The 129,464-nt window shown below is 46.8% G+C and overlaps 1 protein-coding gene and 1 long non-coding RNA gene across 3 annotated transcripts; one reads left to right on the top strand and one right to left on the bottom strand.

Annotated features, from left to right (window-relative positions):
- Window positions 1-21,809: 21,809 nt before the first annotated feature.
- On the bottom strand, window positions 21,810-126,827 carry Scara5 (scavenger receptor class A, member 5). Of its 2 annotated transcripts, none has more exons than NM_001135855.1 (9): window positions 126,429-126,758; window positions 115,023-115,140; window positions 96,834-96,962; window positions 55,312-55,986; window positions 49,177-49,257; window positions 47,283-47,381; window positions 45,449-45,496; window positions 28,533-28,727; window positions 21,810-23,887 (listed from the first exon to the last, which is right to left on the bottom strand). In NM_001135855.1, the coding sequence occupies exons 2-9, from the start codon at window positions 115,135-115,137 to the stop codon at window positions 23,751-23,753; spliced, it is 1,479 nt and encodes a 492-aa protein (NP_001129327.1). In that variant the 5' UTR covers window positions 115,138-115,140; window positions 126,429-126,758; the 3' UTR covers window positions 21,810-23,750. The 2 variants fall into 2 exon arrangements, with proteins under 2 accessions (NP_001129327.1, XP_006252266.1); XM_006252204.4 differs by having other exon boundaries at window positions 21,811-23,887; window positions 28,533-28,730; window positions 126,429-126,827.
- On the top strand, window positions 32,723-40,134 carry LOC108352941 (uncharacterized). Its single transcript, XR_005494062.2, has 3 exons — window positions 32,723-33,040; window positions 33,144-33,298; window positions 39,571-40,134. It is a non-coding gene; the product is annotated as an uncharacterized LOC108352941 (long non-coding RNA).
- Window positions 126,828-129,464: the final 2,637 nt, after the last annotated feature.

Below are 129,464 nucleotides of genomic sequence, written 5' to 3'. Positions count from 1 at the left end.
GATGCAAGGTGTCAAAATGTGCATTTGAAAGATCTGCTCTGGAGAGGAGAGTATCTGGGTGGTAGAGCATTGGCATAGAGCATTCTAGCCTGTGGGTTTAATCCTCAGCAATGCTAAGGAAAGAAAGGAAAAGAAGAGAAAGGAAGGGAAAAGGAAAAGGAAAGGAATGAAAAAGGAAAAGCAGAGTGTTTGAAAAGAGGGAGTACAGGACATTGAGATGGAGAGGACCTGAAAAACTGTTTTTCCTCTTTCTGTCACCAGGGCAGTTGGAGGTCACTGGCCAAAGCTGTTATAAAAGAGGGGCCTTGCCAGGCCTGGGGGCACATGCTTTTAATCGTAATGCTTAGAAGGAAGGGGCAGACAGATCTCTGTGAGTTTGAGGTTTACACAGTGAGTTGCAGGTCTGTCAAGAAAACCCTTGTTTCAAAAATAAATAAAGTGCAGGCTGGCTGTTGATTGAGTTAGTGGCATAGCTTGGCATTATCTGCATGGCACTGCTTTGCGGGCTCATCTGGTCATGGTGGCTTGTACCAAGATTTAAGAAGCAAAGCCTGGATACCCCTGTGATGTCCAGTGAGGCTCCATTGTTTGCACTGAGCCCCTGAGTAGGCTATGTGGGACTTTTTAAAGGTGAATCCAAGTTGTAATGGAGACCATAGGAAGTTGGAGATTCAGGGATGCAGGGTATGTGCTGAGGAAAGCCGAAGGCACCAAGTAGAGTTGGCTCATGAAGCAGGCCAAGTGTGCTTTGAACTGCAGGGCTGCTCCAGCCGCAGGGCTGCTCCAGCCTGCTGGAGTTCAGATGATGCCAACATGTGCTTTGATCCTGGGCTTCGGCTACAAAATCTAATATCTTCTATGCTGGGTTTAAATCTTGCCTCAGGGACGGAGAGATGGCTCAGTGGTTAAGAGCACTGACTGCTCTTCCAGAGGTCCTGAGTTCAATTCTCATCAACCACGTGGTGGCTCACAACCATCTGTAATGGGATCTGATGCCCTCTTCTGGTGTGTCTGAAGACAGTGACAGTACATTCATATAAATGGAATAAAAACACTAAAAAACCCCAACCGACCAACCAAACAACCTACCTCAAACAACCTACGTAAATCTTGCCTCAGCTCAGTTTCTTTGCTGTTGTCTTTCACTTTCCTTCTGGATCCAGAATGTTGCTCTGGGCCACTGCACTCTGGAATTATGTAGCTTCCATGATTCCTTAATTTCCAGGGGCTCACAGCTGAGAGATTGCCTCAGTAAACTCGTGGAACTTTGGACTTTGGAACAGTGTTGGTACTGGTGAGACAATGAGGATTTAAAAAATGTTGTGTTTTAAATAAGTGTGCGAGTGCATGTATGTTTGCGTGTAAATACGAGTGCACAGAGCAGCCAGAAGAGGGTATCAGATCCTCTGAAGTTAAAGTCATAGACAACCATGACATATCCAACATGGGTGCCCGGAACTGAACTCCCACCCTCTGTAAGAGCAGTAAGTGCTCTGAACTCCTGAGCTGTCATGTCCTCAGCCCCATGGAGACTTTTAAAGTTGGACTAAATGCATTTTGCATTATGGGAGGACACAGATCCCTTGGGATCAGAAGTCAGTGTTTTAAGAGCTTGCTTCCCACCTCAGGAAGCTATAGCATTCACACTAGGAGGTTAGCCTGTGGGTCTTGACCCCCACAGGGGTCACATATCAGATATTCTGCATATCAGATGTTTACTTTAGGTTTCATCACAGTGGTTAAATTACAGTTATAACGTAGCAAGGAAAATAACTTTATGGTTGGGGGTCCCCACAACATGAAAATTGTATTAAAGGGTTGCAGCATCAAGAAGGTTGGGAACCACTATTTTACACCATAGTGTGTAGCTGGCTGGAAGGTCACTACTGGCATGCCTGGGAAGGTTCTATCTGCTTTAGGTTCTAGCCTATTTTCTCTGCCTACTGGTCAGAGGCCATCTGAACAAAATGCTTTACTGCACACTCCACCACCAAGGATGTGTTGCTTTGCTTTTCCTGCCATGATGAACTATGAACCTCTGAAACCAGGAGCCAATATAAACACTTCCTTTCCTAAGCTGTTTCTGTCCAGTGTTTTATTAGAGCAAAAATAATGCCACAAATGCAATGCATTTGCCTGCAATTACTGTCTACTCCCAAGAGGTGGCAGTGTTTTCTTTTTTCTTTTTTCTTTTTTCTTTTTTCTGGTTCTTTTTTTCGGAGCTGGGGATCGAACCCAGGGCCTTGCGCTTGCTAGGCAAGCGCTCTACCACTGAGCTAAATCCCCAACCCCGGCAGTGTTTTCAATATTGACTGCTCCTGCTAAAATTATTTTAAAATATTTCACATTCAAAATAAGACTAGTGGTCTTGTTTGTTTGTTTTCTTGTTTTTGTTTTTTTCTTTTTGAGACAAGATCTCTTGCAGCGGCCCAAACTCTCTATGTAACAGACGACCTTGAACTTCAGGTCCTCTCTTGCTTCCATCTCTGAGGCGGTGTTACCACGCTGTGTGTACTCAGTGCTGGAGATGGTGTCCAGGATTCTGCGTGCACCAGACAAGCCTCAGCTACATCCACAGTCCTGTTGATTGTAGTTATTATTATCATTTTCAACTTAACTACTTATCAATTTATCACAAAGCTTGCTTGTTTCAATATCTCTTCACTTCTGTGTGGGCTCTAGTCCTCTTTGCAATATTTTCTATGCCACAAAGCAAGTGGCCACACTCTTATTACCTTAAAACAACAAACACTGTGGTTTCCACTTACTGAGTGACAGGCAGGGAGTGCCTCAGTCTCCAACCAAGCAAACATACTGGGGAAATTTGTGAGCAAAACCCAGAACATTTGCTCTGGAAATTATCCTAAGGGCATACAGGAAATAAAGATTTTATTCAAGAAAAACCAGTAAAACTTGGTTAGAACAGTGGGAGTTCCTGGCTTTGAACCATGAGTGCCATCCTCTCCACTCCTAGTTCACTGTGTCAGAAACTCCACGCTCAACAGTGATGAACAGGCAACCACAAGTTTGTATCCCACCTTCACGGCTACATGCTAAAGTCTAGGTGAGTCCCGTGGAAAGGCCAGATGTTCTCCCCGTTAGCCAGCATCCACCTAAAGGGGTAAGACTCTGTATTGTTAAGGCTCCACACCAAATGCAAAGGCTCCATCTGTCCCCCAGGTTGTTTGTAGGGAGGAGGTTTTACTATGGGAAGCATGCCAAGGAGGCCAGAGGCTAACACTGACAAGCCAAGGAGGCCAGAGGCTAACACTGACAAGCCAAGGAGGCCAGAGGCTAACACTGCCGCTGCACAAAGCAAGGGGCTACTCACAAGAGAAGCAGGCCACTTCCTCACCTGCAGCTCCAGGGTCCGGGCTTAGAGATTTCCTTAAGGGGAGAGAGAGAAAGCTCCAGGCTTTTCCTCAGCGGACTCAACCCAATTCAAAACGGTATGGGAGGAGGTTAAAGCCTCAGCAGCAAGAGTCTGGGTTGTAACTAACATGATTGTTTTAGCCTAGCCAGTTAGTTTAGCTGAGAGAATCAGGGAAGGAGCTTTCTTCTTTTTTTAAAATTGGATTTTTTTATTTACTTTTCAAATGTTATTCCCATTCCTGGTTTCCCAGACATAAGCCCCCTATCCCATCCCTCTCCCCTTCTTCTACAAGCGTGTTCCCCACCCCAACCAACCCCCTGGGAAGGAGCTTTCTCATGGTTAGAATAAACCACTGGCTTCAAAAGTTACCCTTGCAAATTTTGTTGGATCAGAATGTGCGATAAGGTTTCTACCCCAGGGCATTTGTAGAGAACCATAGAGTGATAACAGAATTAGTGAAGTCTGGCAGATGGGTGTGGTCAGGGAAAGACTGCCAAAAAGAACCGTGTAAAAAGAGCTCTCCTCCCCGGAAGGATACAAACAAGCCCAAGGCTGTATAACGGAGGAGCAACTCAGAGCCTTCACTTTTCGAGGAGACTCGAGCCAGTGAATATCCTTACAAAGCAGAGGAGCCTCTGGCTTGCTGGTTGTTGTGAGGAAAGTTCTCGGCGTGTGGCTTCTGGGAGGTTGCCCATCTCCACGCATGGCGGTACACCCACACACATACTGGAAGCACTGACTGGCCCGAGAGGTTAAGAAAGGACTGCACTCCGACTATCCCGTCTATGAACTCCTGGAGTACGTGAAGGGGCGGTCCTGCAGATGCAAAGCTGCAGGATCTCCGGAAGAGAGAGATTCGAGAAGAGTCCAGGTGAAGAGCTGGTATTGATAATGTAGCAGAAGTCAGAGGCCTGGAACCAGACCTCTGCAGTGAACATTTGTGAGTAGAGAAGTGTGGGACACACCGTGACGTAGTGCGGCTTCCAGGACAAGATTTTGGTTTTGTTTATTTATCTTTTTAAGATTTATTTATTTCACGTATGTGGGAACACTGTCGCTATCTTCAGGCACACCAGAAGAGGGCATTGGATCCCATTACAGATGACTGTGAGCCACCATGTGGTTGCTGGGAATTGAACTCAGGACCTCTGGAAGAGCTGTCAGTGCTCTTAACCGCTGAGCCATTTCTCCAGCCCCCCCCCTTTTTTTTTTAAATTTTTTTAATGTTTTTTTTTATTGTTTTGTTTGTTTTTTATTAGTTCTTCTATTTCTATTTCTATTTTTTATTTTCCTTTTGCCGGGAGATTGCAAGGGCGAAGGGGAGATATGAAGGGAGGGGGAGATGAAAGGAATCCGTGTGCATGATGAAAATTTCACAACAAAAAAGTCAGTAAAAAAGTTAATAAAAAGGAAAAAGGAAAGAGATTGTGAAGGTGGGAGACCGTGTTCTCCCAAACTCATGGTGAAGCTTCTTCTACCCAGTATTAAGAGTCGAGCTTTAAGGGATGAGCAGGCCGTGTGGCTCCACCTTCATTAGCTAGGTTTAAAAAACCAGGAAGCCGGGGTTGGGGATTTAGCTCAGTGGTAGAGCGCTTGCCTAGGAAGCGCAAGGCCCTGGGTTCGGTCCCCAACTCCGAAAAAAAGAACCAAAAAAACAAAACAAAACAAAACAAAAAAAAACAGGAAGCCAAGGTTCTGGCTCACACCTCTAATCTCAGTCCCCGAGAGGCTGAGGCGGGACTGCCATGAGTTCTAGGCCAGTCTGGACCGCAAAGAGATAGAAACATGCCTCGAAATTATAAAACAGCAGCAGCAGCAGCAACAACAACAACAGCAACAACAACAACAATAACAACAACAACAAGTCTTGGGCTACTTGTCTCATTCTGTCCGTCTACAGCCTTTGTTATCCCTACCACCTACATTTGCTTCCTCTGCTCTACACTCTGTCTACCCCTGGACACCTTGTCCTACTGCTACGGCGATCAGTAAAGAACGGAGTCTACCTGTGTGTGAAGACACATTGTCTTCTCCATGTTCAGAGTGGATCTACCTTAAACCATGCTGAAGAGAAAGGAAGAATCATTTTTCCTTTATTAAGATAATCTGTAAGCCCTCTTCCCTGAATTCCTGACCTCTGTGCAGTTATGCCATAGGGTTCTGTTGTGTCTGCCAGAGAGAGAGAGAGAGAGAGAGAGAGAGAGAGAGAGAGAGAGAGAGAGAGAGAGAGAGAGAGAGAGTTTGTCTAGCCTGGTGTTTTTCTTTTAAATTCTGATTAAATTACCCTTGAGTCTTCTTCTGAGTTTGTTCTTCAATTCCTTTATTAATGGGACTAAAACTCTCATAAAGGGACACTGATTTCTCTGGCAACAGTGGCAACTCCACTGGGACTCTCCCAAATTTTCAGTATCACTATCAGTGAGGCAGGGGCTGCTGTCACTTCTGAGGCTCGACCGTCAGCCGTCTCCCTGTCATGATACCAGTTCCTCCTGTCCTACTTATGACAAAATTACAAGTGGGTAAAGAAATGTTGCTACCCCACGGGGCAGCACAGGGACTTCCCTAGGTTGACTCAACCAGTGAGCTCAGCAACCCAGTTAGACAGCCAGGAGGGTGGTATGAAGTGACGGTGTGTGTGACTGGAACACCAGCCACGACACAAGTCCCAAGCTTTCCTCCTGTCCGTCACTCACAAGGTTTTAGGCTAAGTCACGAGGTCTTTGGAAAGGGAAGTCTTTTCCAACAACCCTGGTGACAATGTCCCTCAGAGATGAAGGCTAATTCTTTCAGAGCGATTCCTGCTCAAGGCTTCAAGGCATAAATGATAGTTGTCTTTTGATAGCTTCATTCAAAGAAAAGCATCAGAGATACTTCTAGAAAAATACTCAAGAAATGTTCAACAAACCTTAACACAATGAACAGCGTTTAGTATTGATTGATGGAGCTTAACCCCAGCCCCGGGCCCCGGGAGAAGTTGTTTGGTTTACCAACACAGAAGACTCTAGAGAGCTTTGGTTTGTTTGGTGGCCCTGAACAGAAGACAGATTGGAATCTGCAGGTCAGGGAATGAGAAGAAGGAAATGGAATGGGTAGAACATATAGGGGATTTGGCTTTGAAGAGGAAACAGGACGGTGGCTGGAAGTGCATTCAAGGAAACCATGTTCTACACTTGTGACCACCAACTGAGGGCGCCATTCACTCATTCCACTCAGCATTGACAGGGCCTCCACCTGTGCCAAGACTTGGGATGTTTACTGAGGAGACAAAGCCCCAGGTGACAGTCAGCTAGCTGTATAAACGGCTCTCTCACATACACTGGACAGGACAGATGGCCTTACGTGTGGCATACAGGACAAAAGACGTCTTGCTTGTAGCCGCAGATTTTTCTACTATACTGATCACGGCTGAGCAGGGTGTTTTTTTGTTTTGTTTTTTTTTTGTTGTTGTTGTTGCTGTTCTATTTTTGTTATTTATGATTGTGTATTTTTTATTTTGCTTTGTATATATGTATATGTGTATGTGTGTGTGCGTGTGAATATGTGTGTGCTTATGTGCGTGTTTTGAGTGTGTGCATGTGTATGTGTGTGTATGTGTATATGTGATTAAATGTGAGTGCATCTCCATATGTGTGAGTGTGTACATATGTGTGTCAGTGCAAGTGTATGTGTGTTTCTGGGTGAGTATGAGTTTTGTGTGTGCATGTGTGTCTGAGGGTATGAATGTGTGTGTTCGCATGAGTGGATGTGTGTAAATGTATATGTGTGTTTGTGTGTGCCACAGAAGGAATGTATTGCTCAGTGGATAACTTTTGTGAGTCAGTTCTCCATGTGGGTTATGGGAATTAAATTCAGGTCATCAGGTTTGTGTGGCAAGCACTTTTAGCTGCTGAGGCATCTTGCCGTCAGGTGAAGAGGTTTTGAAGTAATAAAATACTGGATCTGGAAGAGAACAGAGATATCATCTAATTCCAGCCCTCCCTCTTACAAACACAGAAATGTGAGCTCGGCAGAGGCTAAGATGCTTGCCCAAGGACACATCCGGACAGAGGCTGACTCTGGGAGAAAGCTCTTATCCCCTGCTTCCCCAGTGCAGAGAATTTTCCACTGCCCTGTGCCAGATTACACACACAAGCATCACTTCCGAATTCTAAGCTCCCATACCTTAGCCACTTCTTTAAATGGTAATGTTAGTGAATTCCAGGAGTCTGCTCTTGTTTTCTGTATTTTGCCAATTAATTGTGGTTTGGGGATAATCCATTCCAAGTCCCTGAGCTGTAAAGTGTGGTGTCAGCTAATCCTTTTTTCAAGGTAATTCATTCAAAACCTTGCATTGATTACACCTATTATAGTTCAGTCTTCGAGTTAAAAATCAATAGTGTTATTCATTTCCCCCACTACATGATGACTGGGAGGAACTGTTTGTTTCCTGTTTGAAGACTATGTAGCCCAGGCAGGTCCAGAGCTGGCCTCCAGCTTACAATGATCTGCCTGCCTCTGTCTCCTGAGTGCAGGAGTTAAAGGCAGTGTGACTACACATGACTTTCGGACTAACCTTACCACTGTGAGTGCATGCTGTCCACAGGACGGAGGAAGCTATCCTCGGGAGTGGGAAGGGTCAGGCTTGAAGGAGCCCCATCATCGCCTGGTGAAAAGGGTCAGGCGAGAACAGTCTAGGATCTGCTTTTCTCTCTCACTGCAGCCAGAGGCAATAGTAAGAAGGACCCACTGTTATTTGGAAGCCCCACGCCCTCCACCCCTCTTCCCAGCAGTCTACGCTGGGCCACTACCATCTGGAAATTATGAAGTTTGTTTGGAAGCCAGAAGCACCTTCCACAGTTATTGAAAATAGATTACTTCCTTAGTCCACAGCACATCCAAAAATAAGAAAACAATTAGCCATTGTACAAACCGGCATTTTCGTAGCCAACACTTCTGGCTATCAAATTAACCTTTGACGGCTTCCGACTCACAAACTATTCTGTCAAAGAGCCAAAGATGTGGTGTTCACAGAGGGGTCGAGGAGGCCACATGGGCCAGCTTGTATTTAAACAACATGGTACTGATAATGAATGGCTTTTTGATGTAGTTCAAGATAGCCAGTGCTAAACATCTGGGGAGCAAAGCAAGGCTGACGCTGAATGTCTGAGGATCCCCGAAGTAAGCAGTGGTGTAACCTTTTGTAAACCTGCGACCTTTTATAAACCTGATCATGGCAGACACCACTTTTGTGTGACTCTCTGTAAATGCAGCCTTGATGTCAAAGGTGAGCACTTTTGCCTTTTATGTTTGTCAGCCAGCCTCTGTAGGTGTGTGCCCACCTTGTGGCTTGTGTGCCTGTTTACATGTCTGCCTGTGCATGTACACAGTGTCTGTCTGTCAGGTGGCCAGTGTGCCGATAATTACAGTTTCCCCTCTCTGCTGATGATTCTTTGGATTCGCTTTAACCTCTGGCAATTTATGACCCTCTTCTGTTCCTGGCTTTGGAGCTTGGACCTCACATGCACTCTTTTGTCTAGCAGTACAGATCTGGGCCAAGCATTAAACACACAAGTCAGAAAGTACAGAAGAGAAGGAGGAAGAAAGGAAGGAGGGAGGGAGGGAGGGAGGAAGGAGAAGGAGGAGGAGGAGGAGGAAGAAAAAGAAGAAGAAGAAGAAGAAGAAGAAGAAGAAGAAGAAGAAGAAGAAGAAGAAGAAGAAGAAGAAGAAGAAGAAGAAGAAGAAGAAGACTTCTTTTTCCCCTTTCCTGTTGTTTAGGTCTTTTACAACAAAAGATAGATTTACAAGAGGAAAACAAACAGATGTGTACTAACATGTATATCTCCTATATTTGTGAGAAGAAATACAGAGGTAAAAGGACTCTCAAAGACGTAGTTTAGAACTAACCCAGACTTAAAGGGATCATCAACAGATGACAGACAGTAGTGGGAGCAGTGCAAGGTGGAGATGTAAAAATATGGGAAGCTAATTACTATATAGACGTCTTCATTGCATAAAACATACATCCTAGTGTGGTGTCCAGGCTCTGAAGGGTCTTAGGTCATCTCGTGTGACAATTTAGTCCCTAATGATAGAGAAGGAAGGAGGGACAATTTTACCAAGTTCTACCCCACTCTAGGGGAAAGGTAGAAAGATGTCTCATGTATGTTTCTCCTTAGTTGGTTTTAGCTCCAAAACAGACCTTATGTCAAAATAGCATATTTGGAGGATCCATAATCTGACTTCCTTGAAAGCCTTCTGGGCATTCATGGTTCTACGTTAGAGACAAGGCCATACAGCTTAGAAAATGAAACATTGAATGTGCCTGCTCTGTCCCTGCTCCTCTCTGTTTGCAGCTTTCCCACCTCTAAAACACGGAGGCTGCTGAGTAAGGGACCTCTGGGATCCTTTCCACCTCTGACAGCTGAAGGTTGGCTGAGCCTGGCTCCTCCTCAAATGGCTGTGGGCAAGCAGCTGCAGCAGGAAGCAGCAGGGAGCAGCCTACTCCAGGAGTTCCTCAGAGATTCAGCTCGACCAGCTCTATCCCAGTCTTACTGATACGATAGAATGGTGATGCTCGTGTACTTAAAACCTGGCTTCAAAATTCAAGGTTGACTCTAGACTCCTCAGAGTTGTTTCTCTGAAGGCTCCCTTCTGTTTCTCTTGTCCGCCTGTAGATGTCACCAGAGAGCTGACAGCAGACACGTTGAAGCAGAGGTAAACTTGAAGTTTGATTTGCTCCCAGCATTTCTCCTTAGCTTTCTGACCTGATGCCCTGTGAAACTGTAGAGACCTGAGCCAACGTCTATTTTGAGGCTACCCACACTGCAGACATTTAAGTGCCTGCCAATTTAGAACAGAGTTGAACCCAGGGGCCTCTAAGCAACCCACATGGAGGAATTAAAAACAAAAAGAAGGAGTTGGGGATTTAGCTCAGTGGTAGAGTGCTTAAAGCGCAAGACCCTGGGTTCGGTCCCCAGCTCCGAGAAAAACAAAACAAAACAAAACAAAACAAAACAAAACAAAACACAAAAAGAAAACAAAAATTCCAGTGTGTTCTCTTTGTGTATGTATGTGCTTTAAGACAGGGTCTCACCAAGTCTGGGCTGGCTGAACACGAAGTTGAAAATGACCTGAACTCCTATGTTGTGTTTTATAAAAAAGAAAGAACCAAGATATATTTGGTAGAGGTGTGGTGTGGTGATGTGGAAGGGGGTGCCTCTGTGGGCCCATGCTGAGACATCCCTTCCCCCTGAGGTACCAGCCATACAACGGATATAGTATGGGACATAGTTTATTTAGGGTATGGGGAATTGAGAAAGTAGAGGGGGGAGGGGAGGGGAGAGGAGAGGAGAAGAGGGGAGGGGAGGGAGGAGAGGAGAGGAGAGGAGAGGAGAGGAGAGGAGAGGAGAGGAGAGGAGAGAAGGCTGGCCAGGAACATGTGGAGAGAGAAGGGGGAGGGGACTGGGGAGAGAAGGGACAGTGAGGATAAGGGAGTAAGAGAGGAGGAGAGGAAGAGAGAGGGGGAGGGGAGGGGAGAGGAGAGGAGAGGAGAGGAGAGGAGAGGAGAGGAGAGGAGAGGAGAGGAGAGGAGGCTGGCCAGGAACATGTGGAGAGAGAAGGGGGAGGGGAATGGGGAGACAAGGGACAGTGAGGATAAGAGAGTAAGAGAGGAGGAGAGGAAGAGAGACAGAGAGAGGAAGAGAGAGGAAGAGAGTGAGGAGGGGCAAGCGGCCACTTTTGTAATAAGTCAGGCGTACCTGGCTGATGCCAGGTAACTGTGGGGCAGAGCCTAGAAGAGATGCTAACACTCCGATGCTCCAGACTGCCCCTCCCAGGGACTGGTATTCCACCCTCCACCTGCTTCCACTGAGTGCTGTGCTTTCTGGCGGGCACTCCAGCAATGGAGTGACATTCCCATGCCCTCCTTTTATTTATTTTTCAAGTTTAGACAACGTTATGTTGGATGTTCCCACTCTAATAATGTCATCTAATGAAATACAACCCTTTCTTTGCCTAGAATATTCATGAAGGTATCTGTCATACTATCGTTTTCTATTTCTTTAAATAATCAATTTATTTTATGTGTGTGGGTATTCAGACTGCATGTGTGTGCATTATGTGTGTGCCTGGTACTCAAGACCAGATTCTTTGGAACTGGAATTGCAGATGGCTGCGAGCCACCATGTAGGTGCTGGGAATTGAACCTGGGTCCTCTACAAAAACAGGGGTGCTCATAACCACTGAGCTGTCCCTCTGGTCTCTATGTTATTCTTCGCTGCCCACCAATTCCCCATTTTAAAGAGAATGATCACCTCTCCCATAAATCAGAATCTTCCATGTTATCCAAACTATTATTTATGTACTGCTTCAGAGTTTGCAAACCACTTTCAAATGAGCTTTTTTCTTTTTTAAAATCCTCATAACTAAAGGTGTCTAGGATACACCCATTTATAACAATGGCTGGAAGCCCTTGTTCATCCACCAGTTTGTGGAACCAAGATCAAAATCTAGGTCCTTCGATCCATATTCCTGTCAAATAAAACTTTACAGGAGACGCTGATTTGGACCAAGCTCAACAGCCAAGCCAATATGGAGTTTAATCACAGTAGCTGGCCTTTATTTAGTCCATTGCAGGAGGCTCTGTAGCCAATTATCTAATTAAGCTGTAACCAATTAAATTGTCTCTCACAGTTCCATTTTCTATAAATGTCAGATTATGTTCTGGGTTGGAGCTCCCAGAATCTGCTCTGGTTTTGGAAGCAGCACGACTCTTGAACCATTTCTTTTTGGCTTTTGCTTTTTCTTTTGCTTACTTTTGTTTGGTTTTTCTTGCTCAAACTAATTTTGCTAAATGTAATTGGTCACAGGAATTTTCCTTTCAACATTCCACAATCTTTCTATTGTACCAGCGACCTCCACTAATTATGATAAAGTCTCTGCTCTGTAATCATGCCAAGCTGCAGTCACCACAACTGAGACGTTTCATGTGGGGATTTAACAGCTTTATTATTATTATTATTATTATTATTATTATTATTATTATCATTGACATGTGCATGCCATAGTGTACATTTGAAAGTCAGAGAACAACTTGAGAGAGTCGATTCCCTCCCTCTACCATGGGATCTGGAGGTTGAACTCCAGTCAAGTTTAGGAGGCAAGCACTTGCTTTTACAGACTGAGCTATATTGCCAGCCCTCCATCTGTATCTGCTACTATTTGCTTCAGTAGTAACACAGAGGCAGGTACTACCATTCCCAAAGATGAGCCATTGAGTCTGCTATTGGGAAGCTGCTTCCAGGTTTTGAAAGTGATGTTCCAACAACAACAGCAACAATGACAACAACAACAACACAACAACAACAAAAGCAACAACAACAACACACATGGTGGCGTTTACCTGGAGAGCAAATCACACCCTAGTCCCCACACACCACCATACTTCTTTCTAGTGCGAAGAGGAATTTTCCCTGTTCCTTTTCCTCTTTCTTCTCTCAGATATTAAATACCTAGTGTCCCATTTGAGACAGTGCCACTTCTCTGATCCAGTTACTGCCTTAGGGTTCCAACTTTTACCACCATCTTGGGTGTTAGGATCTGAATGTCTGGATTCAGACCTTTGCTCTGGCATTTACTAGGCCTTGTATCCAAGCCTGATGATACAGTGACTACTGCCCCACTCCTGCCTTCATGGAATTGACTGTCTATTGAAGTTGGACACTGGGAAAACAGAAGTGGTAATGTGGAGAGATGGGGTTACATGAACGCTAATAGCGAGGGGACCACAGCATGGGAATCAGGCAAGCATCTGGTCCCTGAGCCTTGGAGGGGGTGAAATGGGATTTACTGCTGAGCCCTCAACAATTGTTTCTTTGTTTTTCTTTGGTTCTTTTTGTTTGTTTGTTTGTTTGTTTGTTTGTTTGTTTCTTTTTCTAAAACATCCAGTTAAGAGTCTCTTCGAAATGAGCAGACTTGGAAGGTTGAAGCTTACACCTTACATATACTCTCATGCAACGGACGTGTCTACATTCTAGCAAGTTTCTATAGATTGTTCTGTTTTTTGTTTTTTGTTTTTTTAAAAAAATATTTATTTACTATATGTGAGTACACTGTCACCATCTTCAGACACACCAGAAGAGGGCATTGAATCCCATTGCAGATGGTTGTGAGCCACCATGTGGTTGCTGGGAATTGAACTCAGGACCTTTGGAAGAGCAGACAGTTCTCTTAACCGCTGAGCCATCTCTCCAGCCCGATTGTTCTATTTTATAACTTGGTCTATATATGGGGAGTGGTATGGGGTGTTGTATGTGTGCATAGAGTGGGAAGCTTCAGAACAGAGTTTCTCTGTCTTTTTCCTTTGAGACAGGGTCTCTCATGAACCTGGCACTAGGCTGGTAGCCAGTCCATCCTAGCAATGTTTCTGCCTCTGCCCCCTGTAGTGCTGGGTTCCAATTATACAAGGCCACACCCCAGATGTTCACATGGGTCCTGGAGATTTGAACTCAGGACCTCCTGCTTTTGCAGGACCTGCTTTTACCTACTGAGCCATCTGCTGAACCCCGTATTCAGGAATTTTATAAATGTTAGCCCTCACCTATAAGTGTTTAACTCTTTCCTTTCCAGACCTAGCCACTTTCCTCTCCTCACTGTGCATTCTGGGTCTCTGACCATGGCAGAAAAACAGCAGAGACAGCTTGACACATCACTTTATTGATTGCCATGTCCACACTTAAAATATTTAAGTTAATATCTACTTATTCCACCTTGTTGATAGTTTCTTTTGTCTGTTTTTTTTTTTCAAGACAGGGTTTTTCTGTGTAGCCCTGGCTGTCCTGGAACTTGCTCTATAGACTAGGCTGACATCAAACTCGGAGATCTGCCTTCTGAGTGCTGGGAATAAAGGCATGCACCACCACTGCCCAGTGTTGACAGAGGTCTTATTGGGAAATCACCAACTTTCTTTGGCCCATTAAAAGTTTTTATTGTACATAAATATTGAATTTTCTGTGTTTACTGAGATAGTTGTATATAAAGATATACTCCTTGAGTTTGTTAATGTGAAGACCTGTAATTATGGATTTTATTATATTAAACCAAGTTTACATTTCTAGGAAAACTCTAACTCAGCCTGATGTGTAATTCTTGATGCTTAGTGGGGTCTCTCTGCTAAAATGTTGTTCATGGCTTTTGTATGTATATTGCTGGGTGAGATGGGCCTGGAATCTTTCTGCTTTCCTGTGCTTTTGTCTTGTCTTGTTATGAAAGTGATTCAGACTTCACAGAATGACTCAGTGTGCTTCCCCATTGTCACGTCCAGGCTGCTTGGCGGATGCTCGCCCTGTGTTCTGTGAGCACTAGGGTTCACCTTATAAGTCATTGGTGCTGCTTTCTTTGTGGGAAGCTTTCCACCCACAGGTTCCATGCTCTTGGACTCCCTGACTACGCAGGACTTTCTCTTGATTCTGTTTCCACAGATGCGTCAAACTGCAGTCTTGCCTAATTTCCCCAAATTGCACTGTTGTAATCTTGCTTTTGCTAATGTCTCCTATGCTGCCACTTCTCTTCTTTGCCCTCATTCACATTCCCAATACTAGTATTTACTTTTAAATATTCCTGTGGATTAGCCATTATTATTAGTTTGTGGTATAAAGGACTGACCTCAGGTTTTGTGTAATCTATGTAAGTACTCTGCCTCTGAGCTATATCCTGGTCTTTTGATATTTTTTGTTCTGAGAAGGCCTTACTAAGTTACCCAGGCAGGCCTTGAACTTGCCATTCTCCTGCCTCAGCCTCCTGACTAGATTAAAGATGTGTGTGTCACTGTACTCAAGCCATTTGCCACTTTAATGCTAGCTCCATGAACCATAAGCAACGTAGAAGGAAAGGGCTCATTTGGCTTCTACCTCACCTCACAGTCCATCTTGGAAGGAATCAGGACAGGAATCTGAAAGTAGGAATTGAACCAGAGGCCAAGGAGGAACAGCCCACTGTGTTTCAGCTCAGTGAGCTGCTGCGGTTTGCAAACAAGTTCAGCAAACGAGCACCGACCTCTTCACCTGTGCATTTCCTGTCATTCGATAGTAATCTCCTTGGGTTGTCAGTATTATCCTGAAGGGTAGTGACAAGAAGGGTTTCTGTGATCCTAAGGATCAAATCTGTAACACGTGTAGCTTTCTCTAACGTACTTTATGCAGAGAATGCAAGGCAGGTCCTGTTAGCACCTGTCAATCACAGCAAATGGGCCTCACGCATTGTAGATGCTCAATCAGCACAAGGTAAATGCGGTGGTGTGAATGAAAATGCCCCCCATAGACTCACAGGGAGGAGCTTTACTGGAGGGGGGCCTTCTTGAAGTGGACGTGGCCTTGTTGGAGGAAGTGTGTCAAAGGGGGGAGGTGAACTTTGAGGTTTCAGAAGCTCAAGTCAGGGCCAGTTCCTTTATCTCTTCCTGCTGCCCACAGATCCAGATGTAAAGCTCAACTACCTCTCCAGCACCGTGTCTGCTTGCGTGCTGCCATACTTCCCGCCATGAATGATGACAATGGGCTGAACCTCTGAACTGTAAGCCAGCCCCAGTTAGATGTCTTCCTTTATGAGAGTGGTCATGGTGTCTCTTCACAGCACTAGAAACCCTAAGACAACAAGTAAATACATAAATGAGCAGGACATAAGATCTCTGGCCACTTCTTTGTGGAGAGGGCCTGGGTTTCTGCAAGGAAAGAAGGTCGACTCAGACTGCCTATTAAAATGAGTCTGCTTTTGCCCACTGCAGAAGTGTGAGGTCTGTCCTCAGGACCACAGCCGTGTCATCAGGAGTGAAACCCAGGTGGATGACAGGGAACGTAGCTTGGACAATGAGAAACTGGCTCTGGTGAGGACTATACGGGGCTTGACAGGTGGATGACAGGGAACGTAGCTTGGACAATGAGAAACTGGCTCTGGTGAGGACTGTACAGGGCTTGACAGGTGGATGACAGGGAACATAGCTTAGACAATGAGAAACTGGCTCTGGTGAGGACTGTACAGGGCTTGACAGGTGGATGACAGGGAACATAGCTTAGACAATGAGAAACTGGCTCTGGTGAGGACTGTACAGGGCTTGATAGGCAAGTGAGCTGGGCAAGGGGACACCAAAGTGTTAGCGCTCTCTGGAGTCACAACATAAGCTACTATTGACTATTTGGCATCTGCCCGGTTAAACCCGTTTATATTTTTACTGAAATGATCTCCTCATTGTTCACCCATAGCTCAGTTCTGCAAAGGAGAACCCATGGAGAGCCTTGGGACTGACTTTCAAAGGGTGTCTGGAGGGGGAGGGATTTGCTGGGGTGGGGGAGGCCTACGGCGGAAAGTTAGGGGAAGCTTTTGCTTATTCAGTCACCTCTCCCAACCAGATCTTTCCAGAGCTTTTCTTTATCAAATGGTGCTATATTTGAACAAAGATGTTCTGTCATGGTTCTCCTGGGCCAGTAAATAGCTATAGGGAAAACTTCTACTTCTAGCCTTGGAGAGAATACTTACCAGAATTGCCCACCTTCTGACATAATTGGAAAAATTGTAAATTGTACAACATTTTTGAAACCTATCATTTTAGACATTGAACAGCATATAATTCTAAGACTGTGATCCCTGAGCAGAGGGGAGCGAATGGGGAGCTCGACCTTGGCCTGGATTCTTTTTTTTTTTTTTTTTTAGCATCAGGAGTAATCCAGTTCTAACAGCTGTTCAGACATGAGGAATGATGTTTAGAGATGAGAGGCCAAGCTTTGTGGAATTTCTCAGTATTTGAGAGAGGGGAACCACACAGAGAAAGTTCCAGAAAGATGTATAGGCATTCCTTTGAAGCTCTGGCAGCTGTGACGGTTTGTTTATGTTCGGTCCAGGGAGTTGCACTATTAGAAGGTGTGGCCCTTGCTAGAGTAGAAGTGTGAGTAGATGTGTCACTATGGGTGTGGGCTTATCCTAGCTGCCTGGGAGCCAGTACTCTGCTAGCAGCCTTCAGATGAAGATGTAGAACTCTCAGTTCCTCCTACACCATTCCTACCTGGATGCAGCCATGCTCCCGCCTTGATGATAATGGGCTGAACCTGTAAGCCAGCCCTAACTACGTTGTCATTATAAGAGTTGCCTTGGTCATGGTGTCTGTTCACAGCAGTAAAACCCTAACTAAGGCAACAGCTCCGCATTGATCAGCATATATGTGAAGCTCACGAGGCCGATACAACTTCTAAAAAAGGACCTAAGATGAGAGTGTATGCTACTGACTCCACTTGGACTAGCTCAAGGTCTCCCCCTGAAGAGTAAATGTTCTGCTTGAAAGTTTCTTTACCTATTCTACTTGGCGGAGAAGGATGAATAAGAAGCGTCTGACAGATAGAACCTGTTAGTTGGAAAGCAGCGTGTTCCTGGACAGATCACAATGAGCCAGCACAGTTCCCACAAAAGAGGTCCTGTATTGAAAGGGGAGAATCGAGGAAGAGAAAAGAGAGAGATGGGTCTGGGTCTCTGTCTTTAATTGGGGCCATGACATAGGTAACCCACGTGATGACTCGTACAGGTAATGCAGGTGATGCATGCTCAGGGGGTGTGCAGCGGTTGCCATGGCAACAGCCATAGGAGGGTCCTCGTTGCCTAGGGATGACCTAATCGCTGAATTCAGAGGCTATCTGTAAACAGCTTCTGATGCTAACAGAACCTACCTTAGCTCTAAAGCTTTAGATGCAGGGAGGAGAAGAATGCAAAGCTTGGGTGGGGCATGCATGTTCTACAGAAGGTTTCCTGTAGGGAGCTAGTTTACAAACAGAACCAAACCAGTTCAGACTCTAGACCTGTTAGAGAATGTTAGCATGACTTTTATTATTTTGTCATCAAAGTCCATGAAGAAAATTGGGGGAGGGGCTCAAGAAACTTGTCCAAAAATATGTGCACATTTGTCTACTGGCGATGGCTGTGTTTGACTTCTAGACAGTAGGGAAAACAATGAATGAATGGTGAAGGGTGCTGCTTTCCTCCATGGTCTTGATCGCATAGACAGAATCACTATGATATCTATAGGGAGGGAGGGCAGGCCACCATCCAGGCTTTTGGAAAGAAGAGGAAAAGCATACTTTCTTGAGGGATTTCCAGAAACATCTGTTGATTTTTAGCACACCAAAGTGGCCCACAGCAAACTCGGGGTGTAAGGACTTTAATGAGTAGTCACCTAGGAGCATCTAGGACTGTGGAGTCCAGACTTCTTCTCACAGGCTGCTGTGCTGGAACACTTTTGCCTATTCTTAGATGATAGGGCCCAGGAACTGTGCACTCACTACTTAACTGGACTGCCTTAGCATCAGTGGTGGTTTGAATGCAAGTGGCCCCAAAGACCCATTGGAAGTGGCACTGTTAGGAGGTGTGGCCTTGTTGGAGTAGGTGTGGCTTGTTGGAGGAAGTATGTCGCTGGGGGTGAGCTTTGAGGTTTCAGATGCTCAAGCCAGGCACAGTACAGTGTTTCTCTTCCTGCTGCCTGTGGATCCAGATATAGGACTCTCGACTCCTCTCTAGCACCATGTCTGCAAGCTGCCATGCTTCCAGACACGATAATGTACTAACCCTCTGAAACTGTAGGCTAACCCCAGTTAAATGTTTTCCTTCATAGGAGTTGCTGTCGTCTGTTGGGAACCGTTTGACACTTCTCTGAAGCAGATAAAAAAGACAGAGAGAGAGAGAGAGAGAGAGAGAGAGAGAGAGAGAGAGAGAGAGAGAGAGAGAGAGAGGAGAGCGGAGAGGGGAGAGGGGAGAGGGGAGAGGAGAGAGGGGAGAGGGGAGAGGAGAGAGGAGAGGGGAGAGGGGAGAGGGGAGAGGGGAGAGGAGAGAGGGGAGAGGGGAGAGGAGAGAGGAGAGAGGAGAGAGGAGAGAGGAGAGAGGAGAAGGGAGAGATAGAAAGTCTACCTGCCAGACAGAGTTAAGGCAGGTCAGGGCCTGTTGGCAGATTTCCAGGTCTGCAGAGGGGTGGAAGGAGGAGGTGCACCTGAGTCTCAAGGCTAGGGGCTGAAGTTTCTATTGGCCTTGCTGGAAGGAGCAGAGAGGTTTTGGGGATGGAAACAAACGTCTTGTGCACATTTTAGTAAAATTGTTTTTGTTAGCTTGTGGCTTTGCTTCCCACGGTATGTAGTATAAGAAGGCTATGGGAAATACTCTTGCTGCTGGCATGGTATTCACCAAGCAGACCTCCCATCCCTGTCTCTTGCCTCTTTTTTCTATCTTTCCTTTAATCAACCTCACTCCTTCCTCATAGGACTGTTTGACTTCATACCAGCAGGACCTGTACAGAGGTCATGATGTCTCTTTACAGAAACAGAAACTCTTAAGATAAAAGTTGGTACTAGGGACTGGGGTGTTGCTGTGAGAGGCCTGACTGTGCTTTTGTTTGGAGGAATGTGGACTTTGTAACTTTGAATCAGAAAAGCAGTTGAACATGAACACTTTCCATGGGCCTTAGTTGGGCATCGAAGTAGGAACACGGAAGACAGTATTTCCTGAGGATGATTGAACTGTGCGGGTCCAGCTCATGAGGTTTCAGGAAGAATTTTAGCATGTTGCCTAGAGGTTGGTCTTTTGATGAAGAATGTGGCTGCTTTGTTAAAAACAACAACAACAACAACAACAACAATAACAACAACACCAACAACACCTGTGTGAGGCTAATTTGAAGAGTTCCGGCTTAACAGCTTTGGCAGAGGACTTTCCCAAACATCCTAGCATTGACTGTGTTGTGTGGTGCTGTGTGGCTATGAGTGGCCAGTCTCATGCAGATCTATAGTGAGCAGGAGCAAGATGGGCAAGGAAACATACAAACTGCACAGCTGGAGACAAGGAGCCTGATGCCAAGTGGAATAAAAGATCAGTGGCCTCAGAGCAAGACTCCACCCAGCTAAGCTTATGGTTTGTGGAAAGGAATAAAGGATGAATGAAAAGAAAATTTAAAAAATAGTTTAGGGCTCTTGCTCTTTCTTGCTCTTCCTCCTCTGGTGCCCTCTTTGTCCCTATCCCTTCTCTCCCCATTCCCCCTCTTCCCTCCACGTGCCCATGGCCAGCCTCCTTTCTTCTCCTCTCCGCTGCTCTCATTAAACCTCTCCACGTGGAAAAAAAATAGTTTAGGACCAGGTGTGATGGTGTACACTTTTAATCCCAGCCCTTGAGAGGCAGGCAGATCTCTAAATTCCAGAACAGCCAAGTTTAGGCAATGAAGGAAACCATTAAAAACAGAAAGTTATCGAACAAGTCCTTGAAGAAGGGGCCATGTTCCAACCTCAGCAAGCAGCAGAACTTGGCAGCTTCATCCATGTGACTCTGGATATAGAACCAAGGATATAAGAAAGGGGTTATAGAATCTCCCTTCACCACTAAGGAAAACCACTGAGGCCAGGCATGTGACAGGGATTTCCCTGCATGGAGGCCTAGAGAGGCCACTATGGTGAAGCTGTGAAGGTGAAGCCTGGGTGGCCTTGGAGACCTCAAGAGATTAAAGATGCCAGAATTATGGGATGCACATCAAGGAGAGCTGCTAAGAGGGAGTAAAACCAGCCCAAGAGAGAGAAAGAGAAGTGTGTTGCAGTCAACAAAGCTGCCTGTGGATCCAGATATAGAACTCTCAGCTATCTCTCTAGCACTATGTTTGCCTGTGTCCTGCCATGCTTGCTAGTAATGGACTAAACCCCTGAAACTGTAAGCCAGCCCCAATGAAATGTTTTCCTTTATAAGAGTTGCCATAGTCATGGTGTCTCTGCACAGTCACAAAACTCTAACTAAGACACTTGGGGGGGGGGGGCGTATCGGGTACAAACACGAGCACGTTCTTTTGGGTAAGATCAAGTGAAGTTCAAAACCATTCGCTCATGAAAGGGCCTCAACGGCTGTTCTGTTGCTTGGAACCTGACTTCTTGGAGGACCACCAAATGGAGCTTAAATGGCATGGTTCTGCTGTAAGTTGAGTGCACCCCTTCACACGCATGCCTGTATTGGATCCTTGATTCCTCAGTGTGGCAGTTTGAGGAGGTGTCTGGGTGACAGGGGCAGAGTCATCCATGGATAGTGGTCCTATTTCATTCTAAAGCAAGCCCACCTGAATGCTTGGTCTCTGCTGTACAGACCCCTTGTCCTCTTCCTTCTGCCTTGAGTCGAAACAGCACGAGGCCCTTGCCAGATACAGCTGCCCAGTTTCGGACTTTGAGTACTACAGATAAACCTGTTTTCTTTATAAACTTACCTCACCTCAGGTATTCTGTCATGGCAACAGAAAACAGACTGAGATGTGTTCTATCACATAATCAGCCTAGACGTGTGTGTTGAATGTCCTCTGAAAACATGGCAATGGCTTTTCATGGGCATCACATGCTAACAACTCTCGCTGGAAAGACTGAGATTGCCTTACAGCTCTTTCCACAGTGAGAAAAGATATGATGGACCACCTGACATCTATTTCAAATGTCTGCTTTATTGAGAGTCTTTCTTACAAAACATCTGAAGTATTTTAGGCCTAGTTTCCATTAGTCCCTGAAATACAGGCCATGGTCGTTTCCACGCCCTCATAGGTAGGTTTGTAAACTAGTCGACTTTTATTTTTATGGGTAAAATACTTTTCAACATTGCTTTTATAGACATAAAACCAAACGTGTGTTTCTTCCATGTAAAGACCAAGTGAGAAAGTGACTGAGTCTTCATCATTGGGGTAAATGGATTCTTTCCCACAATTCTCAAAGTGATGTTTAGGCACTTTTAAAAAAATACCTTAAAAAAACATAGCCTCTAGCATATCTTTTAAAAACATAACCATCGTGACGTGCTGAACAATGTAATAGGAGTGCTCCTCTTATACAGGTATACATACATTTGCTCTGCAAGAAGATGCATGAGTACATGCATGTTATGTAAACATAACAGTTGGTCATATCATGAGAACAGTAGTGAGTAACACATATTGCAAGCAAGAATGACCAAGATCACATATTGGCTGAGCAGCCAGTCAGGATCGTTGGGGCAACTACACCTGGGGGTACCTAGGTCTTCATGACCCAGAGCAGGACAGTGCTCACCTCACAGGATATGTGATTGTGTCTGGGACTCTACTATCTACAGACAGGTCTACACTCAGTTGCTGCCCTGTATACCTCCCCCAGTTCTAGAACACATGCACAATCTAGTTCACCTCCTCCTTGGGTCAAGAACAGATGATGCTCTCTTTGTACACAGGAGGGAAGTGAAGCTCACAGGCTTGAAGAGTCGTAAGGGCTTTCATTTCCCATGGGAAGGTTATAGAATTTCATACTTTCTATCCTTTTGGGGCTTATCAGGATTGCATTCTTTGGATCACAAGATTCTATTTAGAGAGGCCTGGAAGGTACACTGTCATCAACGACCCCAAGACACAGTCTCTAATGACTGATGGGCTCAGGTTACTGTGTCTACCTCCCATGTCACACTTTAAAATCACCCTCCTGTGTGTACACTTGACTTAGAAGCCCATCACGTCTGATCTCACATGTGCTCGCTGGAGGACTTGGTGCATACAACCTTCTGATAAGCAATGTCGATAGCCCAAGCTTGTTGCTCAGGCCTAACAGGAGCAGACTAAGATTCATATGGGAGCCTGGTTTCAGTCTTGGTCATTCTTGGTCTTCTAACTTGGAAGCCAGGTGAGCAGGTCAGGTGAGCACTCCCAAGAGGCAGGATCCTGCCCCGAGGGACATGCCTTGTATTATGAACACAGCAATATGGATAAGTGATTCCAGCACCCAAGATATGATGTAACACACCATGGTAGTTTTCCCCTTCCCTTTCCAGCTCCAGCTGGGTTCTTCAGGTGTCTGCCATTTTCTTAAGTGTCCTCCGTAGCTGGCTTCTCCACTGCCCCTTCCTCAAACTAATATATAGTGTGAAGAGGCAGAGTAAAAGTGGGGAAACAGAGTCATTAAGGGTTTCTACTTGCTGGGGAGTTATCTGCAAAGTAAATGACCCATAACACCTCCCACCTCCATTGCTGCTCTTGCCTATAACATCATATCATCATCCATCCATAACCAAGAGACCAAAGAGAATATGGATCCCCAGGCCTTTATGAATCGTCTTCAGATAACTGAACACACTGCTGGTTCAATTGACTGGGGCTCCCCATGTAGAAACCTTGGTGGAAGAGAAAGACAGAATGTAGGTCCCACGAGCACGTTGGAGCAGTTGTCTGCAAAGAGAGTGACACCAGGTCACCTTGGAACCAGAGTATGGCCAATTGGCAGCAAGGGTAGGGTGGTGTTGGATTGGGCACGAGCCATGGCTAGGTGGCTCCAAGCAATTCCCCCTACCCCAGAGACACAGGAATGTGGCTCTGAGGCAGTGCCCTAGCCTTGGGCTGTGGCCACTTTCAGAGGGCAGTACAAGTCACTCCAGCGTCCTCAGCATGCCCACAATTTGTCACGCCCCATTTGGAGAACTGGCAGTGGAAGATGGAGCTCTCAGTTCCCTTGCAGTTCACATCATCCATCCAGATCCTCCCTGTGCCTGTGAAGAGAGGCAAACACAATGTCTTAGAAGCGACTCGGAAGCAGAAAGGAGGAGAAAAGGGATTGTGTGTGTAAATGACATGGCCATGCCCTGGCGGTCCCTACAGGTGCTCTTCACATCTGGGGGCAGCCATCTTCCCTCTCTGTTCTACCGAGAATGCATCCTTCGTTATGAGCTTAGCTTCCTGTAGGCTGAGTAATAATATCAGGAGATTGGTGCATGTCTCTTCTATGGATCAGGCTTCTTTCAGGTATGAGTGCCTATAAGTCGTCACCATTATGCTTTGGGGTGGACAGTAAGAAACACATTCTGTAAATTAAAAAACATAGGCTCAGAGAGCAATTGGTACCAGATTACCAGTTTGTAACTAGTAGAAACTCATTTCAAATTCAAATCTTGCTACCTACCCACCTATCCCCAGGTTCACACTTATAATTGACTCTCCCTTCCACTGGAATACAGTATCTTGAAGCTTTTATGAATGGACATTTTGTCAAGATCTAATAAGAACAGTAATGCCCGACAGGTCTTGGATTATCCTGTGACCCAGAACTGGGTTTGTTAGTAGCAAATTCTGTGAGCCCAAGACCATAGTACTGGAAGGATAAAGGATTCCCAAATTTGACATTATAGTCAGACATCCTCCAACCTTAGGTTAGCCCCTCAAACACTAAGTCCCTAAGACTTGCAGCCAGGCTTGATCACTGAGCTGTAATGGGTCAACCTGCTGGTCTGAAGGTAGCCACACATGGAGATCCTGGTGCTTTGTTTGGAGAGACAGTGGAACCTTTAAGAGGTGGGACCTATTTAGCAAAAGGAAGAAAGTCAGTAAAGGGCAGATTTTGAAAGTTACATCCACTCCAGCCTGATTCGTCTGCTTCCTAGTTCACTAGAAAGGAAGAGGCCACCTCCCACCAGTAGCACCTATCACCATGCCTTCCCTATTAGGATGGGTCACAACTCTCTAAAACCATGTGCTAAAACAAATCTTTCTTCCCTTGAGCTGTTTATGTATGATATTTTTGCCATAGTAATAGGAAAAATCATGAATACAACAAAGAAGCATAAAGTCAAAGGTCAAGGGTCTTAACCCAGGTTCCAGGTACTTGTATTTCACACCACATTAGTCGACTGGATGTTTCTATATTGGGAAGGCTATGGTATCCATGAAAGCCTACAAGAGAGGTAGCTCAGGGATTAGACCTGTAACTGACCATACTGTATCCTCCCTCACAGTCAGATGACCCCTCTCTCCTTTTTTAGTGGAATCACCGAGACTTTGAAAATCTTGTTCTGTTACTCATTCTAGATCTGCCCTTTACAAAGAAGCTTGTGGGGCCATCTGAGCCACTATACTATTGACTAAACCAACTACATGAATTAAACCACTTAAACCTGTTCCCTGGAGATTCTCATGTCCTCTATCTCAGGTTTGCCACGCAGTGAGGCAAGGACAGACCGAGGAGAGCCTCCTCCTGCTGTCTGCCTGGACTCTGTCTTCACCATAGCCTCTCCCTGGCTCTTACACAATAAGCCCTTTGAGAGACAGCAATAACTTGCAGATTGAACATCTCCTGGAAAACACATCACTTCACAAATTACCCAGGAGAAAGCAGCAGGCCCAAGAACTCCATTGGATTAGTCACACCCAAAGCAAATAAAGGGAACTAACAAATAAAGAACAGGTCCCAGGCTGCCCACCCCAAATGCGTTTGCAGGATGTGGACACTGTAAGAACAGCCTGGGGCTCTACCAGAATGGGCTTCTGTCCAGCTTCTGGAAGGACAATACACTTGGAGCAGGGTCATTAGACCTACATACATCCCTGGATCACCCAGGACAAAATAATGTCCTAACGAGTTCCCAGGCTGGTCCTGGGACCTCTCCTTGTGCAGGCAGAGGACTGTTCTAATCCAGGGGCCAATGAACGCAGCCCAGAAGGCTGCTCAGTTGGGTCCGGAGCAGATGGACCATAGAAATTAGTGAGTAGTATTCGGCATTATCAGTGGAAGGTAGATTCTAACAGCACGGAGGGTAGGCAGTCGTCCAGCTGTTGTGCTGCATAAGGCAGATTAAAACACACGGGCTGTGTGTATGTGTGCCTTTCATACAGGGACATAAACCACTGAGATGGAAAGCAACTGTATGCCCAGGAATTTATTAAAATATTTTTTTTTTGGTTCTTTTTTTCAGAGCTGGGGACCGAACCCAGGGCCTTGCGCTTCCTAGGCAAGCGCTCTACCACTGAGCTAAATCCCCAACCTGGAATTTATTAAAATATTAATACTACAAAGTCCCCTAGAGTAAAAAAGATCAGAACAGCACCTCCTGGTGAACAGAGGAGAACCTGGCACCAGAGGTATTCTTCATGGGGTAAGATCGAGACTATGGAGCATGTTGTAGTAGTACAACACTAAGTTGGAGGTGACCATTCATTTATTTATTCAATAAGGAGTTGGGGATTTAGCTTAGTGGTAGAGCGCTCGCCTAGCAAACGCAAGGCCCTGGGTTCGATCCCCAGCTCCGAAAAAAAAGAAAAAAGAAAAAAATATTTATTCAATAAATAATCCTGAGGGCTTGCTCAACACTCTGCACTCTTCTGCATATTTAGACCCTCCCCCCAGTGAACAACACAGATGACAACACATGCATGGTACGCCACAGGAGCTAGCATAGTAGTACGTTCGTTGTGAGCTGAGGTATTGGAGGGCCTGGAAACCTCCTCCCAGGAGACAAAACAGAGCTGCCTTTTAGAGCTGATGGGGTAGCATGCAAGGTGACAGGAAACACCATGAGGTGGCCTCAGAAGTACAGTAGATACCTGTGATAGAAGCACCCTGGGAAAAGTGAGGAGTGATAGGAAGTCTTAAGAAGGGCTTTAGTCAGGGCTTTGTAGTAGGGGTGTGCATTTAAAATCCCTTCACTTCAGTGAGCTGAAGCAGGAGGATTGCTAGATAGAGAGTAGCCTGAGAGACACAGTGAGCCCAAGGCCAACCTGAGATATACAGTGAGACTCTGTCTCAAAGAACAGTTTCTGGGGGGGAATTAAAAAGAAGGGCTAGGGGTTGGGGATTTAGCTCAGTGGTAGAGCGCTTGCCTAGCAAACGCAAGGCCCTGGGTTCGGTCCCCAGCTCCGAAAAAAAGAAAAAGAAAAAAAAAGGGTTAGTTTGATGACAAGAGCAATAAAGGCCCACTGAGGTTTCGGGAAGGGGTTAACACAAGCAATTGCTCACTGAAGACAGATGGCTGGCAGCTATAGAAGGCAGGCCCAGGAACCAACCTGCAGGTTGTAGTGAGACAACCTGAATGGCAGCCGTCCATAAAAGCTCAGGGATACACTCAGGCCTCTTGGACTGGCAGCCATCTTCACTCAATAGGTAGTGGACAGAGATGAGCAATGGTGCCTGAACCATGCTAACTGCTGGGCACAAGCAACCTCATCTAATATCGACAGTTCGTCTTTAAAGAGAAAGACTTGAAGCTCAGCTTCGAGGTTAAGGAATCTGCTCAAGGACGTCAGCGAACTCAAACACAGGAACCTGACTCCAGGGTTTCCGTCCTAGGCACTGTTCTGATGAATACCATCTAAGGTGGGTCGGTGAGGAAGAAGGGGAGGAGACAGAGTCAAAAGTCTCTGGACGGGCGGACATTGATAGAATCTATAAGACTTGGGAATGGGACAGATAAGGAGTTGGTGATACAGTGGAAATGCCCAGAGTCTGGTTTAGATGGAATCTAACACAAAATGGTGCTGTAGGTTTGATAGAGATAAAGGATTTCATAGGAAGAGAATGTGGCCCATTTGACAGGTGCACGCCGTGTCTGTGTGGTGCTGTCTGGGAAGTAACTGGCTTCTGAGGGGTCTGAGGTGTAAGGGAATATTTCAAGGTAGAGAAAACGATCTGGGTCATGATTGAAGCCCCAGATGTAGAGATGGACTCTAGGGACAGCCTCCAGAGTGTGAAGAGGAAGGGGAGAGGGGAGGAGGAGCCATCCACCCTCTTTCCTCATGCCGCCCCAGCAGCCCCTGTACCTATTTTAGCTCAGAGGAGTAGAAAGCTTAATCTTTGGGTTTGTCTGGCACCACTTCATACCCCCCAAGTCCCTGTGGTGACTGCCACTCACGGGTCAGCAGACTACTGACAGCTGAGGGTGATGTGATCAGCTCAAAGCCTAGGCCTCCCCACACCAGAACACAGATGTTCACAACCATTGATTGTCAGCAGGCTGGGTCCCAGGGGTCTAGGCTGGGTAGCATCCCAGAGTCTGTCAGTCCAGTTTCCAGACGAGCACACCAAGACAGAGTGGAGAGGAGCCAGGCGCAAGTGCACACAGCTGAGGAACAGGGTACATCGAGTAGACGGAATAGACGGGGGAGAGGTTCTCCAATCCATGGGAACTGTTGTTTTGGGTTCAAGTCCACCCACGTTTCTTCCTGTTCAAGTTCTATAGAGAGGGAGTGTTTATAAATATGAGGTGTGTACTGAGAACAGGAGTGAGGGATAGGTGTCCCCAGGGCACAGTTGGCCTGTGTGGACTATGTCACACGAAGGTTACACAGGCTTTGGGGAAGGAGGCCAGGCCTAGACTCTGTGGCTCTCTTCCATGTTGTCCAATCTGTACCTTACCTCACCATCCTTACCTTGCCCAAAACGAGCTGTCCGGTGCACCTCCTCCACACTGTGGAAGCCCAGCATGCGGCACACCACGTCCCCATCCTTCTTGTCCCAGCCGTCATCACACACTGTGCCCCAGCGACGATCGTGGAATACCTCCACCCGGCCCTGGTGTGGGCCAGAGCCATTCACCAGGCGAATCATTGTGAAATCCATATCACCTGCTGGGAGAACCATTATTACTACCCTTCCCTGGACACCCGTCCCTGGACACCCGACCCTGGACACTGTCCCTGGACACCCAGGACCTGACCCAGTCTCCTGAACGAGCACCCTTCTTCACAGGGAAGAGAGAACTAGGACTGAAACCATGAGGCTACCTTGTGTCCTGCTAGCTATTTTGTTTGTTTTGCTTTGTTCTGAGGTAGGGTCTCACACAGACCAGATACTCCCATCTCTGCACACCCTAATGTTTTGGATTACGGCTATACCGCCATGGTAGCTTTCTTCTTGCCAACTGATTTCTAAAAAGAATTTTAAGTTCACAGAAAAACTGACTAGAACATCTCTTCTCAGTATTCAGGGAGTTTCCTCCTTGACCAGCTGACCAGCCATGCTTGACAGTTACTAAAAGCCTAGTCTCTGCTGGCACTTAGGGGAGACCAAGGGGCAGGGGGAGAACATGGGAGCCCTGAAGAGGAAACTGTGGTGGGAAAGGTAGAACCCAAAAGCTAAGCGTGACCAGGGTAAAGAGGAAACGGTGCCACCAAAATAGATCAGAGGCTTAACCTCTGATTGGCTATAGGTCCTTGCCTCTGGTCAATACCAGGTCACTTGAGAGTATGTGTGTGGTACCACAGTGCTGTCCCATGAGGCTGAGAACAGAAGCCTCTGTGTGAGGTCAGAAGAGGCAGGAAGAAGCTATGCGTTCCAGAGCAGGATAGGCAGCATTGGGGGTCAGGTCAGAGCAAGAGAAAGAGCTGGAATGTAATGAGAATAGTGAGGTTGATGTTCAGAGAGTCCCTGACTTATTCTGTTCTCTTACTCACAAATGAACAAGCATCAGTTAGAGTGCAGTGGACACACTCATGGGGTTGAGCCTTTAGGAAGCTGACACTAGGAGTGTGTGTGTGTGGGGGGGGTGGTGGTGGTGACAAAGCCTGGGAAACAATTAGAGCCAGTTGTCATGTCACGCATCTTTAGTCCCAGCGCCTGGCAGGCTGACGTAGGAGTATCATTAGTTCATAGGCCAGCCTGGGCCATACTGTAAGACCCTGTCTCGATACATGGATTCTCAAGTAATGTTACACGTGTAGATAGGGACAGAAGATTGGAGTAGGTGGTGAGGATGGCATCACTTAGAAATGTAGACAAGGGGTTGGGGATTTAGCTCAGTGGTAGAGTGCTTGCCTAGCAAGCACAAGGCCCTGGGTTCGGTCCCCAGCTCCGAAAAAAAAAAGAAAAAGAAAAAAAAAAAGAAATGTAGATAAGGGAGTGGGTGGAGTGGGGTGAGATCTACCTTAAAGGGTGAGCAAGAGAGAGCAAAGGGAGGGGCCATCTTGGAAGATAGGCAAGGAAGGGAGTGACAAGTGAAGGAAGGCACCATCTTGGAAACTAGACAAAGAAGGGAGTTGAAAGTGGGAAGAGGCACCATCCCAGAGATGTGGCCAAGGAAGGGAATGAGTGGTGGGCTAGGAGGTGAGAAGAAGGATGTGGACATGGGAAATCTTGCTTGCATATATGCTGCCCTAAGCTTCTCTAGGCCTCACATACAGGTGCCTCCTTCTCTCAGACACCTAGTCCCACATCCGGCTTTGCTCTAGACATATTTATTCCTTCATAATATAATTGCCTTACTTTCTCAAGTATCCTGTTTTATAGTGTTAGGGACACCGAGGTATCCGTTGTGTTTAAAATGAAAATGTCCAGAAATGGCTAACTCCCCTGATAATGTACAACTCAGTCCAGGGTTTTGGTGAGGGAGCTGAGTAGAGAGTCCGCCATCAGTGAATCTCAAAGCACCAATTCCCATTCTACATTACTGCTCCACAATTACCCAATGACTTTCCACAAGGCTGTTCTAGGTTCTAGACTCAAAACCCAGATTGCAGTACAAGTACACTCTCTTCTCAGGAAAACAGAGATGTGGCCTGTCTTGGATTTTGGTGGATGCTAAGAACATTTGGAAAATGTCATTTAGATGGTGACGTGTTGAAATTCTCAGCAGGTCTCAGTGTATATGGGAGTAACAAGCGTATTTGGATATAGAGCAATTTTACAACCTTGGAGACGTGGTCACCAAAATGATAGGATCCGTAACATCACCTTCATGATGTCACCCATGGCCTACACACCACACAGAGTCATGGGTCCCTAGTAGGATATTCCTCCAAGCTAGCACCACACTGACCTCAGGGGCTGAAAAGAGACTTAGTACCTTTGGAGATTGTAAACTGGAGAGCACCTAGGCAGCCCTGGAAATGTTACCCGTACCAGACCCGAGTCATTCTTTGTCACTTGTCCCCTCAGGGAAGACTACCAACCTGCCCACTGGGTCAATAGATGCTGTGTGCCCCCAAAGGGTCACAGTGAGTCTGAAAGCTATTCTCTCCAATGGGATTCATCTGCACAGTTGGTCCTTCTCATTCTTACCGTGTCTCAAAGAAGATGGCTGCAAGCTGTGTTTCTTCACATGCCCTTTTCCTACTGACAAATCTCAATTCTGTTTTTAACCTTCTTGCAGAATGTACACTGAGATTTTCCTGGTTAAGGTACTGACTGCCCCGATTCAGGGACCTCGGTTGAAGGGGCAGGTCGTGAGCTGTCACTGTCCTCCTTGGGCCTGCACAGGAACACGGAGCTGCAGTGCAGGCAGCACCTTTTCCAGGCCTCAGGGTGTGGCTACTCCCACCCACACATTTGGGGAGTAAGCACTCCTTCCCCTGAGACTCTGTCTCTAGCCCAGCCAGGGAGAACATCATGTCTTTCTTATAAGTTTGGGTTTTCTGTGGATAGAAGGCTTTCAACGGGGCTTCTTCCCAGCAGTTTCTGCCCCAAGGTAGAGTTTTCCTACTAAAAAATCACCTATCATCCAGATATTTAATACGTCAGCCCCAACTTAACCGGACCCAGTGCTGAGAGGCAGCCTCAGCTAGTGTTGTGCTTTGAACACAAACCGTAGGCTCCTGTGTTAGAACACTGGGTCCCAAGCTGGTGGTACTCTTGGAAAGTATTGAACCCTTAGGAGGTGGAGCCTCTGGAGGAAGTGGGAAGTGAGTCTGGCCCAATGCCTCGTTTGCTCTCTGCTTCCTGATTACAGAGAAGTGTGGCCTCTTCTGCCATCACGAGTTCCCTACCATGCCATGCCTTTCCATGGCTGGAAAACTCCAGTTTTCCCTCACCTGAATCATAGAGGATAAGGGATAGTTATCCCAACTTGACAGTTTGTCCATAACTTGTAGCCCTCAGCTCTTGGGCAAACCTTCCCACCTATAGCCTTCACCCTCCCAAACTAAGCTGAGATACCAAGATGTCCACAGGGCGGGGCCTCAGTTCTGTTCCCTTCTGCTCTGGGGTTGGGGTTGGTGGACCCCCACAACACCTGATGATTTTCCTTTTTACTGAGAAGCCTGCAGTCATCCCAGGGTTTAGTCCAGAAGCATCACTGCTTGGAAGAAACCCATACAGTAGTCAGGACAGGGCAGTGGCCCTTGGCAGCCATGTGGCTTCCCGGCTCTTGCGGTTCAAAGGGCTCATTGGTTCACCTACAAGTTCCTGGGATGTCAGGCAGGGGTTCTGATCTCTGCTTATGGCTTCCTATCTTGCTACTCCAGCTCCTAGAAACTGCCTCCTATTCTCTGGCATGATGAACTGCCTTTGCTCATTACCCAGGCTGCTTCTGGTCCTCACCCACACTCCTAGAGACAGCCTTAGGGTTCCCAGACCCAAACCTGCCTCTCCAGTGAAGAGGGAAAGGGAGACCCTTGGGGTCAGACTGTGGAGAAACAAACGCATCTGGACTGTGGGAAGTGTAGGGCGTTTCCCTGGGCTATGGCTGGCAGCAGTTTGCTGCAGCTTAGCTGTGGGCTTCAGGCCCATCACATAGTGCACGGAGCTATTTTAGTCAATGGTGACACAGTGGTTGGGCTTTTCTAATCACCACAGGTGACAGAAAAAGCATGGAATTTGTCAGCTGGCCAAGACTCTGAGATGACATAAAGTCTTCATGTGACAGGATGGCCCAGAGGCCTATAGAGGTGCTGTGACTTATCCAGGTCATCCTCTGAGTAGGACAGCCGAGGTCTGCACTGGGTACTTCATCGTCTGGGCTGGCTCTATCAATCTGCCTCACAACCGTGATGGAGGGGAAGCCCAGAAAAGTCACTTTGTCCTGTGCTCGCTAGTGATTCCTAGAAACGCATCAGCTTCCCCTGAGTCTCATAGGTGAAGCGTGATGTCTGCAACGCCCCCGCAGGGCACAGATGTTCTGAGTGACATCGGAAGTGAATGCGCTGCTCTGCTGGGCTGTGGAAAGGTGAGCTCAGCAGCGGAGGAACGAACGCCTGGTGAGTCTGTCCACCGCCTGTGCATCACCTATTCACGTCTCATTAATATTCTATACGCATTTCTATTTCCAGCTGCTCATTTAGTTCTCCATCCAGATTCACCTCTGGAACTCCCAACCACACCCCACCATTGGAATGGATGCCAACGGAGAGTGGGACCAGAAACACTGTCTTTCACCTTGAGTCCTAGGGTGCCAGCAATGGGACTACCCAAGTCCCGTGCAGAGGTAAGGAAACTGGGACTGGGGAAGCTATTGCTCCTTGGAAGGCCCTCTCTTTCACAGAGCAGTGTTTCTTTTTCACTCCCAGAACTGGGTCATGCTACCCAGGGATGCTGGTGGACGGTTAACTCTGGAGTCTGGAGTCGGCACTCCACAGACTAGAGGGCCCTCGCCTGAGATTATTCTAGGAAGCTCCCAACCTCAGGCGACATGTGCCTGCCCCATTTCCCTTGGAGTGACACAGTCCTGGATGCTCAGCATTGATTCAGGTTAGCGTTGAGAACTAAACACAGGTTTGATGGCTAGAACTGCATGGATGGGTGCGTGTCTTCATGAGCAAGCATCACCAGAATGCTCCTGTCCCACCCTCATACCCATCAGGGCCTGACAGGATACATAAGGGGCACATAATCCCATCTTTTCTTTTTTGGACACAGTGTTGTGGAGCAACCCTAGGTCATGCCCTGCTAAACGCAGCATCTGTGGGTCTGAGGCAGCATTCCCTGGCAGTGAGGAGAGGAGCATCGGGGAACGAGCTGGATGGGCAGGGCCCACCAAGGTGTGCAGGGAGTGTTCCTTAGAGTCTGATACACAAGACCAACTACCTCTCAGGGGATCAGTGGCAAAAGGTGGCTCCATGGCCAAACCCAAGCCAGGCCCCTTTGAACCCTCTCCTTAACTGGAACTTCACCTTAGCCTAAAGGGACTTCGAGAAGACACAGATATCATTTCCAACAACTCAATGCCAATGCCCCAGAATCACTATAAGCCTGCTTAAAGGAGCTGTCAGAGTCAACAGTAAGTTCCTGGAACAGACTTGAGGTCTCCCACGTGAGCACTGATAGCTAGACCTCTGTCCCCAGCATCTCTTGAACAACAGCAGCACACCAAGCCTATATGGGCTCCCCTGGAACCACCCAGCTTCTTTCTTTTTGTAACTTTACTTTCCAGCCCCACCAAGCCCTTCTTGGCCCCTCTTCATGTCACTTCTGTTCAAATTGAGATAGAGTACACTTCGTGCAGAATTCCTTTCCCTGTGGCAGTAGCTACTGCTGTTTGAATCTGTTCAGCACCCTGTCACCAGTGCCAATTTGACTTTGCCAATTAATGTGGTAAGGCCGCGACATTTGATAAATCAATCAAGGAGTGTAATGTGTCCACAGCCAGTGGCACTTCCGTGTTCGCGGGAAAGGCCCAGGAGGTCTGTCTATACCACTGTAGTAAAATTACAGACTCCCTCCGAATCTCTCAAGAATATGAGCTGGGAAGGTGGGGGAGGGGGAGTGCAGACAGGAGCAAAAATGGCCGAGAATCAGGAATTGGAGTGACTAGGCCATGTCTGAGATGAGATGCTAGACAAGCTGACCCCTTGCTTACGGCCGTGTGCCCAGAGCAGCTTTGGGTTCCTATAGCCCCTTCATTCTAGGCTGTGCAAAGCTTGCCAATATTTTGGGCCTTTTCCCCAGTGACTCAGATGACTCCCAGAAACATCTGAGGAGAATGGAACACGGGCGGGGTGTGTGTGTGTGTGTGTGTGTGTGTGTGTGTGTGTGCCACACCCATCTAATGATCGACTGGTAACCTGTCTCTGAGGGCCCCATTGTGAGTAGAGGTTTGCATAAAGTCAGACAGGTTTCTCCTGTGGTCCTGGGGAGTAGAAATGGGTGCCTCTGCTCTCAGGGGCTAGGTTGGAGTGTTGGCGCCACCAGCCCCTGCCATCTCTGGAAACATAGGTAGGATGGCAGCAGAGAGAGAGAGCAACCGTGAGTGTCAAAGACTTAGAACATCCAACACCTCGAATTCCAGCAGACCAACCAGCACACAAGCTATCTGTGCATAGCAGGGGCCTAGCAGAGATGGCATGATCTGCATAGGAGCAGGGGCTGCTCCTGCACTTACATGGGCCCCTCCTCTTGTTCCCTACTCTCCCCAGTTTCTGGCTCCTCTGCATGCTAGGGCAGGGATTTGGGGGTCAGAGATGCCGAAGTCTGGCTCCTGCTGTCAGCAACTCTGCATAGTACTGTAAACCGGAGGTGATTTGCTAAGCCAGGCACTTCTGGAATGGTATGGGAATTCTGTGCCATGGCCCAGGCTGCTCTTGGGCACCTAACACAGCCCTTATAAATCTAATGTGTGGGGATTCTTCTCTCAAAGCAAATGTTGCTTCACTCTCACTATCCTATAAACACTCAGGTAGAGGAAGCAGGAACCTGGGGAAAGAATCTGGATCTGTCTTGTGAGTCCCTAAGCACAAGGTGGAAAGTGGCCTTGCCTTAGGCTTCTCTCCACCCCTACTCCACACTCAGACCTCTGATCCACGAGCCTGACAGCTGCTTTCCTTGACTCTGGGCATAGGAGGAAAGGCACACTATCTCTCGGGAACCCACCCCAGGACTTTCAAACCAGCATCTGGTTTCCCTTCCAGGGTGCTGGCATCTCTGGCTGTCCCCGGTGTTTCTTTGTCCACAGACTCCTTTACCTTGTTTGCACACCCCAATTGGGGTTTTGTGGCTTTTACTGGGGGGTTGACTGTGAAATGTCTTTCTGCTCTCAGCATAACAGAGCAAGTTGCTCCATCCCTCTACCCCCAGGCAGATTTGGGAGGGCCATGTAAGTGGCTGGTAGCTGCCATCTCTTAGAACTGGTTTCCAGGCTGAAGTAGTCTTGGAACTTACAGCATGGCTTGGGCTCAGATGGCTCAGATCTGTCCCGAGACCCAACCACATCAAAGTCCTGTCCTGGGCATATCATGGAGGTGGGGGTGTGTGGTGGAGAGCTTTCCAGCGAAGCAGGAGCAGCACGGAGAACAGAAGTTTGCCCACTGACTTCCCTGAAAGACAGGTGCTCTGCAAAGGACTCCGTATGTGTGTGTATCTTGCTGGCATTCACAACTCATGTCATTCACATTCATGACTTGGTTGTCATAGCTTCTCTCATTCAACAGAAGACAGGGGCCCAGAATGGACAAGTGATTTGCCCAGGGTCACACAGCTGCTACAGGGTGCTCAGAGCAATAGGCTCTCCTTTTCCAAACAGTGTGAGTCTCAGGCTGAACACTGAGGACTGCTGCCTAACAGCCCTCAGCAAATGTAAGATTCTTTCTCTCTATTTAGGACAGCCCCTTGGGGTCTTCAGCACTTACTGCCTTGAGCTACAGGGCCTGTGTCTTAGACATAAAGCCCTGCCTGACTGCACACAGAAGTTAGTTGGGAAGATTTGAAAGCCTCCACATTCAAGGGCAGTTTTGAACAGTCTGGGGTGTTTTGAATACTTTGAAGGTGGTCTTCATGTATAGCTATAGCAGTACTATAGAGAGCCAGCTGTGGCATCAGCTGAGCTGTAAGCTACCACCTGTCCAGCCTTTTAAGGCACATGGAGGTTACCTCTCCGGGATGCTTCCCTAACGGGTACTCTTTGGGAATTACTACACTGCAATTTCCTCTCCTGGATCCCCATACACCTTACACCTCCACTATGTTGTGAGAAGATGACAGCCATTTAGCATCCAGTTGTGTCCCTGTTTAGGCATTGAGACCCTGATGTGGCAGGAAAGTAGGTCTAGAAAGAGAGTTGTCGAGATTAACATTCTTAAGAGAACTGGCTTCTGCCACTCTTTCAGAGGACCAGAACTTAGTCCAGAACTCTTGTTGGACAGCGCACAACTGGCTGTAATTGCAGCTCTGGGGATCTGATACCCTTCTCTGGCCTCTGTGGGCACCTGGACTCATGTGCACATACACCCGCATATAAATAAACAGACAGACAGACAAACAAACAAATAAATCAGATATTTAAGGGAAAACGATTAAAAGAAAAAAACCAGTTAGCAAAAGACTAGAAAACAAAACAGAGAATGCCCAAGAGAGTCCCCTCCGAGAAGTTGGTGCTGTGTAAACAACCTATAAAGGGTCATACACAGTAGTGGGAGGATTCAGGGCTTAGAGTCTGGGACCAGTCTCGGCTCTCTAGCCCACTTGCACTCTTAGGAGTGCCCCTCTCTCTCTCCTTTAATAACTATTAATAATTATTGATTTAATATTATCACTATTCATGGTCTAGTTCCTTGTTCTAGTACACAAGAAATTTGTGCATTTTAACAGGTACCCTCTGGACTCAAACCCAAGCTTTAGCAATAGTACAGCAGTCTCCCTTGGCTATGCACAGGAGAGTCCTAGAGCCCGGAGAATGCTGCTTCTAAATCTAGGGGGAGAGCTCAAGCTAGGTCGGAATGGTCCGGTCCCTTGATGTTTGTTTTTCGTGCCTTTCAGTCCCCTCCTGCCAACGCAAAACAAGAAGGAAGAAAGGAGGTTGTGGAGAATGGAAATAAACACACAGGGCTGGGAAAATGGGCTCTGCAGTTTCTGCAGCTGCGAGGGGCGGGGGCTGGGGCTGGGGCAGGGATAATTTGGACCATCTGCCCATTAAGAAGGTTGAACTTTCATTCTCTTATAAAGGAAGAACTCAACATGCCCTGAGCTGGCCTGAAGTCCCCACCCCCTAGGCTGGGGTGACACTTCTCAACAGGAAATGTGCTCCATATGGGAGTTGGGAGCCATCCCTGAAGCAAAAGAAGGCGTTTCTGGGGAGGCTCTCCTGGAGGGTATGGCCTGTGGGTACAAAACACCATCTCTTGGGATGGATGTCTGCTCTGACCCTAATAGGGGGACTTGGCGCCTCTTCAGACTATTTTATTAAATGCTCTCAAGGGACCATTGCCAAGAAGAGAAATTTTTTTCTCTAGGTCTGCTGAAGAAATGACTACTCCTGGGTCTTTCCTATGCTGTGTCCCCTGTGTTCCCTTGTGAGGGGTCTCTGGATGGAAGTCACAGCAGGATATAACAGATACCTTCCCCAAGGTGTCACTGCCCTGACTTCATTGCTTGCTATCTCTCTATCATCTTTCGTCTGTCTGTGGTGTTGCCTGTGGAGGCCAAAGATCAAAGTCAGGTGTCTTCCCTTCCTTTTCTCTCTCTTCTGTTCTGAGTCAGGGTCTCTCCTGGAGACTGGACCTCACTATTCAGGAGGAATATCAGGCTTGGCTGTGGGACATGCGCACCTCCACCCTCGGTTCTTATGTGGGCTCTGGGATCTGCACTCAGGTCCTCTGCCCGTGTGGCAAGCCCCTTATCAACAGAGCCATCCCCAGGTCCCCAGTGCTGGCCCTTTAAACTGCTGACTCATGCCTGCCTTTTCCCAGTATGGTCACATAGCCTTTGAAACATGGGTACAGCTTTCCGAGGCTGCTATTCCTGGCCTCCTGGTTCTTAGTACTTGACAGTAAAGAAGTGTCTATGGCCTACCAACATGGCTCCATGAGTTAACACGATGCCAAGCTTGACAAGTTGATCCCTGGGACTTATGTGGTAGAAGGGGAGAACAGACTCCTGTAAGTTGTCCTCTGATCTCCACACACATACACAATCGATCAATCAATCTTAATTTATAAAAGATGCATCTGGGGCTGGAGAGATGGCTCAGTGGCTAAGAGTGCAATCTGTTCTTGGAGAGGACATGAGTTCGATTCCCAGCACCTACAAAAGGTGGCTCACAGTCATCTGTAACACCAGCTCTGGTGGCTAGGGCCTCCGTCTCAGGCACCTACTCTTGTGCACACACCAACAGGCGTACACACACACACACACACACACACACACACACACACACACACACACAAATTAAAAAGAGTAAAACTAAATCTTAAAGAAGACATGTCTGCTAAACAATAAATGAAGAATGCTTGGGGCTAGCAGGAGCTAGTGGGAGAGAGTCGAAGCCCAAAGCTTCTCACAACCACATTTGTGGGTAGCTGTGTAGATACAGGAAGCTCTTCTCCATCCATTTCCCACACCCTGGTTTCAAATGGCACCAAAAGGTAAGAGCCAACGAACCTCTTTTTTTAAGAGCTAGAAAGAGAGCCAGGTGACAGTCGAAGGGTGCTGATGGTTCGTGTCAGTGAGCCTTGAGCCTTTTTCATTCAAGCCCTCCAGGGAGACAGGCTGACATTTGAAAGACCTCCCTGGCAAAGGCTTTATGGATCAATTGCTTGATCAGCTCCTGTCCACCCATCCCTTCAGTCCAATGGCTACTCCTGGTGGCGGAGGTGGGGTTCTTTCTCCTTCCACATCCTGGTTCCTATGTTAGTCTGGGCCCTTCCAAGTTCAGGACCAAGCACTGTACATCCATATTGCAAACCCTCATTTGGAGGCCTAGACTTAGTACTAACACTGTCACCCTGGATGAGGACCTGCCCTCTCTGTAGTGTCTGCCTCTGTTTGCAGAAATGACCAGACTCTGAGGACTGGCTGGCGGTCTGTCTCTATGGTGTGAAACTCAGCATGAGCCAGAGGGAAGATCATGGTGGGGACTGTGGTGTGGTGGCAAATGTGTCCTTCCCAGGCTGAGTCAGTAAGAAAGCCAACGTGAAGCTCTGCCGTCACCGGACCACAAGACCTCCCGGGAGATCCGCTCTCATTTCTCTCCTTAAACCTCACTAACATCTCCTCGAAGAGAAGAAGCTGGCTGCCACCCATGGCAGGAGGCAAGAGCATCTGAAGCTGACTCCAAGTACCCACCAAGGTTCCTTCCACATCCCAGGATGGGAGGGGCTGGGGAGTTAGGACATCAAGCCCTGGCAGCACTCAGTCTTCTGCAGTTCGCATCTGGCAGGGATCTCACCATCCTCTACCCAGCATCACAAGGACGGAGAGAGCTCAGGGTCCTGGGGACTGGGAATCATTCTTGGGTTTGTTTGAAATGTTTTCTAAACAAACAGTCTGGTCACTCCTAGTTTTCATGTACATCTCAACTCCGCTTCAACTTAAACTTTATTTGTATAAAACCCACATCATTGACACGAGCTTCAGTTCTTGGGTGGTTTCAGGGCCCTCCTTTTATGTTTTTAAATTTTAGCTGAGTTATTTTTTTAATGTGTATGTCCTGTGTGTGTGTGTGTGTGTGTGTGTGTGTGTGTGTGTGTGTGTCCTGTGTGTGTGTCCTGTGTGTCCCAAGGAGAGTCTTGGATCTGCTGGAGCTGGAGTTACAGGGGTTGGGAGCCACCCCTCTTTGGTGCTGGGAGTCAAACTTGAGTCCCCTGGAAGAGCAGCAAGCTCCTTTAACTGTGGAGCCGTCTCTCCAGCACTGCCAAGGCATTGTTTGCTCACCTCTGTCTGAGGTTTGTGTTACTAAGCGTTTTCTTGTCCAACAAATCCCCAAGAGTAAACCTGAGTCCTAAGGAAGCTGCCTCCTGGTACCGGGCAGAAAGATTAACTAGCACAGAGCCATGGGAGTGTGCTAGCCCAGGGCTGAACCCAGAACAGAAACTGGTTGGTTTGACTAGCAGGCATGAGTGGCCCACAGCAGTTCAAAGCATCCAGCCCTCCCAAATCCCGAATATGCCCCTGGCTGCTAACTCTTGCTTAGTGTGCATGCCAAACATTCATTTGTTTATTGTTTCCTAATAGCTGCCCTTCTCAGGCACTGGCCCGGACTCCTGCACTCACATATGTTTAGAATACAGACATTAGCAGTCTCTTGATGGCCTCAGCACTGCTGGATCGCCAAGGCGGACTTTACTTCTTTCGACATTGGTCTTAATATATTTCCTTGCTTGGCCACAAGACCCCATTCTTGTCTCTCTTCAGCTGCCCAGGGATGGTGAGAATATCCTTTATAAGAGAGGAAACAGGAGGCACCACCACTCCGTGAGGCATCATAGCAAATGACTGAACTTATGGGACACACCAATTACAAAAACTGGATCTAAAGTGGGGGTCCTGTGAGGTTGAGCACTGAGCCTGTGGGGTCTGGACTAGCTCCGAGGAGGTAGAGTAGGACACCTGGCTGGTGCCAGGAACCTGTGGTATGGGAAACGCCAGCTCGAGGTCAGAGCATGTGAACGGGCTCAGAAGAAACAAGTGGTTTTCTCTGAGCTGCCCCGTGGTTCTTGCTGTTTATTTAGAGTTTTGTGGAGTTTGGGTCTTGTCTTTGTTTTGGATGATGCTTCTGAAGACTTTGCTAAAGACAGGGCCCCTGAGACCCAAGCAGGAGCTGAGGCAGAGGAGCAGCCTGAACTTACAGAGGGGACTGTCCCCAGGGGAGGAAGGGCATGCCTCCAATCTTGGGGAGGAGGAGGGCCGTCAGGGATGACTTAGCCTCTAGTTGGTTCTCCTAGCCACCCCATAGTGCTCACTTCTGCTCACAACCCGTTGGTGGCTTTCTAAAGTGAGAGGGTCAAAGCTAACCTCCCGACCATTGCAAAGTTCTGCGGGGATTCTTGCTTGTCCCCTGAGCTTGGGTTTTTGTTTTGAATACCTTAGACTCTTACTCAGCCCATCCACAGGACTATCAGCTCCACGCACACTTCCCTCACTTGGGATGCCATCCACCACTTCCCACAGACACCCACTGGACCTCAATTTTCCCTTCAGAGTTTGGATCACAACTCCAACTCCTTGCTGACCTCCCTCTGCCCCTTCTCCCACCACAGTTCCTCCCAAGGTCACCTGTAGCTTTTAAGGAGTCTCTCTCCCTCGGCTGAATGGAAATTCCTGGTCCAACACTCAATAGACATTTGTCAAAGGGATGAGCGCCCAGCACTCTCTTCACTCGCACTACCTTTCTATCCACATGCCTGCCTTCTCGTTCTGATAGAGGCCAGGCCCGCTCCCCAAGTCCCCTCATCTGCTCTGGCCTTTATTCCTTTGCAAGGTCAGTTCTGCCCTAGCCCCTGTGTCCTGACCCTGCCTGCCCTGGGCCTGGCTTCTGTACTTCATCTCCATCTCCACAGCCTCATTTACCCTTCCCTTGTTATTCCTCTCTGGCATTTTGCATTTTGCTTCAGTTTTTGCTTCAAGCTGATTTTCCTGAGTGAAATGTGTATCTCTATATATTTCAGTTACTAGCTGCGTGTGTGTGTGAGTGTGTGTGTGAGTGTTTGTGAGTGTGTGAGTGTGTGTGTCTGTGTGTGTGACAGTGTGTGTGAGTGTGTGTGTGAGTGTCTGTGTGAGTGTGTGTGTGTCTGTGTGTGTATGTATGTGTGAGTGTGTGTGAGAGTGTGTGTGTGAGTGTGTGTCTGTGTGTGTGTCTGTGTGTGTCTGTGTGTGTGTGTGTGTGTCTGTGTGTGTGTGTGAGTGTGTGTGTCTGTGTGTGTGTGTCTGTGTGTGTGTCTGTGGGTGTGTCTGTGTGTGTGTCTGTGTGTGTGTGTCTGTGTGTGTGTGTCTGTGTGTGTGTGTCTGTGGGTGTGTCTGTGTGTGTGTCTGTGTGTGTGTGAGTGTGTGTGTGTGTGTGTGTGTGTGTGTCTGGATCTTGCTGGGACCCAGAAGCCCCTTTACTTAACAACAACAACAACAACAACACACACACACACATAAACACACACACACAATATTAAGCATTTTCTCAGCCTTCTGAATTCCCAATGATAATTATTGATTAATATTGTCTTGGGGATTCACCCCATGCCAGGCTGCAGTTTTGTTTTCTCATGTGAAACCAAACTGAGTAAAGTTTTTTTTGTCATTGTTTTGTTAAAAAAAAAAACAACCCAAGCTAATATACTGCTTAAAATGTACGCACTGGGATTTAAACAAAACTTCGAGCACACATATGTGTCTTGCAAACATCATATTCCAAGGTAAAATAAATGTCTGTCCTCCTTGAGATGTGCATATGGATCTTGTTTTCTCCCTGGCCAAATCTCCAAAAGCCAGGGTATTTAATGGGATTTTATGGGATGATTGATGTCAGTAAGGCCTGAAGGGAAAATAAAAGTCTTTACTTCTCATCAAGAAAAATACAAAGCGGTCTGGAACCATCCTCTCAGCAGGTAACCTTGGAGTCCCTCCACCTCTTGGGTCAATGACCTGCAGGGGTGGAGCTAGGAACAGGACAGGAAGTGATCTGAAACCTAGCCAAACTCCCAAATCCCACAACTCCAGATTCAGTACGGAAAAACACTGGCAAGAATTTTTTTCTGAAAAGCATGCTAACACTGACTGCAAATATCGTCCCTAGGAGTTTTCCCTAACTACACGTTGTCCACTAGCCAATGAGAGGTGTCTATCTTGATGTTGTCATGAGCACTGTTACTATAGTAACAGTCCCTGCTAGAGAGAGCCTCAGGCCTTTGCAATGAAGGTTAACCTGAGGAATTAGGTAAAGGTTTCAAGCCTCTGGCACAGGCGCCAGCTGCCAGAACTGAGCCAGTCAAGCTGGCCCTCTGCCACTCAGCTCTTGGGTCTGAGGTTCTCCGGGGCTGAGACCTCACACTTCCTACTCCACAGATCCCATGGTGGGACTGCCAAGGATCTAGGGAATGACTAAGAGAGTCCCAGTAGTAGTGGGCACTGTGTCCATCAGAATTTCCATACTTACTTAAAGATGAGCCATGGCCTCTCCTCAGAGCCTAGCTCTCAGGGATATAAGTAACACCTCGGGGACAGAGGACATGACTAGGCATGGCCAGAAGCAACCTAGGAAGCTGAGGCCGTGGGAAGATAACCCTGCTGCCAACCTGACTCAAACCTCAGTTATGAACGGAGGCAAGGGTTCCATCAGCCTGGCTCTTCCATTGTCACCCAGAGCCATGAGGGAAGAGGAACTCCCTAGGAACTCTGGGGAGCCCAGCCCAAGACTCCATGGCCCCAAGACGGTGGTCTGACTTCTCAATCTAGATTCAGGAAGCCAGGGACCCAGTGCTCAGTCCTGGGCCTCTAACAGTGGGGAAGGTGAATGGTAGATTTCCAGTATCATGGTTCTAGAATTCCTGTGCACCTTTGATGCCCTTTCTCATCAGGATAGTCTGGATATAGTCTCTGTATATCAGTCCCTGGCTGGGCCATCCGTTGGCCATAAGGTCAAGTGGATGGGCGCTCTTCCCCAACCTCACACCTTCCACTCTTGGCTTCCACCTCCTCAGGCTCAGAGCCTAGCTGCTCTGTCCAGGTAGACAGTGACCAGATTCGCTCTGCTGACTGTGACCTCCTCCTTAGGTTCTCAAGTCAGCGAAGAGAACAGTTGGCAGACAGTTCCCAATGAGACCCCTCTGGTATGTAGGCAGCGTTTCTGATCTCCTTTTCAAAGGTCATCTTTCCACACAGCTCCTCTCTTCCTGCCCAACCCCACACACGTTGTTTATGTCTCAGAACTAAATGCCACAAACCGGTCCTTCTCAGTCTCCTTGGCAACATTCTGTCAGAAAACGCAAAAATGCTTGATACTAAGCCCAGGAGTAGTCAGCACCCTAAAGCCAATGTTCACCACCCTGTCCTTTGGGGGAGGTCCTCAGTAACAGTTCAGATTGTTCTTCCCCAGTTCCTGTGCCCAGGCCACATCCCCTGAAGTAATAGCCAGAGCACAGGTGTCCACAGACATGCTAATCCACCCATGCTCTCCTGAATATAGACTCAAGGGCACCGCACACTAGGTGTTCTATTTTGCTTGGAACTTGGCAAAGAGGTTCTGTGTGTTCTTCCCAACAGCCTCTCTGGGAGTCTACACTTAGCACTTTGTGGGGGAGATACACTGCATAGAAGTGTGGTTCAGCTAGACCAGCCAACTCTCCTGCAATTGCTACAGGAAGGGTTTCGGCAGAGGTGCCCATTTCCACATAAAACTGTGTGGTTGCTAGGGAATATCTTTAGCCTCGTGGCCTCAGAAGTAGCAAAAGACAAAGGAGGGTCCATTGAGCCTCAGTATGCTTCCTGACATCACACGAGCTGTTTCTACAAAGTCTGGGGCTGAGTTTTAGCAAACATCTCCAGGGATTTTTAGGAACTATGTCTGAGTTGGTGTATGGTAAGGGATATTAATGACTAATACTTCACAAGCCCTAAATCGGGTGTCCAGACTCTGTCATATTCTCACTATGACCCTAAGAGGTCAGGATTCTTATTCTCTCCATTTTACAAAGATTGTATATAGGCAGCTAGTGGTGCTGTGGGGTGCTATGGGGAGGAAACCTCTAGATCCATCTATACAACCCCAGGCATATACCCCTAGGATTTGTTGATGCACATTGCTGGGCCAGTGAGGCCTAAAAAGGGGGAGGAGGTTCTTTGATGCTCAAGTCCCAGAGTGTGGTTTTAGCACCTGACCCTTGACCTTATAGGGCTCCACCTATGCCCCAGAGTACTTCACAACCCAGCAGAATTTCCTTACCAGCTCTCTCTCCTCTTTCTCCTTTCTCTCCCTTTGGGCCTCTCTCACCTGCAACGGAAGGAAAACAGGCATTAGGAATGGAAACAAGCACTACAAATAAGATTTATCTACAGACTTGCTAACTCAAGGCCAGGGAACCCGTCAGGCAGGGGCGAGCAGCCACCAGAGGGCACTGTGGGGAAGATAATTATAGCATCTGCTCTGGTCATATGGGAAAGAAAAGGGTCCAGTGAGAAAGTATATTAGAGCCCCATCTACCATATAGCACGAAGGAATGCCTGACAGAGAGCAAAGCTAGTCAATGTCAGAGAAATTCACAGCCAAGCTCATCGGAGAGGAAGGGGTTGAGCTCCAGTAGTCCACGGAGACATGTTATAAGTCAGGCTTGGGTTTTCTGGTAGGGGAGACAGTAGAGTCAGTTGCCAAGGACTTGTGGAATTTCCTTTCCAGGGTTGAGTTAAAAGGTCAGACCTTTCTTAGCTTCTACCTCAACTACAAGGAAGGAGAACATCTTAGCACTACTCAGTGGGCCATAGAAAGACCAGGGGGATTCTACTTTAAGGTTTTCCCAACATCTATCTCTGCAAGTCGAAAGCCCACTGCACACTGTGGGTGAAGAAAGCAAGTCAGAAATTTCCAGGAGAGAGGATTTACTGTGATCCCAGGGTTGAAAAGAAGGAAACTAACCATACACACGAACAAGTTTAGAGAAATATCCATCAGTGTCTGAAGAGTGAGAAAGGCGCCAAAGAAGAAAGGACTTCCTGTCTACCTTACCCTTTGTGTCTGTCTGTACTGTCTAGTCAGTTTCCAACTAGCACTGACTGTCATTATATGGTCTTTCAAAAAATTATACATTTTCACATTAGGATCATAAAAGAAAAACCTCAGTCCATCTTATCACTAGAGAGTAGAATATGATTTCCCAATGATCCATGAACAGAAAACCTCCCAGTCACAGGGTGTGTGGGGAGGATGATGAGCAGTATTTTTCTAAGTTGTCATGGTAATAAGTGAAATGTAGGCAGTCCCAGAAAAGAGCATCAGGTATCCTTGTCTATGTGTCTATGTGTCTATGTATCTATCTATGTATCTATGTGTCTATGTATCTATGTATCTATCTATGTATCTGTGTATCTATGTATCTATCTAATCTATCATTTATATATCTATGTATATCTATGAATCTTTGTATCTGTGTATCTGTTTATCTATCATGTTATCTATCTATCTATCTACCTATCTATCTATCTATCTATCTATCTATCTATCTATCTATCTATCTATGATATGGTCTTCTATATTATGTAGGCCAGGGTGGCCTTGGAATCACAGAGACCTACCTGCCTCTGTTTCCTGAATACTAGGATTAATGGTGTACAGCACCACACCTGGCCAATCTGACAGTCTTGAATGGAAAGGGAACCACAGACTGGCCCTGAAGAACTAAGTTCCCATAAGGATAAACAAAGGGACTAGCCACAGAAAGGAGAAAAAAATATCAGAAGAAACACTGTTGGCAAAGTAAACCTGAGAAAGGTAATAGAGTTGTGAGTACTGGCAGGTTGGCGGGGCATGCAGAAGGAAAGGAGTCTGGTAAGACTGAGACAAGTGATAAGGGGCTTGCAACCTGGTTCTCTTCTCAGAGACCCCTCACTAGCCTCCCTGCTTATATCTCTTGACTACAACCTGTATATACACACCCACTCACCCACACATGCATGTGCACACACACGCACATGCACATACAGAGGGTGCTCTCCTGGATGGTTCCTATGCTACTCAAGGATTGAATGTATGTGAGGTTCCAGGGTGCAGCAAGCTTCTGTATTACCTTTGAATCCGCGCATGCCCATGGGACCTGTGGCTCCTAGCTTCCCATCATCACCCTTAGGACCAGGCATTCCTGGGTCACCTCTCTCTCCTGGCAGACCTGGGGTGAGAACAAACAAGGGTGGAGCTGCAGACTCAGAACTGAAGAGTCCATTAGATGCCATTGTCTGGTTTAATAACTAGAATGAACTTGGCCTTCCATAGCCTTGGCTTCCCCTTGCTTAGCACCCTGTAGGGTAGCTCAGAGCCTCCCCATACACACCAACATCACTTTTCCCTGACCCCTCACCCTTGAAAGGCCTAGTGTTGTTGGGGTGGTAGTAGTGCCAGTCCCATGCGGATACCTGTAAGCATGCTGGACTTCTAAATTCCGCAAACAACTTTTGGATCACTCTTCACGTGCCACACATAAAGAATCTCATTTAATCCTTATAATATGCATGGGGATGTTATACCCACACTACAAATAAAGAAACTAAGGCTCGTGGATATTTTCCCAAGGGCACACAGCAAAGGCCTTTGGAAGCAGAACCCAAGTCTCCCTCTTTCATACAGAAAGTTCATGATTGGTTCATGCTTTAGGCTAAGGGTCTCACTGATCCTTAAGGAGGAGAATGCTGTGGGGATGGCATTAGTGAGTGGGAGAAAGGTTAAGTGATGCCTTAACCTATTTAAAGGAAGAGAAACAAAAAGACAAACAAAAATAAACCCCAAAACACCCCCTTTCTTTCCACAAAGTGCCCAAAGCCCAGGGGGGCCCACAAAACCAATCAATGGGTGTGTGGCCTGCCACCCCATTAGGCCCTTTGCTCCAGGTTCTTGGCTATCAAACCCATGGCCACAGCCTGCACTGAATGTGCCATTGAGAGCCAGAATCAACAAACGCTTTTATGGAGTGAGAGTCCAAGGCCCAAGAGTCTTGACCCAACACTAGTCATCGCTGCAGAACACAGTTCTCTTAATCAAGTTCCTAATTGTTCTTTCCTGCTTGGAGAGCAAGCTGGTTTTCATTGGGCTTTTCCCCCCCACAGCACAAGAAACCCGTCTCCTAGTTACTATTACCCCAGGGCTAATAGCAAATGACTGGGGGAGGACAGTGGCCTCCCAAGGGTATGAAGACGTCAAAGAAATTGATGGAATGTCTTTCGTTTCCTTCTTGACATGATGCATCTGTTCCCAGAGTCTAAGAGTCCTGTGGTGATCTCTGAGTCTATTGCAAGATGTGCCCAAAGGCCCCCACCCTATGATTCATGAGGCAGGAAAAGTGGCTCTTTTGTCCTGAGAGCCTCAGAGCATCCTCCATTGTGGAGCTGAGGACAGAGGGGAGGTCAGGCTGGAGTACCCCCTTTCCATGCCCTGTCTTCTCCCCCTCCTCTGTAAAGTACCTAGAGATTTGGCAGGAATAGCCCCTAAAATAAATAACCAGACCCTTCCCCACTAAGCTTCCTCTCCTTGCATCATCCTGAAGCATCTTCACTCAGAGGAACGTTGCATGCGACAGAGGCTCAGGCATGGGCACACTCAGATGTTTGTCAGAGGCTCTGATAGGAAACTTCTGAGACTATGAGCCTAAGAAAGGCTGCAGGGCATCAGGCAGAGATAGGGCAGGAGAGTGTCAGGCTCCTAGCATCATAGAACATCTTTGCTTGAAGGCCCTGGCCATGTGAACCCTGACTCCTATGTGGGCAGGGATTTAGTGAACCTGGGGACTCTTAAGAGCCCCTTCCTTTAGATTCTGGTACTTCATAGGGAAAAGCATTTGGCCCATTCTACGGTTAGATTGATAACCTCTCAGTCACCTGGTAGAAGAGTGGTGGATGGTGGATGTCGTCATCCCTAGGAAGACAGTAGACTTAGAGCACTGCCCCCAGGTTCCTCCCAGTGTACCCCATTACCTCGAGATCCAGGAAGTCCAGGGCTACCTGGCTTTCCCTCCTTCCCTTCATTCCCTTGGTCACCTTTGGGTCCTGGTGGTCCTGAAAGATGACAACAAGAACAAGATTAGAGGGTTAGAAAGCCAGGACACTGGTGGAAAAGCAAGTGACTCCCTCTGAGATGAGAAGAGCCAGAATCCTGTGCTGGAAACATAACAGCAGCTCCTCAGCTTTGGGGGGCACCAGAGGAGGCTCCATGGAATCCTGTGCAGGAAGAAGCAGGTCCTAGCTAAGTCAAGAAGGGTGGAGGGTATTCAGGGATATGTGTGTCCGTCTCAAACTTCCCCCCAAGATTATGGTTTGGAAAGGTGGGGCTATGGGGGAGGGCACATCGACTGACTGGATTTAGATGAGGTCATAGGAATGGGGCCCTCCTCAATGGAATTAGTGTCTTTATAAAACGAGGAAGGTCAGTTATGCTGCCTTTCCTCTGTCCCTTACCACCCATCCCTCACCCCAGCATACCTCCTTCTCTCTCTCCCTCTGCCTTTCCCTCCCCCCTCCTCTCTCTCTCTCCCCCAGACCAGAATATGGAGAACAGGTGATCATGTACACAGCAGGGAAGGAAGCCCTCCCCTGAACTCTATGCCAGTACCCTGAACTCAGACTTCTAGTTTCCTGAACTGAGAAGAAAGCAATGTGCAATGTCTGTGGTCTGAGCCCCCCAGCCCATTTCAGTGGTCAGGGCAGAATGAAGAGGAAGAGATTCTGAGCAGAGTAAGCATTCCTACAGGAGCTAAAGGCGACCAACGTAGCTGTATAAGCTATGGTGAACCGAGCGGCAGGAGCTCAGTGGGCTGGGAAAGTGGGGGTATTGGAGGCCGAGGTGCTGGACTTGATTCTGACCAGGAGGTATGAGTAGTTTTGGAAGGAGCCTGATAGAAAAGCCACATCAGGTCTGTGCCCAACAAAGGGAGGAAGATGTCTGGGTTGTGGCTTGAGAGAAAGATAGAACAGAAAGAAGGAGAAAGGCAAGGTGGCGGGGGCAGTGTTCCATTGAGCGGGAGGTGGGGAAACCCTGGGTTAGGAAAGGGGCCTTTAGAGACAGAAGGAATGGTCAGACTGTTTAGAATGTAGGAGAGCTGTTGGCTGTCTCTGGGGGTGCAGTGGAGGAGGGAGGCCTGGCTAAGCTCAGGTTTTAGCTGGGCACCTGGGTGGAGGATGAGTGTCTAATTGCTTGTGAATGGGACTCTTCTGGGAGAGGTGGCAGAGATTCAAGTACACAGGACTGAATTCAGTGCCCACTATCCCTATGCCATACATTGAAGTTACTTGTCTGAGGCCACACAGGCAGCCAGGATCTCAGTCCAGGTCTGTCTGGCACTCGTCCTTTCTGCCACACCCACAAGACCAGACATCTCACCCTTGCCACTCATCCCATCTCCCAGAAGGCTTCCCTGTCAATTCCCCATTTGCTGCTGATCTTTCTTGGTCCCATGGTTCCTGCTAGCATAGGCACAAAGCCAGACAAGCAGATCTGGGTCACTTTGATGCATCCTGTATACCTGACCCTGCTGTGGGAATCCAGGAGTCAAGCACTCGCCTCTTGCTGTACTAGCTGAATAGTGCTGCCAACTCATCTGTCCCCAGAAGCTCCTTACCTTCCTTAGGACATTGGGTTTCTACAGATGTCATTAGTTATGGGCATACTGGGGAGGGATGAACCCCAATCTTGTGACTATAGTCCTGTAAACAGAGTTACAGGCCAACAGAAGCAGAGAGGGGAATGAGACATCTATAGACAAGACTGCCCCAGCCATCAGAAGTTCAGAAGACACAGGAAAAACCCTCCCTCAGAGTTTCAGAGGGGCGTAACCCTCTGGATGCCTTGGTTGAAGGTTTGCAATCTCTCGACAATGAACTGTTATTTTTAGCTCTAATGTTTGATGCTCTCTCTGGAACCCAAAACATGTAGGCTCTTAGCAGAGCAGTGTCTTGCACAATCAATACTTGACAAATGAATGAGGATATGAGACCACAGGGTGTTAATACACACAAAACAACCCAACTGCCAAGATCAAGATGTACTGATACATTCCAAAAGTTGGCACCGTCCTCAGACCCTAACCGAAGCTGAGAGCTATTTAACAAGACAATGGCTTGAGAGCAAGAGGGAAGTAGTTAACATTTTTTTTTTAATTTCACAAGTTATGCAAAGCATTTAAGAAAAGCTGAAGTTTTTAGGTATCATATTTTTTAATCCCAATTCCCAGATAACAGGATCAAGACATGAAACCTGGTTTGCCAAGAGTTATACAGCCAATGCAAGGCAGAGTTAAGATGCAAATGAGCTCCAATGCATCTTTCCCATCCTGTACCAAGTTGTCTCCCCTCCTGTCAAACTCAGCAGCAAAGGAAACCTAGCACAGATCCCTGTTGCTAAAGCTCACCCAATCCAAGCGCTTCACCCCATTTCACTCTTCAGCTCTCCCCGCACCCTGAGCTCCAGGAGTCTGCTACACTTGTGCCCACCCACAGCTGGCATTCTGAGGTAACATCTGGGCAGTATGTGAGGTTATAGCTGCAGTTGCACATAGGTTTGCCCACAGGAGCCTTTTTTAATCTCTCAGAGTTTTATAGTCATGACTCTTGTTTCTCATTTTCTGAGGTGGATCCCAACATGGAGGGGGTTGGGATAAGGTCTGTCTACCATCTGAGCCCACACGGTCCCTGCCACTGATTACTCTGCCTCGGTTTTTCTGATGCTACAGGACCCATAGGAGTGTCCTGACTCCTTCCTCATTCAAAATATCTCTATCTGGTTGGGGATTTAGCTCAGCGGTAGAGCGCTTACCTAGCAAGCGCAAGGCCCTGGGTTCAGTCCCCAGCTCCGGAAAAAAAAAAATATCTCTACCTAAGAAAAGGACAGGGCAGAGACTGCAGTGCCGTTCCACAGCCAGGAGAGCAGCACCACAGGAGGTTCGGGGGCAGCTCTGCTGGAGAGACACTAATAGGATGCTCCAGTCAACCTTCACAGAGCATCATCCTGCATCCACTTTGAGGAAGGTAAGAGGACAGGCGGTCACACAGCCTACCCAGGATCTGCACACACACTCGTAGAGCAGATACACCTGTTTTACAAGTGGCTCCATTCACAGATGAGCATCTTGGTCAGCCTCTTTTAACTGGAAGGCAGTGTCCCCTTGTCATCCCTAGAATCCAGCCCTGACTCCTTCACTCCACACACCTGACAGAACGCACTGAGGGGGACTCCCTCCTCCATCCACTAGGGGGCATTTTCTATAGAAAATACAGCAGCTGCCAGATTAAGCAAGCTGCTTGGAAAACTTGTTTTCGTTCACCAAGAAGTTTGACATTTGACTTGGACAAGTCATGTCCCTCCTGGGGGCCTTGTGGTTCTCCACTATGATACGGGAGGATTAGATCAGATGATTTCAGAGGTCTACTCCCATTCCAAAGAATTCTAGAAAGCTTTCATTTTAGCCATCTGCATATGGCTTAGGTGGCTGGCCTTAGGGCTTGCTGTACCGATGTGTTCTGGCATTGTCTCCCTCTCTGATTTTCTTTCCTTCTCCAGGGATGCTGCCCTCTCTGACAAGCTAAGTTCTCTGTGTCTTCAAATTGCACAGGCAGACTTTGACAGACCTCATCAATGCCAAAACATCCGAAGCAGAAGAAAACACTACTTTGCTGATGTCTGTGAAAGGTGAACTGGAGTCGAAACCCATAGAAAACTGCCAGCAAAGTGGGAGAGTGAAAATCATTTGCAGCTCAAGGATAATGCCTCGAAAAACACGTGCTCTTGAGTACTTGTGAGTGTGAACCAGGAAAAAGCAAAGGGGAGGGGCGTGGTATCTGTGCTTGTCTGTGTGTGTGCATATGTGTGAGCTACACATGTAGGGTGTCTGTGTTTGCGTGTACGTACACATGTATGTAACTATGAGTTATGCATTCACACGTGTGTGTTTGTTCAGATGTGTACCCATACATGTGAACTAAGCACGCAGGTCTTTGTGTATGACTGTGTGTTTGTGAGTTATGCATAGAGGTGTCTATGTGTGTGCTTGTGCCTGAGTATCCAGGCGTCTGTGTGTGGACACATGAACACATGTGAGCTATGCATGCCGGTAACTGTGTTTGTGAATGTATTTGTGTGTGTGTGTGTGTGTGTGTGTGTGTGTGTGCTGTGCATTGAGTTATACATTCAAGCATATGTGTGTGCATGTGTATGTGTGTGTTTATACAGGTATGTATAGGCAAGTATGCATGTTTGTGCATGAATGTGTATTATGTATGTTTAAAGAGGTATAAATTAGAGACAAATTAGGTAGAATTATGGCAGGAAGGCCACTCCAATGACAGTATGAAAGTTCACAGAAGCATACTAGAGCACTCTGGACATGCAGAGCTAAAGGCGCCAGGATGACTATAGCCCCCTGTGGTCACTGTGGAAGCTCAGAGGAGGGACTGTGTGTGATGAGGAGAGGACACAGGGCTGGAGGGGGTGAACTGGAGAGATTCAGACGCCTCTGTCTACCTCTCTGTTTGGGGGTGGAAGGCAGGCAGGACCAAAGGGAAAGCTCCAGCAAGCATAGCATGAGTCATAGAAGCATGGCCTCGTCAAGGCCAGAATCCATGTCTGGCTCCCCTTCCACCTCATCCTGCAACCTGGGCAGGTTCCATAAGCTTCCTGGGTCTCAGTGCCCATGTCAGCACCCAAGGGGACAGTGACACTTCCCTAGACAGGTGCTGCTCTTAAGAGATGTTGTGTGGCATGCCCTTGTGCAGCAGGTGTACTAATGAGGACCACTTCAGTAGTGCCCACTGCCAGACTACTCAGGGTCTCATGAATCTCACAGCCCGGCAGGGGAGAAGATGGTACTTTATCAGAAGAGGAGAGCCAGGTCTCTAGCCTAGCAACTGCTGGGCGAGCTGGCTAGTTTTATGTCAGTTTGACAGAAGCTACAGTTGTAGGAGAGAAGGGAGCCTCAGTTGAGAGAATGCCTCTCTAAGATCAGACTGTAGGCAAGCCTGTAGTGCTTGTGGGCGGTGCAACCCCAGTGCTGGTGGTTTTGGGCTCTTCAAGAAATCGAGCAAGCCATGAAGAGCAAGTCCTCCATGGCCTCTGCATTAGCTCCTGCCGGCAGGTTCCTGCTCTGTATAGGTTCCCGCCCTGACTTCTTTCAATAATGGACTACGATATGGAACCATAAGCCCAATAAACGTCTCCCAGTTGCTTTTGGTCATGGTGTTTCATCCCAGCAATAGCAGCCCATTCATTAGTGACTTCATCTATGCATATGCAGGATCTTTCTATATAGACCAGTCTGGCCTCCATCTGGTAGTCTTTGCACCTCCATTTCTCAAGTGCTGTGCTCACAGGCGTGTGCCGGCACACACAGTCATTATTTAGGAAATAAACTTAATGAATTCGAGAGCACTCTACCTGACATACTCTTCTGTTTCGCCTTTTTCCTTGTTTGTTTTTGATTTTTTTTTTGTTTTTGTTTTTTTTGTTTGTTTGTTTGTTTGTTTTGAGACAGGGTTACTCTGAGTAGCCAGCTGTCCTGGAACTTGCCCTGTAGACCAGGCTGGCTTCAAACTCAGCCGTTCACCTGCCTCTGCCTCCTGGGTCCTGGGATTAAAGGTGTGTGCCACCACTGCCTGGCTGAACATTTTTCTAACAGTCTAGTAGGCCAAGTTCAAGGAATTCTCCAATCCTTGAAGCTCTGGTCATTAGAACCTTTGCAACTGAAGGAGCCCTCTGCCCTCGAGTCAGACCCTACAGCAGGGTCCTCTTCTGTCTCTTGAAGGCTGCAAAGGGCATATCAAATCCCTGACACCCACCCATCAGCATCCACCCTTGCTTGTTTTCCTGCCCGGGGCTGTGGATGCTGGGTCCATTCTTTGCTCCAGGGAAGTTTACTCAGCAGAGAGACCTACGTAGGCCCTGGAAATGGGCACAGATTATTTAGGCAGAACATTTCAGAGTCATAAAGTGTAAGACTTAAAGGTAAAAGTGTGAGTTTAACTGTCACTCCAGGATGGGCCTTTGGGGATGAGCTTTGCAAGGGGGAGGCATTACTAGGAAGGGTAAGCAGGAGGAACCGTGGACAGGGTGGGTCACCCAAGTACCTTTGGCAAGGGTGATGTTCCTCAGGGCGATGGAGTGCTCCCAGTCCTTCAGACGCAGGTCCTCAGTCACCACATTGAGTGTGGCCAGCTCCTGCTTGAGTTGCATCTCCATGTCCATGTGCACCAGCCTCATACGGCGTGTGTCTGCGCTGGCATTGCTCACCAGCACCTGCAGGTCCTGTAGCCACGTGCTGTGCAGAGCCACGTCATAGGATAGGCTGTGGTTGAGGCCACGAAGTGCACCACCCACATCAGCCAGCTCCTCGCCCAGGACCCCCACCCTGTGTGCTAGCCCATCCAGCAGGCCTGCGTGCCGCTGCAGCAGCAGCTGGCTTCGATTGCTTTCCACCTGCAACTGGTAGAGTTCCAGCTGTGCGGAGTCGCTCTGCTGTCCTGTTCGGTCACGCAGCAGGGCCACCGCCTGCTCAGTCTGTGCAGCCTGCGCGTGCAGCCCCCACAGTGTGCCCTCCAGTCTCTGCACCAAGCCTGCCAGGGCCAACAGTGAGTCTGTCTGGTTCTGCAGTGCATCCTGAACCTTCCACACCTGTTCCGTCAGGTCTGCCTGCAACGGAGCCTGCAGCAGCCGTAGCTGCATGTCCCGGAAGCTTTCATTCAGCCGGTTGATGTTCCTAGTCAGCGCCTTCAAGTCATCTGGGGAGCTGCGAGGCCGGGACACTGTGGAAGAGGTGAGGAGTGAGAAGGGGTTGAGCAGGGAGGTCCAAATAACAACAGGCGAGTAATCTATGGCATATAGCAGGGGCTCAATAAAAGGTGAATGAAAGGACTCGGTGGCTGACACTGAATGTGGATCCCAGGCCCTGGGCTAACAATGGTCCCCGACCTGTCACTATAATCACCTGCAGATATTGCTGATACCAGACAGGATGTTGGCTTTGGGTTTTTAAAAGATTCCCAGCAACTCTAAGTTAGAGCCTAAATTAGAGCAACTCTAAGTTAGTGCTCTGCTATACAAATATACTCATCATGATCCACAGGAAATGGCCAGTATTTTCCACTGGATAGAAACTGGATATGCACAGCATGTGGAATTCAATTTAAGATATTGGTGTTCCAAGCTGGGCAGTGGGGGTGCAATGCCTTTAACCCCAGCACTTAGTGAATTCAAAGCCAGTGTGGTCTACAGAGTGAGTTCTAGGACAGCCAAAACTATAAAAAAAAATTCCTGTCTCAAAAGACAAAGGAAAGGATATTGGTTGTTTTCTCCACAGCCCAGGTACATCTTAGAAGAGGTAGAAAGGATGTGAGTGCAGGAGGAGAGGTGGGGTGCGGTCTGTGCAAGGATGTTTTCCAAGTGTGGCAGGGCCTTTGTACCCATGCACTTACAGAACCTGCCCAAGACTGAGCTGTCAGCATTCTGTCCTAAAGGGGGAGGGGTTCATGGGGCCCCATCCTCCTGTAGATCTATTGGCAGTTAATGGTTGTCAGAGAAGGCAGATGTTTTCTTCGGTGATATGGCCTCTGGTTAGCTGCCTGTGCTCCTCTAAATACTGTTTACTGGTGTTCCTGTAAACAACTCTCATTAAACTGGGTTGCACACACACACACACACACACACACACACACACACACACTCACACACACACAAAACCTTCCACTTTTGAAGTAGGTACCCGCAATGGTCAAAAGTTCTCCTACAGGAATTAAAGATCCAATAGCCAGTGATAACATTAAAAGGGGAGGCCTTTTGGAGGTGACTATGCCATGCGGGCAGAACTTGTGCACAAAATCCAAGGAAGCTGTCAACCACGGGAGGATACATAAGAGGTGCCAGGAGGTATTGAATCATTTGGGGCTCTGATCCTGGACATTCAGTCTCCAGAACCATGAGCAAGAAATTTCTGTTGCTCGTAAACTCTCCAGTATAAGGTGTTCCATAATAGTGGCCCAAATAGACTAAGCCAAGCCTATTGTACCTCCTCTTTCAGCTAGACCTGCTGATGCGGCCTAGGACCACACAGCGAATTCTACCCTAGTGGGCTATCCCAGAACTGGGCTATCCTTCATGCCACTGGTTCTCAACCTTCGGCACAATCCCTTCGGCAAATGTAATCTTTACATTACATCACATTACACAGTATCGATGAAAATAACTTCATGGCTTAGGGTCACCACAGTACGAGGAACTGTATTAAAGGGTTACAGCATTAGGAAGGTTGAGAAACTCTACTTACTTCATGCTTTTCTAGAGCTGCTTAAAGCAACCCCACCTGGCAACAGTCAGAACCAGACTGGCAGCTACAGGCTAGATTTGTGGCTTCCTCCGTTCAAAGTTCCATCTCTCTCTGATGTAGCAAGAGCACCTCTGGGCAGGGGAGAGTGTTTCAGATCTGTTCTTACCCCTTCTCTGCCCTTCTAGGTTTGACACATTCCTGCCCAGCAAAACAAGCCACTCTGCCCCTCCCAACATTTCCCAGTGGAGGGGTTTTCTCCTGGTTATGAAAAATCCTGAGACATCTTCATCACTAGGTTCTATCACATCATCCTGGTGTCTCCTGGGAGCTCATGCAAACTGGATGCTGAGGAATTGAGGGACACGTGGGCCTGTATAGCCTGAAATGGAAACCAGTGGCTTCAGCGGAACTGCGGCAGGAGGAAGGAGATAATTCTGCTTTGGAAATCTTCAAACCCAAAACACCAGGAACTTAGTCTGAAGCTTGGTCAAACAAGAAAACTGATGGCATAACTTCTCTTTGAGAACTTTGCATTGAAAATCGATAGGAGACAGGAGGGATGTTGTACTGGCTGATTTTGTGTGTTAACTTGACACAAGCTGGAGTTATCACAGAGAAAGGAGCCTCCCTTGAGGAAATGCCTCCACGAGAACCAGCTGTAAGGCATTTTCTCAATTAGTGAACAAGCAGGGGAGGGTCCCTTGTAGGTGGTACCATCTCTGGGCTGGTAGTCTTGGGTTCTATAAGAAAGCGGGCTGAGCAAGCCAGGGGAAGCAAGCCAGTAAGTAACATCCCTCCATAGCCTCTGCATCAGCTCCTGCTTCCTGACCTGTTTGAGTTCCTGTCCTGACTTCCTTTGGTGATGAACAGCAGTGTGGAAGTGTAAGCTGAATAAACCCTTTCCTCCCCAACTTACTTCTTGGTCATGATGTTTGTGCAGGAATAGAAACGCTGACAATAACAGATATTGGAAGGTCATGTTCATATTCTGTACTAGAGACACACGCTCGTGCTCATGTTGTAGGAAGGAAGCAGACCACACATGGGTCACTAGCTTGGCATCCATTTACTGATGGTGGTTTGTTCTTTCTGAGATTCCTCTCCCCCTCAACCGAGATACCTTTGGAGAAGCACAAAGTTGAAACCAGCAGAAACTAACTTGACTCAGCACTTCTAGAAGTTCTTTGAGTCCACAGAGCCACAGAACGAGGGAACAGCACGAGGGATGATAAGGAGAGAGACGCAGACACCACACATCTCAGAAACATGGCTGAGCAGAGGGGCAAGCCTGAGCCGCAGAAGGATTGATTGGCTTTGCTCTGTTTTCTCCCTATGAGATCTGCTGGCTGAAAAAGAGATGAAATGAAGGTATTTAGCCTACCAGTCCACTGTCTGCTCAGATTGCCAGCCCTGTGAATTAAGAGAAACATGAAGATTCAGTGCCTGTCTCTAATTCTGAGGTCCCAAGTATCATGAACGCAATTCTAGTTATGGAAAGGGAAAATGGGAAAATAGGACATGAAGGTTCTTGGACCACATGGTAACTTGCTGCTGTACTTATTCTGTGATGTTCCTGGAATCACACAGCATTCGTGATAACCCCTTTTGGAGAGTACAAGTCACTTTAGATAAGATTCTGTGGTGCAAAATGTGTAGCTTCTATACCCTGGCCAAAGAGAAAGATCCAAGGATAGAAAAATCCATTGTGGCCAATTCAAACATGAACAGAATGTAAATCATTCCAACAGTCAGAACAAACTGAAGGCAGAGAGGCTGAGAAAGCACTTGGCAGTGCCTTTGTTGGTCAAAGCAATGGGGAACGTCGAAGCAGGGCCCCAAGGCTTCACTCAGCCCCAAGCTGCTTAAAACCTACACTTTCCTTGTTCATTTTCTCAAGTCTAGGCTTAGACTCCAGACATCTTGGCTGCCTTCTGTACTTGCTCTAGTCTCTCACCAGCCTCTTACAGGGTAAACAAAGGTATAAACAGTCAGAGTCTAGCAAAAGGATAAGTTCCTTTATTCTGGCCATGAGACTTCTAGTGAGGTGGCCCAAGCCAGGCATGCTCAGCCCCATATGCATTCTGCAGAGCTCAGCCATTGAATGGGTCTCCACGGCCTCTGGTACTGAGCGTCTCCCCCATTCTCCTGATGCAGAGACTGAGGCCAGGAGGTGGGATGCCTCCTGACTCGTGTTCCCATGGCCACACCATTGCTGCCCCCTGGAAGCTCAACTGAGAAGGTGTCACTATAAAGACAGCTTCCAGGGAAATGAGGCCGTGAGCAGCCAGAGGCAGGTGTCCACAGGGGAGCTCAAGAGACCACAGACAGTGCTCCACTCAGTGTGAATCGGTATGAACCACTCAGTGTGAACCAGTATGTCCTGCTTCCCACCCACATTAGCTGAGGCACTGAGATGGGGCAGGTGGAGAACAGAGATCCCAAACACTTTCCCATAAGTCTCTGCTCAGGCAAACCTGAGTTCCTCAGAGGTAGGAAAGACACACTGAGGTGTGGGTGTCCTGGTTCTAATGTGACTGTTAGATCCTGGGCTGAAGTCGCAGGAGTGATTTAAGGCTGCATTTGCCCAGAGTCCAGGTAGTGAGCTAAGAAACTTCTTTTCTTTCTCCTTCCCAGCCCTAAAGGCCTCAAGCCCTGTCCATCTGACCCTTCTTTGGTACCCGAAAGCTTTAGGTCTTTCTCTTTGTCAGGGAATGGAGCTAAGTCTGTGTTTATATGGAGACATCTGACAATGACCTTTCCCCATCCCGGTGAGTCCCTCTGGGTCCTAGATCATTGAGCAACCAATGTGAACACAAATCCAAATTAAAGGAAGAAACTCCTCCCCAAGCCCACACCCTCCATCCCAGCACTGTTTGCTTTGTTTCCTCAGCCCATCCATTTGCGTGCCTAGGCTTCGCAATGTCATTTCTGCAGTTTTCCATGTACTGTTATAATTATCTCACAAGCGTTTTACCATCTTCCTTTTAGTCTCTTATAATTCTGTTGACTGAAAAGAGTTTCTAGAAGGGATACACTATTTATCCCTGCAAATAAATGCAGATATTTCTTCTCTTTTCTTTTCTCTCTCTCTCTCTCTCTCTCTCTCTCTCTCTCTCTCAAGATTTTCATAACGATAAAGTCTTAGTGGGTAAAAAGATACTTCATTCATTTTGTAACTTAAAAAAAAAATCCCACAACCAGATGTAGTGGCTCACAATAAACACTAGGGAACCTGAGGCAGGAGAGTTTGAATAATAAATTATAAGCCAGCCTGGGCTACAGAGTAAGACCACCCTCCCTCTGTCTCAAAAGCCCAAACCAAATAAAAAAAATCACAGTCAAATGACTCTCTCCAAATCATGCTAATTCCTACTGAGAGCATGGAGGTTTAATGGAGTCGGTTTACACCCCTACTTCACCATGCTCCGCTGTGTTCTCATTGCTTCTTCCACAGATAGAATATGGCATCTTGTTAGTGTTATTTCTGTTACAGAAGCAGCCTTCTCAAGGTGATGTCTCTGGCTATTGGAATGGCCTAGATAGTTTAGGTACCTGGACCAATCCTATCACTGTTTATGAGGTCAAATTTTGAGGGCCCCTACTCATGCTGGCCAAGCCTAGAGCAATGTCCTTCCTTTGGGACCATTTAAGCACTGCAGAGTGAATTATCTCCTTCCAACAGTCCCCGAGTGTTCCCTGCTCATGACCCACCCCTCCCCCCTGTAATTCCTTCCAGATGGTTGCTGTCCTCAACAGGGAACAATTCTTACTTGAGTGTGACTCTCTTAATTCGTGTTTATGCAAACAGCTCATTTATCTCCCTTCCTGGCATATCTACTTTTAATGTGTTTTAATTTATTCTTCAACTTTTATACTTTCACAAGTGGGAAAATAAATATAGACTAACAATAACAGCCGGGCTCTCCTGAGTCCTCGTTGTGTGCCAAGCTCTCTTCTGAGTGTGTGTCTTCCACACTGACAGAAGATCTCAAGCCCCTGCCATGTAAGCCTCATTCATCATTTGCATCCTCGTGTTCCAATGGAGGGGACTGAGGCAAACAGAGGGTAAGTCACTCACAAGGTCACAGGGCCTGGAGGCAGCGGGAAAATGACTTTGGGCGCCAGAAGTGTGGTCACAGAGTCTCCAGTATGAACACCTTTGCTCTCTATTGAAAGGACTGGGTGTGGAGAGCAACTCGGTCACAGACACACTCAGTGCCGAGTAAGTTGGGAAGATAGTGAGCTCCCAGCTTAAGCCCAGGCTGAAGCCAGGGTACTTGGTAGAAATCACACAGATCTGTAACTTTACGTCTCACTGCTGGGCCCGCTTTGATGACACATTTCACAGTACATACTTCATGGCAGTCTATAGTCAGTGTGGGAGTTTGCCTCAGGCTACAGTAAGATCAGAATCTTCAATAAGCCTGCTTCTCATAACTTTCATTGTGTCACCTGGCCCTCCATCCACACTCAGTCTTGAGTCAGCTCCCTGGCCACAGCTGTCCTGTTCATGAATAAACTGTCATCTTCAGGCTCAGGCAGGGTGCTGCAGGTGTGACCTCAGCATAGCAAGAGCGCACTGGTAACAGTGAAGCACGTGTGTGAGTATGTCTGTCTGTCTGTCTGTCTGTCTGTCTGTCTGTCTATCTGTCTCTCTCTCGTGTGTGTGTATGTATGTGTGTGTATGTGTGTATTGTGTCTGTGTGTCTGTGTGTGTGTCTGTGTGTGCATGTGTGTGTCTCTGTGTGTGTATGTGTGTGTGTCTGTGTGTATGTGTGTCTGTGTGTGTCTGTGTGTGTGTGTCTGTGTCTGTGTGTGTCTGTGTGTGCATGTGTGTGTCTCTGTGTGTGTGTCTCTGTGTGTGTGTCTCTGTGTGTGTCTATGTGTGTGTCTGTGTGTGTGTCTGTGTCTGTATGTGTGTGTCTGTGTGTGTCTATGTGTGTGTCTGTGTGTGTGTCTGTGTCTGTGTGTGTCTGTGTGTGTGTCTGTGTGTGTCTATGTGTGTGTCTGTGTGTGTGTGTCTATGTGTGTGTCTGTGTGTGTGTCTGTGTGTGTCTATGTGTGTGTCTGTGTGTGTGTCTATGTGTGTGTCTGTGTGTGTGTGTCTGTGTGTGTCTATGTGTGTGTCTGTGTGTGTGTGTGTCTGTGTGTGTCTATGTGTGTGTCTGTGTGTGTGTGTCTGTGTGTGTCTATGTGTGTGTCTGTGTGTGTGTGTGTCTGTATGTGTCTATGTGTGTGTCTCTGTGTGTGTCTCTGTGTGTGTCTGTGTGTGTGTCTCTGTGTGTGTGTCTGTGTGTGTCTGTGTGTGTGTCTGTGTGTGTGTGTCTGTGTCTGTATGTGTGTGTCTGTGTGTGTCTGTGTGTGTCTATGTGTGTGTCTGTGTCTGTGTGTGTCTCTCTGTGTGTGTGTCTGTGTGTGTCTATGTGTGTGTCTGTGTGTGTGTCTCTGTGTGTGTCTGTGTCTCTGTGTGTGTCTGTGTGCGTGTGTGTCTGTGTGTGTGTCTGTGTGTCTCTGTGTGTGTCTGTGTCTCTGTGTGTGTCTGTGTGCGTGTGTGTGTCTGTGTGTGTGTGTCTGTGTGTGTGTCTCTGTGTGTGTGTGTCTCTGTGTGTGTGTGTCTCTGTGTGTGTGTGTCTGTGTGTGTGTAGGCCAGAGCTCAGCTTCGGGTGTTGTTCCTCAAACACCATCCTACTTGTCTTTTGAGACAGGCTCTCTCACTGGTCTTGCCAGTTTGGTGAGGTTGCCTGGCCAGTGAGCTCCACAAATCCATCTATCTCTACTTTCTCAGCACTGGGATTATAAACATGTGCCAACATGTGTCAGTTTTTATGCTGTTGTTGGGGGTTAAACTCAGGTCTTCAGGTTTGCAGGCCAAGGACTTCGCCAACACAGCTGATGCTCCAGCCGGGAATCCTCTGCGCTTGTGAGGGATCTCACATCTACTGCACCCCTTCATTTCAAGCCCACCTTCCCTTGAGAACGGAGTGGATACATTTATAAAATTTATGCTCTTCTTTAGCTGAGATGGGTGCCAAGAGATTGTCTGAACCCTAAAACAACAGGGCACTTGGGAACCAGGCCCCTTCCTGGTGCTCTCCCCTGAATCTGTTGCCAGGGTAATCAGTCATGTGCCAAAACCAAGCAGGAGGACAGGAAGGGGAAGATGGGCAGTTATCCCTAGCTACCGTCTGTCAAACAGTTCTGGTTTTTAGAAGTTGCTGTCTTGCCCTTCCCAGAAAGCTTGGGAAGTAGGATTGGCCACACCTACTTCCAGGTGAGGCAGATCTGAGAGGCGGTAGGGTAAGGTGTGTGGGCAGGCTTGGTTGCTGGGCAGGGAAGGCCCTGGGACCACAGCTGTCACCCACTGAACAAAGTTACATGGTGCATCCTCCCCCCAGAGAGTGCACTTGTCAAGTGTCCTCAGTCCCACTGTGGTCCTTCTGCTCCCGAGGATAGACAGTGTTGCTGTTCACTGCTGGGAAAAAGCTAAACACAGGCCTCCCAGTTGCTAGCACAAGGCTACCGTGCTAGTAGGAGTGAGTTGTAAGCCTATACTCCCACCAAGGTCCCAGCACAAACCGTGCTATCTTCAGGCCAGTGACGCAGAAGGCAGGCAGGTATCAGAACTCAGAACACTATATTCAGGGCCAAGTGTGGGAGAGGATGGGGCTGAAAGATAGTGGCAAAACCAGCACATTTGCAAAAGCATCAGGAACGAGGGGCACAATGTTTCAGATGGGCTGTTGCACGGAACTGTTACTTGAAGTCACAGTGAGTGATGTGAATGAAAATTTCATTTTAAATCCTCAGAGCCAGGGCACCTGCATGGGGCACAGGAGCCGGAGCGATGCCTGTGTAAGCAGTCTGAGCATGGTGGCATGAATTTGCAGCCCTGGTGCTGGTGAGGTGGAGAGAGGGGGACCCTGGAGCTCACTGCTAACTCAGCCGACTCAGCCAATTCCAGACCAGTGAGAGACCTTGCCTCCAAACCCAAGGTGGAGAGCCCCTGAGGAATGGACCTCATGGATGACCACTGGCCTTCACATGCATTCTCACACATGTGCACGCACACCCGGGTATACATGTACACAAAAGCAGAGTCCGATAAATATACTTCCCGCATTTGTAATGAAGAATCTATCACAGAACTGTGGTGTGGATTGTATTGCCAACCTTGCTAGCGTCTCCTGATACCCGTCCTTCGTGTGTCACCAGAGGTGTCACATAGGGCCCAAGCTTTGCATTTAATCCTACCAAGACTCCCTTCTGCATGTGGACATCAATTTATCTGTCAACTTGTGTTTTCCCAGTGAAAGACTATGGAAAAAACAAACCTGGGCTTTTGCCTTGTTGCATTTTGCTGTGTCGCATTTCACCCTCAGCCAGGATGCAATCTTACCCTCTGACCTCCACCTATCATGTCCTCTTTGTCCATGATAGGAACACTCAGGGTGGGCTCCAGCACTTGGGACGGGTCCAGAAAGGAGCCCAGGTGATTATGAAGGTTTCCACAGCCCAGTGTCCTCCACGTCCAAGGACACACAGCAATGAACAGCAAGTATAAAATCCTGGCAGCTTTTCCCATCTGCAGGACAATGGGCCTTCATTTTTGCTGTGCGTTTGGCCCTCAAATGCCACAGGCAAGCCTGACCCTAACTCAGCACTGTCGCTCAGGAGATAGCAAGTCTGATTAAGCTAGCCCTGGGAGTGAGGGGGTGTGGTAGAAGTCAGTTCCACTGCCATGTAGAAGACCACAGTATGGAGGTTGGAAGTCTGAGTTCATGGTGCTCCAGTACTGGGTTTCTCCTGAGCCCCCATCACCACTGGCAGGATACTCACATTCCTGAACTTCTGGTATCTCCTTCTAAAACCATGGGACCATGTCCCACCCTTATGACCTCCTTATGTCCCTCCTTTAGTCCACAACAGAGTCCTGGACTATCCAAAGTGAGCTGGAGACACACAGACACATGGGGGTGTATGCTTCTGTTCTCCTCTCTGTGGGGAGAGAATGCTCTTTCTTACCCACAGACAGAACCTACACTCCCAAGATGGTAGACAGTGAGGAGGTGAGATTAGGGCAGATTCCTAACAAGAGTGTGGAGACTCTCTCAAGTCTATAGTGTGAGCTTGTATGCATATAATGCATGGGAGGTGTTGTGAGTGTGTGTGAGTGTGTGTGAGTGTGTGTGAGTGTGTGTGAGTGTGTGTGAGAGTGTGTGTGAGTGTGTGTGAGTGGGTGTGTGTGAGTGTGTGAGAGAGTGTGTGTGAGTGTGAGAGTGTGAGTGTGTGTGAGAGAGTGTGTGTGTGAGAGAGTGTGTGAGTGTGAGTGTGTGAGTGTGTGTGTGTGTGAGAGAGTCTGTGAGTGTGTGTGTGAGTGTGTGTGTGAGTGTGTGTGTGTGTGTGTGTGTGTGTGTACATAAATAAATAAACAGGTACACACACCTAAGTTGGCCAGAAGAAGGTGCTGGGTTCCTTGGAGCTGGATTTAGGGGAGGGAAGGAGAAGAGAAGACCTAGGAAGCTAGCATGGATTCTGATGGGTGTGTGGGATGCTGAGGGAGCCTGGAAGTCAACATGGCCTTTAGCCTGCCAATAGGTACCTTGGGTGATAAAGGAAAAGGCTTCTTTTGGAGAGAACTGACTTCCCAAGTTCCCGAGGAATTCTGGCTTTGTTTAACCACCAGACTTTTCAGACACAGTTTTCTTTGGACCTGACAGTTGTGAGCGGCCCAGTGTGGGTGCTAGGAACCAAGTTAGGGTCCTCTAAGAGCAGTATGTGCTCTCAACTGCTGAGCCATCTCTCCAGCCTCTTGGCTGCGTTTATTTTTTCAGAGTCAAAAGAAAAATGTCTACACCATTTGACCTACTAATCCAACTTCTGGGAACTTACTATTAGGAAAACATTTCAAAAGATGGGGAAAGGTTTCTGTGTTTATTTACCAAGCTTGAATAGGAGAATCACCAGCAAGGGACTGGATGAGTTACAATGTGTCCCAGTGTTATTGCAAAATAGGTCTTTGTTCCTGGTCGCCATTTCCTGGCACAGGACTACTAACCACCTCAGTATCTGCACTACAATATCAGAAATGTCTCCTGGTATGCTAATGGACGGAAGGATGGTTGGAAGGACAGAAGGGACTTCAGGACCGGTATCCGGTCACTAGGAAAACCAAGAGACAACCTGGGACAGTTGGGATTTTTCAGTTCTAACACCACCACCCCTCTCCCTGCTGCCAACCTTTAGAATGGGAGGAACTGAAGGCTGGGTGCCTACCACTGGCCAAAGATGTAATCATCCATGGCAATGTAAGGAACCTTCCAAATCCCAGGAGACTGGGACAGCAAGAGGATGACAGGCCAAGGAACTTGGGTGCTCCTAGCACTCACACTGGGTAGCTCACAACTGTCAGGTTCAAAGAAAATTGCCTGCTGTGGCCCATGCACATCTGGGAATGCCCTTTATGATAAACCATTAAGCATACGTGTGTCCCCAGATTTTCTAGCAAATGCATTAAACCCAGCAGCAGGTTTCTGGAAACACCGATGTGTAGCTCACCAAGCAGAAGCACAGGTGAAACAAACCTGAGCCTGCAGCTGGCAGTGAAGGTGGCTGAGCCCTGGAGACTGAGCCCTCAGCCTGTGGGGACTGATGTTACCTTTGAGTAGACAGAAGTAAATTAGACACACAACTGTCGTCTTGGCAGAATCTCTGGCTTGCTTGGTGTACGGGGAGAAAGACTCCCTGACACTGTGCCATTTTCCCCTCTGACTGCTGACTGAGAACCAGAGAAGAAAGCTTGTTTTTGTCTCAGGGTCCCCTTGTGGGAGTCTTTTTGATTCTTACAATGAGAAGTAAGCAGGAGAAGGATGGTAAAATTCTCATGAAATCATCATACTAATATTACTGAGTGGAACAGCTCCCCAGAAATGACTTTGTACAGCCTAGATATGCAAATGGGTGGATCTGAAACCAAGCAACACACTGACTGATTTGATGGAGGGTGTGGGCTTAGGGAGGATTTTTTTTCTTAATTTGGATTTGTGGCCAAATTAGTTACGCAATGATCAAGGACCCACAGAGACCTCAGGGAAGCTGATTGTCAATTGTTCCTGCAGGGGCACGGTCTCATCCCACTTCCTGTTCAGAGAGAAGGACGCAGACTGTCAGGTTCTGAGGAGGGACAGACAGGCTGAGGCTTCCAGGGGCCTAGGGACCATTGGGCTGTGGGTGAAGGAGAAAAAGCGAAGGAGTCGCTTATCTTGATGCCTGCCCTGTGGGAAAACCTGATCTTAAACCACTCCTGTGACTTCAACTAAAGGTCCGGCACTCTTGCTCCCTGTCACTCCCAACTACAATGTCAGGAGCAGAACACCCACACCTCAGGGTGTCTTTCCTACCTCTGAGGAACTCAGGTTTGCCTGAGCAGAGACTTATGGGAAAGTGTTTGGGATCTCTGTTCTCCACCTGCCCCATCTTAGTGCCTCAGCTAATGTGGGTGGGAAGCAGGACATACTGGTTTACACTGAGTGGTTCATACTGATCCACACTGAGTGGAGCACTGTCTGTGGTCTCTTGAGCTCCCCTGTGGACACCTGCCTCTGGCTGCTCACGGCCTCATTTCCCTGGAAGCTGTCTTTATAGTGACACCTTCTCAGTTGAGCTTCCTGGGGGCAGCAATGGTGTGGCCATGGGAACACGAGTCAGGAGGCATCCCACCTCCTGGCCTCAGTCTCTGCATCAGGAGAATGGGGGAGACGCTCAGTACCAGAAGCTGTGGAGACCCATTCAGTGGCTGAGCTCTGTAGAGCGCATATAGGGCCAAACAAGCCTGGCTTGGGCTACCTCACCAGAAGTCTCATGACCTGAATAAAGGGGACAATCCTTCCAACACACTTTACCATACTTGTCTGCACCTCGAAAAGTTACCTTGGATCTGCTCATGGTCTACAAATAACCCTAGTCCCTGGCATACTGCTGGCACACAGGCTGAATGGCGGCCACCAGCCAGTCATCACCACCCCATATTAGGATGCCCCATGAGAACTTCAAAGGAGGCCAGTCCCAGCAATGTGCTTGTTACTGTCCCCAGAGGCCAGACTGGATACATTGTGTATACTGTCCTGGCAGAAAGTTGCCTCATCCTGATCCAAGCACACAGTGTCTCTAATTGTTTCTGCTGATCCCAGTGAAAATGAGGGCCAAGATGAAGTATAAACCAAAAGGCCTCCTAACAAGGAGATTAGCAGAGGCCGGAGTGTCTGAAATCATGGCCAGCCACTCCAAGCCCCCCCACTCCCCGAGGGTTTTCAGTAAGCTCATGTACCTGATAGGAAAAGGACTGACTCTTTCCAAGTGCAAGTCAGGAATGCTTAGACCAGCATGATGCTCAACACAGAGCCTTCACTTCATAGGCAATGAGCAAACAGTTGTCAAAAGTGTCACTGAATGATTGAAAATGGAGGGTGCCATGACACACAAGTGTCCTTGGCTCTTCCTGGACAAAGATGGACTTGGGCTGGCTGTTCTGGCAGCTCTAGGGCTGTGACTTCTGTCTCAAGCCACCTTTTCTCCCACTGTGTCTGCATCTCCCAAGTCCCCTAATATGCTGCCTATCGTCCCACAACCCAGTTCTCCTCCCCATCCAGTGTATCTGGCATCTCAGAAACACGAGGGATGACTTTTGAGTTACTCTCTCGTGCCCTTGATCCCTGGGCGATCCTGACGGAAGGAGGCGGGAGCCAGTTGACTATGCTTCTTGGAACAGACAGCTCGTGGCTCTTGTGACCAGCTCCTTGGTTAGCAGAAAAGGGTGGAGTCCCAGTGGAGACCAACTCAAAGCCATGTGCTGACCTTGGCTTTCTCCGTTTCCTGGTTTTCTCTCCGTCTCTCACCACTTCTCACACTTCACCACCAGTTACTAGGCCTGCACCTTGCACTCTGGTTCCATAGAAAGCCCAGGCCAAATAACAGAGCCTTCTTCCACCACAACATTAGAGCAGCCCAAATCCCATCTTCCTTTGTGCTTTGGCTTCTTCACGCCCTAACTCCATGCAGTCTTGAGAAACCACATGTGAGTTTGGGTTTAGGCTGCAGGTTCACACACGTTTTAAGTCATCTGATCCATGAATGTGAAGCAGCTACTCACTGTGAGTTTCGCATACATAAGCCCAAAACATGAGCTCTCTTACCAGTGTACTAGGGGAGACAAATACATGCAAAGAGAGCCCTTATTGAGGCCAGAGAGACTGCTCAGTGCTTAACAGCCCTGGCCATACTGTAGAAGACATGGGTTGGACCCCCAGCAACTGACATAGCTGCTCACAACTGTCTGCAAGGCCAGGTCCAGGGGATCCAAGACCATCATCTGGCCTCTAAGAGCACTGTACATATACAGTGCACAGATATACATGCAAGAAAAACACCCATGCACATAAAATTAAAATGTGAAAACACTTACTTAAAAAATCAAAACTTATCCTTACATTTTGCTTAGAAAGGCAAGGCCCAACATGAAGGTGATCTAAAGAAGCCAAACACTGAGTGGACATTCTTTACATATGTGACGACAAAGAGGGCTTCTAAAACGCTTCTGTCAGCAATGAGGAGAATGTACTAGAGGGAAAAGGGAACCTGAGGAGGCTCAGGAAGTGGGGTCCTGATAAGAGAGCCAAGTACCTGAACCAGAGGGCTGTGGTTTGAAGTGTCCCCCCAAAACTCTCATGATAAATGCTTGCATGGTCCCTAGGCTGTGGTGCTAACTGGGTAGAACTGTCTCGAAGCAGGGAGTGGGAGGAAGTTAGGTCAGTGAGGATGCATCCTTAAGGAACCTTGCCTCCTGGTCACTAATGAAGTCAGCAAAATTGTTCCTGCTTTGACTCCCCCACAACGATGACTTGTTAACACAGGATTGTAAGCTGAATAAGCCCTTTGTCCTCTCGAGATATTTTCATCACAGCAGCAGAACTGAAACTAGGACTCACCACAGCAGCCCCATTTAAACTCAATCACCTCTCTAAAGAGGTCTTGGTGTACATCAGTTTCAGGTAACTGGAAGTTAGGATTATACCACATGACTTATAGAGGACAAAATTCAACCTCCAAAAGGTAGCGAAGTGAGGTCCCTTACTGAAGATTAACTGGAAAAATATGGGGTCTACATGAAAGACAGCTGCCAAATCCCATGTTCATGAGATTAGGCAATTGACCCAGGATACCCAGAAGGCTCTACAGCAGTGATTCTCAATCTGTGGGTTGACTCCTTTGAGGGTTGCCTAAGACCATCAGAAGACACAGACATTTACATTACAATTCATAAAAGTAGCAAAATTACAGTTATGAAGTATCAACACAAATTATTTTATGGTTGGGGTGTTACTATAACATAAAGAACTGTATTAAAGGGACACAGCATTAAGGAGGGTAAGAACCACTGCTCTACAAGATGGCCACTCTGAGTCCTTTGGGGCCTGGTGGCCTGGTGTTCCCAGAACCAAGCCAATTACCTGCCACCTTTGGGCTCATGCTTGTGTGATCTGATGATGGCAGTTCAGAAATGTACAAATCTCCCAGTGGGCTTGTCAGCGTGGATGTGCTTTATGCTACCGACTTTACTTGAGCATGATTAAGAGGCTCAATGTAGTGGCATGAGATTGTACCACAATTTATAAAACAAAGCAAAACCTGCCTCTCTATAAGGCAATGCGTGTTACTTGTGCTTTTTGTAGTTGTTTCAAGAAAGTCACCCCTAAGGACTGGCTGATGGAGTACTTACAATAGATATAAAGAGAGAAAAACATCTTCAGGCAAGTTTGGACCCTGTCTTCAATCACAGGCAGAATACAGAGTGCCCGGTAGAGAAGAGTGACATGGTCACTGACTCTCCCAGGTATCACAGCATTGCATTTAAGAAAAAAGAAATTCCCAGTTGGCTTGCAAGAAAATAAAGGCCCCACCCGCAATGATGTAATACAGAGAGAGAGTCATGAATGCAGATTGATTTTGTAGAGCCCAGCTCTGGTCTTATCTCCAGAGGTTTCATAACTATTTGAGAAGTTCGGGATGGAAATAAACCCTGACAACCTGGAGTTCATGTACTTCTCAGCCCCTTTACATAAATGTAGCACCCACCCATCGTAAAACAGTAACTCCCTTCTGGAATTTCATTTCGTCACCGAGCTAGCAAAATGATCATCTACACATTTTAAAAACAAACACATGCTTTAAACTGTATTAGGTATGTTATGTTATACTCATTTCCCCTCTGTTAAATTTACTCTTTGAGAATTTCAAGCAGGATTTTATTATATTCTTTCCCATTCCCCTACTCTTCCCAGATCTTCCCCCACAACCCATCCAACTTCATGTTCTTTCTCTTTCTGAGAGAGTAAAAAAAAATCCACTAGAAAACATGGAGTCCAATTTGAGCACAGCGTGTGGTTCATCTACCCAGTATCTCTCAACTGAAGAAAACCAGATATTTTTCCTCTCCCAGCAGCCATCGTTTGTAAGGTTTCTTGGCTAGGGGTCGCACTCTGTGCCCACTTCCCCTCCTTCGTGCTGGGATTTTGTCTGGTTTGATCTTTGGTGGAGCCTTCAGGCCCGAGGACTCCAAGGTCTCTCACTCTCTGCACACTGTCCAGTTGCGGGTCTCTCTCTGATGAGGGTTAAATGATGCACTGGTCTGCAAACTTTCTTTTCCTTAACAGCTGAATAATATTCTGTTGTGTAGATGTGCCGTATTTTCATTACTCATTTTAGCTGAAGGACATCTTGACTGTCCCCAGTGTCTGTCTGTTACGAAGAGAGCGGCAAAGAACATGGATGCGCAAGTGTCTCTGTGTGGGCTGCAGAGCCACTGGGGTGTATCCTCAAGCGTCATGTAGCTGGATCTTGTAGTGGATCATTCCCAGCTTCCCAAAGAGCCACCATAGTGATCTGCATAGTGGCTGCCCCAGTTTTACCCCCAAGCAATGACTAAGCGTTTTCTTCTCCACACATCCTCCCAGCCTGTGTTGTCATTTGTTGTTATTGGTTTTAGCTATTTTGACTACCGTAAGGTGAAATTTGTAGGCACTTTTGATTTGCATTTTTCCTGATGACTAAGGATGCTGACTATTCTTGTAAGTGCTCCTCAGACGTTTGTGTCTCGTCTTCTAAGCACTCACTCTGTTTAGTGCTATACCCCACTTAAAATTAGTATTTGTTTTCTTGAAGTTTTGAGTTCTTTGTATATCTACAATATCTCTATCTGATATATAATTGGTAAATACTTTTCCCTTTTCTGTAGGTTTACTTTTCCCTTTTCTGTAGGTTTCCTCTAAGCTCAAATGATAATGTCCTTTACTGTTCAGAAGATTTTGTTTTGTTTTGTTTTGTTCTTTTAGCTTCATGAGGTACCTCTTATTAATTGTTGGTCTTAATGCCTGTGCTATCAGGGTCATGTGCCAGTAGTTCAACCATATTTTCTATTTACTCTTCTATCAGATTCCGGGTATCTTACATTGAGGTCCTTGATCCATTTGGAGTTGAGTTTTGTGCAGGTGACGGACCTGGGTCTATTTGGGTTTTTTTACACTCAACTATCCAGCTTGATCCCACCGCTTGGTGGAGGTGGTGTCCTTTCTCCTCTGTGCACTTTTGGCTTGACATCATTTTAAAATTTACTGCAGAGATACAAAATTAGGCTCTGAATAATTCTTCAAAAGGAAAGCTTTCAGTTATTCTTCATTTAACCTGAGAGTCGGGCAGTTTCTCACATATGGAATCTGTGACCAGATCTTTTCATCTTTGTTTTGTTTTGTTTTGTTTTGTTTTTTCTTGGTTCTTTTTTTCGGAGCTGGGGACTGAACCCAGGGCCTTGCGCTTCCTAGGTAAGCGCTCTACCACTGAGCTAAATCCCCAGCCCATCTTTGTTTTTTTTAAGATTTGTTTGTAGGTTGCATCTTTGTACTTGTGTTTTTGTGTGGCTATGTGCCCCTGCATGCAATTGACTCGGAGGCCAGAGAGGGCGCCAGGTCTTCCTGAGCAAGATTAAAGGCAGGTATGCGTCACCTGTTTTGGGCGTTGGAAGACAAACTGGGGTCCTCTGCAGAAGCAGTGCAACTCTTAGCTGCTGGGCCATTCTTCAGCCTGATTTTTAATAGCAGTCCTCAGGGTTAGGTTGAAAACTAGGGTCTGGCAAGGTACTCCAATCATCGGGAAAATGAGATTAAATGTGAGAGAACAGAGACTCTGTGTTCTGTTTCCTCGTTGCTGTATCTTTTCTTCTTGTCCCATGGAAAGCTGTGTCTGTAGTCAAATGCTGGGGAGATGCGGGCTCCAAAGAGAGCTTCAATGTGAGTGGCTGTGACAGCGGTAGGGTCTATGCTCACATGAGCAGGGACAGTTATTAGCTATATCTATTGATATATGTATATATGCATATATACCCATATATGTTCATATGTGTACACATTTGTGTGTGTGTGCGTGTGTGAGTGTGTGTGTGTGTGTGTGTGTGTGTGTGTGTGAGTGTGTGTATAAGTTTAGAGACCAGAGGTAATGTTGGGTGTCTTACTCAACTGCTCTCCACCTTATGTTCTAAGATAGTCATCCACTGCTTTTGTTCAATTGGCTGACCAGTGTGTTACAGGACTAATCCTGTCCCCAGTGTTGGGATTACAGGTCCACGCTGCCATGATGGACATACAGATGGGATGAGGAATCCAGACATCTATCTTCTTGACTGGGGTGGATGAGAAAGGGAGCTAACACTAATACGTGTCTACTCATGGTCAGGCAGAGAGCCCCCCTCATTGTGCCTTGGTCTGATTTACCAACGCAGCATAGGAAGGCTGACTGGCTTAGGAAGGCTTGTTCAGAACAGCAAATGCAAGGTTTAAACCAGTCTGTCTACCTCATTCTGCCTCACTTCCTGCAAGATCCAGGAACCCACTGGGGTCTCCTCCTGTGTTTCTCTAGGATGATGCTTCCTAGCCTCTGTCCCACACGGCTGGGATCTGAAATCATCAAGGGCAGCCAGCGTGCTCCCCCATGTCTGTCTTTTTGGACAATTTGTTCTGTAAGTGCTTGTTTTCAAACAACTCAACATCTCTCCCCCAGGGGGGCCACACTGCTTTTCATTTGAGCAATGTCAGCCAGTTTTCTCAGATCCATGTTTCTTCACTTGTTGAGCCTGTCATAAAGTATTTTAAGGAGGCTACAAATTATCCTCACTAATAAGCATGTAAGGAATCCGGACAGACTTGCCAGGACGCTAGGCATTTATAGAGATTTCTCTCTCTGAACTTGAGGTTTGGCGCCTTTAGATTTTTCTCATCTTTGTTTTCCAAAAATGTGGATTGAGGAGACCATAAAATCCTGGACACTTTGAGCTGAGAATGACCTTAATTTACTCCTCACTTTCAGATGAAGAAACTGGGCCCGGAAATGGTGGTGTAACATGTTTTGGATCACTTATATCATTGGTGATGCAATCAAGACTCATGCACATATTTCTGCAAACAATTTATATCTTATTCTCCTATACCACACTGCTGCCAAGGAAACCAGAGTTAGATATCGATCTATCCATCATCTACCTGCCCATTTATCTATCCATCCAAAGATCCATCTGCTATGCATCATCCACCTACCCATCTGTCCATACATCCATCTATCTATCCATCCATCCATAATAATTTATCCATCTACCCATTAATCTAATCATTCAGCCATTCATTCATCACCTACCCACCTATCCTTCCACTCATACATGTGTGCATTTATCCATCCATCCATTCATCTACCATCTATCCATCCACCGTTCACCAACTCACCATCCATTATCTATCTATCCCTCATGCATTCATTCATCCACCACCCATTAACTATACGTGCACATATCTACCCACCCTTATTCATTCACCTGAATCTGTACTGACAGTAATACAAAGAACATTTCTACATAGTTAGAATCATTCTGATTAACCCAAATAATTATTTGAGGGTATTAATTGGTCCCCAGAGTATTTGGCATTCAAAGCCTGTGGGATATCTCTCATTTTACAAAAATATTTAGTGTTGCAAAAGGCTTGTATGAAACTTTGCCAGCAACAGTCATCAGCCACAGTATGATATTAGATGGATTCAGAGCCTTTCTGAACCAAAGAGTTTATTTTGATGACAACATTTAACACATTGTAATAAAAAAATACATTCATGTCATGTTTACAATTTTTCAGACTTTCTGGCAGCTTTGCGTGCAGTGCAGAAGGTTACACTGAGGAAGTGGGTCTGGAATTTTAGAGTTGGATGGGCTGTTAGACACAGCTAAGTTAGGAAGGAAGGGGCTCACCAAATGACCGGATCCCAATCCTGTCTGCCACAACTCTGCTCCGTACTCCTCAGCAAAGGAACCTGTCTTTCTTCATATCTCATTTTTCATGTAAAAGTAGCACTCTCAACATCTGTCCCAGGGGTTTGTGTGAAGACTCAAGAAAAGAATGGGCTCTAAGTGAATACCTAAGTGAGCCAGCCTGTGTTTTCTTTTCTGCAGATCTTCTTCCTCTCGGGGAGGTCAAATATGAGGGAAGAAGGCTTGGCAAACATTACGAAGCTGACAAGATCCAAGCTGTGGCTCGGGTGCACCCCCACTGTACCCTGATGCTTCCCCTTTCTTCACTGACTATCACATTTGTTGGTATTAGTGTTCCAACGCAGAGCAAAGGCCATTTGGTCAGCATTCAATGTCCACTCATATCAGTAAGAACTGAGCCAATGGGGAAAAATGATATTCCCACTACTGGTCTGTGATAACCAGGCCTTGAGGTGGAATCCAGGGACTCCAAGTCAGGATGCCTGGCCCTCGGCTCATGTCTGTGGCTTTTAAAACCCTAGACACAGCTCTTTACCCTGTTTACCCTTGTAGCCACAAGGCTAGCTCTCCCTGGGGTTTAATAATCACTTGATGCTTTCCAACGAGGTCTAGAACACTGTATTCTCCTTTCATCCACCTCTGCTAAAGCTACCATACTCCAAAGTACTCTTCATGCTTGTATCCACCCACCAAATCATCTGCCCATCCACCTATCTACCAATCTATCCATCCATCCAACATCCACACATCCACCCATGCCCACCTGCCAATCTATCCATCCATCCAACATCCACTCATCTTTCAATCTAAATATCGACCATCTACCAATATATTCATTCTACTATCTACCAATCTATCCATCCATCCAACATCCACACATCCACCCATGCCCACCTGCCAATCTATCCATCCATCCAACATCCACTCATCTTTCAATCTAAATATCGACCATCTACCAATATATTCATTCTACTATCTACCAATCTATCCATCCATCCAACATCCACTCATCTTTCAATCTAAATATTGACCATCTACCAATATATTCATTCTACCATCCACCAATATTTCATTCTACCATCTACCAATCTATCCATCTATCCATACATACATACATACATCCACCCATCTACTAATCTACTCATCTACCATCTACCAATCTATTCATCCACCTATCTATCCATCCACACATCCATCCATCTAAACATCTACCCAGCCACCACTCAGTTACCTACCCATCATCCATATATTCAACCATCACCTACACATGCACTCACACGTGCATGCATCTATCCATCCTTCTACCCATCCATCTATCATTTAACCACCTAACCATCTATCTACCTCGCCCTTAACTATCTAGTTACAAGAGGAAAAATGTTGAGGTAGGCTATGGTTGAAACACAGACTCATTTAAAATGTTAGAAAACTACCTACAAGCTAGGGGTTCAAGAGGTCACAAAATGAAACATAAATGGGTAATTTGACATTCTCTGCTGGTTCTACTTGGTAATCACTGTTGTGCCTAGATTCAAGGCTGTTCTCACACACCCTTGTTGTCTACACAACTTTGCTACTTCTAGAATCATAAATGATCACCCTTGGCCATGGGTATCCAACTTCTCTCCCTGCTTTAACTCTTGGATCACATGAAATTCCTAAAGAATCTTGCTGATGTAGCCATTTCCTGTGGTTTTTGAACACACCTGGAGTTGTACTGCCTTGAGTGGGTGGGTGAGTAGGAACAGAATCTTCTTAGCTGCCACCGAAAACCTTCTTTACACTCCTTAACACTCAGGACTGCCTTGTCATGTCATTCTTAGATATGATTCAACCCACCTTGCAAAGGTCATAACTTTGCCCACTTACAGTGTACCTTACAGTGTCTGCATTCACATGCTTCCTCTTCCCTTCTCCAAGTGACTTCATTATGTATATACTAACATTTTAATTTAAAAAGGCCCCTGAAATTCTGGTTCCAAGTATTTCAGATAAGAGATATTTAACCTGTATATGGGCAAGAATAATCATTAAGAGAAAAATTATTATGAGAAGAGTTATTGGGAAGTCATGCATATTTACACAGTATACCAGAGGATCTCCCAAGAGATCAGTTATTTGTGTATGTGTGCATAGGTGTATATGTGTGCGTATGTGTGTATGTGTAAGCCAGAGGTTAACCTTAGGTCTTGTTTCTTAGGAGCCACTCACCTTGCTTTGGAGACAAGGTGTCATCTTGATTAGGCTAGATGATTAGCCAGTGAGCTCCAGGAATCTGCCTATCTCTGTCTCCATGGTGCTGGGAGCCTACCATGCTTAGCTTTTAAAGCTGATGATGGGGCTGCAACTTGTGTTCTCATGCATAGCAAGCCACTCACCAGCTGAACTCTTTCCCCTGATTCAGATAGATTCCTAATAACAGATAATCAAAGAAGTCTTGACAGTAAATAAATCTAGATAGTGCCATTTTGAAGAAGGATTAGATTTATTGCCACTCATAAAATTGGTCTAATCTGCTTCCTGGGCGGGATGTAGTGAGAATGCCAACAATGTCTAACCTACATCTGTCATGGGGAAACCCAGCAAACTCACACTGTTGGACAAGAGTATGCCCAGCAACTGTCCTATCTTTAAAACAAAGAAACAAAGAAACAAAACAAAGGAACAGAAAACGCAGTGTCATGAAATACAGTAAGGGTCCGGGAGCCATTCTAGATGGCATAGCAATGAGACACAACACCCACATGTATGACCCTAGCCTGGACGGTGCCCTGGAATCTAAAGAATGCTGTAATTGACATTACTGGAGCAACTGAAGAAAGTTAGCATGGAGGATTGATTTATGTTCAAATTGCATCACTGTTTAAGTTCCTGGATTTAGCAGTTGCATAGAGATGATAGAAGAGAATGCCTTTGGTTTTATGAATTCTTACTAATTTAGGGGGAAGGTGTGTGCCCCATTCTCAAATAGTTTTACAAAGGAAGGAGGGAGAGAAAGAGTAAAGAAGCAAGGAACAACCAAAATGTAGGAAAAGATTCACAGTTGATGGCTCAAATAAAGGGTACGTGGGTGCTGGTCACACTGTCCCCTTCTCTTACAACAAAGGCAGTCGCAAATGAAGCTGGTCCAATATGCACTGGGCTGAACTGTGTGGGAGCTGTATTGGATTTGGGCCTGGTTGCTTTGTCACTGTGTGGCACAAGAAGTTTACATTCACAGAATGTTGTCAGCCTGAACAAGACCCTTCTGGGTCTCCAACAAGGTTTGACCCCTGCTGAGCCCTGCCCTTGCATGTGGAAGCCTTTTGTCCCCAACTGGGAACAGTCTGGCCAGGTACTTCTCACCTGAGTCAGAATTAGGCTGGCCTTCCTGGTTATTCCCCTAATTTATTCAGGCCACATAGTCGGTCCTTTGTTACCGAAGTCTCAGCCAGGGTTCCCCACTGTGCTTGACAGATACCTGCTAAGTGGTGTTCTTTGGATATATAGTTTGGTCAATAAAGAAACCAGAAGCTCTCTTCCTCTTCTGGCTTGACACGAATAACCTGTGTGTGTGTTCTTCTTTCATCCCGCAGGCTTTCGCCCGATTCTCGGAACCGTGTCGGTGCTGGCGCCGACAGAACAGGGTGATCACACTCCTGATTCTATGCACTGTACTTCTTTCTATTCACTTAACTTTGGGAACAATAGCATTAAATGGCATCTGTGTCACCTTTACTTATACCAAGTATGATACCGGCCTCACACCCAAACCTTGGTTTAAAAACTGTTGCCAAACAGGAATTGAAGCTGTGCATGGTAACTAATTCACACTCAGAAGCCCAGCACTTGAAAGCCTGAGGCAGGAGGTTTACCTCAAGCCTAAGGCCAGCGTGAGCTACAAAGTGAGTTTCTAGGTCTACCTGGAGCACAGACTGAAACCATGTCTCCAAACAAAGAAGCAAGACCCAGGAGATGAAATTCCACATGGTACCCCGTAAGTACGCTAAATTATTATTTGTTAAATAAGCATTAAAGTTATGGTTTGTTGCACTACAGCCTCCCCATTTCTGTGATATGATTCAGCATTATCAATATTAAATGGCTGGGTCTGAGCGTTCTCTCTCTCTCTCTGAGATTCAGGCTTATGCTGGACTCAGAGTCTCCATTCCTTATAGTTCAGTACAGAACACCACCCCCAAAACTAAAACAAAAACAAAAACTAAAACCAACCAAACAAACAAACAAAACAAACATACGCACACAAAAGGTAAACACGTTAATTTGGGATTGAACTGCAGAGAACAAAATAGCACATATGACATAGGAAGCAGCACCAAGTGAGGAAGATGCAGTGTCGCTCATAACCCTCTGGGGGATAAGAAACAAGCCTCCTCGGTCACCTCACAATTGCCTACAGTGGTAAGCATATTTTATATGTAACCAACTGACTTTACATTTCACAATACAGACAAGAGGCTTAAAGATTCAGTTCCCATTAATCTGCAATACAATCAACAAACATATGGATTTTAAAACCATCGTGAGATCATTATCTAGGAAAAAAAGCAAAACAAAAAAGAAACTCTCTCGAAATATAGTGGACAGTGCTACATCATGCTGGCGAGATCACAGTGAAACCAATCACTGTGTTTGTGCTTTGCTGATGACTGTGCAACATTCTGTGGGAGAACGATCTGGCACACTTCATTTGAGCCTCACAAAGTGTTCACGTTTTTCATAAACTATTCTCTCTCCTGGGGGTTACCCCCTGCAAAAAAAAAAAAAAAAAACAAAAAAAAAAAAAAGAGATTAAAAAGAACAGAGATGCATAGTGAGGGAAGAAGTCATTAGTCATTCGTCTGTACTTTGTGAAGATCCGGATGGCCATGAGTGGGCAATTAAGAATAATTAAATCATAACACATTCAGTAGAGGGACTCTGCTGACGCCCTCAATATGAGAGCCCTGGGGCTCTTCCATACAACCCGGGAAGGCTTGTGCCTCTGTAGTCAGCAAATGTGCATGTGCACGCGAACACAGGATGAAAAGGAAGCTGCCATCTTGAAAGTCACTGATGGACTGAGTGGGTTCGTATGTACCCGGACGGTCCTGTTATGTTTGCGACATATAAGGAATTTGACCTAATCACCTACTGACCAAAGAAAGAAAGGGTTGAACTGTGTCTCCCCCTAAATCCATATGTTGAAGTCCCAGAGCCCAGCGCTGTATACCTTATATTCAGAGAAAGCCTCGAGAGAAGTGGAAAACATCAAAGGGGGAGTGAAAGGGTTTCCCAATCTACACACATGTGCCCACACACATGCAATGATACATATACATAGTATTCATGCCACACACCATATATACTACACACATACCATATCTTCCTCTCTCTTATCTTACATACACACATAGACATATACACATACACACCACACACATACCACACACCACACATACAACACATACCATACATACCAAAAACACTACATATCCTATTTACCCCATCATACATACATACCACACATACCACAACACATATTCATATCACCTACCATACACACATATACATACATACACATACACACCACATATACCACATATCATACATATCACACACATACCACATAACACATATCCACCATCATATGCACACCACAAACATACCACACCACACATTCATATCACATACCATTACACACATACACACCACACATACCACATACCACATACACCACATATTCCATATGCCCCATCACACATACACACCACACACATACCACACCATACATTCATATCACATACCATACATACACATACACATACACAACCACATACACCATATACCATACATACCACACTTACCACATATTCCATATTCGCCATCACACGCACACCACACACATACCACACCATACACACATACCACACCACACACTCATAACACACACACACACACACACACACACACCACATACTACAATATATATGACACACAGGTGAAAAGTGGGGGAAAGGGTGGCAGAGACTTGCTCAGACTAATTTACACTCTCACTGACAACAGTATTCGCTAGAACTCAGAAGCAACCTCACAGGCCCAGCCTACAACCTTGAAGACTTTCAGAGAAATCAACTCATCACAAACAGGACAGATCCCACCTGCAGGAGGTACCTCATTTAGTCACAGGAAGTAGATGGAGAGGTCAGGCACTAACAAGGGGCGAGAGGGGGTGAGCGCTTAATGAATACAGTTCCCCCTTGAGTTGCTGAAGAAAGTTCTGGAGCTGCAACTGGTGGCTAAAGTCACACAGCAATGTGGATACACACAATGTCATTAAACCGTGCACTTAAAAGTTGGGTGTGGTGACACAGGCCTTTGATCCCAGAACTTATGAGACAGAGGCAGGCAGATCTGTGAGTTCAAGACCAGTCTCATTTACACAATGAATTCTAGGCCAGCCAGACCAACATAGAGAGACCTTGTTTCAGAAAAGAAAGGAAGGAAGGAAGGAAGGAAGGAAGGAAGGAAGGAAGGAAGGAAGGAAGGAAGGAAAAAAGGAACTCTACACACTTAAAAGGGTTATGAGGGTAGATTTTCTGTCGCGCATTTTCCTACAATGAAATGATTCCAAAGGGTAATTTAAGAGGGGTGTCGAGTAGGGTGGAGGGTGGGAAGGCGGACTGAGTTTCAGTCTGGGTCTTGAGATTTAACCCCAGGGATGATGGAGGCAACTTGAGGGAGAGTCTGGCTAGAGTCAGGCAAGGAATCTCCAGGCAAGCGATTACTCAGCGTCCGCTCGGTCCCACCCAAGTCCACATGATGGATGGGCCAGCTGGGAGGGACCCCATGAAGCCTCAGCTCAGCTTTCACAGTTGAAATTTGGGGACCTGGCTCTGAGCCCATCGGCTAGAGGCTTCATTCTTCACCTCCTCTTATCCTTTCTTCCATCAAATAAAGAGGTAGTGGGGCCTGGGTTGGCTCATTCTATGGGCTTGTCCAAAATGTAGACTAACCCCTCTGCCCAGTAAGTACCATGAGCTTGGGCTTTGTGTAGCCGGGGACTTTTGAGTTCCTCAAACTACCCCTTCCCATGGGCTTTGGGGGGGTAAAATTTCCAAGCCCCTCTCCTAGGAAGAAAAACAAACAGCTGAGAGCAGGCATCTCCAGCTGCTGCACATGTTCCAAAGCCAAGAAGGGGAAAAAAGTTATCCCAGCCCCAGATGTCTAGTTAAATGGGAAGCAACAGGCAACGGGAGGGAATGGGAACATTTCCATAAAGCCGTTTTATCAAGGAAATTTGAAAAGCCATCCCCGAGAACCCGTGTGTTTTGCTTTGTAATTTCACTGTGGTACTGTGATACCCTGCACATCTGTGTATGAGCATGTGCCATAAAACAGACCTCGTAAAAACCCACACGCCCAGGCTGCGTGCGCAGGGCCCAAGTGAAGGGAACAGAATTGGCGTGGGACTTGCTTCCGTGTGGAAAAACCACCCCTATGTCAATCACTTTTGGCTGATTCCTCCCCACCCCTACCCCTCATACTTATTAAGAATCCAATGGACAATGAATCAGGCCTGAGGTATGGCTTGACAAAATCACATGTGAGCAGAGCTCTGCCTGGCCCAGGATTTTAGGTTCAACTGGTCTACATTGCTTTTGTGGAGGCCCCATATAAATCATGACTGGACAACAGGAAAGGCTTCGAGCTAGGAAAAGGACGAACCCTACCCCCTACCCCAACTACTAGTATTATTTAAATTGTTTGAACCCTTGTGCACCTAATTTTGCTATTGTTGGTGGTAGTGTGTGTGTGTGTGTGTGTGTGTGTGTGTAATATGTATGTATGTATGTATGGTTGTATGTGCCTGTAAAGGCCAGAAGTCATCTCAAGTGTCTCCCTCTATAATTTTCCTCCTTAGCTTTTGAGTCAGGGTCTCTGGCTAAACCTGGAGCTCATTTAATGGCTGGATGTTTGCCAGTGAGCCTTCCATATCCTCCTGTCCCTCTGTCCCCATCACGGGGGTTAACAAGGACACACGGCCACATCTAGGCTTTTATGTGGATGCTGAGGAGTTGAACTTGGGCCCCTCACATCTATATGGCAGGCACTTTACCCTGAACCACCTCCTCCACCCATTCCCCCTGATGTATTATTATCTTCTGTGGAAACTATGACCCTCATTGGCCTTCGGAATTCTTATCTGTGAATGGAGATGACACCGTAGCACACGAGGGGATCAGTTGTCATGTTGCATGTGAGGTAGAAACACCACTGCTGTAATGTAACAGCGGAACTAGTGAGGAGCACTCACATACGAGAAGGACTTGATGCCTGGGGTAGTACAATCGAGCAGGTTGGAAAGCAACCATTTTACTGCTGGATGGCATTTCAGAGGAAGGCCAGGTAAGTACAGATTAGCAGGGGACCTTCATACACCTGCACCTGACCCTCCCGCTCCTGGCCACATCTTGCCTAGTATTGCCCTGTGGAAATACAACTACAGAAACCAGTGCTAGCCAGAAAAATCCTGACAGCGTTTCAGATCTGTGGCCTCTCAAAATCTGCTGTGTGTGGGAGGGGTCATGAGTATGAACTTGGCTTCTGAAAAGATCCCAGTGACTTCAATGGCGAGGCAAGGAAATGATTGCTGAAGAATGTTCTGGAAGTGGCAAATAGTGGTTCCTATGGGTGAATTCCTTGAAAAGGTAGTGGGCTATAGCTTTTATTTTCTACCTTTCTGACACCACCCAAGGCAGTAGTTGTCACCCTTCCCAGTGCTGCAGTTAACAGAGTTCCTCATGTTGTAGTGACCTGGAACCATAAAATTATTTCACTGCTACTTCATAACTGTAATTTCACTACTCTTATGAATCATATGTAAATATTTTTGGAGGTTGCAGTTTTCCAAGGTGTTGCTACTGATGGGTTGAGAGTTACTGACCTAAGGGGAATGGATTCTAGATACATAGCAAAACAGTTTTCCCATATCCTTGACCTCTCTGCTGGTTGCTCAAAGTGTCAACTAAGTCATCTGCTGTATTTCTCTTGGTAACATGGATGACACTTCTTGTGGACCCAATAATAACAAATCAGTTACGCATACTCACAAAGACAGAGTAATTTAAAAGTTGGGCACTCTAGAACGATATAACCTTTATATAAAGACATAAAATTATATCTTCACCCTCTTTAGACCACCATCAAGGGTATAGCCCTAGGGAATGATTGACCATGTAGAAGATGGCTTCCATGAAAGCTTTATCTCCACAGCAAATGGCACAAGCCCTGGTTCCTTTTGATACCAGGTACAGGCCATGCTAGAAAAACAGAAGGTGGCCTTTCATCAGGAGCCACAAAGAAAAGGAAAGGGAAGGGATCCTTTATGTCATCACAGTATGGGACAGTTTCACTCAGAGTGGGTCATTTGCATGATAAAGTGAAGACTCCTGACCCAGAAGAAGGACTGAGAAGGACTCTCTCTTTCCCTATACCTGGACCCGGAAGAGACACCACCATGTGACACCAGGACCAATGGCTAAGAGGACTTAGTAGGATGGATGACAAGGCATCTAAAACCAGGAAGGGATGAGGGAGCCTTTCCAGTTCAGGGTCAGATGTGGGTAGGGTTCAGGAAAGGTCTACCTCTTATAGAGCCCAATAGAGCAAATCCAAGGTGCATGGGCTAGCCTATCACAGGAGACCTGTGCTTCTTCCTCCACCAGAGTCCAGGCTCAAGAGCAACCCAGCCTCCTTGGCCTTGGCCTGCTGGAGAACTCTACCTCATTAATTTTGGCTCTCTCCTGACCCTCAGGTTTGGAGTTGGAAGCCTTAGCTCCCAGCAAGAGGGATTTAGTTCAAATTGGACGCTCTACTTGTAAAATTGGCTCCCACCCTAGGTGGACCATGTCAATAATGGAGTATAAGGGTGGAGGGGATTGGTAGCAGTGGGCTTCTCCTCGTAGAGTAGAAGTCCCCAGAGTGTCCACCAGGAGCTCTTTGAAAAGCAAGTGCCCACACAGAAAGAAGTGGGGCATCTATGTTAGAACACAGGTAAGGTGGCTCAAACATGGCAGACTGTGGTTCACTGAGGATGCCCCTCAGGTGCATCTCACGGAAGAAGTCACCCAAATACACTGCTTAAGAGGAAATGTAACATGATTCATAGCTACTCCAGAAAAACCAGTATTAGTGGGTTCTGGTTTTGCTTTTGTGCTTTAGTAGTAAAATAATAGGCTTCAAGAACCAAGGGGTGGCCCAGAAGAATGTGTATGGATCTTGTACCAGCTGGTTCCCCCAAAGAAGAAGGCAGGGCTTCTCGAAACCAGAGCCTGGAAGCAAGGCCCTCTGCTTCATCTCCACCCTGGCGTCAGATCCATTTACAGAGTTCTGGGGGGTAGGTAATGCTCCCTAGCCCCCACCTTGCCTTGCGTGTACCCTTTCCAGATCTGTCCCTAGTTCTTCATTTCAGGGGCCTCTGCTGGCCAGGATGCTGAGCCAGGCAGAGTGGCATTTGACAGAGGTTACAGGAAAATCCTGGCCACCTTGGGGTGGGGATTGACTGCATACATTCCCTCAGGGCTGTGGAAACTTCACTGGGTACAAGCTCACTGGGTTGGAGAGTGTTTCCTGTGGCATTTTAAAAGGACTGTTTGATTACCAAAACAAAGAGAGTTAGAGAAAATTGAAAAGAAAAATATGTGTCCCAGCAAAGCTCCCGCCCATCCTACCACTAGGGTCTTCTTGAGTTCCCCTTTCTTAAACCTCTTATGTACACATTTACAGAACAGTCCTCTAAGAGTATACACACTACTGGGGGCTCTCTTTCCTTGTAACACCACTTTGTAAGCACTTTCCTTTGTTGCTGAAATACGCACACACACACACGCACACACACACACACACACACACACACACACACATTTTTAAGGCACCATGCATCAAGCGATATCTTTTATGCAAGACCAGTCTAAGAGAATCTTATACCTGGAGACGACCCTGCTTGAGAGTGAGTGGTCCACCAGTTCAACTTCCTTCAGTAACAGTCACATATTTCTCACAGGCTGATAAGGACCCCTCCCCCAACAACCTATTTTTCCAGTGAGGATCTGTCCGATTATGGATAGAGAGAACTCTTAACAGAACCCCAAACAACCAAACAACTGACAAGGGTAACTGAGTGACCTCCAGAGATGACCGCACCCATCCTGGTAGCCAGAGACTGGTCCTAGGTCTCTGGATGAAAAATCAAAAATAGTGTCACCCAGGTCACACAGTCTGGGGCTGGCTCTGGATTCACTGTAGCATCATGGGACCTCAGACCTAATGCAAGTCTTATTTCCCCACTCTCTAGATCATGTCCACTGCCTTATCCTAAGGGGCCATAGTGACTTAAGTCTGTCCTGAGACTGTGAACCACCTCTGCAGCTGAATGTGAGTATGGCTGTGCACTTTTATGTGATGAAGGTCTCATCCTTATGGTCAGACACATGTCCCTCCTGGTCCTCTTCCAAGTACAACACCTGTAGGGCATTAACTTGTAGACACGTTGCACCGTGCTTGCATGCTGAGAGCCTTACTCTCACCTCCTGTGATGCTTATATTTGCTTCAGATCAGAGCAATTCCAAGTCACTGGTTGCACAATGCAATCACAGGTGCCCTCACGTGAACACACATGCACACACACACACACACACACACACACACACACACACTTTGCTTTTCTGACTCTGGCAGCTTTAGATGGAGACCGGGAGGAGCCATGTGAGATGTGGGTGTGCTGACAGAGTTCATGCTGAATGAGGATGAGGTTGTGTGAGGAGGATTCCTCTTTGAGTCAAGAGTGGGTCCACTTACAGAGATCAAGGATACTGGGGAGAGGAAAATCAAGAGTTTTGTCCAAATGCTACATCTGATGTAACCCAGTGGTCATGGAATGTATTAGATTGGGATCCAGGAGAAGAGTCAGAAGGGAAGACAGACAGAATTCCAGAGGACACAATAGTGATGTCGGTCACTAGGAAGACAGTGCAGCCCAGGACTGAGATCCTTGTTCCCCAACATGTACAGGTTGGGGTGAGAAGCCAAGAGCACACAGTGATGGCTCCTCAGAGTATCTTAGAACCCTCTGTTGAGCTCTTCATGGAAGCATTCATTGAACCAGGACTCTCCTGGTTCAAGGCAGGTGACCTACCTCAGAGGCACTTTAGAGGCGACAGCCTGGAATGTAAGCAAGCACTCACATCTTAATGCTTTTAAAGCATGGCGCTCAGGTGATCACGAATGATCCAGCTGGGACTGGAGAGGTAGCTCAGCTGCTATACAACCATGTTCTGCTCTGCAGAGGACCCAAGTTCAGTCCCCACACTGGGGTAGCTTACAACCCCCTGTAAACTCCAGCTCCAGGAGGATCGGATGCCTTTGACCTCAGCAGGCACCTATACTCACATACACTACCTTCACACAGAGACACATATATGTATACTTAACTTAAAAACAACAAAGTTTTAAAAAAGGACAATCAAGCTAAGATGTGAACTGTCATTTTCTGAATCCAAAACATCTCTGCTAATTCTGTGTCACAGGTGTCTGCCCCACCACCAGGCCCAATCTCTATGGCTAGGAAGGCTCCTTGGTCCTCTTCTTCCTCCCCACTCCTCTTCCTTCTCCTCCACCACCACCTCTTCCTCCTCCTCTACCTCTTCCTCCTCCTCCTCTACCCCCTCTTCCTCCTCTTTCTCCTCCTCTTGTGTCTCCCGCAGTGTGTGGCATTTGGCTGGCACTTGGGAAGCGATGAGTTGGCTTTGATGAGGGCAGGCTCTGAGTCCTTGGGTGTGTCCACCAAGTCATGTGCCTACAGGATTAGCACGGAAACTCTAAGTGTTTAGGACTTCTCACCAATAGTGTGGAAACAAAAGCATGCCAGCTGCTTGGCTTCAATCCTAGTCCAAACTCACAGCCCGCAGTTAGTGGCAAAATCTCCCCGGCAGCCCTGGGCACCCTCAGCCCAAGGCAGAAAGACAGGTAGATTGAGTCCTGAACAAGTAGACCACAAAGGAAGGAAGGCACTGCCTCCAGCCTGCCTCCCTTTCTCTTTGCTTAGATAGAAAACTTTGTTCTTTAGGGAGGTCTGTGTGCATAAACAGTGTCCTCTTCTGTGTCCTGGCATAGACTCACCTCATGTGATCATTTCTTTGGAGTACGGTGAACTATGAGCTGGGTTCTTAGTTATAACCACCTCACAAACACCAACGGGCCTTACACAGGCAACTACCAAGAGACACAACTTAGTTGTATGGATGAGTTAGTGACATCCTGACCACAGTGTGTGTGGGGGTGCAGGGGGGGAGGACTTCCCACCTCTTCCTGAATTGGGGAATGAAGGGTGGTGTGTGTGTGTGTGTGTGTGTGTGTGTGTGTGTGTGTGTGTGTCTTGGGGGTCCTTTCCTCCTTGTAGATGAAAGCACTAAGGATCAGTCCTGTGGAAAAAGCCAAGATTTGTTTTCCCTCAGTCTATGTCCAATGTTCCTGTGCTTTCCCACCAGGCAGGAGATTCTACCCCACACCACAAGTCTCAGGTAAAGGAAATAGCATGGGCTTCTGATACTGTATTCTAGGCCTGAACCCCAATCTTGCAGGCCCTTGGGCCACAACATTCAATTCCCTCTGAAAATAAGATGTTTTCTAGATTACTCTGGTGTTATAGGGACTGGATGACAAAATATACCTGAAATCCTATAAAACTTGTGAAGCAGACAGAGGGTCTGGGAGCCAGCTGAAGAGCACATATATATGAATAATGACTGTGGGAGTGTTCTAATAAAACTTTATTTATAAAAACATGTGGTAATCAGATGTAGTCCTTTGCCTAAAAGAAAGATGTAGTTGAAATCTTTGTTCTTCCCCTGTTAGGCATCTAGGACTCGGTGACCCAGAGAGAAAACTTCGCAGCCTTGCTGTCACCATGTTGTCTGCCTCCGTCCCTTACCTTCCTCACCCCAAGGGGAGTCAGGGGCATTGTCCTGGATGATGTAGTTAGGGTTGGGGGTGTCAGGGTTTCAAAGTTATTCTGGTTCTTTCTTTTCCTACCACTTCAGACCTAAGAGAGGATAGGAGATGTTCTGACAGGTGGGAAACTCAGAAGTGTGAGGTAAGATTCAGGGAAGTCTCTTAGGTGAGTGCTGGTCTGATCTAAGGACCCTAGAGGGGAATTGTCTCTTCTTTCAGGGCAGAAGAGTGAAAGTAAAAATGGGAGCTGGTGAGCCCCGGGTCACATTCTCCAGGGAAGTGTACACGTGGCAGCGGGCTATGGAGTGGGGATTGGATTGGGGCACTGGTACAAAGATGCTGAATGACAGATATCTGAACTCATCAAGTTGATGCAACAGACTGCAATGTTTGGCAGAATCCATTGTGATGACATCTCATTGGGATCCCTGACAACATCTGCATTTAAATTGAAACAGCAACAAAACCAATAAAGCTTGTTTTCCTAGCATAGAACTGAAAGCTCCTACCAGGAGGTGTGTCTTCTGAAAGAGATCCAGGGGAGGGGTGAGGAAAGGCCATGACTGTTGGGGGATGCATAGTACTCCATAATTGGAACTCCATGGGCCAGAACACAGTTGCCTGAGCCTAGTACAGGCTGCCCCGGCCTGCACGCCATGAGCAGTGCCTATTTATGTTTATCTGTCAAGCCTGGAGCTTGTTGGGAGGATGGGTGTTGATGGAGAATGGCCGTGTGCTTATTTTATTAATTTATTATTGGTTATACATAAGGAATTAATAATACAAGAGGTAATAATAAAGGGCAGTGGTGGCGCACATCTTTAATCCCAGCACTTGGGAGACAAAGGCAGGTGGATCTCTGTGAGTTCAAGGCTAGCCTGGTCTACAGAGGAAGTTCTAGGACTGCCAACGCTACAGAGAGAAATCCTGTCTTGAACAAACAAAACAATGACAATGACAACAGCAATAACAAGAGATAGTGCGTTATCATGAAAGAGTTCTCTTACAGTGGAAGAGAACAGGGATCCATGCCAACAACTTCAATATGCAATTGTAAAGACTGAGATTTCCATACACAGGGCTCTCTGAACCAGGTCTGCCGAGCTACTGCTGTTGGAGGGAATGAGCTTTGCTCGCTCTAGGGATCCTAACTGATCAACACTACAACCAGCATGAAGGACAGCAAGAGGGGTAAAGCTGTCTCTCTCATTTGTGGGTGATCTTCAAGCAAAGATGAGTACTTCATCTGCCTGGGGAGTCAGGCAGAGCCAGGTACTTTCCTTGGGAGGGAGGGAGGCTGTACCCCGAAGACCTCTCCCAAGGCTGAGCCTCAGTGGCACAGATGGGTTTGGCACTGCAGATCTGGCTGGAACCCACTCTGCTCAAGACCCATGGGCTGGAAATGCTGTCCGGGGTCTGGCCCAGGAGCCCTCAGAAGCCCCCAGGAGCACTTCCCTATGTTCGTTAGGATCAGGTGGGACATGGGCACATACTGCACAAATGCAGCCCTATGTACAAATAGTCATGAGTGCTCAGGCTAAACCAGCAGGTCAGTTAATCTTCTGCTGTTCTCAAAGCAAGATCCCTCCAAGTGTGTTAATAATAATAATCTAAAGGTCATTGAGTTCTTTTCCTGTGCCAAGAACTAAAAGTTTTCACATAGTAATTTGTTTAATCTCCGCAGCGATCCTACAGGGGTGTGTGCTATTTTATAAATGAAGAAATTAAAAGAATATTTAAGGTTACTCTGTTTACCCCTGAGATGACACAGTCGTTCAATGGTGGAGCCTGGAGTTAAACCACAAGTTTGGCCTCAGAGCCCAGAGCCTAGTGGGAACAGTGCTCTCATTACAATATGTGAAAGACATGGAGAAAAAGAAAACTGTCATTTGACCCATTATTTCTTAGACTATGGCTGTGCTCCATTCTCAGATTATGAAACAAATGGCTGGGCTGGGACTCTTTTACAAACTCGGAAGAATGGAGTAGAAGAGGATAGGAAACCACAGTGAAATCAGATGGTTTGTGTGTGTGGGGGGGGGGTGGTTGTGATGGAAAATGTACCACAGTCATGGTAATTAAAAATAGAAACAAGGAAAAAAAAGACAGAAACAAGACACCTGGTCAGGTCTACTCTGCTGATATCATAAGTGAATAATCTACTATCCATATATCAGAGAGAGGCTCTGAGAGTACAGTAGGAGATGGCCACAACTACCTGTCAGTTTAGTTGACTGGAAAGGAAACCGAGGAAAAGAAAGAGTGACGACGTCAACGGCGGCAATAGACCAGCTCCTCTCCATGTTGTCTGGGTGTCAGCTCTAGATATATTGACCCATTTAACCCTCACAGCAACCCAGTGTGGCAAGTAGGAGTGCCAGCTTCCCCTGCTTTCCACATATTGAAAGGGGAGGTACAGAAAGGTCAGATGACGTGGCCAGCATCACATGGCGGTGGAAAACCTCAAGCTCCAGCCTAGATGGGCTGGCTCCAAGACCCAGACTCACATCAGTGAGTCTACTTTACAACTTTCTCTGTCTTAATACTCTCTCAAAGACTACAGGGTCAGAGCGTACTAAGATGACTATGTGTTCACATCCTCAGCTACATAACTCTTAAGTCTCCCGGCCAAATGTTCTTGAAGGGAAATTCCATATTCATATTTTTTAGATACTTGATTAAAGTGAAAATAACCTTTTTTTTTTGTCACTTGAGCATTTCCTCAAGGCTGTCTCATTCATGCATGCATGAATGCATTTGAAAATAGGCACTTGAAGAACCAAACCAAACAAATGAAAAACTGTAAGGAAAAGCCAATTATAACACCTTCTTTCTATTCTAAAAGGGATTGAAGACTTTGATGAGGAGACTGAAATACACTGTGAAATACATCGGGAGTCAATGAGAGCAGGCATAGGAAGGGCAAGTGCAGAGGCCCCAAGGAACATACATGAGGTCACCCCAAATCTTTTCCCTGTGGTCTATGCTTTCTATGGGTGGACCACAAATCTGTTTCTCAGTCCTCATTTTAATTACTTTCAAATTCCTACAAGGTACAACAGGTGACAGCTGCCTCTATCCACGTGAATTGCTTCCTCCACAGTTATTTTAATGACCTAAGATCCACAGCCTCCTGGGGAAAAAGCAAGCTTACTTGTCACAAATGTACACCTCCTTCTGCAACCAGGCAGGAAAACTCCCTGCTAACCTCAGAGTCAGGATTCTGTAACATAATGGGCAGGGCATAATCCTTGCCAGTAGCGGGATGTCCCAGATTGTCCTAACAAAGACTGATGGTATCACACTCTGACCTCCACAATGACTGATGGGATCAGAATCTACAGCACAGATGGCCACGTGCTCTAAGCACACGTCATCTGCAGATTTCAGGGACCAGCTTGCTTGAAACAAAGTGATTGGGAAAGTGAGCCCTCAGTTCAAAGGACAGTTGGCCAGATCTCCCCTAGGCTGAGGACTCCAAAACTCCAGCTTTAGGAAGGGGACATTCTTATTGCATAAATTTGCTATGTAACATAAGCTACAGTGTGTGTGTGTGTGTGTGTGTGTGTGTGTGTGTGTGTGCGCCTATGTGTGTGTGTATGTGTGTCTGTGTGTATGTCTGTGTGTATGTCTCTGTGTATATGTCTGTGTGTGTCTGTGAGTCTGTGTCTGTGAGTCTGTGTGTGTCTCTGTGTGTTTCCATGTGTGTGTCTTTGTGTATATGTCTCTATGTGTGGCTGTATGTCTCTGTGAGTGTGTTTCTGTGTGTGTCTGTATGTGCCAGAGAAATTTTAAACTCACCCTGAGCAGCAAACACACCTCATACCTCTTTATTCTCATGACTGATGATGATGATGATGATGATGATGATGATGATGATGATGATGATGATGGCAGTGGCCAACTGTTGCTGATAAGAATGAGGTAAGGCTGTGGTAAATGCCTATAACCACAGCACTCAGGAGTCTGAGACAGAGGGTTGGCTACATAGTGAAGTCCAGACCAGCCTAGGCTATAAAACAGGAGAGCATGTTGGATGTGGATTGCAAGTTCTGCCGGAGATGAAGCTTCCACAGTAAGAACCTAAGAGGCAGCCAGCCTTGCAAGTTCAGGGTCACCCTGAATCAGCTCCTCCTTTTCCCACCATTTTGGTATCTCCCAGGAAGGAGTGTCTTAGAGATAATCAGTTAGGCCATCAAAGAAACTTCTTCCCCAAGACGGGGAACAGCCTCCTCATTCTCCTTCCACTGGGAAAGATCAGTGCTATCTGTGCTTCCGTGGGCTTCCCTCACGGCATCTCCCCCAGAGGCCAACATGATTATCCAGAAAAGAACCTAGGGAGGTGATAGTGGCTACACCCTCAGATCCAAGAGATCAGTTCCAATTTACTCAATTTTCATTGAGTACAGGAGGTAATACATTACAGCAAAACTTACAGGTTCAAAGGTGACAATGATAATGTAAAATCCCTGCTCAGGTTTTTATGACTTGAATAGCCAAGGAAGCCTGGCAGCAGTTTCATGGGATTGGGAAACCACACCCCGCCCTCTTTTCTGAAACTTCCAGGACATCATCATAAATTGTTTCTGACCACTAAGCCAAGAAAGAGAGCCTCCCCGTGTCACACTGTACAGCACTGCTGCTCAGAGAGGGCTCTCTGTTCTGAATGGATGTCAGTCTTCATGATATTCACCCTTTTGCTCATAGGTTCACCCTCAAGGTAAGTAGAATGTGTCTACCCTTATCTAGGCAGCAGCCCTTCAGTTATCAAAAGAGAACTTTCCTCCCCTCCACGTCTCTCTTGAGATAATGTGGTGTCCTTCTGTTCCTGCCCTCAGCCTCCAGAGTCCTATCCCAGGTCCTTTCCCTCACCTCTTCCTCTCTTAGAAACCCCCTTTGGGGGGTTGGGGATTTAGCTCAGTGGTAGAGCACTTGCCTAGCAAGTGCAAGGCCCTGGGTTCGGTCCCTAGCTCCAAGAAAAAAAAAAAAAGAAACCCCCTTTGGTCACCTAAAAGTTTCTGTTCAGAGCAGTTGTAACACTATGGCTTTCATGCTGGGCTGAGAGACTTTTCAAACATTCCAGAAATTTGTTATGGTCATGGCAGCCAAAACCACAAAACCCAGATCCCAAGCTCTCATCGAGCAGCCCAAGAACATGTTCAAACATCCCCTGGCTGGCTTGGCCCATGGTAGACCTTGCTGGACACCATTCTTTGCTCGTTGGGATGAATCATGAGTTTTTGTCAGTGTTGCTGTTGGCCACCCTCAGTGCAGTGCTTGGTGAGACAGGCACCACCCTGAGACCCTGAGTATGGAAGCCTGAGGGCACAGACAACTACTATCTTATTACAATACCCAAGTGGCTTGTCCCACTTGATGCATAGTGAGTCAAGATCAGGGAGGTCCTGGGCATTGCTCTCAGGGTTTCCAGCAAAGGGTCATCTGTAAGGGCTGAACCTCCAGTTAACTCAAGGACCCCACCCTGAGCAAGTCAGCTCTGCCTGGTCAGCAGCCTTGCTCCAAACAACCCCACCCTCTTTTCATGCCACAGCCATTTTCCCAGAGTGCAACATGCCCAGCCCAGCACCACTTAACCCTAGCACGGAGCCCACTGCACTTTGTCTTGACTGGACTCTAGGTGCCTGGCCCTGGATCAGCCTCTAGAGTGGAAGCTCCCTGAGAGAATCCCCTGACTCACATTCAGTCGTGTTTCAGTCTTAGCACAGTAGGTTCTCACGTGAGAGAGCGCTCCTTTGGCCTACTCTGTCAAACAGTCCATACCCCCATTGAGAAGGTGATAAATGAGTGGCCCTTCCTCTGGATAGAGTCAGGAAGAGGCCGCCAGAGCCTTGTTTTACAGTCTCTATCATGGTGGGTCAACCTGCATGGGTGGGAAACTGGACTCCTGGGAGCAGGTCAACAGGCTCTCATTGGATCCCTTTCTTCTTTCTTCTCTTTCTTTCTTTCTTTCTTTCTTTCTTTCTTTCTTTCTTTCTTTCTTTCTTTCTTCCTTCCTTCCTTCCTTCCTTTCTTTTTAAAAAAAAAAGATTTATTTATTATTATATATAAGTACACTGTAGCTGTTTTCAGACGCACCAGAAGAGGGCATCAGATCTCATTACAGGTGGTTGTGAGCCACCATGTGCTTGTTGGGATTTGAACTCAGGATCTCTAGAAGAGCAGTCAGTGCTCCGAACTATTAAGCCATCTCTCCAGCCTTTTTTCTTTCTTTCCTTCCTTCCTTTCTTTCTTTTCTCTCTTTCTTTTTTCTTCTTTTGAGACAATATCTCTTTATATATAATCTTGGCTCTCCTGGAACTCATTATGTAGACAAGGCTAGCTTTGAACTCACAAAGTTGCACTGGATCTGCCTCCACAGTGCTAGGATTAAAGGTGTACACCACCAAGCCCCCAGATCCCTTCTACTTCCACCTGTGCCTTACTCTGGCTACAGGCTACACTCACCCTCCCTACACCCTGCCCATCAAGGTCCAATTTCACAAACAAATATGGTGGAAGAACCCATTCAGTTGAGATAGAATCCATTTAGCTCCTTGTAACTGCAAAGGATACCCAACCCTGATTAACCTCAGCAGCAAAGTGCTATGTGACTATTTTGATGACACCCCAGGGGAGGAACTACAAGAAACCCCAGCCTGCTCAGTACACACCACATGCCAGAGCCCTGGAATAAGGCCCCATGATCATGCAGGGATAGTCAGAAGCCACCCTGGGAAACCGGAGCTCTCCTACTGGACTCAGAGGTTCCACACTCTCAGATAGCCTCCCCTGCCAGTCTATCCCACATAGAAGGACAATGCTCCCGAAGAGCCATGTCCAGTCAGAAAGAGCAGCCAGCATGTTTCTCTGTGGGTTCCATAACAACAAAGGCAACCTTTGGGTTTATGACAGTGAGAATGGGAGCAGAGCCTCAAGTCTTCCTCTCCCATCCCCAAAGGCATGGACACAGAAGGTCTGCTCTTACCTGCTAAGATGAAGACACCCACAAGAGTCAGGAAGACCAGAAGATACAGCCCCAGGACCGCATGCTTCAGCGCTGACAGGGAGCCCAGCTGTGTGCAGCAGCCACCCGCCCGCCGCTTGTGACATGGACCTATAAAAGGAAAAATGAAACAGGAATGAAAACAACCCTATTTTTCTTGTGAGGTCTCACCTTTCTGTCTTGCACACAGATATGCATGCCCTTCTGCACATTTGCAACATGGCCACCACAATCAGGAAATTTCTAGGCCATCACACGCTGTTAAGCTCTTTTGTTCTCCACCTGTCCTCTAGCAATAACCCAAACAGGTTTGTGTGGTCACCACAAACCCATCTCCAAGTAATAGCAAATAGTAAAGTAGGCTTTAAGGTGCACTCTACAGTAATCTTCACTATCTCATGTGATCCAGGGAATGCGAAGAAAAGTTAGAAGAACAATTGCTGGGCTCCCCAGATGGCTTGACGGGTGAAGAAGCTTGCTGCACATACCTGGAGACCTGACTCCACCCACAGAAAGGTGGAGAGAGAGAACTGACACCACAGAGTTTTCCTCTGGCCTCCACAGGGCGCTGTCATCTGCACCCACACATACACATGCATACACACATGTTGATAATGAATTTAAAAGAACGGGACTTGCAAGTCGCATCTTCTGCAATGATTAGGAACAGATGGGGGCAAGCACGGGGCTCTTGCCAGGCTGTAGACAGGGGCACCTGCTCTGAAAGAACTCGAGGGTTGCATAAGACCTAGAATTTTTGAGACTTGCTAGAGCAGTGGTTCTCAGCCTTCCCAATGCTGCAACCCTTCAATGCAGTTCCTTGTGCTGTGCTGACCTCCAACCTTAAAATTATTGTATTGCTACTTCATAACTGTAATTTTGCTATTTTTACGAACTATAATGCAAACATCTGATATGCAGGATATCTGATATGCAACCCCTGTGGGGTTGGTGACCCATGGGTTGAGAACCACCGTGCTAGAAGGTTCTACATGAGACCTTAATTTTAATGTTGGCAACTAATTAAGAACTAAACAAATAAAATACATCTGGAAGCCAAATCTGATCAACAGCTTGCAAACTTGGGTTGAAATTTACCAGTAACCTCATCCTGTGCCGTCGGACCACCAGCATCTGGCGGAAATAAGACAGCGATTGTTGTTAGGGCCGAACGGACTGCTCGCCTGGCTTCTTTAGGCTCACATCCAAAGTCAGCTCACTGAATGCCTGATTTACTAGTTGGTTTTCTTGTTGTTGTAATAAAATTCCCCACAAAAGCAACAAGAAAAGAAGTTTTTGTTTGGTTCAATGTGTCATCCATATCACAATGTGTCAGGAGTGTGATGTCACACTTCTTCCGCAGACAGGAAGCAAAGACAGATGAATGCTAATCTTAAGCCCACTTTCTCTTTTTTATTCACTGCTTGAATTCTCCACCATAGGATGCTGCTGCCCATATTCAGGCTAGATCTTTAGCTAAACTTTTCTGGGAAGACCCTCACAGGTACACTGAAGGAAGCTTTTATAGTGGTTCTAAAACCTGATGAAGTTGGCAATCAAGAGTAACCATTATACCTGTCAACAAAATTACTTGAGAGACTAAAGCAGGAGAATGGTGAATTTAAGATTGTCTGGGCTACTTGGTGAGTTTGAGGTCAGCCTGGGTAACTTAGTGAGCCCTTGACTCAAACTAAAAGTAATGGGGTGACTGGTAGTTCTGTGGTAGAGTGCTTGTCTAGAAGGCACTGGGCCCTGCCTAAGTATCACTGACAGCAGCTACTGTTAGTGACAAACCTTGCATTGGGACTCAAGTGACCTGCCAACTCAATTTGTCCTTCAGGGCAGTCCTTAAAATCCCATCCAGAGGCCAAAAAACATACAAACCTCCACCGCTACTATGTCAACTAAAAGAAAGAACTAATGGGTGTTTGTCTACCCCATCCCAGACAGTTTATCAGAACAAATGTGTGATGTTCTTTTCAAAGAACAATATCTCTGCTTGGCCCTCTGCTTTCTGAAAGTGACCCCTCCAGTGTCACTGACTGGAGCAGGCACCGAGAAAAGGGTTGGCAAGAGATGCTGAAGTCATTGGGATTTTAAAAAACTTTTGAAAGATGGCGAGGCACTTGCAATTTCTTGGTACATTTCATTGGCTTTGAGGAGCAGCAAAGGCGGTGTTTTCTCTCTTCAGAGTCCTAACTAATTCTTAGCCTCTGGAGGTTTTGTTACCACAGGGAAGCAGTGGGTGGCGATGAATGTCTTTGGATCCAAACTGTTCTGGATTCTCAGAGGTGTTTGACTTGAACATGTTCCCATCCATATACTCCACTTTATTGTAAACACTGCCTTTAGAGCAGCAAGCAGGATGGTCCCAACAATCTTGCCATAAAACATCAGGCACAACTCAAAGCTAACTGCCAAAGAAATAAAAGTTAATGATCATCATTCTCCCCAATCCTTAAGTGTTAGCAAATTTTGAGAATAAGCCGGTTTTCCACATTTGAACAGAAAATCTTTCTAACTTACCTGAACTTATTTTTCTAGAATTTTCTATCTCTTTCTATACTAGAATTCAGCTGGCTTTACTCCTGTGCATATAAGCTCCAGGAACACTTTCTTCTCCTTCTGGGGAGAGGCACTAGCTGCCTTACTACACTTTACAGAGAAAAGCCTGCCTCCTGAAAGAGCCAGGGCTGTAGGCACAGCACTGTGTAATGCTATGCACGTGATCACAATGGGCATCCATCTGCTGCTCTGGGTCTCCCTTCCCTGAGTCTCAGAACACATAGGGGGAGGGAACTGACAGCTATATACATTGTTAAGACAAATCTACCCTTTGCCGTTTGTATGCATGCCACTAGTTCACCACAGGAAGAATGTTGAATTATGCATTGCATGGTAGGGCAATATTTTTTTTTGCATGGAAAAAGAGAAGCCCCCTTCTTTTTATTTGAGCACCCCACCTGTGATGGATCCCTTTTGTCAGAAAAACACAAGGAGACTTGACCTTCCTTTGAAATGGCATGGCTCTTTTAGGAAGCCTTAATCCCTTCCTGTACTAAAGAAAGCAGTCTCAAATACAGCAGGCTGGGGCTTCAGACTATAGTTCCACAAATCTTTGGACAAGCAGAACAAGAGCACCATGGCAAGAAGCTTGGAGAATATAACAGCAAGGGAAGAGAGGAGATTAAGATGAACACTAAGGAGCTCTTGTTGTTATTGACCTGTTTTCCTGTGTGTGTGTGTGTGTGTGTGTGTGTGTATGTGTGTGTGTGTATCTGTGTGTGTGTGCGTGTCTGTGTGTGTGTGCTTGTGTGTGTGTGTGTGTGTCTCTGTGTGTGTCTCTGTGTGTGTGTCTCTGTGTGTATGTCTGTCTGTCTCTCTATCTTTATCTCTATCTCTGTGTGTGTGTCTCTCTCTCTTTGTGCGTGTGTGTGTGTGCGTGCGTGCATGTGTGTGTGTATGTGTGTCTGTCGGTCTCTGTGTGTGTGTGTCTGTGCTTGTGTGTGTGTCTCTGTGTGTATGTCTCAGCGTGTGTCTGTGTCTGTGTGTGCCTTTCTCTCTCTCTCTCTCTGTGTATGTCTGTCTGTCTCTCTCTATCTATCTCTCTATCTCTCTGTGTGTGTGTGTCTCTCTCTCTGTGTGTATGTGTGTGTGTATGTGTGTCTGTCGGTCTGTGTGTGTGTGTGTGCGTGTGCGTGTGTGTGTCTGTCTGTCTGTCTCTCTCTATCTATCTCTCTATCTCTCTGTGTGTGTCTCTCTCTCTCTGTGCGTGTGTGTGTATGTCTCTCTCTCTCTCTGTGTGTGTATGTGTGTGTGTATGTGTGTCTGTCGGTCTCTGTGTGTGTGTGTGTGTGTGTGTGTGTGCGTGTGTGTGTGTGTGTGATCCGTCTCTCACTAAATCTGGAACTCGACCATTTGGCTAGACTGACAGGCCAGTGAGCTGGAGGCGCCTCCCTGTCTGCGCTGGAATTGCAGGTGTGCACTTGCTGTCAAGTCTGGTTTCTGATGTGGATTGAAGGGGATCAAAGTCAGGTCCCCATGTGCAGCAAGCACTCTACTGACTGAGCCATCTCCCTAGACCACAGAGAAGTTATTGTTGCTTGGCCTTTTTGGCTAAGAAGCATATTTTTGAGCAAACTCTTTATCTTAAAAAGTTGGCGGATTTGGGACTTTCCTTGCATACCTCTGGCTTCCTCAGAAAATGTGTGTGGTACATGTCTGTTTTATCCTGTTAAGTTTTGGGGGGTAGATTGCCTTACAGTAGTGGCTAATAGATTTAAAAGGAGCCACAGAAGTGTAAAAGCATACGTGAGGAAGAGACACGTCCTGGCTCTCCCCTTCCTCCATCCCGGTTCCTAGACTGGGGCTTGGCACATGTCAATCAACAAGCACAACCACCGCCCTCCAGTAATCCCAGAGGACAGCAAGAAGGCATGTGAACAGAGTGATGTGGTCCAGTAAGTGCTCTGGCAAAGGCAGTGAGTCTATGTCTGAAGGGGAGTCTACGTAGAAGGATCTCACACTGGTGAGCCTAAAAGACAGGCTTGACTGAGAGGCTGATGTCCCCCCATCCCTCCAGCCCTGTGGTTCAGTGAGCAGCTGTTATAGATTCAAAAGCTGAGACTCTGAGAAGAAAATGTTCTTCCCAATGTGAGAACAGATCTGAAGAGAGCCCTGGCAAAGCTGCTAGTCATTAGATTTTGTTGTTGTTTGCAGCTGAAGGGACATGGTGATCAGATGGATGGAGAGAAAGTGGTGAACAACAACAAAAACCTTCCAAGCCAGTGGCTCTCAACCTGTGGATCTGGACCCCAGGGTCAAATGACCCTGTCACAAGGGTTGTCTAAGACCATCACAAAACATAGATATCTACATTATGATTCATAACAGTAGAAGGGTTATAGTTAGGAAATATCAACAGACATGACTTTATAGTTGTATTAAAGGGTCACGGCAAAGTTGAGTTTAGGAATGTTGAGGAATCCAAGCTCTAGGGGAATCATGGGAAAGGTATCCCCTCTAGCTATGGCCTCTGAAAGAAACAGCCAATGGCCAGGAAGTGATGGGCAGGGTTCAAGCGGTCAACAGAGGTTGAGGTCAACAGCTCTGCTGAGTTATGTTGAAAACTAAATCCACATAAAGTGACCTAAAGAAAGAGCTCAGTGTGCCAGCATAGGAGATGGTGATCTATGCCCAGTGTGCCAGCACAGGAGATGGTGATCTATGCCCAGTGTGCCAGCATAGGAGATGGTGATCTATGCCCAGTGTGCCAGCATAGGAGATGGTGATCTATGCCCAGTGTGCCAGCATAGGAGATGGTGATCTATGCTCTATGTGCCAGCATAGGAGATGGTGATTTAGGTGAGGAGCAGGTGGCTGCTGCCAACTGCTGGAGCCTCTCCATCTTTAAACATCTGTACCTGCATGCTGTCTGTACTATTTGCCATGGCTGGGTTTCCCAAGCTCTTACATTCTTGTATTTATTTAGGTTAAATTTATTTAGGGAAAAACTGAAACACCATTACATGTGAGTTAACATCATCCTAGTAAGTAGATAAATAAATACCTTACTATTAAAATGGCAACTATGCACTCGTGTATGACTCAGTCCCTTTAGGTGCTGCTGTGTTGAACGTAGTCACATTCTGAGAAATGCTAACTTTGGTGACTGTAAGACAATCAAAACTTTCTTTAGATGTTCAGGATTAAGAATGTTCTGGAAGGGACTAGGGAGAATGGCTGTTGGTAAAGGGTTTGTCTTTCAAGAATGAGGACTTGAGTTTGATTTCCAGAACACACACACACACACACACACACACACACACACACACACACACACACAGCCAAAATGGTACAAGCTTCTAATCCAACAACTAGGGAGGCAGAGAGGAGAAGAGGACCCTTGGGACTTGGACAGCCAGTCTAGCTCACTTGGTGAGTTCCAGGTTCAGTAAGAGAGCCTGTCTCAAAAGAATAAAAGAGCAGTGGACAGCAGCATGATTGTCCTCTGGTTATTTTTCATATCTACATACACACACAAAGGCACACACAGACACACACACACACATGCACATATGTATACACATGCACACACATACATACACATATACACACATATATACATATATACACATATACACACATTCATGCACACACACATACATATATGCACATGCACACACATGCATAATACATACACACATAGACAGATATACAAACATATGCACACAGATACATATACACATACACACACACATTCACAAATATTCTGGAAGGCAGAGTACACTGAGGATTACTAAGAGAGCTATGCTAGAACCTCACACACATCTCTCATTATGTTTAACTGTTGGCATGAGCTTCTGTCCACCCCACATACTGCAGGGCTTCAAGTCACCTTCTTGTTTCTGGGAGCAGCAAGGCTTGGTAAGGTTCTCTGCAGGAACATGTGAGCACATTTATTTTTGCTAGAAAGGTCATCTCTTACATTGGTCTCATGCAAATAAATAATTGGCAAATTTCTACTTGGCTACAAAAGGCAACTTGGAGTAAAACTTTATTCTGGAAGGGCAAACGAAGGCTTGGCTCTCCCCACACACCCAGGGCTTCCAAATACCTCTAGGTGCCCATGTAGGTAAAACATTTAATCAATCCCCTGGAACTGAATTAACTTTCTTCGACATTCTTTGGGCTAACTCTACTCTGCACATTCTCATTCTGATCCAGTGATGAAATCTGGGGCATAGAAGTCCATGGTTCTGGAAAAAAAATTTGTCATAACAAGAGAATATGTGAAGACACATTTTTGGACAGAAAATGAAATGTCTACTTATTAGGGGGAAAGCATTTGATTTATTTTTTGATAGGCCATCCAAAATGAGATTGTCTTAAAGTATTTTATTATTCTCAGAGGTTAGGAGTGTGAAGTACCCTTAATAAGGGGAGCAAGAGTATGCCCAAAATAAAGTATCAAGTAGCCCAGCCTGGCTCCCAGCTCTGTCACGAGGGCAGGTTTGGGTGTGGGACTCTGGAGGGAGATTAAAAGACTATCTGTCACGTAAGGGCTGTGAGGAACATTCCAAACTGTCCCTCATCAATATTCTCTTCCCCTGAAAACATAACTTTCACTTCCTGCAGAAATAATGTTTCTGTTTTTTAGTTATAATTTCAGAGCCTTTGGGGAGTTATCTTCTTAGATTTGCTTTTTTCTTCTGCTCTACAAACGTGCTTGTACGTTGGGTCTGATAAATCAGGTATTTATCTCCAAACTAACTGGGTGGAAACAACAGCAAACAGGAGATGGGATGATTCTGAATCCACTAACTTGAGCTGTTATACTCATGACAATCCTTTGCTTTGGTTCTCATTGGTCCGGGGCCCATAAACAGCAGGTGGGGCCAGCGTTTTATTACTGGGAGGAACCCCAGCACTCAGCTCATCCAAGGATCTCCGTTAAACCTGCCCAAGTCTGACTTCATTAGGATCAGCTTCATCCTCACACTGGTTACTCATCCCTCCCCCACACTGTTTTCATTGTACAATAGGCGCGTCCCCGCGAGGTGCCCCAGATGACCTCTGCTGCCGCTGTAACCGTGTGCCTCTAATGGGGACTTCATTTAGCTTTGCTTATAAAAGGGAGAAGATACCTGGGCAGCAGGGGCAAAGTGAAGGAAAACCTCTGGCCTGAAGGGATGGTGGACCATGTAATAAGTCTTATTGGGACCCGGAATGGTCCTAGACACCTTTGATATGGTGCTGCATTCAGTGGTCTTCCTTGCATATTCTGGAGAAATCTCCCCAAACCTTTGAAACCTCGAGTAAAGAGAATGTCTTTTGTATAGCAGCAGGACAGGTGGGGGCACCTACGGAGCTTTAACATCAGCCTGGCCACCAAAAAAAGCAAGGTACACAGAGAGGGGTGGACATGCAGCCCTCCCCTCAACCACTGAGAAGCAGGAAGCGATAAAGGCTGTCCACAATAGCTAGTGAGTTACTCAATCATGCTAGATAATAAGATAAACAAAACAAACAAAAAAACCCCAAAATATCGGGTTCTGAGGGCTTTGAGAATTTGTGGAAGATGCTGGAAATGAGGTGTCCTCAGAGGTTATGGGGGTTCTGTGTTCTAACCCATTACCTCATCCTGCACAATGCATCCATGTGGTTGATGAGCTGTGTCCTTGGTAACACCATTGTAGTAAATGGGGACGTGTAGTTAAATAGTGTTTTCCTGAGCTCTGAGCCACTGCGACCAATTAGACTGGAGGAGGGGGAACTCTGATTTATAGCCAAGGTTAGAAGCATATACCACACCTGGGGTGCGTGAAAGAGCTCTCTAATGGGGACAGTGTTAAGGTCCCCTCTCTGTGGGATCTGAAGCTAATTGCAAGATGATACTGTCAGAGTTGAAGTGAATTAGAAGACAGTTAGCTGGTACCCAGTTACTCCGGAGCTGGTTATTGATGGAGAGAAGCCCCTCTCTCTTTTTGATGAGCTGAGCTAAAGTATTCTGTGTTGACTGTTGAGGGGGAGAGTGGAAAAAAGAAAACCCAACAGCACCGCTCGGTTTGGTTTTATCCCATCTCCGCACAGCAGACTGGGCTACAGTGAGAGACAGTGAGCCTGCCCCACCTCTGAGGCCTTACTTCGTCCTTGGGGAAGACAGGCCAGAGCAGAGGAGGTGCGGGGGAGGGGTGCAGACAGAAGGAAGAGATCACCTTTGTTATCAAACAGATCCGAACCTTTCACACCCATTTCTAAGAAAAGGAGAGAAGGTGGAGAAAAGAGCAGCCTGAGCTAATGCCACTAGGACAGCCCCTCCTAATACTTCCAGAGTGCCTTGTCATTTTGGTGCTTCTCTGTGAAGTTTCTGTGTCCCAGGCCCCATCTGTTCCCCCAGAGTCCACTGAATAAAGATTCTTTGAAAACTATTAACGGCTTGTGCTTATCGCCCACAGGAAACCAATGTAAGGACAGCCTGCTGGCTGCTGTGCCCCTGCCTTACAGCTAAGACTAGGATGGAAATTCAATCCAGGAGTGGAGAAGAGCTCGCCACCAAGTGCAACAGAAAGAACCATAGAGTGTACAAAGGATGAATGGCTTGTGGGGCCTGGTGGACACTACCACTATTCTTGCCTCAAATGGAACCATATTCTATCGGGTTTCCTTAAAAGTATGTACATAACATATATAATATATACACATATATAAACATGTATATAACACACATTATATAAATATGTATATAACACATACATATATATATGTATATACATTTATATGTATGTATGTATGATATATATATGTATGTATATATATATATGTGTGTGTGTATATATATATATATATATATAATGAAGTTAAGCCACTTGAGGTAATAATGCTTTCCCAAGAGTCACAGACTATCCAATAAAATTCCCAGGGCCAGGTAAGAAAAACCTCCCTTCAAGTTGTCAGTCAGAGGAGTCAAAAAGACACCCCAAACAACATAGGCCTTTACCATGGCCTTTGTTTGCCGCTTAGAACCTGAAGCTGAGGGAGGCCCTATTGCTGGAATCACCATGTATTTGGACACATGATTCAGAGGAACTGACCTGGAGAAACTACCTCCTCCCTGAGGAGGTTCTGAAGATTGTTTGTTTGTTTCTGGTTTTCAACACAGGGTTTCTCTGTGTAGCTCGGCTGTCCTGGATTTGCTCTATAGACTAGGCTGACCTCAAACTCAGAGATTAAAGGTGTGTGCTACCATAGCCCATGTAGTATGTCAGGAGTCTTTGTTCGTTGCCAAGAAAGAAGACCAATCAGTACTCTCACCCAGCTGTAAACACACATACAGATCATGCCAACGACCCGCATGGCGACAGATCCCCGAGGGCACAGTACGAGATACACTACCTACATCTTGAGAGCAGCAAACGGCTATCTAAGTTGGACACAAGGCCAATTCAACAAGAGAGAGAATGAATGTCTGGTACATTAAACACAGACAACTACCAACTGTGGTGGCTGGTGAGGCCATGGATCCTAAAGGCAAACCTAACACAGCTGCCTACCTAAACCAGCATAATTCCTAACTGCACTCTAAATACTTACCCTTGTGCTCACAGAAAGTGTAGCTCTCGCCCCTCATCAAAGAAGCTTCTTTTCGCAGCAGACGGAGGCCATTACAGGAAGCCATGACTAATCAAAATGCAGAGACCAGCTGACGGTGGAGTGCCCAACCCAGTTAATGCATCTACAATATAACTCCCATACACCCACGGCTTAGGGGACATCACTGAAGAGGGGACACGAAGACTTTCAGAGTCAGAACAGGGAAGCCACACCCATGAAATCTCATAAATTTGGTCACCTAAACAATAGAATGTGTCAAAGCAAAGGAGGATTGGATGACCAAGCACCAGATGAAGAACTACAGGCAACAAATGGCTGCTGAGAGAGAAAGATCTGCTTCTGCTAGAACACACCCCTGTTGGGTTATCTAGTCAGTGGTCAGCCCTAAACAGATAGGAGGAGTTGGAGTTGGGGGAGGGTGGCAGGGTGAATGGCGGAAATGATGTAAATACAGCACTCACTAAAGTAACAAATCTTAACTTAAATAAATGAAAGGCAGTGCCCGGCTTTAAAAGGATATTGCGAATACAGAGGAGGAGGGGATGCTGCCTAAACATATAGGATGTCAAAAAGCACCAGTTCTATGATTCTGCTTAGATTCAGGCCAAACGATCCCCTTCTTGGACTGAAAAGATAGCTCAGTCAGTGAAGTGCTCCCCTTGCGAACACTAGGTTCTTCCTCAGAAGCCATGAAAGCAGCTGGACACAGCACACCAAGGAGAGGAGGCCGAGCAGATCCCTGGGGCTGACTGCTCAGCCATCCCCGACTGACCGATTGACCGGCGAGTTTCAGGTCAGAAAAAAACACAAGGTCATGATGCCTGAGAAATAACACCAAAGGCTGACCTGCGACTTAGACAGACAGACAGACAGACAGACAGACAGACACACACACACACACACACACACACACACACACACACTCCACAGCAAACAAACAAACAGCCCACGAAGACCAACAGCTTATAGAGTAGCCCCAAATTCCAGTAAAGATTCCAATTCCTCTCCTGCCCCTGTCAAATGCCTGAGCATTTGTAACTTGGAAGGGAGGGACTCAGGCAGGTCTGCATCCTCGGCTCCCAGCTCCTTCCCTGCTGTGCCTGAGTGAACTGGTTTCTCCTTTAGGCAGGAAAAAAAAAATCAAGTTGAATGTCCCTGTCTTCTCTTCCTCCTTCTGCATGCAGCTGCAAACAAAGGCTTTGGAAGGGTCAAATGGGTGTCTGCTCTTGAAGACAGGAAGGTTGAGCCTTCTGAATAGGACTGAGCTTGGCGTGTCCTTGAAGGCTGCAGCTGGGCCACCTCTACCCCAAAACAGAGCAGGGTGTGTGGCCTCTGGAGGAAGCTCAGCATGTCTGAGCAAGGAGTAAACAACACACATTTAATGCTGGGTTTGTCTGTGGTGTCCTATGTAGGGCCTTCCTTCATTTCTCCCACCTTCCTTCCCTCTCTCCCTCCCTCTGTATCCCCCTTTCCTTTTCCTTCTTCCCCACATCTCCAAGGGTTTCAGGGTTTCAAACAGATAACCAGGGAACCACATGGGACTGAGTGTCCACTGTTGTACGTGGTCCTGGGAGGACAATGACATAATTCTCATTTAAGGATGAAGACTCTGAGCAAAGCCAACCCCTAGGTATCAGACGGCCACTTCTATGCACAGACTTTAAGGTTTATAAAAAGTGGTCTCGGGGCTGGAGAGATGACTTAGCAGCTAAGAGCTAAGACTCAAATTCCAGCACCCAAATGGCAGCTCACGACTGTCGGTAACTCCAAGATCTGACAGCTTCACACAGACATATATGCAGACAAACACCAATGCACATAAAATAAAAAAATAAATAAAATCATTTTTTTTTAAAGATGAGACACCCACCAGGCATAGAACAGGGTCCTGAAGCTGCCATCGCTGTTGGGCCTGAGGATGCCTCAGGCATGAGACAGAGTAACTGGAACTCAGAGAGGCAAAGCTTTCCTAGAAAGGTTCCCTAGGCTGAGGTGGCCCTATAGAGCAGGTCTTGGGGTATAGGACACACCCAAGACCCCATGTCTTCCCTTCTCCCACTTCCTGCTAGGGCCCCTAGTACCTGAACCCAAGGAGACAGGAAGCAGAGTACAGAGAGCAGTGTCATGTGGTACCACAGAGCTACACACACAGGCTTCTGCACCCGGCCTGAGGACCTGTGCCTGAGCTCACAGTGGTTGTGGGTGGCCTATTATCTGACAGACTGAAATTCTGGTCTCTTCTTCTCTCTCCTGTCTTGGAGAGGAAACCCAGTGAACACCAGGCCACCAGCATCCCCAGTGGGCACAGCCTAATCTACCAGTCCTCTTACTTAGCAAGCATGTGTCCTGGTGTTACAGTACTGAACGAGTTAACACTCCTGCTCTGCTCTAACCTGTAAAGGGTGGTGGCCCTCAGTGAGGTCATAGCCAGACCCTTGTTTAGCCACCCAGCAGTTCTCAGCTATGCCAAGTGAAGCAGGGATATTTGCTGGATGTAAGGTAGATGGAGCAAGTCCCCCGGGAGAATAATTTAATTTTACGGGGAAGAAACTACCAGAAGCACATGTAACTCATTACCTTCCCTCGCTTCCCATGGGGAGCCATGGATGACGCCACGAGTGTGGTGGGGCAGGCTGAGGCCACGGAGAGAGCAGGACTATGTTTTTCTAACTCTAACACCTCTCTCTGGGCCTCATCACTCCCCCTCGCCCCCCAATGATTCAGAGGAGGCTGGCCCAGCCAGGCACCTTCCATTCCCAGGACTCCTCTGTTTAGAGCCAGCCTGAAGCAGTCCTCAACTTGCAGAACAGGCAGGGGAAACAAAGGCTAGAGGGGGAGTGGGAGGGAGAAGAGGTGTAGGAAGGAGCCTGGGGGGAGAAGGGAAGGATAGGAATCAGGACTGGCTGTCTCAGCTCTGAGTTTCAGTTTGGAGGAATAGCAGAGTGAGAGCACATGGCGCAAAGAGCCTTTCAGGTCTTTTCTGGGATGGTTCTCTTAAACATTTCTGATATTATGTCACCTATGCTATTGCCTAGCAGGTTGTAGCCCTACCCTTAGCCTTACCGTCTACTGTGGGCCCCAGGGAGACTGTTGAGCAAGCAAGGGGACACAGCAAAGAAGCAGCAGCCTCAAAGGTACAGAGAACCTGAGCTACTGAGGCAGGTGAGGGTGCTGCAGACACCAGTGTTTGAAAGGGGGCCTTTCGTGCAAGGGACCATTGATCAACCGAGTCCCTCCCCTTTTCTTATCACCTGGGAAACAAAAATAGAGGAGTAGAGGCAGGGAAAGGAGAGAACAGAAGCTAGGTGCAAGGAGGGAGGGAGAGAGAGAGAGAGAGAGAGAGAGAGAGAGAGAGAGAGAGAGAGAGAGAGAGAGAGAGGTGGAAGAAATAGATTGGACAGAAGGAGACACTGGGGAGGAGGCCCTCTCCTTTGCACACTCCCTGGCAGTAGACCCTCTAGTCCAGCTGCACGAGGCTTCGACCCTCAGACTCTCTCCATGCTTCGGAGTTCCTACTTCAGCCTGCAAAGCAGGAGCTCTTGGCCCTCCAGTCCTTTGATCCTCTCACAAAGAGGGTAGGACACAGTAACCAAGTAAGAGTCAGGACCAGTTGTAGATCCACACACTTGCCAGTTGGGTGAGCATTGTCCTTCCACGATGCCTTGCTGCATAGGACTCTGCTGGCAGCCAGTGGCAGCCCTGGACCACAACCACCTTACCAGACAAAAGGCAGACCCTGTGTTTTCAGTCTGCCTCCCACTCAATCTCTCTGTCACAGAATCCAGAAGAGGGACCTTAAGGATCATCAGCCCAAAGCTTTCCCATTCTTTCCCCAGAAAGGAACCCTGAATTACAGGCAGAGAGGCCCTGAGTCAGGCTTCAGTCCTGCTGCTACTTGAGTGGCCTTGGGTTAGTCATGCACTAATGTCATTGACTTCCTGAGTGCCTGCTACCTACAGAGTGCCTGGAGAACCCAGAGAAGAACCTGTCACCTTCCCTGGCTTCAAGACATTTGGAGTGCAGTAAGGATGAAAAAAATCACAGACACACACAAAGACACACACAGAGACACACACATACACCATATATATACCATATACAATATACACACCATACACACACCACACACATACTATACATATGCCATACACACACCATAAGTACACACAAACACACACATAGACACACATATACCACACATCACACACACACACACTATAATATATATATATATACATATATATATATATATATATATATATATATATGAGCCCAGCCAGCTAGAATACACTACATTTTGATTGTTTATGGTTTATGTCCCCCAAACAGACTCGAGTGCTGACACCTCCTTGGTTCGCAGACAGTGAGTAGATCTGGTCCTTAAGAAGCAAGAGGCTCCTGAGGGTTCTCATTTAATTGGTCCCATGCTGGGCTTGTACTTTGCTGACATCATTTGTAGGTGATGGAAACTTCTGGTTCCTGGGTCTGTTTGGAGGAAGTAGGTCATTGGAGACATGTCCTTGGGGACTGCAACTTGTCCTGAACTACTCTCTACTCCTGACCACTGTGAAGTCAAAAGGCAGCATCCTCTCCCTTTGCTTTCATCATAAAGGTGTCCCGCTCATGTCGGGCAGGACATGGAGCCAGTCAACGTCTCCAACTGTGAGCCCCACAAACCCTTCCTCCTGTAAGTTGCTCCTGTCAGGTATTTGGGGCAATGGCTGGAAACCAAACACAAGCTCTGAGACTCAGAGCAGGAATGTGCCTGGGGAAGCCATACATGGGGCACAGAGTGGGTGGTTGGGGCTTGGGTGATAGATGGGGCACAGGTAGGTGAAGAATATGATGTGGGACTGTGGCTGCCTCGGAGGTGGCCAGAGCAAGAAGGTGCAGATAGAATCCACAGGCTCATGTTGGGAGTGCTATCGCTCGGCAATGAGGCCAAGAGACAACTGGAAAGGAAGTAGCCAGGTGGGACCCCCGTCCAACATGAGTACTTACACCACAGTTCTATTCTTTTCTTTTTTAAAATACAATTTATTTCTTTTTATTTTATGTGCATTGGTGTTTTACCTGCATGTATGCCTGTGTGAGAATGTTAGACTCCTTGCATCTGGAGTTACAGAAAGTTGTGAGCGGCTGTGTGGTTGCTGGAATTGAACCCTGGTCCTCTGGAAGAGTAGCCAATGCTCTTCACCACTGAGCCATCTCTCCAGCCCCCACCCAAAGCTCTTAAAGTCCCACCTGCATTAAAGCCCAGGTCACACCTGGATAGCTGGGCTGTGTTTTAAGGGTCCATGCCAAGACCCAAGAGCCAGTCTCCAGTGAGAGAAAATGCACTCCTTTCTAGTCCCAGTCTACACTGTAGGAGGCGGCCCTAAAGGGGGCCTGGAGCTTGGCCAACACTTCGCAGTTTGAATCTACTGAAGGCCCCTGGGATGGGCCTGGCCCAGGCTTCCATCTGTTTCTTATCTCCTTCCAGTTTCTCTCTTGGACTCATTCCTTTCCTTCTTCTGTTTTGCTCTACAGAGAGGAAGATCAGGAAAAAGAAAAAAAGCACCAGGGTCCTTCCAAAACAGACCCATAGATTCTCTGCACTCTCTCAACTTTCCACCCTCCTGTGTCCCCTCCCAGAACCTACCAGCCTGGGACAAAGAGTAAAGCAATGCGAAAGGTGTCAGCTTTGCTGCTTTTAGATTTCAAGGTCCTCCAGCTCTTGTCCATCCACACAGTCCTCAGCTCTTCAGTGAGTATTTAGGGAGTACTTGTCTGCTCTGGGGGTCAGAGGCATTGGTGAGCAGCCCTCCTCCTTTGGAGGAGGTGCCAACCCTCCTCTAGCTTCCATGCTTCTTACCGCACTGAGCAGAGAACAAACTAACAAATGTGCAAACTGCATAGTGTCAGGAGAGAAGGTTGTGGAAGTGAGGAAAATGAGACGGGAGGGGGAACAGAGGTAGGAGGGTAGCAGGCAGGAGGCAAAATGAGAGGCTAGATGGTGTGCTCTCTGGAGAGAGCATCTTCCTCGGGGTGGAGGCTGAGAACACTGGGGACTCTGTCCTGAAAGGGCGTGTCAGTAAGAGAGGAGAGTTTGGAGAGTTTGGGTTCCTTGGCCCTGTGACCAGGGGCTGGGCTTTAACTGGCTTTTAAATTGGGCAGCATCATTCTCCAACTCTGAATTTAAAGAGCCACACCCCTAAGGCAATGACCTCAGAGATACCAGCTGCATCCTCTTCTGGTGGATGAGGACACCAGCCTAGAGTCAGTCAGCCACATCTCCTGGCTTCACTGCACCAGAAACTAGGGCCCAGGGAAGCCTACTCAGGACCCTAGCACAGCTGAGAGCCCATCAGTCACTGAGTCAAAGTTCTCTGCAAATCCCTCAGGTTGACACCAGGAAGCATAGAAGTTGGGTTCATTGCTTGATTTTGTTTTGTTTCCCTGGTCGAAATGATTGCTTTTGATCTGAGGTCCAGAACATAGAGGAGAGAGATGGGAGAGGGGAGAAAAAAGTGGCAGGCTTCACCCCTACTCCAGGCTGGCTGTCCCAGGTTGACCCTGGGTGACTACCTCCAACTACTCACAGCCATAGTCCTTTCTGGCCAAAACTGGCCTCTTCAACAATGTGCCAATGAAAAGAGCATGGTCCAGCAACACCCTCACTGACTTCATGAGCAAGGCAAACACATGCACGTGTGTGTGTGTGTGTGTGTGTGTGTGTGTGTGTGTGTGTGTATGCACAACTTGTGGCATGCATACACATGTACTTCTGTTCTCTTCCCTGGGTGTCAGGACACTGGCTTAGTCTGAGGAACAAGTGGACAGGACCTTTCACCAACTCTTCTCTTTCAAAATCTTTGTGTGATGCTTTATTTTGATTGACAACTTGGTGGGGTTTAGAATCACCTTGGGGACACATCTATAAGTGTGTCTGAGAGGATGCTCAGAGAAGTTTAACTGAAGGGGGAGACCCACCTGCACTATCCCATGGGCAGGGCTCCCCAAGTAAATACAATGGAGAAAGGGGGTTGCCTAGCAACCCCACTCATCTTCTCTGCTTCTTGACTGAGGATGCAGTGTGGCCCCTGCTACCACACCTTGTCTGTCATTACAGTCTACACCCTGAAACAGTCAGCCAAAATGGTATGGTCGTTCTTACGCTCTTTCCAGAAGCCATTTCCCTGCTTTCCCTCAATAGCCACACCAAGGGGACTGTTCTCAAGCCTGCTCCTCCTCCTCCCACTGTCAGTCATGGGGCTGGCACTGTTCCAGTCCCTCTTCAGAACATCCCTGACACCCAACACAGAGTAGAGCCCAGAGGAAGAGCTAAATGCTGAGAGCTCCCAAGGATGGGCCAAGAAACCCTTACTTCAGAGCTCAGATCTCCTTGTCCGTCCCTCCTGCAGGGGCTGTCCCTTTCCTCCTCTTCAAGACACTTCTTCCTTTCCTAAACCTGCCCCGTGAGAAAAAAGACAGAGCTAACGCTCTTGAGAAAGGCTATGGACAATATCACAAAGCAAAGACCCAGGCTGCACACTTCACTGGACAAGCAGCTGTCGCTAGGTGGGCAGCCTGATGTCCCTTCGAAACAACCCTGTAGGCCTCATTCCTTTCCTCTCAGAAGTTGGATGTTGTTCTCCTCTTCCACATAAGCCCAGTGAAGAGTGGGTTTGTGCGTGAAGCAAGCTTTTATTAAGTACCTGCCCCATAACAGTACAGGCATTTACTAAATGCCTGCTTGCCCGTGCACAGGAAACAGGTGCTGGCAATTCTGTGCTGGAGCCTCTCTGAGGGACTGGTGAGTTATGGAATGTTTGATGTTGCCCTCCGTCTCGACAAGCCCATCTATAAAACAGGTTCTCATTCTGCTAGTGACACAAGTTTATTCAGACAAATGAGTGAGAAACTGTCATAGAAGGGATTTCCTAAGACATTCAGTATCCACAGAACTGAACAGGGAAGGCAGCAGGCACTGGGGTAACCAAAAGCACAGGGGAAAGCAAGGGCCTTCGACACCTCAGAAGGAGCGTCAAAGCACAAGACAGAGCAAGAAGCACTCACCATCCTCACACAGGTTCAGTTTGGACAGGCTCCTGCCATCAAAGGGTTCCTCAAAGATGGAGCCGTTGTCACGGTCACTCACAGTATGCAGGTACATGGCTTTGTTGTCCATCATAGCCTGAAGCAGTAGAGACACCAGGCAGCATGGGGGGGGGGGTGAGAGGGAACAGGGGAGACGCAGTCAATTATGTGATAAACAAGTGTTTGAACCAGTTACCCACCCATGTGACCCCCAGCCTGCAGGTGCCCACCCATGTGACCCCCAGCCTGCAGGTGCCCACCCATGTAACCCCCAGCCTGCAGGTGCCCACCCATGTGACCCCCAGCCTGGAGCTGGCTCTCTCCACCCCCACAGGAGCTGGGAGCATCGTCCAGGTTCTCAAGACCTCTCTATCTCCAGCTCTCCCTGCTCAGAGCTTGAAGGCCAAGTACGGGTTCTGTCCTTCCTTTTTGAACAGCTCTTTGTGGGGCTGGAGCCTTAGGCTGGAGATACCATGGCCACACTGGGCAGCACTTGAAACAGACGCTACCATCCAAACGACGAGTAGAAAGCATCTCCCACAAGCAGTTCTCAACCTGTGGATTGTGATCCCTTTGGGGGTCAAACACCCCTTTCACAGTGGTCACCAAGACCATTAGAAAACACGGTCTGTTACAGTTCATAGCAGTAGCAAAATTACAGTTATGAAATAATTTTACAGTTTGGGGCCACCACCGCATGAGGAACTGTATTAAAGGGTTGCAGCATTGGGAAGGTTGGGAACCACTGTGTAAGCCCTCGATGGCCTGGGAGAGTCAGATTATTGCAAGAGAAAATCTGGAAGCACAGATGCATTGAGAAGATTTAGGATCAGCTGAGGACATCAGATGGTCCCTAACCCCACAGCAGATTGTGGTAGGAATTCATCTCCCAAGGAATCTGGGGGGTAAGGTCTCTCCATAAGTCTTAGTGAGCAACTGATGGCCAGGGGGCTTCTGCCTACATGATGCACCCAAGGACACCCCAAGCTCCTGACTTGGGAAACTCTCCCTTGAAGTGGCCCAGCCTTGGTGTTTGCATAACAGTGTGGCTCACATCATCCCATTCTGCCATGCATAATTGTGTGACTGTAAGGCCATCCTCAGAGCCTGTACGGGTGGCTCTGGGGCAGAAAGGCATTATGAGACCAGGGCTGGAAGGGATTTTCTGAGTTCTTTGAGATGAATTTGCATTCTTTGTGTAATGAGAAAAATCCATTTATAAAACCAAATCGCAAAGTGTTTGTTTATACAAAATCCTTTGGCTTTTTCCTCACATACATGGCCTGTAATTTTACACATTGCTTTCAGCACAACTCTGACTGGTCATAAGAGTATGTCAACTGGCTTTCCCAATGCTCTTTAGTTGTCTGGCTATTTAACCAAAATAAAGAAGAGGGAAAGGAGGGGAAAGGAGTGGAGGGGGAGGAAGGCAAAGGAGGTAAAGAGAGAAGAGACAGTAAGTCAGATGGGAGAGGCATTTATTTATATTTAAAGTGAATTTTGGAAAAACAAAGCCCCCAGGAAGATGGGCACAAGCCCAGCATGGGACAGATATTTGAGATCCTGAGAAACAAGCAGGACCTGCAGAGTGGGTGAAATGCACGGTGCCTGGAAGGTACTAGTGGGGAGACGGGGACACTGCAATGGGTCTTAGGAGTCATCCACTCCTCTTTAGAGGCAGGGCAGAAGGAAGCATCCGTGGGGATAAAGAAGGAGGGGAAAGGCCAGAGCAAAACCATGTGTTCTTGGTCTATGAGAGAAGCTTCTAGAACAGAGACTTGGCCTTTGGGGATGAGAAGAAGCTAAAACTGACCAGTGGCTATTCAACTGTCCATCTAATGACCTAGGAATGATAGAGTGTTCTGCTCTATTGCTCCAGGAAATGGGGTGCCACATTCCCCCACCCACCCCCTTGGGTACACACACACACACACACACACACACACACACACACACACACACAGGCTCTCAGGCACTGGCCTTTCTTCCAGTCTATGAGAGGGTCCCGAGAGGAAGATGGTCTTTGGGTCTATCAGGACTTCTCACATAGACAGCTCGCACCCAGCCATTCTGCGCCTCTCCACATGGTGTCCAGTCTGCTAATCTGCTAACACTGGCTCTCTATCCAAGCCCTCCACCCAGCAAGGGCCTCTAGATGGGGCATTGGATGGCTTTAGCTCTGCTCAACTGTAGGGGATCCTTCCTGGCCTCAGGATGTGTGTGGTCCTTCCTCTCTGGCCTCAATTTTAAGCTACAAAGCTAGAAGCCACTGTCTCTGCACCCTGTGACAACCCTTGCTCTGCCAGAGGTTCCCAAAACCTACAGGGCAGGCAACCCTACTTTTTTTTTAAATTTATTTAATACTTAATAATAATTCTTTGGTTTCCGGGCAAACATCCCCCTCCCCCCTCCCCTTCCTTATGGGTGTTCCCCTCCCAACCCTCCCCCCATTGCCACCCTCCCCCCCACAGTCTAGTTCACTGGGGGTTCAGTCTTAGCAGGACCCAGGGCTTCCCCTTCCACTGGTGCTCTTACTAGGATATTCATTGCTACCTATGAGGTCAGAGTCCAGGGTCAGTCCATGCATAGTCTTTAGGTAGTGGCTTAGTCCCTGGAAGCTCTGGTTGCTTGGCATTGTTGTACATATGGGGTCTCGAGCCCCTTCAAGCTCTTCCAGTTCTTTCTCTGATTCCTTCAACGGGGGTCCTATTCTCAGTTCAGTGGTTTGCTGCTGGCATTTGCCTCTGTATTTGCTGTATTCTGGCTGTGTCTCTCAGGAGAGATCTACATCCGGCTCCTGTCGGTCTGCACTTCTTTGCTTCATCCATCTTGTCTAATTGGGTGGCTGTATATGTATGGGCCACATGTGGGGCAGGCTCTGAATGGGAGTTCCTTCAGTCTCTGTTTTAATCTTTGCCTCTCTCTTCCCTGCCAAGGGTATTCTTGTTCCCCTTTTAGAGAAGGAGTGAAGCATTCACATTTTGATCATCCGTCTTGAGTTTCATTTGTTCTAGGCATCTAGGGTAATTCAAGCATTTGGGCTAATAGCCACTTATCAGTGAGTGCATACCATGTATGTCTTTCTGTGTTTGGGTTAGCTCACTCAGGATGATATTTTCCAGTTCCAACCATTTGCCTACGAATTTCATAAAGCCGTTGTTTTTGATAGCTGAGTAATATTCCATTGTGTAAATGTACCACATTTTCTGTATCCATTCCTCTGTTGAAGGGCATCTGGGTTCTTTCCAGCTTCTGGCTATTATAAATAAGGCTGCGATGAACATAGTGGAGCACGTGTCTTTTTTATATGTTGGGGCATCTTTTGGGTATATGCCCAAGAGAGGTATAGCTGGATCCTCAGGCAGTTCAATGTCCAATTTTCTGAGGAACCTCCAGACTGATTTCCAGAATGGTTGTACCAGTCTGCAATCCCACCAACAATGGAGGAGTGTTCCTCTTTCTCCGCATCCTCGCCAGCATCTGCTGTCACCTGAGTTTTTGATCTTAGCCATTCTCACTGGTGTGAGGTGAAATCTCAGGGTTGTTTTGATTTGCATTTCCCTTATGACTAAAGATGTTGAACATTTCTTTAGGTGTTTCTCAGCCATTCGGCATTCCTCAGCTGTGAATTCTTTGTTTAGCTCTGAACCCCATTTTTTAATAGGGTTATTTGTCTCCCTGCGGTCTAACTTCTTGAGTTCTTTGTATATTTTGGATATAAGGCCTCTATCTGTTGTAGGATTGGTAAAGATCTTTTCCCAATCTGTTGGTTGCCGATTTGTCCTAACCACAGTGTCCTTTGCCTTACAGAAGCTTTGCAGTTTTATGAGATCCCATTTGTCGATTCTTGATCTTAGAGCATAAGCCGTTGGTGTTTTGTTCAGGAAATTTTTTCCAGTGCCCATGTGTTCCAGATGCTTCCCTAGTTTTTCTTCTATTAGTTTGAGTGTATCAGGTTTGATGTGGAGGTCCTTGATCCACTTGGACTTAAGCTTTGTACAGGGTGATAAGCATGGATCAATCTGCATTCTTCTACATGTTGACCTCCAGTTGAACCAGCACCATTTGCTGAAAATGCTATCTTTTTTCCATTGGATGCTTTTGGCTCCTTTGTCAAAAATCAAGTGACCATAGGTGTGTGGGTTCATTTCTCGGTCTTCAATTCTATTCCATTGGTCTATCTGTCTGTCTCTGTACCAATACCATGCAGTTTTTATCACTATTGCTCTGTAATACTGCTTGAGTTCAGGGATAGTGATTCCCCCTGAAGTCCTTTTATTGTTGAGGATAGTTTTAGCTATCCTGGGTTTTTTGTTATTCCAGATGAATTTGCAAATTGTTCTGTCTAACTCTTTGAAGAATTGGATTGGTATTTTGATGGGGATTGCATTGAATCTGTAGATCGCTTTTGGTAAAATGGCCATTTTTACTATATTAATCCTGCCAATCCATGAGCATGGGAGATCTTTCCATCTTCTGAGGTCTTCTTCAGTTTCTTTCCTCAGTGTCTTGAAGTTCTTATTGTACAGATCTTTTACTTGCTTGGTTAAAGTCACACCGAGGTACTTTATATTATTTGGGTCTATTATGAAGGGTGTCATTTCCCTAATTTCTTTCTCGGCTTGTTTCTCTTTTGTGTAGAGGAAGGCTACTGATTTATTTGAGTTAATTTTATACCCAGCCACTTTGCTGAAGTTGTTTATCAGCTTTAGTAGTTCTCTGGTGGAACTTTTGGGATCACTTAAATAAACTATCATATCATCTGCAAATAGTGATATTTTGACTTCTTCTTTTCCGATCTGTATCCCCTTGACCTCCTTTTGTTGTCTGATTGCTCTGGCTAGAACTTCAAGAACTATATTGAATAAGTAGGGAGAGAGTGGGCAGCCTTGTCTAGTCCCTGATTTTAGTGGGATTGCTTCAAGTTTCTCTCCATTTAGTTTAATGTTAGCAACTGGTTTGCTGTATATGGCTTTTACTATGTTTAGGTATGGGCCTTGAATTCCTATTCTTTCCAGGACTTTTATCATGAAGGGGTGTTGAATTTTGTCAAATGCTTTCTCAGCATCTAATGAAATGATCATGTGGTTTTGTTCTTTCAGTTTGTTTATATAATGGATCACGTTGATGGTTTTCCGTATATTAAACCATCCCTGCATGCCTGGGATGAAGCCTACTTGATCATGGTGGATGATTGTTTTGATGTGCTCTTGGATTCGGTTTGCCAGAATTTTATTGAGTATTTTTGCGTCGATATTCATAAGGGAAATTGGTCTGAAGTTCTCTTTCTTTGTTGGGTCTTTGTGTGGTTTAGGTATAAGAGTAATTGTGGCTTCATAGAAGGAATTCGGGAGTGATCCATCTGTTTCAATTTTGTGGAATAGTTTGGATAATATTGGTATGAGGTCTTCTATGAAGGATTGATAGAATTCTGCACTAAACCCATCTGGACCTGGGCTCTTTTTGGTTGGGAGACCTTTAATGACTGCTTCTATTTCCTTAGGAGTTATGGGGTTGTTTAACTGGTTTATCTGTTCCTGATTTAACTTCGGTACCTGATATTTGTCTAGGAAATTGTCCATTTCCTGTAGATTTTCAAGTTTTGTTGAACATAGGCTTTTATAGTAAGATCTGATGATTTTTTGAATTTCCTCTGAATCTGTAGTTATGTCTCCCTTTTCATTTCTGATTTTGTTAATTTGGACACACTCTCTGGGTCCTCTCGTTAGTCTGGCTAAGGGTTTATCTATCTTGTTGATTTTCTCAAAGAACCAACTTTTGGTACTGTTGATTCTTTCTATGGTCCTTTTTGTTTCTACTTGGTTGATTTCAGCTCTGAGTTTGATTATTTCCTGCCTTCTACTCCTCCTGGTTGTATTTGCTTCTTTTTGCTCTGGAGCTTTTTTGTGCTGTCAAGCTGCTGACATATGCTCTTTCCTGTTTCTTTCTGCAGGCACTCAGCGCTATGAGTTTTCCTCTTAGCACAGCTTTCATTGTGTCCCATAAGTTTGGGTACGTTGTACCTTCATTTTCATTAAATTCTAAAAAGTTTTTAATTTCTTTCTTTATTTCTTCCTTGACCAGGTTATCATTGAGTAGAGCATTGTTCAATTTCCACGTATATGTGGGCATTCTTCCCTTATTGTTATTGAAGACCAGTTTTAGGCCGTGGTGGTCTGATAGCACGCATGGGATTATTTCTATCTTTCTGTACCTGTTGAGGCCCGTTTTTTGACCAACTATATGGTCAATTTTGGAGAAAGTACCATGAGGAGCTGAGAAGAAGGTATATCCTTTTGCTTTAGGATAGAATGTTCTATAAATATCTGTTAAGTCCATTTGGCTCATGACTTCTCTTAGTCTGTCTACGTCTCTGTGTAATTTCTGTTTCCATGATCTGTCTATTGATGAGAGTGGGGTGTTGAAATCTCCCACTATTATTGTGTGAGGTGCAATGTGTGTTTTGAGCTTTAGTAAGGTTTCTTTTACGTATGTAGGTGCCCTTGTATTTGGGGCATAGATATTTAGGATTGAGAGTTCATCTTGGTGGATTTTTCCTTTGATGAATATGAAGTGTCCTTCCTTATCTTTTTTGATGACTTTTAATTGAAAATTGATTTTATTTGATATTAGAATGGCTACTCCAGCTTGCTTCTTCTGACCATTTGCTTGGAAAGTTGTTTTCCAGCCTTTCACTCTGAGGTAGTGTCTGTCTTTGTCTCTGAGGTGTGTTTCCTGTAGGCAGCAGAATGCAGGGTCCTCGTTGCGTATCCAGTTTGTTAATCTATGTCTTTTTATTGGGGAGTTGAGGCCATTGATGTTGAGAGATATTAAGGAATAGTGATTATTGCTTCCTGTTATATTCATATTTGGATGTGAGGTTATGTTTGTGTGCTTTTCTTCTCTTTGTTTTGTTGCCAAGACGATTAGTTTCTTGCTTCTTCTAGGGTATAGCTTGCCTCCTTATGTTGGGCTTTACCCTTTATTATCCTTTGTAGTGCTGGATTTGTAGAAAGATATTGTGTAAATTTGGTTTTGTCATGGAATATCTTGGTTTCTCCATCTATGTTAATTGAGAGTTTTGCAGGATACAGTAACCTGGGCTGGCACTTGTGTTCTCTTAGGGTCTGTATGACATCCGTCCAGGATCTTCTGGCCTTCATAGTTTCTGGCGAAAAGTCTGGTGTGATTCTGATAGGTCTGCCTTTATATGTTACTTGACCTTTTTCCCTTACTGCTTTTAATATACTTTCTTTATTTTGTGCGTTTGGTGTTTTGACTATTATGTGACAGGAGGTGTTTCTTTTCTGGTCCAATCTATTTGGAGTTCTGTAGGCTTCTTGTATGCCTATGGGTATCTCTTTTTTTAGGTTAGGGAAGTTTTCTTCTATGATTTTGTTGAAGATATTTACTGGTCCTTTGAGCTGGGAGTCTTCACTCTCTTCTATACCTATTATCCTTAGGTTTGATCTTCTCATTGAGTCCTGGATTTCCTGTATGTTTTGGACCAGTAGCTTTTTCCACTTTACATTATCTTTGACAGTTGAGTCAATGATTTCTAGGGAATCTTCTGCTCCCGAGATTCTCTCTTCCATCTCTTGTATTCTGTTGGTGAGGCTTCTATCTACAGCTCCTTGTCTCTTCTTTTGATTTTCTATATCCAGGGTTGTTTCCATGTGTTCTTTCTTGATTGCTTCTATTTCCATTTTTAATTCCTTCAACTGTTTGATTGTGTTTTCCTGGAATTCTTTCAGGCATTTTTGCGATTCCTCTCTGTAGGCTTCTACTTGTTCTCTAAGGGAGTTCTTCACGTCTTTCGTGAAGTCCTCCAGCATCATGATCAAATATGATTTTGAAACTAGATCTTGCTTTTCTGGTGTGTTTGGATATTCCATGTTTATTTTGGTGGGAGAATTGGGCTCTGATGGTGCCATGTAGTCTTGGTTTCTGTTGCTTGGGTTCCTGCGCTTGCCTCCCGCCATCAGATTATCTCTAGTGTTACTTTGTTCTGCTATTTCTGACAGTGGCTAGACTGTCCTATAAGCCTGTGTGTCAGGAGTGCTGTAGACCTGTTTTCCTGTTTTCTTTCAGCCAGTTATGGGGACAGAGTGTTCTGCTTTCGGGCGTGTAGTTTTTCCTCTCTACAGGTCTTCAGCTGTTCCTGTGGGCCTGTGTCTTGAGTTCACCAGGCAGGTCATTTGCAGGGGAAAAGTTGGTCCTACCTGAGGTTCCGAGGCTCAAGTGTGCTCGTGGGGTACTGCCTAAGTCCTCTCCACGGCGGCAACAACCGAGAAGATCTGCGCCGCTCTTTCCGGGAGCCTCCGTGCACCAGGGTTCCAGATGGCGTTTGGTGTTTTCCTCTAGCATCTGGATGTGCGCAGAGTGCAGTCTCTTCTGGTTTCCCAGGCGTGTCTGCCTCTCTGTAGTTTTAGCTCTCCCTCCCACGGGATTTGGGTGCAGAGAACTGCTTATCCGGTCTGTTTCCTTCAGGTTCCGGCGGTGTCTCAGGCGCAGGGGTCCTGCCGCTCCTGGGCCCTCCCCTACGGGAACCCAGAGGCCTTATACAGTTTCCTCTTGGGCCAGGGATGTGGGCAGGGGTGGGCAGTGTTGGTGGTCTCCTCCGCTCTGCAGCCTCAGGAGTGCCCACCTGACCAGGCGGTGAGGTCTCTCTCCCACGGGGTTTGGGAGCAGAGAGCTGGGCAACCCTACTTTTATGCCACCATTTTTCTCTCCTGATCAACTCCAGACCACTGTGACCTAGAATATGTCCACCAGCAGCCCCTCCTAGCCATGCTCTCCACCTCCTTGATGGACTGAGCAATAGTCTAGAGAAAGGGGCCAGGGCAGAGCAGGTCCGGATGTGAGAGGGATGGCTTTGGAAATGCTCATTTCTCTGTTACCTGGAAACAAGATGTAAGCATGTTCTGCCTGCCCTGGTTTTGTGTGGAGCTGTGTTTTCTCTTCTCCGCGTTGGGAGCAGGTCTGGACTCTGAGATACTGTTCTAACATCTTTAGACCCAGATCTCAGGCACATCATAGCTGACAATCTAGAGTAGTGGTAATCATGGAAGCTGCTGGTGTACTGGAGATGCCCTTTGGTCCTCAGACTGATTGTTCCCCATCCCACAAACCTCTTGGGAGCACCTCCTGGGAGCACCATGAATAAGGCAGGAAGGCAGATCATTTTATCATTCCCATTTTAAAGACAACCTAACCAAGACCAAAGAGGCAAGAATGACAACACTAGAAATTAAGAGTCAAAGAGGCAGTAATCAGATGTTTCAGGGGTCCCCACACACAGCACCAACTCCATCATGGGTTGCTGTATCAAAGGTATTGAAAGAATAAAAAAACGCAGCTAAGAAGTCAGAAGTTTAAAAATGCTATCTCACCCCTAAGAAGCCCTAAATACCTCAGATTCCAGACCCTGCTCTCTGCCAGTAAGTAGGTAAAAGGTCACATCTCTTGAGCCTGCTCTCCCAGGAACTAGATGAAAGGCCCTTAGATATTCGATTCCCGACCTAGTAAAGATAACAGAAAGCTTCTCCCAGGAACTAGCTGACCATAAAGTTAGATTAAAATCTTAGAGAACAATCTTGAGAAACAGGAAGCTTCTCCTTGTGATTTTTCACTGGTACTCTCGACACTTTCCAATGACGCCATCCCTGCCCCCTCGGGTTGTGGTTTCTCCCTTTAAATACCCTTTCTCCCAGCCTCTCGGGGTCGAACTCCACTGCCCCTGCGTGGGATACGAGTCTCGACCCCAGTGCACTGGTTCCTATCGATAAACCTCATGTGATTACAGCAAGGACGGTCTTGTGTGAGTTCTTGGGGGGTCGCATCATCCCGAGACTTGAGTGAGGGTCTCCCCGATCCGGGGATCTTTCATTATACATATATGTCAACCACTTTCAGGGGTCACCTTCAGGGATGCTGTAAAGGGGGCTGCATCAGGTACACTGTGGAGGGGCAGCCAGTGCACCTCTGTAAGGGCACGAGCAGAGGAAAAGGCTGGAAGAGAAACCTGGACCACATGGATAGAACCACGGGTCTCCTGGTGTTCAATGGGCCTTCAGCTTTGCTAATCAGGAGGAAGCCACCCTGTAAATAGGGAGGGTGGTTCTTCTACTCACCCCCAGGGGATGTTATGAGTCACTCCCCATAAAGGGTGGGATAGGGACCAAGCATTGTTTCCAGAGTCCATCTGACAGCTGCCCTGGGACACCCTTGCACTCTTTGTGCAGGTTCAGGAGTAAGAGAGCTCACAGCACAAGGGCTCATTTTCCTATCTCTCAGTTTAGGGGAGGTGGTCTATTTTGCTGACCTCATCTAGTCTTCTGCACCTCACCCCTGTAATATGAAGTTCACTTTGCTGACGACCTCCCTAGAGAAGGGAAAGGGTAGAGGACATGGTGAATCATGTAAGCTGATGCAGGAGCGAGGACTTTTCAAAGCCATACAAAATAGCAGGGGACAGTCAACGACTTTGTAAAATTCTTCCTCAACAAGTAAGGGGGTCTCAGAGTTCTGAGGACTCCCCCTTGCTCAAAAAGTCCCAAAAATGAAGTTGTGGGGGGGGGTTCCCTTTGCAAAAAAAGCAACCTCAAAAAGCGTCATAAGACTGGGGTTCGAAACCTGGTTCTGGAAGTTTCTCTGGGAGCACCAAAGGGGCTAAACTGCTGAGGCAGGGACCTAGACCAGGGGCCTCACTTGCGACTCTGAATCTTTTCCTGTGTGTTCTGGCCTCTCACTTGGCAGGGTTTACAGCTTCTCTTTGGATTGTGTGGTTTCTAAAACCCATTTAAATGAAATAAAGTCATTGCTAAGGCAGCCCCCAAGAAAAAGTTGCTAGGTGGGTCTTAAACCTTTTCTTCTTCTAATTGCACTCAGTTCACTGGATCCTAACTCACGGTTAGAGATGTCCAGATGCTTCACTAATAATCTCCGGCATCATTTGTCCCACCCTGGTGTGTTTACACACACATGCATGCACACACACACATGCACATGCACCCATGCATGCACACATGCACCCACGCTGCACCCACACACACTACATATGGGTGTGCACACACATTTACTCCCCAGATAGGCTCTGGAGCTATGACATGAGACATAAAACAGCCAGAGACGCCACGGAAGCCACAGCATTCCTCTGGCATCCGGATGAGGGCTCACACTCTACAGCCCTAGCAACAGAGTCCGGGAGGCCCATGTGTGTCTACAGGCTCAGATCCCTGGGGCCCTCCCACCTGGAGCCAGGCAACTCCAGGTCCTCCGTCTGCAGGACTTCCCAGCACTCAGTTTCCTCAGCACATCACTTCCTCCACCTGCCCTTGGGACACCATTACCCAGTAGCTTCTAGGTCAAAATGGCAAGACTCACCTGTATGCCCCGTGCTGAAGCTGGACCCTGTCCTTTCAGTTCCCAGCGATTGCCATGGTAGCCAGAGAGCCGACTGCTGCCTCACAAAGTCCCTTCACCCAGAAAGTCCCTTGAAGCTTGTCCCCACAGCCAGTCAAATCCAGATGGAGTCATATAGAAAGAGGCTTCAGGGTCACCTAGGGACTTAGGTCAGGACCACAGTCACTTCTATGGGAGGATCAGTTCAACAAGGTGGCTGAATGACGGGTCTGCACGTGGGACTCCCTGCCTTGGTGCAGCGTCGGCCAGCGTCAGAAAGCGATCCGGAGACAGTCTGTGGAGTCATCCGCAGCTCTGCTAGGTACTGACTGGGTGGGAGGTGCTCCAACCTCCAGTCTTTATTTTTTAAGAAAAGTTCTAAAAACAACTGCTAGAGGGAGTCTGGACTACGCCTGCCCTCTTGTGGCCACCCTAAGACTTACAATTCTCTGTACCGCGTTTCCAGCCCTTCGCTTTGGGACTCAGTGACTGTTTTAAAGGCGCTGTTCAAAATACTTTTTGGACAGCTTCTGGGAAAATGGCAGCTAGACCTGGGTTATGACACACCCAAGGAAACCAGTCTTGTAAAATTTACTGTAGTACAGAACTGGCATTTTTCAATTCGTTCAGCAAATTTGGCATTTCCTGAAGTTACATCCACTCCCAAGGGACTTGGACAGTTCACACTGGAACTATTTAGGATAAAGTCTGGGGGCTCTGAAAGAACTTCCCAAGATCAAGCTCAACACAAATTCAGTAACAATGCCAGTGTCCGCGGAGCACAAAGGCTGCACAAGGCAAGAAAGAACGGGCCTGGGAGAAGCCAGCCAGTTGGAAGTCTGACTGGACCTCAAAGAACTGGAAACCTTAACACAATTACCTTGTTAAAAAAAAAAAAAAAGGTACACTGGGCTGGGAGATAGCTGAGTCCACAGGGCCCTGACCTCTCAAGCAGGACCTGAGCTGGATCCCCAGCCCACACATAAAAGAGATGGTGTGGTGGTACACACTGTGACTGACCCCAGTACTGAGGAGCTATGGACAAGATTATTGCTGAACTCACCAGACAGACAGCCTAGCTTGCTTGGTGAGTTCTAGGCCAGCAAGGGAGCCTGTATAAAAACCCTCAAGATAGAATGACATCTGAACTTGACTTCAGCACCCCCCCACACTTGTACACTTGTACATTCATAGACACACATACACATATGTATACACATACAGATACACACAGTAAAAATAAGTACAAATTAAAAGGATTAAAAAGAGATCCAACCAGGTGTTAAAGAAGCAATGAATTGAGATCAGAGTAGTGGGAGGAGAGAGAGTATCAGAGAGACATGTCCCGCCCCACCCCACCCCAGAACCCAGTGTAAGCCACAACTGGATAGATCAGATGATGGATCTGGACCGCAGTGTGCGGACGCTAACACTCATAAGTAAGTTCCTGTTTGCTGTTAGACATGAGATCCGGGTTTCAAGGTTGGGTTTCTAACAGAGGGAGAGTCTGCCAAACTTAATTCTGCCCACAGTGCAACTGCCAACCCTCAGAAAAGTCTCAGACATCCTCAGTGACTGCCTTCCTAGCTGTCCCCAGAGGCAGCTCCTGCAGGACACTGCTTTGCAGGAAGAAACAAAGCAGTCCTTGTGTAAGGATATCCTCCAGAGGCCGGTTTAAGGACTCTCTTGGGGATGCTAAAACCTCAGGCATGTAAGTGCCCAGCATAAAACGTCATGGTGCTTGCATAAAGGCCCCATACAGCATCCTGTCTACTCTAAATCATCTCCAGGTTATGTATATTATCCAACACGATATACATGTTATGTAAACAGCTCTCATACCATATGTACATATTATGTAAACAGCTATCATACCATATACACATGTATGTAAACAGCTATCAAACCATATATACATGTAAACAGCTATCATACCATATAGTTTTGAGATTTAGGATAAGGATACATTTTAATATTCAGTACAAACCCTGATTACTTAAAAGATAGTCTTGATCTGTGGTCAGCTTCGGTCTGCAGATGCGGACGCTGTTAATACAGTGAGGTACATTGTAGACTTCACAGCAACCTGTGAGGCAGGTGCAGCTCCTGAAACCATTTACACAGAGATCGAGTGATCTGTCTTGGGTCACTTCAACCTGTAGTTCAGCCCTAGGCAGTGAGTCTAGGCCAGTAATCACCCTTTTATCACCCCTTACAAAAAGAATGCTTCTGTCACTCAGCAAGTCACCAACACCCCTGGGAACAGAGCCTTCCCTCTAGTTAGGTGTGTGTACGCTCAGAATGTGACACTCACAGACCGTCGTTACAGACACATATGCATCCGCAAGAAACGCAGCGTGTCAGTTCTGTGGCTGGAGCTCATGTCCCAGAAGCTGATTCTCCAGGGCAGCAGTGCCCAGAGGCGGGGTCTAGTGGGAATGGCAGGAGCCAATAGCACCGTGAGAAGGATTTACAGAAATATCTTCTTCCTCCTGTCTGTCCATTGACATAGCAAGACTCGACCTTCGTTCTCTCTTGCCTCCTGCCACGTGATCACACTGTAAAAACAGGCCAGAGACTGGCTTGTTATCTTAGACTTTCAGGTCTCAAATGGGGAAGAAAGGAATCGCTGTTTGTTATAGATTTCTCTTCACAGGCATTCTGTTTCATACCACAAACGAATTAAGACAGTCACTAAGACCTGGGGCCTTCACCTTTGTGGCTCCTGGAACCACAATACCTGATGCCAGCTAGGGAGGAAAGGCTTCTTTTACCTTGTGACTTCAGACCACCCTGTCAGAGAAGGTGTGGTGGAGGCAAGCAGGTGTGGTGAAGGCTGTTCACAACATGGCAGACAGGAAGCAGATATCAAGGCAGGCAGCAGAGGCTGGGGTATAACTTCCACCAGTCAGGCTCCACCTTATAAAGATTCCACAGCACCCTCAAATAGCATCAGAGGCTAAGGACCAAGTATTCAAACCGTGGAGTCTGTGATGGGAATTTCAGATTCAAACAACA

This window comes from Rattus norvegicus, chromosome 15 (assembly GCF_036323735.1).
Source record: "Rattus norvegicus strain BN/NHsdMcwi chromosome 15, GRCr8, whole genome shotgun sequence".
In the NCBI taxonomy this organism is placed as follows: Eukaryota; Metazoa; Chordata; class Mammalia; order Rodentia; family Muridae; genus Rattus; species Rattus norvegicus.
This window is presented reverse-complemented; position numbering and strand designations above follow the sequence as displayed.

Coding starts and splice junctions, on each gene's coding strand:
- Scara5 (XM_006252204.4), bottom strand. CDS start 115,137: ATGATGGACAACAAAGCCATGTACCTGCATACTGTGAGTGACCGTGAC. Junction 55,987..96,833: donor GGGTGTCTTCATCTTAGCAG/GTAAGAGCAGAC, acceptor CCTCTTCCACAG/TGTCCCGGCCTCGCAGCTCC. Junction 47,382..49,176: donor TGGACTTCCTGGATCTCGAG/GTAATGGGGTAC, acceptor TTCTCACCCCAG/GTCTGCCAGGAGAGAGAGGT.